The 118032-nt window shown below is 36.2% G+C and overlaps 3 protein-coding genes and 1 non-coding gene across 4 annotated transcripts; 1 reads left to right on the top strand and 3 right to left on the bottom strand.

Moving 5' to 3' along the window:
- Positions 1-9943: 9943 nt before the first annotated feature.
- LOC138705194 (uncharacterized) lies at positions 9944-16297 on the bottom strand. The gene is made up of 3 exons (XM_069833938.1): positions 15959-16297; positions 12426-13196; positions 9944-11685 (listed from the first exon to the last, which is right to left on the bottom strand). The coding sequence occupies exons 1-3, from the start codon at positions 16026-16028 to the stop codon at positions 10841-10843; spliced, it is 1686 nt and encodes a 561-aa protein (XP_069690039.1). The 5' UTR covers positions 16029-16297; the 3' UTR covers positions 9944-10840.
- Positions 16298-32836: 16539 nt separating this feature from the next.
- TRNAS-GCU (transfer RNA serine (anticodon GCU)) lies at positions 32837-32909 on the bottom strand. The gene has a single exon. It is a non-coding gene; the product is annotated as a tRNA-Ser (tRNA).
- A 4427-nt stretch (positions 32910-37336) lies between these two features.
- LOC138695150 (uncharacterized) lies at positions 37337-50175 on the bottom strand. The gene is made up of 2 exons (XM_069819634.1): positions 50082-50175; positions 37337-40745 (listed from the first exon to the last, which is right to left on the bottom strand). The coding sequence occupies exons 1-2, from the start codon at positions 50173-50175 to the stop codon at positions 40354-40356; spliced, it is 486 nt and encodes a 161-aa protein (XP_069675735.1). The 3' UTR covers positions 37337-40353.
- Positions 50176-64522: 14347 nt separating this feature from the next.
- On the top strand, positions 64523-75683 carry LOC138709465 (uncharacterized). The gene is made up of 3 exons (XM_069840252.1): positions 64523-64598; positions 71262-71337; positions 73431-75683. Exons 1-3 carry the CDS (start codon positions 64523-64525, stop codon positions 73816-73818), a joined length of 540 nt encoding a protein of 179 aa, XP_069696353.1. The 3' UTR covers positions 73819-75683.
- The last annotated feature ends 42349 nt before the right edge of the window (positions 75684-118032 follow it).

The following is a 118032-nucleotide window of genomic DNA, read 5'->3' as shown; positions in this document are numbered from 1 at the left end:
TTAAGCAGCTGATTTTAAACTTTTCTCTACACAACAAAAATTAACGTGTTCGTTCTGCATTTGAGCACTGCATAATGTCCCCTTCTAGTCTAAGAAGAAAGTCCTCGCATCATTCGGTAACTTGCAGCACTTTCCAACGAAATAAGTCGGGTATTCCGTTTTATCATACCATCCTGTTTTATCCAACTCTCCCCTACAGTAGCCATATGATTTGAGGTTAAGACTGACAAACATAACCAAGTTGGTCTGCACTCTACAGCTATTTATATTATTCTCTCTGTTAACAGTTGTTGAATGAAATAAGTTTTGAAGTACTATCTTTAATAGCAACAACAGAGTAAATCGTAATTTGTGTGAAGGTTTGGGAGACAACTTATTTCAGATAAGACTGTAAATCACTGCAACTCGAAGTTATTGTTTCTGTTATTTGATTCAGTTGATTTACGAGTAAAAGAAACAATATGATAAATCTAAAATATTGTGAACAGATATTTGTCATTCCTAATTGTTCAGTCCACACCTGTGGAGTAAAGGTCAGCGCGTCTGGCCGCGAAACCAGGTGGCCCGGGTTCGATTCCCGGTCGGGGCAAGTTACCTGGTTGAGGTTTTTTCCGGGGTTTTCCCTCAACCCAATATGAGCAAATGCTGGGTAACTTTCGGTGCTGGACCCCGGACTCATTTCACCGGCATTATCACCTTCATCTCATTCAGACGCTAAATAACCTAGGCTGTTAATAAAGCGTCGTAAAATAACCTACTTAACTTAATTGTTCACGTCTCTGCTGTTGTAAAGTTTGCAATTCCAAAAACAGTGTATCAGTGACAGAAGCGTGTGTGCGCGCGCGCGTGTGTAAAACTTGCACCTCGTTATCTAAAGAAGTACCATATGAAAATGTTAAACAGTGAAAACTTTTGATGACAATATTGTAGCAGCCTTAAGGACAGTATTTGAAAGGTATGTTGGTCCGACAAGTTAACAAATTTAAAGAAATAAATATCAAAAGTCCTTCAATAACTGTCTATTCAAAATACAAAATATTACATTAGGTTACATGAACGTATCTTTGACTAGCGCTTTCGCTATTATAATAACATCTTCAGGTCAGACTTGCGTGATATTAAGCTTAACATATAAAGACGTAGATGGACAAGTAACATCGAAATGTGTTAAGGTACATGACGTGAGAATATAAAAAAACTACAATGATAAGAAAAACAAGTAAAATTTGACTTATGAACAGTCGAATATACTCGTATATATATGACAGTTGAACCTTCATGAGGTCTCAAAATTAATACATAAAAGAATTTGGAGTTAAAGCCTGCAGAAACATGTGTGCAGCTTATAGATCAAAATTTGTTTAACTGTCTGTGTCTCAATTTTAAGCTGCATATTATATATATGTTTTGCAGACTTCAATTTTTAAACATATATATATATATATATATTCGACTGTTCATAAGTCAAATTTTACTTGTTTTTCTTATCATTGTAGTTTTTTTTTATATTCTCACGTCATGTACCTTAACACATTTCGATGTTACTTGTCCATCTACGTCTTTATATTAAAAGCTTAATATCACGCAAGTCTGACCTGAAGATGCTATTATAATAGCTAAAGCGCTAGTCAAAGATACGTTCATGTAACCTATGTAATATTTTGTATTTTGAATAGACAGTTATTGAAGGACTTTTGATATTTATTTCTTAAGGACAGTGTTAACGACAGGGTTAGTGGACCCTGCAAAGCGTCTTATGTAAGATATTTCAAGTCCGTTATAATTCGGAATACTGCGCAAGTACTTATATAAAAAGGCTTCAGAATTATTGGTGCAAGCGTAAATAAATACACATAAAAATTACTCTTTTACCAAAAATAAATAAGTAATGCAATAAAGACATAAGTACTTACGCGGTGAAGTCGTTCCTAGAAAATATCGTGTTTGAGTTTGAAGGTGTGGATGTTGTAGAAGATTAATGTTATGACGAAATTAATAAAAATACTGAAATTGTCTTGATGGGTTTTTATTGCTGATTATGTTCTAAGTAGTATTTTCAAGAAGTTACCTGACTATACAAAATGCAAATATGTTCTAATTAGAGATTGTGATGTGGAATTGTAGATACAGTACCTATAAATCTCGTAAGTTAATTTTAGTTTATGTCTCAATAGGGGTGGTTTAAAGTAGTCCATATATTTTGTAATAGATCTACTTGTTGATATATGTCTGCAAAAGATTTTGGCTCACCAAGATCTTCACAATGTTAATTAGTGAAGAGTATATAGATTCAGGTTGTCACAAGTATACATTGAAAAAACATTTCAATAGGTACAGAAAATATTAATATTACTGTATTTTGTGATGTAAATGTCCCATAGGCATATATTTCTGAACAATTATTATAATTTAAAAAATGACGAGAAAGGAGGGAAAAAACGTTAAGTTCAATCATTCAAATAACATAAAATAATGTAAAATATACAGTAATTACTTTCTAACAGTCCTATACTGTAATTGAATTTAATTTAGGTTTCACCCTTTCCAATTGTTCCTCTTTTACAATTAGATCAGATAGTTTTCAATTTCAGCCTGGTCCATCTACATTGGCGCCTATGACAGTTTGTAAGTATTTGTAAGTATGGAGAGGGACTTTGTTAGTCATTCATTTTGTCTCTGATGCTTTTTAAAATGGGGAAAAGACGTGAAAATAACTTGAAGAAACAGAGTTTTTTGCGAAAAGTTCTCGAATTGAAAGGTCAACTATTTCATTATATTTGTAACTTTTTTGCATATGGTTGTAGGATATTCGTTGTCTAAAATTTCTTGGACGTCGGACAAACACTCCCTCTTCATCACTATTTGAGTCAGAATTATCCATTTCAAATGTTTTCACGGTTTTATCTTCAAAATCTAACCATACATTGGCATTTACTTTTTACAAATTATTAAACTATTACTTAAAATACATTCATGGAACTAACGTTAATATTATTAATAAATTTAATTATCATTGCTGCTTTATGAAACACTTTAGTAATATTGTTATTTATATTAGTAATAATATGAGCGTTTACAGTAATAAATAATATTATTAACTATTACTTTTATGAAACAGAACAGTAATAATATTACTTAATGTTATTACCTTTTCAGTAATGGTATTAAATTATTACTTTTATGAAATAGGCCCCAGGGGAAAGTTTCAGTACACGGATACCTCACTGACAATAATTATCTTAAAATACTAAAAAGAGAGCTTTGTCTGTGTTTGTCGTATGCGCATCATGCTTACGAAAAGACACTTTTCAGTGCCAATAATTTATTTTGTGTGTACAAGGTTGGAACTTTGTTTTTTCTGGGCATGAATTTGTCCAAAAGGAACGACATTATGTTTATACTCGAACCAAGTTGACTCGTACACTTCATCACTCCCCATTCCAGATCTTTTTGTGGACTTCTGTCTTTCCCTCCGGAATGATGTCAGTAGGGATTCAATTTTCTTTTTGACTTCTGCTCCCTACAATAACAAAAACATGTATCCACTGAAAATAAATAAACAAAAATAATTTTCAAATTTTGCACGTGTTTGACTCGCCTATCTTGCAGCTGAACATCTTTCCAGTAGCTTCCCAAACATCATGTTTTCTTACTTTATTGTGGTAAATAGGATGCTTGGGATTCCATGAAGTTTCCTGCTCCCTACATGCATTAATAAGATCTATAACAGCGTCTTCCGTCCACTCCAGTTTCGACATCCTTTAGGTGGAATTGAACTAAGCGCTGCGTTCTGCTACGAACTACAAGCTAGTGGCAAATCCCGTCCACAACGAATACCAACTTCCTATGATGTACCGACAAGCGACGGATCACTTCCGAAGGCAAACCAAACGATCGGTTTGCCTTTGCTGCGACGTACACACGTTCCGATTTCAATCAACGAATGCAATCGTTTGTCGTTCGTTCGTTCGTTGTTCGATCGCTAAGTGTGTACGCAACTTAATAGGAATATAGCGTACTGTTACTATCTATAGAATTTCCTCAGAATGTTATTCCAAAACTCATTACCGAATGGAAGTGTACAAAGTATATTGTTTTTAAGGTATTGATATTTACTATCTCTTGCATAGATCTAATAGCAAGATATGCTGAATTTAGTTTGAGGGTAATTTCTTTATTATTATTTTTCCAACTTAACACATTATCGATTTGTAAGCCAGGAAATGTGATTGTTGTTGTTTCTGTTAAGGACCTGTTAATTATTGCGCTTGAAATTTGCGGGGTTGAATTTTGGCAGGATTATTTCTTTCTGCAGCTGCAACTGATACATAACTTACACTTCGTCCCCGGTCGAAAACTCTCCAGCTCCCAACAGTACCTACATCCTATTTCCATGTGTTCCGTTATTGATCACTGGAATCCTGCGTTTGGGTACCTGAAACCTCAAAGCGGCCCGCAACAGTTATAGGTACTCATATAGGATATATGGGGTATAGATCGGCAGCACTCGACCGTACTACACAGTTCAGGTCTGCTGTTCAGTGAACATGCGAAAACAAAACAAAGCTAGGCGCTTGGAGATCAGTGCTCTAATAGAAGAATTTGGTAGCCAACACTTCATTAGGAAAGAAGATATATTTTATCAGAAAGAAGGAGAAATGTTTTATTTGAAACACTTATGGCCAGTTTGTCCAAGTAATGTTTAATTTTGCTTAACGAATGTTAAATTAACAGCCTGTTTATTTTTAACGCTTTGTTAATGTATTTTCCATTTGTTCAACATAATTTTGTTTAAGATAACCAACACTTAACTATAACGTCTGTTAGCACTATTTTAACTACTCAACAGCAGTTGGTAATGATTCTACACATGTAAGACAATTTTTGATTGGCTAAAATTAATCTTTAAATTCTATATTATAGAGTGAGTCATGAAACTTGCATAAATTGACAACCTGTTATAGTAGGCCACGCTCCATAAACAAACAGTTGACAAATGAAAGTTGTAGGTGACGTGCTGAATAATAAATTACAAAGTAAGGTTATATTTCCTCATTGCTATTATAGATACGAAGTACGAAAGAAATAAAATAACACTTATGTATTTAAACAGTCCAAAGTATTTTTTAAATGTTATATTACCAGTCATATGCTAAATATTCTCTACGGAGAGACACAAAATGTTAATTTCGCAACTTCTGTTCGAACAGCTTTGGAGACATCGGCCAAATTTAACTAACTGTTAAACGAGTTAACTGCCCGAAATCCTACATTTAAAATTAACAAATTGTTAACAATCTGTTAAACCAAACTGGTGTTGAAAACATACAATTTTATTAATTAACAAACTGTTTAGAGTTTAACAGTCGTTAAATTTTCTAACAATACTTGGAAAAACCGGCCAACAATTTTATTAATTAACAAACCGTTTAGAGTTTAACAGTCGTTAAATTTTCTAACAATATTTGGAAAAACCGGCCAATAAAGTACAGTAGGCCTACCTTAATGCGTTTTACGTATTGTAAAAGTCAGGAGTCGATAAATTCTGGGCACGTGTAACCATGGTGACTAAAAATTAATATGTGCTGCCTGAATTGTTTATTGAGTTCAAAATTGTTGAAGACATCGATTTATTTTATGTCACTACGACTAATACATAATGTTAAAAAATTGTTGTTGAAAGAAATTCGAATGTGCTTCTTAGATTAATATTGTTACCTTTGTTGTTCATCTCAAGATAGGCCTGTTGTCACTATATGGCTTCATTGGAGAGCACAGAGCGTCTCTGAGAGAATGTGTTTGCATAGTACAGATATTTAATATTTTTAATATATTTCAGTAAATGTATCATCTTGGCTCGAATAGTTTTCTTATTGCTTGTGTGGGTAAAGTGTGGTGGGTCCCGTAAGTAAAGGGAATGACTCCAGAAAATTTTTAGTTTTGTCTAACTGTGATAAATAATGATCTTTTATTGCATATAAGCAGCCTTTAAATAAATACTTCGTTATTATTGTTATTAATATTAAAGTGGTATTTTGTACATACGAGTAAGTATTATTCCTCTTTACATCGACTTATAGACACGGGTACATAAATTGATGTAAACACACAGTACTAGAGCGTACGGGGACAGACCGCAGCGTGAATCTAGGATGATCGAGGTACACCTAACTTGTATTCAAAGTAACAAAATGCAGGACTCTGCTGGTCACAGAGGAAAGGCGAATATTCGTACGGTCCAATCAGTGACAGGTTAGGTTAGTATGCCTAGTACGACGCTTCATCAACTGCTATGGTTGTCTAGCGTCTTAATGAGATGAAGGTGATAAAACTATGGTTCGGATAAAGTTGCTGTATCAGGATAGGCATCTTTGCTCCGTGCGTTTTATTTATAAACATTAACTAGTTGTCCATGCCCCCAGCCAGTTCACTGATGTTTTAGCTAGGAAGTGGAGAGCGCTCTTCCCAGCATGTGAACAGTAGATTTAGCTAGTGGAGGGGGTAGTGTTTGCTGAAGCAAGCCAAGGCCTTATTCTATACGGGTATACAGCCTATCATGATACAGCTACTTTATCCGAACCTTAGTGATAACTAGAGCAGTGCAAAGGGAGCAGTTGTTCGACACACCGGCAACAGTGCAAGGGTTGTAAATTCACCTTGTGTACCTGCAGAGGTTTGACTCTGCGGTACACAGGATAGCTGCAAGCAGTAGGTACAGCGTGGTAAAGCAAACGTCAGTACTGAAGAAACATAAGAACAGTTCGGTTCTAGTGTTACGATGCCTAAGAAGGAGCAAATTCGTTCGGCAAAGTTAAGAGACTTAATTCCGAATATGGTGATATTTTTGTTAATTGATTCAAGCATAAAACAATTGGTATACATTGAATCGAATTATGGGTTTATTCCTGATTGTATAACAGCTTTAGAGAAGTCTGGTACAAAACTGGTTGATCAGATTTCTGCAAAATATCTGGAAGAAAGTGACTCAAGTAGACGATAAAATTGGTAAAATAATATCTGCGAAAATAACAAATAAGTTGAAAAAAATGGTGGATATTATAAACTCTGAAAGATTAGTGACAGTATTTCTGGAGATAAGGATTCCTTTGAAGAACTAACAGAAGTTGAAAAAAAATATTTTACAGGATTTTACGTATGCCCCAGTTGTTTCAACAGACGTAGAAAGAAGCTTCTCCACATATAAGGCCATGCTATCAGATAGACGACAATCGTTTTCTGTTAATAACGTACAAATGTCATTTGTTGTGCATTGTAACAATATTTGGAAGAAATCTGATAACGTATCACATGTGCATTAATAAATCGCACTCATTGTAAAGAAAAGGAAAAACAAAAAATCATTTTTCAAGTGCTTTTGCGAATAGAATATCATGAACCCGTTACAAATAAACAGTGATTTTGTTTGCGTTCTGTATGAAATCATACATGTATACAGTATATTATTTGTTTAGGATGAAATGGTTAATTAGTTTTGTAATTTTGAAATCTTACTAAAGTATCTGTAGAAAATTAATTGTAGAAACGTTAGAAACTGTGTCATTTCTATTGTGTCGTCTGTACGTCAACACATCGTGTGCATGACCGTCGCTTGTACACAGGGAACACGCCGAGTAGCGTCGGAACCCTTGCTATGATGCCATTCTGTCTGTCATGTGCTCCGTCTGCACCGCTCTAGTGATAACTCTAGCGAGATGAGTCCAGGGTCCAGCGCCGAAAGTCGCTTTTGATATTAGTTTTTAAAAGTTAAAGGGAAAATTGATCGCAGATCGATTTTATTTTCCGATTAAGATTGGTTTCATCTTCATGGCCAAGTTGCGTTACGGAATAACAGATACTGATCAGAAGACATGCCAAGAATCTATTCCACTGTATGATTAAAAAACTGGGGTGTGGTATGCCGACAATGACCGTATAGTTCTCCTTATATTACCTTTGTTCTCCTTTTCTTCCGTTATTTTGTATTCTCGTTTTTTCATTTCTCTCACCACCAGCGCATATTTCTGCATATAGATAAGTAACATAGTAAAGCTATGCACCCGTCGACAGGTGATTGCACCCACACGTACAGACCGATTATTTAGTCCTGATAGCTCAGCGACGCGAAAGAGGGGAAGTAATAGGAGGAGTGGGGAGAGTTCCGGAGTAGAAATAAGGGCGAGCAGTCGGTGAAGGAATACAGTACAGCTTAATTATTGTACTGGAAACACAACGTTATACCACATGCATGACACCCAATCGCTTCGAAGACAAGCGAGTGAATAACCCATACACCCCTTGGCTTAACTAAATGGACTCGCCTGACCTAGGCGCAAATCGCCGGCGACTGTCAGGACTAAATAATCGTACTATAGTTCTACGTAAATGTATGCGTCATAGTAAAGCTATGCATCTGTCAGTGGCGTAGCGTCAATGTAAGCTAAAAACTTAGCTTCCCCAGTTAATAATAATTTCATAATAAATCTGCAGTTTATGGACAAAATTATTTATTAATTTTAATAGAATTTATATTTACGCGTTAAATATTGTGATGCGGCAGCTCAGGATGATTTGTGATGCAGCAGTAAAGAAGAAGCCTGCACACACCAGCTTCCAAGCAGACTGGTTTCTTCTGTGTAATCCACCCCGCAGATTTTCCATCCCTTTCTAACTAAACTACCCTAGTCGCAAGGCTCGCAAGAAGCTAGCTTTAACATTTAAAATAAGTAGTTTCCGAGTTATCCCTTTTCGTCAGTTGTGTTAGTGTGCATTGTGGCTGATATAATAAATAATGAGCGAAATAACAGTTCCTGACACTAATTTACTTGAATTTTTAAGACAATTGTATTATCAAGACTGACTTACGAAAAAAAGTGTGATTTAAAAAAGAAATGACCGCCTCCCTTGCTGTCAGTGAAGTACACAACCAAAAGACAGACGCATACTTACGTAATGATTCTAATATTGTGATTTTTCTAAGTATGACAGGGAGTGAGCTAATGTTATACGTTTACGTGTCTATTTGTTAGAGATATGTGTAAACCGTGAAATCATATTTTACTACGTACCATTTGAGGTCATGGCTTATTGGTGTTACTTACGATGTTACAACCAATCTTCGTCTGCTGACTTGACATTGACTACTATTTATTTTAAGAATGTATTTTTGTAATACGTTTTCTCATATTGCATGAAAGACAACTTGAGTTAGCTTCCCCTGCTCAAAATTTCATGCTACGCCACTGGCACCTTTTGATTTTTATTTGAAGAACAAAACTTCGCTCTAGGTTATACAATGGGTAGTGTTTGTAGGTGCACATTTTCATTCAGAAATTAATTGAACAATATTATCCACATATTTCAAGATGTTTTTATTGAAACATACAAAGAACATATTGGTGGCACAGTTTAAGTTCGTACATTCGAATTTGTTCGCGTATCAACGAGAAGTAAACAAAATATATTCTATTTCGATCGACTGAACTGGAGAAAACTAATAGGGGATATGGGTTCAGATACTCTTGTTGAGAAAGTGGAAAACCTATGGAGGGCTGTGGGATAAGAATATAGAGATGGAGGAGGGTAAGAAGAATCATAAGTAGGGAGGAGAGGAAACGTTAGGAAGTAGATTAAGGGCCGATTGTATAAACCATTTAATCTTAGATCAGAGGTTAAATTGATCCTCGTTCTAGCTGAACTTGGAATTTTGTGTTGTATAAAGTCTAATCTCAGATTAATTTGTCTTAAACTAAAGTCAACTTTGACTGAAGAAATTTCTACGATTAAGTTAGATGATCTAAGTTCAGTTATTTCTTTTCTGTTTGAAATATACGAGTGGCAGATTGTGCAAAAAGGGTAACCATTATTATTAATATTAATAGATATGGTAGGTACTATATATATATATATATATATATATATATATATATTTTTTTTCAATTTCTTGCCTTAATACATAAACATTCTTATATTTTATAAGGCTTTATCGTGTTCAGCAGTATCAAACAATATAACCTATAATTATATTATGTTTATAACAATCATTAATTATTAATGGATATAACAGGTACATTCATAAATTTTCAATTAACTGTATTACTAAACGAAAATTGCCATGTTATAAAGCTTTATTATGTTTAGCAGTATCAAACACCGTAACATGATAACAATTTGGAGAACGGTTAACCTTCTTCTTATTGTCCGCCATTATTTACAATGCACAAAACAAACCAGTGTCTCCAACAGAGTGTACGGAAATTCGCCAAAAAGAAATTGGAAAGTCGCTACATTTCTCATTATCAACAAAGAAAGATTAAACTTTGTCACTATGGGGTACTAAAAAGGTTGCTGAATCCCTATTTAAGCAATGTAAAAGTTAAAAGAAATTGTCGTTGAAAAAGAGTTAAAGTCGCTATATTGGCAACACTGAACAAACCTGTACAACATGGCCCGCGCATCACATACTTCACCTGTTTATGCAATGTTGCCAAATCCTTTTCATGTGAAATTAGATTGCATTTGAACCAAGATAATTTGATCGCAGAAAAGTTTCATACAATAGAAGAAGTGTCTGAACTCGGTTCACTTTCCGATCTTCGATCAAAGTTGATCTTTAGTCAGGGAGTTTTATACAATTGGGCCTAAGAGTAGATGTAGAAAAAAAAGTAGACAAATAATAATATGGAAGAAGACGGAACGAGGAGAATAAGGGGAAATAAATGGTACGAGTATCAGAAAAATGAAGCAGAAAAGGAAAATAGGAAGGATTTTTCTCCCTCAGAGATTTAGAATTCGTCTCAGATAATAAAATATGATTAGGGTAATCGTTTTCTCATGTCCAGAGTTAGCCGTAGTACTGCCTGACGTTCAAGATGTCTTGCTCCTGTTCGGGGATGTTTTTGACTACCTCTTCCTCTTCTACAGTCTTAGGCAGTAGTGGGGTTTCCTGACTGACTTCCTCCTCCTCCACAGTACCTGGTTGCGCTAGGATCTCCTTATTGACTACGGCTTTCTGCTCGACATTCCCGGGAAGTCCAAGAATTCCTATAGTCGTCTGGCTTACTTCTTCTTCTTTGTCCAGAGGGATTCCTGGGACGTCTTTTCTGTCTACTTCTTCCTGTTCCCCAGTTGCGAGTTTGTAGGGCTTCGTATTGACCACAGGCAATGGAGGCAGGGTAGGTATCGGGCCTTCTATGAAGCAGTTGTCCGGTACCTTGTTCGACCCTCGTGCATTCATGGACGGGTGGTACGGTATCCACACAGGATGCAGAGCTTTGCCATTTCTTCTGTACAGCAGGCATTTCACGTCTTTAACAAAGCCTTGAGGCCACTTCTGCTGATCTGGGAATTGTGGGACTAATGTGGACAATTGGATGAGGTTGTCGTAGTTGATCGGTCGCTTGTATACTGGAGGAACTCCTGCAAGAGGCTGTGAGAAAGATCCTTGCGGGGCTTGATTGCTATTCGCTAGAGAGGGTAATGTCTGCCTCCAGTTAGATGAAGGAAGTGGAAGATATTGATTGTAAGATAGAAAAGGCGGTTTGGGAAAGTCACCAACGCGATATGCCATTCTTTCTTTTGGTACGTCATCCTCTGGTTTCAATGGGGCACCCATGTTACTGTTCTTGTATGCGGAGGGAAGGAATGACCGAAGTAGCTCATAGATGTTCTTAAATTTCTTCACTTGACCTGAGAAAACATGAAATAATAGCATCCATATTAAAAATAAATATATGATTACAGTGTACAGTAGAGGCAAAAAAAAAACGGACCGACCCTTGTAGCTGATTTCAGAGCCTTGTTCACTTCAGAGCACGATAGACTGGTAACTAAGACTTTCGTCGTTCGAATCCTGCCTGGGAAGGAATTTTTTTTTTGTTCCTTATTCAGATTTATTCCCAATACTTTTCGGTTGCTGGTAAAATTCATATTCTGGGAATAATATGTTAATTAAGTAGTAAAATATCGCTGCAAGTTTCACAACCATACAGAACAACCGGTAATATAACTGTTTTATAAATTCTAACTTTCAGATTTTTTTGACAGCAGGCTAGATGACAAAAGCTTCTCAACCGAATAACAACAGGCATTTCCCATGAACAAAATATATAGTGAAATTTAATTGTATCTTATAATTTTAATTAGTAAAATATCATGTTTTTAAGATTGATAGTAATTTAATTATTTGTTCACATTACGACTGAACGTAAATGTTATTGCCAATGACCTTGCACCCAATACCCAACACATATCAATACACAACAGAATAACAAAGGACTGCTTTACCGTACATACCGGACAAAGTAGCCTAAATAATGAGTGTCTATTCTCTTTTCCAAAAACGTTGGACTAATAAAATACATTTTCTTTTGACAGTTTATATCGTTTACACCCAGTATAATAATATTTAAAAAATAAAAAAAACAAACCTTTGACTATATAAAGCTCTTCAGTGTCTGGTATCTTCTGATATCCTGATGGAAATTTCCCCGGTGCTTCTTCCATAGTTGAGTTGTATGGGCTATTAGTTTGGTGAGGAAGCCGATCAACTCCAGGAAATCCAGGCTGGTCTTGTGAAAGGTGGGCTTTTCTAGTGTCGAATGTTTGAGAATCGTTGTCCATAGACTGAGTTGGCGAATTTCTGAAATCCTCAAAACGGACAAGTGGTGTTGCTGAATTACGACTGTCTTTACGATGCAATGACCCACTTCGCTTCTGATTATTATTAAACCAGTTGTTTGACAATTCTTTATCGTCAGGAAATCCTGTTGCTAGATTCTTATACAAGTGATTTCCATGAACGTCTTGTTTAAAATTATTTGGCCAGTTATTTGACAATTCTTCATCATCAGAGAACCCTGTTGCTTGTTTTTTATCCAATTGATTACCATGGACGTCATGTTTAAAATGATTTGAAAAATCTTCAGCACTGAATGATAGCAGTTTCTTGTCTCTTTGGTAACCAGCTTTATTTCCTTTAGGTGCGTTGCTGTTATACAAACTCCATATAGGCAGCTCTGGTGTAGACGGTGACGCCTGATTGGAGTTGTCGAATGTATGCTCGTACTCTTTTCCATAAAGTTTGTCACTTCTAAGCCTATCTAGATTTTTCGTCATTCCCATGTCCATCAAATGGTAACGCCGGACTTCTGGATGTTGAAGATTTCTGTGGTAACTAGCACCACTTCTTTGCAAAGCACCTGCAACAATGAGAATTTTGTGCAAAGTCGGAGTCGTATAAACGGCTGATGGAGGTCGCGAGATGATTTACTTACTTACAAATGGCTTTTAAGGAACCCGCAGGTTCATTGCCGCCCTCACATAATCCTGTCATCGATCCCTATCCTGTGCAAGATTAATCCAATCTCTATCATCATATCCCACCTTCCTCAAATCCATTTTAATATTATCCTCTCATGTACGTCTCGACCTTCCCAAAGGTCTTTTTCCCTCCGGTCTCCCAACTAATACGCTCTATATGCATTTCTGGGTTCGCCCATACGTGCTACATGCCCTGCCCATCTCAAACGACTGGATTTAGGGCCGATTGTATAAACCATTTAATCTTAGATCAGAGGTCAAATTGATCCTCGTTCTAGCTGAACTTTGAATTTTGTGTTGTATAAAGTCTGATCTCAGATTAATTTGTCTTAAACTAAAGTCAACTTTGACTGAAGAAATTTCTCCGATTAAGTTAGATGATCCAAGTTCAGTTATTTCTTTTCTGTTTGAAGCATACGAGTGGCAAACTGTGCAAAAAGAATAACCATTATTATTAATATTAATACATATGGTATATATACATATATATGTTTTCAATTTCTTGCCTTAATACACAAACATTCCTATATTTTATAAGGCATTATCGTGTTCAGCAGTATCAAATAACATAACCTATTTATATTATTATTATTATTATTATTATTATTATTATTATTATTATTATTATTATTATTATATTTATTTATTGAGTACGCCCCAACGAGTATAACTCATATGTAGGGGCTATACAAGAACACATACATATGTTATACAATATAAGTGAAAAGTCATGAAATTAGTCTGTGAAAACAAACAATAACACAAGAATAATTGAGGACCGTTTTTGCAAAACTTGCTAACTCTAAAATTTGCAAAATTGAGATTTTGATGGATTCGTTAACATAAGGCAACCTCTACATGATGTTAAAGGCGTCTTAGTAAAATTGGATTATTTCTCTTCATTGCAGTGTTTCAAAGTGTGATCGTTTTTTTCAAAACTTGCTTTCTCCTAAGTGAGAGTTAGCAGCAAAATTTGCTTACTACAGTCTTTTGTCTCTCCTGTAAAATTTAGTTTTTTCAGTTAGCAAGTTTTGTTTATAACCTTTATTAATGGATATGATAGGTACATTCATAAATTTTCAATTAACTGTATTACTAAACGAAAATTGTCGTTTTATAAAGCTTTGTCATGTTTAGCAGTATCAAGCACCATAACATGATAACAATTTGGAAAGCGATCAATCTTCTTCTCCTTGTTCGCCATTATTTACAATGCACAAAACAAACCAGTGTCTCCAACAGAGTATACGGAAAGTCGCCAAAAAGTAGTTGGAAATTCGCTAGATTTCTCATTATCAACAAAGAAAAATTAAATTTTATCACTATGGGGTGTTAAAAGGTCGCTAAATCTCTATTTAAGCAATATAAAAGTTAAAAGAAATTGTTGAAAAAGAGTTAAAGTTGCTAAATTGGCTACACTGAACAAACCTGTACAACATGGCCCGCGCATCACATATTTCACCTGTTTATGCGATGTTGCCAAATCCTTTTCACGTGAACTTAGATTGCATTTGAACCAAGGTAATTTGATCGCGGAAAAGTTTTATACAATAGAAGAAGTGTCTGAACTCGGTTCACTTTCCGATCTTCGATCAAAGTTGATCTTTAGTCAGAGAGTTTTGTACAATTGGGCCTTAATGTTCCTAATTATGTCAGGTGAAGAATACAACGCGAGATGATTTACAAAATAAAACAAAAACGCGTTATTAACATAGATTTATTTTGCATTTATAAATAAGTTATAAACAACGTTGGACATAAAATGTAAAAAACAAAATCTTTCAGCAAATTTTTATAGAGAGGTTTGTTATTTCAAATGGAAAGTATGGGGGAACAATCGTTTTAAAATCCATTATCACTTGGAAAGCCTTCCTTGTGAGTTTACAGTGCCTAGTGTCTACATTGGTTGTCCGTTTGTGTTGTAAATTTGATAAGCCTATTTATTTGAAACAAATTAAAACCGAGTGATTTTGGTTATGTCCATGAATAAATATAATTATTTTATGATTTAACTGCAATATGTTCTTCTCTCCTACTTTTTTACATTATATTTTCAGTTATCGAGAAATCGAGTGATAACGTAACACCACAGTCTAGTATATATAGTCACGAAGCTCAATATGTAGTAAATAGGCATCAATAGACAGTTGCTAACCACTAGGATCGCTACTATCGCCTCATTACAGACAATGCGAAATAGTACCTGCACAGTCTATTGTTCTTAGTACCCTCATAAACTCAAGCTTCGTGACTATATACTAGACTGTGGTAACACGTCAGCCTATGTCTAGACTAAATATTTGTCGGGAAGAAAGAAACCAGATGATCTTACACACACATTACAAATTATATTCTAAATCTTTATATTACGTGGTGTAAAATGAAGGTACATTGCGTCACTGTAGCTCATGGAAATCGTGTGCGCTCCCAACAAAGCGGTCCGTGATTCGATTCCCGATATGGGTGGAGATTTATCTCCATTCCACGGAACAGTGTGTTTGTCCCTTGTCATTTATTTGTTCTGTAAAGTCTCTGCGATGATCTACATTGTGCTATCCACACTGTCAGAGAGTCCAGCAATGTAAGAGGCTAATATTGGTCTAAAAAGGGTCATATTTACAATTTAACTTAAGTCACTCACCTTCGAATTTCTGCGCCGTCGCCGACACACACAGAACCAATATTAGAGCCAGGCCAAGCATCTTGCACATTTGGGACTTGGCTGAGATGTGGGAACAGTTCCCGGAGTACACCAGTCCAAATACCTTTGTTAACTATTCGATAACAGTAGGGTTACGTAAACAAGATGCAGATTAAGCAAATCTATAAAATTATAGCAACACAATAAACTTCAAAAATAGGTACCTATTAATGCAGAAAGTTCTACGGTATTAATATAATAAATTGAGAATTTTATATGTTTCACCCACTGCAAATAACCTTTTTCTTTCACTGCATGAACTTTCGATGATTCGTTATATAATGTCTTCTTCCAAACACAAACAGTAGTCAAGAGGCTGAGGGGTGATACGACGAAAACAGAGTAGTGACGAAGTTGTAATGGTAAACTGGAAGATTTGAAGGAAACCTGGCCCTTGCTCGTTTTGTTCACCACAATTAAAGAATTTGTCCGTCACTGAATTCTTGTCCACTATAACATGAAGCCATATTACGGAAGGTTAGAGAGAGAACTGGCTAATAGCCAGTCTTTAAGTATGATTTCTTTTTGGTCGTTTTTTAAGTCGCTTCAACTACTGTACTACTGTACTAGGTTATCTAGAGTCGATTCGCCATAGATTATCTGGCATTCCTCTTACAGTTGGGGAAAATCTCGGAGCAATGTTGCCAGACTAGCAACGCTAAAATCCACCCACGTAACAACAAAATTCCACACAATTCCACACATGTCTTTAGAATACATTTTTGTGCAGAATATATAGATATGTTAAATAATGTACTGTACTTACATAGCTTTCTGCATCCAACGCTGATCTAGTGTACCTCCGGTATTCGTACTTTTATCATCACTACAGTGCTTTTAGAAATAGATCTATCTTCCATTGCATAAAAGTTGTTGATGTAGTGTTTAAACGTATGCAGGCTATGTATTATGCACATATATTATTTATCTATTTATTTGTATTCAGTATTATTTGTAAATACGGTGTATACTCCGTATTAAGCAATTTAATCTTAGTTAATAGAAATACATTTGTTACGGGTCGTACTTGGAAAGAGAGGAAAAACTAGACAAGTGATTGAGTTTATTGTTAATTTCTCCCCCACCTTCTCAACATGAATCATAGCGGTAAAAATTTGTTCTCCAAGCCGATACCATCCACCTCAAGCTCATTGTCAGGCAGCTGTTCGAGTCCATGAGCGGTGTCCAGTATTTCCTTGTCACCCAGAACTTTGAAAGTCCGGGAGATAGTCTATAAAGAAAGGGTCAAAACCTTAAAACAAAATGACAAAATCCAAGCTACTTCTGCAGATTAAGTGCGGTTTAAAAAATCCTCCCATGGCTACTCTGTGTAGAGTCAACTGTACCGGTATTTTATATTCATATTTATTTTTTAGTTAACTCAAAAATTTTGTTGGCCTAACTGTGAGAATTCCACAGAAAATTCACACAGCCAATTATTCAACACAACAATAAAAATTCCACACATCTATTTTGATATTATTACGGACATACACGTTTGAACACTTGATACAAACATGTCGTTTTGGGCATACCCCCGTCTCTTTCTTTGCGTGGTACAGTAATTCTTCCATTATTCTTGGACGAAATGTGGCCGTATTTATTATCTACGAATAAATTATCTCAGGAATGTTACATATGGAAAATAATAATGTTATATTATTAAACATTAACTTACTATTTAATTTAACATTTTCTACCATTATAGGCTGCCAACAAAGACAAAGTATAGAATAACAAAGGATATTAATTCATATACATACAAGTATTCTAAAAAACTACAAATACCTAACTCAAAGATTCGACAGTTAAGAAAAGTGCTCAAAACAATAGTAAAAAACAAAATTCTTAAATTTAACAACAATGATTCTGATAAATTTGAAGAAACCTCTTTATATTTTACAGAGCTATTTTGAAACCAATATAAATTTTTTATTTTCTCAAAATCTGCTCTAATTCCTAATTCCATGAATTATTTGCTTACACTGAGATGAATTAGAACTTGGTACGATAAAACCACATCCCTCCAAAATAAATATTTTTAGAAAAAAAATTTTGTACAGAATTCTCCAATAACAAACTCTATCGGACAAAAATTCTAGAGCTTAGACATATCTCAGAAATGGCTTTTTGAATTAATATGACTATCCGTTACGGATATAGAAAATGTTTCTATTTAAGACACCTATATCAATAATAGAATAAGAATACTCTGTAGAATCCCATTAGGGCAAAGGCCTCCTGTAACGATAGTTACCGGGGTAGTTCGTATTAACTCACTTGATGAGCCAGTCCATTTAACCTGATCTAACATAGTTCATAGATACCATTCTATTTACAACCTACAGAATTTTCGTGTATATATGTGTGTGAAGAAACTAATGTCAACTTAGCACTTTCAGTCCATATTTACACTTCGTGTCAAATGTAAATATTCAGAACTCTGTAGATAGAAGGAAAGAATTGGTTTTTGTTTTTTTTTTATGAATATACATTATGAAACAAGAAAATAGGCCTATGTACAATCTAGATGCGTCTTGCTTATTGTGATAATAATCTTCTGTTGGCCATAAGGTGGCTTTAAATAAATATTTTATTTGTTATTAAATACATGTGACAGTATATTTTGTACGTGAGTAGCATTCTCATTGTTCAGTGCCTATACTGCCCTCTACGGATAAGCAGATGCATAGTCGGATCATCGGATCTGTGCCCCCGTAAGATATGCGAACTGAACCCTAATTCCTTCTCAGCCTCGGTAATTCATTTCTCTCCCTGCATTGCTATCTCTCTCTTTTCTATCTCTCTCCCTTTCTATCCCCCACTACTCACAATTTTGGCCTTCTTACGGGACAGTTTACAATATTTGCACTTGCAGTCCAGTGTTGTCAACTCAACATGAATACTGTAGCACGGAGTGGCGAAAGAAATATTATTCAGCAAGTACGTAATAGCATTTTGCGATGAAGAGAAATAAACAGGTCAGTATCTGTTCCTATAAATCAGGCAACGAAAAGAGCAACTGATATCACAGGTGAGGCTTATTTTATTTCAATTGATTATGTATTAAAATTACTTACTTAACTAATACTAGTAATACAACATTTTAAGTGATTTATATAGACAGGTCAGAACTCCTAATAAAGAAAATCAGGAGAGAGGGAGTCTGTGCAGGAGATGAAAAGCTAGAATCACCAGAGAAGAACAGACCAAGGGAACTTTTAATTATTGTAGATGATATGAACCGATGTATTTTAAGAAGAAAGATACAAGAATTTTATACCGTTCAGAAGAAAGTTTCAACATTGAAGAAATTACTGAAGCTTGCGAGAGAAGCAATAATTTCCAAGGTTGGAGAGAAAAACTACGGAAAGTGATTCGAGACATGGGATTTAGGTTTAAAAAATGTAGAAATGCAAGATGTATTTTGATTGAAAGAAATGATATTGCAGCATGGAGGACCAGTTATTTATGACACCGTTTGACGGAAGTTTGGCAACATCCCTATTCGGCAAGGTTCGTGGCCTGCTGTTTAACGTGGTGGGAGGAAAGCGGGTGGAATGGAGTGAGTACAGGCATTAACTTTTCCAAGAATGACGACAGCGCTGAAGGGGCACAGATTCGATGGTCCGACAATAACACACGAAATGGAGCGGGGAGACGAATCAGAGCTCTCCGTTCCAAGAGAAGCTAGTATGATCCTACTTGTACTGAAAGTAACCAAACGCAGGACTCTACTTAAGACCAGGCATGTCGCAGTTGGGGTTTTTCTCGGGGTTCTCCCATTTTTCCCCATATTAGGCATTTGCATAATTCCGTCACCATTTCTCCATTTCGTCATTATTCCATAGCATTCTCCGATCGCCGGCTGGCGACAAACGGAGGGGGCTGGCCTAGGGACGAGGGGGTTGCTTGCTCGACACCTGGGTACGCAGCGAACCTTAGTGTAGTCATATCTACGTAAAGATTATTTTTTGTTCCTACAGAACACATCTAATATAAAAATTGGAAATTTATCTTTTGAAGAGGTGGAGAAGTTCAAATATCTGGGAGCAACAGTAACAAATATAAATGATACTCGGGAAGAAATTAAACACAGAATAAATATGGGAAATGCCTGTTATTATTCGGTTGAGAAACTTTTATCATCCAGTCTGCTGTCGAAAAATCTGAAAGTTAGAATTTATAAAAGTTATATTACCGGTTGTTCTGTATGGTTGTGAAACTTGGACTCTCACTTTGAGAGATGAACAGAGCTTAAGGGTGTTTGAGAATAAGGTGTTTAGGAAAATATTTGGGGCTACGAGGGATGAAGTTACAGGAGAATGGAGAAAGTTATAAAACACAGAAATGCATGCATTGTATTCTTGACCTGACATAATTAGGAACATTAAACCCAGACGTTTGAGATGGGCAGGGCATGTAGCACGTATGGGCGAATCCAGAAATGCATATAGAGTGTTAGTTGGGAGGCCGGATGGAAAAAGACCTTTAGGGAGGCCGAGACGTAGATGGGAAGATAATATTAAAATGGATTTGAGGGAGGTGGGGTATGATGATGGAGACTGGATTGGTCTTGCACAGGATAGGGACTGATGGCGGACTTATGTGAGGGCGGCAATGAACCTCCGGGTTCCTTAAAAGCCAGTAAGTAAGTACAGAACACATCTGTTATCGTAACAATTAATATTAGAGGAGAAAAATTCGCTTCGGCGCCGGGGATCGAACTCGGGTCCTTGGTTCTACGTACTAAGCGCTCTCACCATTGAGCTACGCCGAGGACCCGGGTTCGATCCCCGGCTCCGGAGCGAATTTTTGTCTTCTAATATTAATTATTACCATAACAGGTGTATTCTATAGGAACAAAAAAATAATAATCTTTACGTAGATTCTTCGAGCAACAACAGTGCATATTACTGTACAGATTACTGGAATCCCGGCCATCAAGTCACTCAACTGAGTGCGCTCCTTATATAATGGCAGTTGACTTAATGTAAATTATCAACATACATTCCCAACTTGGAGACAGGCCACAAAGGGGAAAAAACACTGGAGGAGAGGGGTTCGATCCGGTGCTGTGGATTGGACTTCGGCGTAGCTCAATGGTGAAAGTGCTTGGTACGTAGAACCAAGGACCCGAGTTCGATCTCCGGCGCCGGAGCGAATTTTTCTCCTCTAATATTAGTGTAGTCAGGCGGTGTGAGTGTGGGAATGCGCCTAGTTTGATTGTTAGCACAATAGAGAGCAAAGCAAATTATTTGGCAAAGCTTCATTTCTCACACTAGTTTATTAAAACTTGTCGGACCGTAAAGAAAACAACTATCGCAATGTCCATATTTTTATATGTTGTACAATATTATAGTATTGTGAAATTTTAATTTTCCTACCAATTTTTTTTCTATTGTTCTATTAAAATTATAGCATATAGCCTATTAACCTGTTATATCCTATAGGATACATTGTCAATTTAATGGTTAACAGGTCGCAGTGCTGGGCCATAGTGCCCCCCTCCCGTAAATTCAATTCAATTCAATGACCAAGCATGTGTCCATAATAATATCTGTATGCAGCACTGCTACCTCATCTGGTAGTTACGCAGTTGTATACACAAAAAATTAATAAATGTGCGACACTCTTAACATTTCTCTCATTGCTATGGCCAATCCTTAAACCATATATTACTAGGGGTAACATACTGTAATATAAAAGATCTCAGAAATGATTACTAAACATTTTGTATGGAATGACCAAGGTTCTTTACTGTACAAAAGTAAACAAGAAGCACGTGTTTGTATTTGTACAAATAATTACAAATTAAAAAGGAATGGAGTCCGAAACTGGGCTTCCTCTACTTTGTACTCATTTCTAGTTTTATATATTCTTTGTATTTATGAAAAAATGTGACGTAATAGAAAGTTTTAGTGATATTTATGAATCTATAATGTAGCTATGAGTCATAAATCATACAGTCATTTAGTTTTCAATATCACGGTAAATGAAATTATTACGTTATTTTTTTCGAAATCTATTTTATAGGAATAATATTGTCTTTTATCTCTTTTAGAATACCTTACTGCAAAGTTAATGGCCTCAGTTCTTAACGTATATTACTGACTATGAATGAGTTTTATTTTCTGACATAAAAAAAAATAATTTAATATTCGACGAATTTATAATTTATTCAATTAAAATAGTTTCACATACATGAAAGTATATATAATTTATATAATAATATTTATAATGGTAGCTGCACATAATTTAATATTTCAAATCACATTATGCTGTAAATGTTTATTGTATTCAGGACTCTTGTGGTCACTCAAATTCTTTGAACTGATGTCTTTAATGAATAAATAAACTAAATAAATAACGTAAAAAATACGTGTTAAATGGGATATGTATTAATGTATACTTTCTCGTTATACTAAGTACAGGGAAAAAGAATTTATGTTTTCATTCATTCATGGTTTTCTTTCCAAGGGTAGTTCTTTCACTGCAAACTCAGTATTCTCCTATCTTTCCTATTTTCCGGCTTCCTCCTAGACTCCTCATACGATCCATATGCTATATCTTAATTTTTATTATCTTAAACTTATACCTTCTTCTGTACCGAACCTTTCCCATGCAGTGCATCTTTCAGTAGGCATTTTCTTCTTAGCCGATGATCCAGCCAATTTATTTTACTCTTCCTGATCAATTTCAGCATTATTATTTCTTCACCCACTCTTTTCTTTCTAGCACAGCCTATCTTCACTGATATGAACAAATAAATATTATATCTTAGTGATTTCAATAATTACAATGCCATCAAAATGTATTCAGAGCGTGAATTTGAAAATTTCTTATCTTTACTGTTGTTATTTGTGGTGAAGAATGAGTAGAACGGAGAAAAATTCTCTCCGGCACCGGAACCCGGGTTTTCAGCTCTATGTGTTGACGCTTTATCCACTAAGCCACACCGGACTTCAGTTCCGATGCCGGATTGAATCCTTCTCAGTTTAAGTTCTACCTCTCAGTTTTCCCTTTGGTGGCCTGCCCTCATGTACTGTGTCACAGAATATGTGACAGTGGCACAATGTCCAACATTATGTACAGAGGTGCACTCATTACGAGTGACTATGTGGCCGGGATCCGTCGGAACAAGACGCCGCGCCGTCTCGAATCAAGGGTACGAGGGTTGTAGTTCCCAAACTCACCTATCCTATTCCGAGCTTGGTTGCATAATAAGCCAAGATATTGAAAAAGTACACAAACATACAAAAATAGAAAATTATATGACTGGTTATTGAATTCCTAAAATTCCTTTAAACCAGTAAAAATTAACAGAGGAAAGTTCACTGAGATATTTTTTGGTTTCTAAAAAATTTCACATACCCTAGACTTGTAATACTGTAGTTCACTGTAACTTATTGCCGTATTTATAGTACCGCAAAATAATTCCATGGTTTTATTTTCATAGTACTGCAAAACGTTTCAATGGTTTTTGTTTGTATAGTATCTCAAAACATTTCTATGGTTTTTATTTTTATGGTATCGCGAAACATTTCTATGGTTTTTATTTTTATGGTATCGCGAAACATTAAAATATTTCCATTTTTTTATTTTATGCTCGACCATGCCGAAATGTAGTAATTATACACCTGGTAGTAGTCCTTTAATGCACCTCATTAAAGTACACCTATTCATTATAATTCAGTTGTTCAGCCAATGACAAATCGCCTTTGTACCGTTATAAACCCGCCAGTATCGATTATTCTCGGATAGGCCTATGCAATCGAAAGACAATTAGCGAAAAGTCACGGAGGCTGGAAATCCAATACTGTCGGAGAAGGTTATGTTCTGTTACTATAATAATTAGCGTTAATTGTAAATAATATTCAAATAAATTCAATTTGTCATCTAATTTTTCAATTCTAAATCAATTTCCAGGTTATATCAAGACTAATGTTCTCTAGGTTACATCAAGGTCAATGATATTCGTGCCTCGGAAAAAATCAATACTTTCGCGTCTGCGCACATCTCATAATTCAGGTCAGTTCCGTTCGTCACTCACATAATCATAACATGAAAACTTATGAATAATTTCAAGTTAGAAATATGGTCGAGCATAAAAAGTCGTATGAAACTTGCCTATAATGGTAATTAAGACTCCCGTATGAAAATTATGAAACTCGCTTGCGCTCGTTTCATAAAAAAACATACTCGCATCTTAATTACTGCCATTATAGGCTCGTTGCATAATATACTATTATAGTATTGTAAACACTTCCATGGTTTTTACTTTTATAGTACAGTAGAGCGTCTCGTTTAGGCACAGTGAAAACGTAAGCAAAGTGCAGGTAACGTGTGGGGGGAGGACGAGCCGTACTATAAATACGAGGGATGCACAAGGTTTTAGTTACAACATTTATGGCGAAGCATTAATTGAAATTATATTTTCCAAAAAAACACACAGAACAAAAGAACACAAATTGCATAACGTTATCATAGGCCTATACACATTTTAACAAACAATCAATTGTAACGTTGAAATAATTCAATATACTAAATCTAATTTTGCTACTTATGTGATGTTGCTTTCAAGCAGCGTTTTATAGGATCCTGAATTTCATTCTCTGTATGACTATTGTACCTGAATAAATTGAACTATGAGGAGAGATAATTATGTTTAGGAAATAGTGTTGTCACTTCAGACTAATATTATGTACTGTAGTTGTGTTAATTCGGCCACAGAAGACGGCGATATTATGTTAGCCATACACAGAATAAAATTCACGACCGTAAAAAATGTTGCTTGAAAGCAACAACACATAAGTAGCAAAATTTGATTTGTTATAATGAATTATTTCAACATTACAATTGCTTGTTTGTTAAAATGTGTAAGTTACGCAATTTGTGTTCTTTTGTCTTGTGTGTTTTTGGAAAATATAATTTCAATTAATACTCCGCCATAAATGTTGCAACTAAAGCCTTGTGCATTCCTCGTGTTTATCTTACGGCTCGTCCTCCCCACACACGTTACAGTCATCCGCTGAGGAGTTTAGTGCTGAGAGGAATGCGGTTCCGACTAGTCTAGCGCGGTACTGGAGTGGGATGGGACAGTGACAGCGGCAGTCTGGAAGGAGGTACAATCATACTGAAAACATTCGCCCAATTTACGAGAGAAGTATGCCTATTAGTTTTCTAACGCATTTTTGGCGAGATAGAGATACAACCATTCGTACTTACGTGCTCAGAGAAGGAAAGTATTGTAGAAAATTTTACTTATTTATTATTTATTTATTACTTATTTATTATTATTTTTGGTGAAGTTAAGACCATCACACCACCAGAAATACAAATACAATAAAATAAATGAAAAGAAAAATCATAATACAACTACAATAACATAAATATTTAGTGATTAGGCACCTAGTAGAATTTAATTAAATTTGTAAAGTAATCAATTCAGATATACTGTACTGCTGAACTCACTTGAGAAGTATAACTACTTGATTTTGTAATTTAAGATATCACCAACAAATGATTTTCGCATGACATTATAGGAATCTGTTTTTCACGATACCAATCACACATATTCCAATATTCTAATAGAATAAAACCAAAAATTTTCCACAGCATGTTTCCTTAAAAATGACTTGTAACGGTAAAATATTTAATGAGTAATTCATATAATATTAACATAGCTAACATCAGGGAGAAGACTGAAGACTGCATATTTTTGGACGATTAATACTTCCCACTCCGCTCGGCTCTGCTTGGCTGTAGCAACAAAAGAATCTACCTGCAACCTCCCCGCACCGATGGCAAGAATACCTCAGGTCCCAGCACTAAACTCGTCGGAGCAAGACAGTACCTGCACTTTGTTTATGTTTTCGCCGTGCCTAAACGAGACGCTCTGCTGTATTGCTAAACATTCATTTCTCCTGGATGAACTGGATATTATTTCTGTTAGTCATATCGAAACTTTGAACGGCCAAAAATAGATGTTCTTGTGATGAATCTAGTATTGTGGTATATCGTACTTACGTGACGAAAAAGTTTGTGACATACAAATTATAACAAGTCATTACGTTGACGAAAAGTTAGTGACGAAAACCCTTACACCCTAACTGATATGCTGCTGAAGACTCCTTTTCTTTCTCTTCATCTTGTCTCGCTCTCTGGTTCCTCTGCTTCGTTGGACATTCTATATTGCACTTGTGGTCCATTCGGTATGGAATTAAGGCCTCGGAATTGCATCTTATCAGAGAACCATTTCATCGGATCTTGATTCTGGAACCCACCGACGGATGGTAATGGATATGTCAGGTACCAATCGGATGACATGAAATTCTTCTGGCCACCACCATAGTCCTTAAATCTGTTGAACGAAGGATCAGGCTGGAGGGCGTTGTGTCCGTGGAACCCGATCTCTTTCAGGATCTTGTCTGCCAATTTCTGTTGTCGTTGATGCTTGCGTACTGTTCCATCGGCGTAGTATCCATACGGGGCATCGGCATTTTTCCCTTGACGCTTATTTCCGCCAAACGCCACACCATTCCGAATCGCCGTTTTGATGTCGTTTATATCACCACCTTGCTTGCGAGATGATATTCTTTGCTGTTTCCTTGGAAACGAATAAAAATTCTGTCTGAAATCGAAGTTATTAGGCAACTGAAAGTTGTAATTCTGAAGATCTAGTGAATAAGGCGTTTTTGGGCTTTTAAGTAGGGCGTTCTCTAGAGATGATCCCAATTTCTCTCCCTGAAATATTTCAGACGGGAAATTCGCTCCTCTGTACAAACCGAATTCTGATTCTGTTTCTCCGTTTCTGTATATGTTTGAATCGGGGCGTTGGTTTTCCTCATCTCTGTGTAGGTTTGGTTCAGTAGACGAATCACTGTACAAATCTATTTGAGGTACCGCTGATTTTTTTCTTTGAATATTTGACTGAGAATGAACTCCTGTGCCTTTGAAGAATTTTCTTTGTTTTGGCTTTGCTAGTCTTTTTGGACGGTTGAAATACGCAGGAGGTGAAACTTGCTCGATAGACGGACTTGCTTCATTGGTATCACTGGCGAATGACGATGCTGAGGCCGCTTTATTCCGCATTGCTTCCTTTCTATTAGATGTACCTGTGGAAAATGCAAATATCCTTCGGAATAATAGGTTAGGCAGTACAGTACGCGTCACCGTTTTTGGCGTGTGAAATGAGTATTGGGAACGTTAAGTGCAAGTGTTTTACATTTTCCGCAGTCACTCTGACAACTGTGTTTGGCAAATGGCTGATGTGACGTGTATAGGAAGTGGTATCATTCTCAACTCCACTAGCAACATGCTCACAAACTGGGCACTATAGGCTATATCTAGGACACACGCCAAAAACGCTGGCGCCAGCTGTACATGAATTGTAAATAGGATCATTTAAAAGCAACTTCAAATTTTAAAGCGTTATAAATATTATAATAATTAAGCTTCGGAAGAAGTAGCTGTAGTCCACACCTGTGGAGTAACGGTTAACGCGTCTAGCCGCGAAACCAGGTGGTCCGAGTTCGATTTTCGGTCGGGACAAGTTACCTGGTTGAGGTTTTTCCGGGGTTTTCCTTCAACCCAGTATGAGTAAATGCTGGGTAACTTTCGGTGCTGGACTCTGGACTCATTTCGCCGGCATTATCACCTTCATCTCATCCAGACGCTAAATAACCTAAGATGTTGATAAAGCGTCTTAAAATAACCTACTAAAAATAAAATAAAGTAGCTGTATCAGGATAGGCATCCTTGATCCGTGCGTTTTGTTTACAAACATTAACTGCAACAGGATTTCACGGATTACATGTAATTATTGGAACAACCTTCCTAATAACATGCCTATTACGTCACTTAACATTACATTTTTCATCAAATTACCACTTTGAATTTGAAGCAGCAGCTTGCTATTGACATTTCGTAGATGTTGTATGATTATTCTTGTATATTTGTATCTATTGATGAGGAAGATAACATAATTTATCTAATATAATCAGTATATTTGACTTCCAATCAAAAAGTTTGTATAAAACAAGATAAATAATAATTATATTAACAAGCTATTCTATTATCATAATTATATTATTATCAACAATCACATGTCCCCCAGCCGACAGTAGTGACTACGTATATTCAGTCCCTATCGGCTGTACTGTCCATTTAGCTAGGGGGTGGGGAACGCTCTTCTCAGCAGTAGAGTTTTAGCTAGTGGACAGTGGCGTAGCGTCAATGTAAGCTAAAAAGCTCAGCTTCTCCAGTTAATAATAATTTCATAATAAACCTGCAGTTTATGGACAAAATTATTTACTAATTTTAATAGAATTTATATTTACGCGTTAAATATTGAGATGCGGCAGCTCAGGATGATTTGTGATGCAGCAGTAAACAAGAAGCCTGCACACACCAGCTTCCAAGCAGACTGGTTTCTTACACTCATTCTTCTGTGTAACCCACCCCGCAGATTTTCCATCCCTTTCTGACTAAACTGTCCTGGTCGCAAGGCTAGCAAGAAGCTAGCTTTGACATTGAAAATAAGTAGTTTCCGAGTTATCTCTTTTCGTCAGTTATGTTCAGTTGAAGTGTTAGTGTGAATTGTGGCTGATATAATAAATAATGACTGAAATAACAGTTCCTGACACCAGTTTACTTGAATTTTTAGGACAATTCTATTATCAAGACTGACTTACGAACAAAAGTGTCATCTAAAAAACAAATGACCGATCCCTTGCTGTCAATGAAGGACATATTCAAAACACAGACGCATACTTACGTAATGATACTAATATTATGATTTATCTAAGTATGACAGGGAGTGCGCGAATGTTATACGTATACGTGTCTATTTGTTAGAGATATGTGTAAACCGTGAAATCATATTTTACTACGTACCATTTGAGGTCATGCCTTATTGGTGCTACTTACGATGTTACAACCAATCTTCGACTGCTGACTTGACATTGACTACTATTTATTTTAAGACTATATTTTTGTAATACGTTTTCTCATATTGCATGAAAGACAACTTGAGTTAGCTTCCCCTGCTCAAAACTTCATGCTACGCCATTGCTAATGGAAGGGGGTGGTGTTTACTTTTTTTTTTTTTTTTTTTGGAGGAGGGCCTGCAGACAAGCACCGCAGCCTTAGACTTATTGTGCAACCTCCTTATGTTGCAATCATGATTGATGTCCATTAGGATCTTTTCTTCAAGCCCATGTTTCACTGCATGGTGCCATCGTATCGATTCAGCCACAACATCCAGTCCTGACTGGAGACCTGATCCTCCGGCTGTCTGTGATGTTATTCTACGGCCTCCTCAGATCGATGACATCTGTTCGCAAAGCATGTGCCTGAATCTTCTGTATCCTCAATCAGAAGAATATCTCGCCATCGATTCCACGACTCACCAAGGCGCAATCTATCCAAGGGAGCTACATTCCCCGGTCACCCGCAGTCCGCTTATTAAAGCCCCTTCGGCTTCGCTGGATATGTGCAGCTCCCACAGACAGATGCCGCCTATAGACAGATCCTTGAACCACGTCCGCCATGTTCTCCTGGTCGACCTGTAAACTATTGAGATGATCAATGGAAATGATGCTAATGAAGGCGAAATGAGTCCGAGGTCCAACGCCGAAAGTTACCCAGCAATTCTGCTTCGAGTGGTTGAGGAAAAATCTCAGAAATAACTCCAACCAGATAACTTGTCCCGATCAGGATTTGACCCCAGGCCCGCATCGTTTCACGGTCAAGAAGGCTAACCGTTACTCCACAGCGGTGGAGTGTTTACTTAGTCTGAAGCAAGTAAAGGCCCATCTGAAGTCTGATTAGTGAAATAATATCAATGATACATGTAGTTATTGTCAAGCATTTCATTTTATTGAAGTGGTCGTGAATGAGCATTTAATTCATGCTGCCACAACAGTTTGGCGTCCTTTCCTCAGCTGCGTGTAGGCTGTATACCAGAATCGTTTCCAAGACTATATGAAAACATAACATCATGTACGTATGGCTCATAGTGAGTGAACGTATCAGCGGATGTAAAAATGAAAATTATTCCTATATTAGAACAGTTTCGCAATCATGATGATATTATACCAGACATTTATTTGGAATATATATTTTATAATATTTAATGCATATGTTTAAATCGGTTCATCCATTGCTGTGACTATCTACACCTTTTTTTGGTCAAAAGACGTAAGTGATAACTTTTGTCTGCATTTTATTACTCTTGATTGAAGTTATTTTTATCTGTCATAAGAAGAATTAATTGAAAGGGAATCAGAATGCAACAGGGGTTAGGAGTAACTAAACAAAATAAATTATATACGGTACGTAAATATAAATATTCCGAAATTATTAAAATAAATCGAAATTTGTTCAATGTTTTAGTAATTGGATTTATATTAATTAATAATGATTTTAAATTCATTAGCATTGTTGAAATATCATGGTAGATCGAAAATAACGCACAACAATATTATTTTACGGAATACTATTTCGTTTAGGACGTTCAAAGTTGGCAGATAATTAGTTTGAATCTTACGCTACAGACAGCAATGGCTCGATTAGGTGTTACCCTGGTGGAACGAGCTGTAACTACTGAGTAAAAATGGTGCGTTTTCTACCATCGTTCACTTGTGAAGGGCAGCGAGGTGTAGTCCGTTTTTTTTTTTTGCGAAAAACGAAAAATTCGAATGAAATCTACAGGGAAGTATTGGAAGTGTATGGCGTTTGATTGTCTGGACCATAGCAACATCTCCAGGTGGTGCAGGTTCTTCGAAGAAGTCCGCCGACTAAGCACGTTCCGGCAGACCAGTGCCCGCTGCAACACCACCCAATGTCAGAGGCATCACCCACCCTATATATTCTGGACGTTTTCCACTTAATTTTCGGCGTTCTCTTTATATTTCCTTCGTTTTCCATTTAATCCCGTCTATTTTTCCTTGTTTTCACATTGTTTTCTACTTAATTTTCCCCATTTTCTTTATATGTCGTTCATTTTCCACTGACTTCTGTGTCTTTTCTATATATTCTGGACGTTTTCCACTTAATATTCAGCGTTCTCTTTATATATCCTTCTTTTTCCATTTAATCCCGTCTATTTTTCCTTGTTTTCACATTGTTTTCTACTTAATTTTCCCCATTTTCTGTATATTTCGTTTATTTTCCACTTACTTCTCTGTCTTTTCTATATGTTCTGGACGTTTTGCACTTAATATTCGGTGTTCCCTTTACATTTCATTCTATTTCCATTTATATCCCTCTCTTTTCTTCGCTTTCACATTGTTTTCAACTTATTTTTCCCTATGTCCTTTATATTTCCTTCGTTTTCGACTTACGTCTCTGTCCTTTCTATATATTCAGAACCTTTTGTACTTATTACCATTCTAGGCCTTGAACCGTCTGACTTTCACCTTTTCGGACCAGTGAAGGAATTCCTAGGAGGACAACGCTTCGGTTCGGATGATGAAGTGAAATCGTGCGGAGGTGGCTATACGCCCAAAAATGGAATTGTATGAACGAGATGTATTGAATATAATTTCACGATATGAGAAATGTGTCGAGAGACTTTGTTCCAGTGTCGAAGAATAGGTAAAACCTATAGCTTTCTTGTGTATTATTTCATTTTGCTTACCTATGAAATAAGTTGCCACAAAAAATTGTTGTGCGTTACTTTTCGATCCACCCTCGTATAAAACAGCCAAGTTTCAAATACGTTCCACAGTTTTTTTTTTTTTTTTTTTTTTTTTTTGGCTCGAAAGAAATCAAAAACATTAAAATTGCACGAATTATCTATTTTAGACAAATAACTCCACAGTAATATATTTGATAACCGTATATTTTTGGAACCAAATAGTGGTTAAAGTAAGTGTAATTTACCTCTCAACCTGCCGTCAGTTACCCCGGGCTTTAGAAGAATGTACACCAGAGAGTAGAGCCATAGCCATTTCCAGTCCCCCATTCTATGACTTGATATTTCTGTTCAGTTATCTGGAGAGAAAGATTTTATACAAAATTCTCAGCAATTTACTGGCAATTTACTACAAGCGTTTAGATATTCTAATTAGCCTTATTAACTGGGAAATCCTTTGAGCTCTCAAAGATTAAACACATTTTCACGAAACGGATCCACTTATTGTAAACCATAATCATTATTACTTCAAGAAACATTTTGTGTAATTAATACAGTCATAAATGCATTAGTGGGAATACAAACTCTTTCTATCAAACGTCTATTAAATATAATGATGCTCAGGACTGGTTTCACTAATGCAAGTATAACTCCCTGTGAAGCCGATTTAAATAATTTAAAGGGAAAATTGTTCCGGGAACGAGTATCAAACCCGGGATCTTTGGCTGAGCGCGTCAACTCTCTACCGACTGAGCTAACCCGGAACTTTACCAGACACCGACTCAATTTTTTTTCTTCATATCCACATACCTCAAGTGGGATGACAGGTCGTAAAAGACCCAACATTAAGTGTACACAAACTCTGTGTGGTTTCCTGTTAACGAACAGTGACGTATATTATGAAAATCTGGCTTTCAGCCTAGATCATATATGTAAAATGATTGCTCATCCCTATTTAAAATCGGCAGGACTTTGAAGAGAACAACCGCCACCCGTCCGCCGTAAACGAACACGAGATGGCAGTACAGTCGCTAATGCAATTCAAATGGAGTTATGACCTGACTCCTTATGTAATAAGTAGGTGACAGTATAATAAACCTGACAAAAGTTGTTACAGTCAAAGCCTACATATAAGGCCGAGCAATCTGGGTATAACTTTCTGTGAAGCTAAAAAATTGTTCCGGGGCCGGGTATCGAACCCGGGATCTTTGGCTGAGCGCGCCAACGCTCTACCGACTGAGCTACCCAGGAAATGTATCAGACCGGCTCAGTTTTTCCCTTTATATCCACATATTAATGTTTGTCAGAATTTTGCTTGCAAAACGTCAGATTCAGAACACAGGACAACAAAATTTCAATATTTTTCTTCCCAAGAAATGAAAGTAGGTGACTTTCAGTAATATGTGTGCCCTGAATATAATTAATATGAAATCCAAAATATCCCAGGACATTGAACATTTTTTCATAAGTATTATAACTTCTTGTAATTTTATTTTCATAAATGAAATGTCACTATGTGCAACGTTTCAAAGAGTCCATTTTAATTTAAAGAATATACAGAATAAACAACCATACTTACTTATGGCTTTTAAGGAACCCGAAGGTTCATTGCCGCCCTCACATAAGCCCGCCATCGGTTCCTATACTGAAAAACTTGTTTTACGTTATACACATCTAATTAATGTTTTAAAAAATCCCCGTTTGTCGTACTACAAACATTTTTCAGCTAATTAGAAATAGTTCCCTCCCACTTTAATTTTTAAAGTAGTAACCGGTAAACTTACATAGATTACATTACTTACTGTTCACCCTGTATACCTTTAATTCCAGGGGGTAATCCTTTGAGATATACCAAACAAAAATTAATACAATTTTGCCGTTTTGCTTCCATTTCTAGATAAAAATTGTTTTATATAAAACATTTCATAGCGTGTTTTGGGAAAGCCACTGATTTAATTCCCAATATGCTCAGTCAATTTAAGAGAGCAGTGTATTATGATAATAAATAATTAAGAATATTTTATTTTTGTCCTTTAAATGTGCAGAAATTTGATCAGAACAAATGTAACATTTTAAAATTCCTTTTCAGAAAGAAAAGTTACTTGTTCAGATTAAATTTCTACACATTTAAAGGACAAAACTAAAATTCTTTCACTCATCTATTATCATAATACACTGCTCTCTTAAATTGATTGAGTATATTGAGAATTAATTCAGTAGCTTTCCCAAAATATGCTATGAAATTTCATATGATTTTTTTCTCGAAAAGGAAGCAGAGGAGCAAAATTCTCTTCCCTCTGTCTCTCATTATGTCTCTTTATTTCTATGTGTGCCTATTTCTGTCACTGTGTTGCCTCTGTCTATCTCTTTATCTGTCTCCATATTTGTTTGTGTGCCTATGTCTATGACTTTCTTATCTGTATCTATCCCCTTGTCTGTCTCTGTGTTTGTGTCTGTGCCCATTTCTACCAGTCCTCTGTCTCTACCTGTCTTTATTTATGTCTGTGCCCATTTCTACCAGTCCTCTGTCTCTACCTGTCTTTATTTATTTGTGTGCCTATTTCTATCACTCTCTTTTCTGTTCCTTTACTTTTATCAATCTATATGTTTGTATATTTGGCTATTCCTGTCACTTTCTCTTATATTTGATTAATTATTTATGTCTTTATGCGTGCGTTTATTTCTATTTCTACCATTCTTTTGCATCTTACTATCTCTTAATTGTCTCTAGGTTTGTGTCTGCGGTTATTTCTGTTATTCTCTTGTCTCTCTTTACCGTTTGTTATATTTGTGTCTCTGTGTATTTACGTCACCCTTTTTTCTCTGCTTGTTTCTTGATCTCTGTCTATGTGTATGTCTGTGTCTTAAGTCTGTCTTTATTTGTCTGTCATTGTCTTTTTCTCTGTGCCTGTATCTCTATCTATCTCTATGTGTCTCTTTGTCTGTGATTCTTTCTCCATCTGTCTATCCCATCTCTATGTCCGGGAACGAATCCAAAATTGTGTCTTCATATAGAAAAGTGCACTTACAGTTTTTGTTTGATCAGCCAATAGTTCTTGCGCTGTTTTGATTAATGTAGACAGAGTGCTGTCGAAGAAATATTTACGGAGTCGAAATTCTAGTAATAATAACTGCAAGTCTCGATCCACGTTTCCCATCTTCTCAAAACAGATGAAGAGAATAATGAAATTTCTGGAGCTTCTGGTTTTGAATGATAAAACTCGAGAAGGGGTTTTCTTCACCCATTCAATTAAATTGTCAACTTTAGAAAAATTATAACTTACCTCCGTAGAAGAATCCCAAGTGCCACGCCAGCTACAAGTTGTGGATAAAGTAGTAAATGATCTGAACCGTGCGTTTGGTAAACTGGATGAAGCATTATCAGTGAAAATAAAGGTGTTTGGTAATAACAGAAGGTACAAAACATTGTGTTCAATTGGCAAAGCTTTGTCAGGTGAAAATTTTTCTCTCGCTGACTGTGATTTAAATCCATGAGACATTGCTTGCTTTCAGTATGCTTCAGTTATTGTTTCTGTTGAAGCAGAAAGAAGTTTTTCCATGTATAAGACTTTGCTGATAGGCAATGGAGAATAGGCAGTCGTTTTTATTTGAGAATCTCCTCCAAATATTTATTGTTCATTGTAATTTAAATTTTCTGTGGAAAAGCACTGAAATTTGTGTTCTCAATAACAATCATCATCATCGTCATCATCATCAACAACACGGCATGAGCCTATCGGCCTATCTTCGGGAAGCACTCTTCCTCCATCCATGTGAATATATAGGTACTGCAAAGTGGGTAAACTTTTCCATAAAGAAATAAACCATGATATCAGCCCTGTTTGTGACTTAAAATGTTAAACGACACTTACTAGATGGAGAAAAAATAACTATAAAATCATATCCAATGAATCTGATATAATTTTTTTTGTATAAAATATTATCTTGTAATGAAAAAATTAATTACTTCTAAAGATATCTATTTATATTAAATAAATTTTACAAGAGAAAGAGTTCATCCAAAGGGCTGGACTCGGGAAGAGTACCCAAAACGCTCGTTGCATTTCCGCGTTGAATAACAATACTTAAACGTTGACGCAAATAAGTAGTGCAACGACGATCACCGGTAATGGAGATCAAAATTTGGCCGATTTGAGATACCAAAACTTCAGCGTCATGGCTCCAAGGACCGAAGGTCTCCACAGCTAAGGGGACAAAGATATTGTCTAAAAAATGAGCATACTTATTGACTTTTTTTTTTCACTGCTAATTCAGCAGCAGATGCTGCGCGTCTGGAGGTATTCGGCAAGCGAGATGGAGCTAGAGTGTCAACGCAAGTGGAGTCCCAAATTAAAGATTTTTCTCTAGACCATGGAATTAAGGTGAGACCATCGGGTCGTTTACCATCCGCGCGACTAATACCTGGTGGTTCCAAAAGAGACGGGATGCCACAAGAAGTCAGAGATAATTTAATGATATCATTGAGTGATGTATGCCTGGGAATGCGACCCTTGCTCTTTGCACAGCTGAGTGCATGATGGCCGTAAATATAAGCAATTCCTCCGCAAATACATTGGTGTGGCTGGCAGAGTTTACAACCAAGGCGTAAAGCCATTGCGATTTTAAAGGATGTAGGTACTATCTATTAGAGTGCCGATGTGAGGAGAAGGTAAGCTCTAGACTCACTCTCTTGAAGAACTAGGAGACGTGCAATGTCTTGTTCGGATTTGAAAGAAGAAAGGAGTTTATCTAAAATTTTTTTTGGGGAAAGATAACGTCCCACTGCTTTTGAAATTCAGGATGGGCAGGAGGATGAGTGGTTTGTGAGGAAGTATACCAACTAGTCAATTGTTTAAATCCTTTTTCTTATTTTGTTCTATGGTCAAGTTTATCCTAGCGGCAAAATTTACCCCATTTTGCTTTTAATTTCAGAGGAAATGAGGAGCGAATACGCCACGCGATGTACCATATAGGCCCTAAGATTTTGCATAACAAAATCTTGTTCCCCAAGCATAAACTGAAATGACGCCTCTGAAACTACTAATACTATTGCTATATGGAATGAGCATAACTTACCATAGCACTTTTCCACTAACGCAACACTACTACATTATTCTGTTCCTTTAATCTCCCTTCCCCTTCTCACTTTCGTATCGTTTTATCCTTTCTTTTTCTCCTCACCATCGGTATCGCCGTGGTTCTCATCACCATATCATCAATACTATCACCCATTATAACATCAATGGTTAAACATTTGTCTCACGCTAAGAAAGATATGTAATATACGATCAGATTCCAGTCCACACCTGTGGAGTAACGGTCAGCGCGTCTGGTCGCGAAACCAGGTGGCCCGGGTTCGAATCCCGAGGTTTTTTTCGGGGGTTTCCCTCAACCCAATACGAGCAAATGCTGGGTAACTTTCGGTGCTGGACCCCGGACTCATTTCACCGGCATTATCACCTTCATTTCATTCAGACGCTAAATAACCTAGATGTTGATACAGCGTCGTAAAATAACCCAATAAAATAAAAAAAATCGATCAGATTCCTTTATGCAATATAATTTAAACAAGTTAAAGTTGCATCATATTTATATGATCTTTTGCTTATAGAGAATATTTCTTTGTATTTTAATATTGTTACTACAGTTTTTATACATTGAAATAAACAAAGATTACATTGATACACAATATCTAGTCAATTTATTTAACACAGTAACATCAATGCTATATTTTATTCAAACAGTATTATATATTTTCCCAGTAAGTTCACACAAATACCGAACAAGTTTATTTAGCATTCCTGAAAGCACGGATGATATATTTGTGCTAGTTTAATGTGCTTTCCCATTTTACAACTCGTTATATTTTTATTTGAGTAATTCATTTGTTAAAAGTAGTAGACCTAAACTAACCTTACTTTTGATTTATGATTGTGCGAAAACTCATGGGACAAAATATATTTTCGACTCAGTTTATTTCAGAAATTATCTTATAAATTGTTCTTTGTTTAATGCATATTTTTTCAAACAATAAGTAGGCCCTAAATGAAATATAACACACGTAATGTTATGTCAGAGTACCGGTACACTGAAATCGTTCATTCGCTCAGTACGAAAAATTATAATTTTTTAAAGAAGTTCTTTACATGTGATAAAGTAAATTTCTTTGTATTGAGTTAAATATAAACAGTCTTTTAATATTAACAATGAAATAAATTCTATCAATATTTCAAATTCTTTGCTTTATAATAATTAACGTCAAAATATTTGAAGGTTGTATTATAATCTAGAATTTAGTATTGATAAACTCAAATGTTGCATATGAATAAAACTGTGTTTGTATTTTATTCCTGTTTCAAGTAATACTTGAAATTATTAGGGTAGAGCAGTAGCTGTTTATTTCATATAAGTAATGTATCATCATTGAAGATATCTCACTAAATAAGCATAATAAAAAGGTTTAAATATTTTCTAAAGTTGGAAGTAGTTATGTATTTGAAAATTAATAAGTTTAAAATTTAAAATTCTAATTGATAAAAAAAAAAGTAATACATAATACCTAATACTGGCCCCAGTTGATTATTTTTCTCCTTTGGTATATTGCACAAAATTCACATATATACATGAACTAGGCCTATAAATCTTGTCTCAGCATTATAGATTGCAGCCATTCTAAACTTTTCCATGGCCAGACGTTATATTTATGTTACAAACGTGTATAAAAACCCTCCTAGGTGACAATGATAAATAGGATATTCAGAATTTTTGCAGTGTATTTTGCCATCATTTAAATTTTTGTACGAAACGCGTCAACGTCTTCATGTTTTGGCTGGAAATTATTATTTTATAAATTTTTCTATTTTGAAAAAAAAAAAATAAATATAAAATTACATATTAGTTGTCCCTATGACTGCATGGCTGCGAAATGTAAAAACAAATTTTTAGAGATCGAAATCGTACTGAAATATTCGATTATGTTGTCAAGTTTCCACCAATCATGTTGTTGCTCTCAGTAATAGACATAGAAACTTCGAGCTAAAGGCTGCAAGAATTTGTCTATGTTTCATGTTGCCGTAGTATAGGATGTCCTTTGTGTATTCACTGACATTAGGAAGTGTTTTTTTCGGCTATTTATTTCAGACTTAATAGTGCCATGTAAAGGACTGTGATTTATTTTCTGATTTCCATTGAGTGCTTTGATCATAATATCAAAAATAAGCGAAACATTATAAATTTACCTTAGAATAAAGGATAAGTAAATTGAAATACATAGGCTTTTATAATACAAATTTGTATAACATGATCTTATGATCCAGATTATAGCAAGTTTTTTTTTTTAAGAATTAATGCTTTAGATTAGATACAGGAAGACATATGTCCTGTATTGCCCAAACAAAAGTCAAATAAAGCTTCTTGTATACTCGATATATGTGCTCTTTGTCAGTTTATTTTTCTAGTAGTGTCCCCTTGCTAATCAGTGTAGTAAAAGTCATTGAATAACTAGGATGAAATGGGCTCATTTTTTTACTGGTTTCGCTTCGTTGAAGTCCACTATTGTCCATTGCTTTCTCCTGATTTCGTATTTATTATTTTAAATTAAATATAGTACTCGTTCTCTGTCATTTTGTCCACAGGTTAGGGCCTGTATCCATTTTATTTTATATTCATTTACCAAAACTGAGATTGTTTCACATTGTCCCACTATTTTCAAATTTGTTTCACAATTTAACTTAATACTGGTGTCGCTTGCTTCGTTATAATAAGTCCAGAGACCGGAACTTTGGCAGAATGCCTTTCTTAAATCTGTTAAATCTAATTTTGAAAGTAAATCTGTACGAATTAAACCTTTGTGATTGAAACGTTACAGTTTTATGTTGCCCTTTTCTGCCTTCTTTAATATAAATGCCTAATTTACAAAATAAATGCTTTTTTTTTGCATTTATTTGATTATTTATCTATTATTTATTAATTTAATATTAAAAATTGCCTACAAGTATATTTTAATTTATATCCATAACCGCTACAAAGAAAGTGACTTCACCGATGTATATTATTGTCTTTCAATCAGTTCATATTCTTTTTGCAATAGTGAATGCTGCCGTGCAAAAAATGAAAGTGTTTTAATTATCGCTTGTGTTTATTGGACAAGGCAACTATGAGTGCGGGTATAACGTTATTTTTAACGTTTATTTTTCTTTCAGTTTTCATTGCGACGTTGTTGTAGCTAGCTAAATATTCCATATCGCAGCATATCAGTACAACCAAACACAAAAATGCACTTTCCAAGGCTACTGGGAAGAAGATTTCTTTTGCTTCCAACAGTAATTGCAATATCGAGTCAAAAATCTCAATTTGTATTCGACTTATGTAAAGCTTTTCTTGCTGTCGAAATCCCTTTGTGGAAAGTGCAAGGTTGTGGGTCTAGTGCAAGGTTTTTGTAATTGCCTTTTATTGGGTATTTTAGCTATTTATAATGTCTTTTTGCCTGCCTATTTTAGCTATTTATGATGCCTTTTGCCTGCCTATTTTAATTATTCATAATGCTTAAACTTCCGGTCTCTGATAATAACCAACAATCACATTCAATTTTAAACGATGAGCTGCAGATACATCGAACATAGCTTCTACTTCATGACAAAGTTCAGTGTACTCTCAAAGCTTCCTAACGCTGAACAGGGTGATGTCGCGCCTTGGGCTACTCCTTGTATTTTTCCGCGAGGAACTTGGCCTTTTCAGCAATTTTTCCAGCGCGCGGTGCTAGCACATCCACCATCTTGTTGACCAGATCGGGATGTACGTTCAGTGCCAGAAGGGCCACAGCGTCCTCTGCTAGTTGTAGGGCCTCGGCAGCTACAGCACGCTCCTTGCGAGGCCCGAAGAGTCGTAGCACGGCTTGGGTTAGCGCGTGCACGGTCTGAATCAGGCTCGGCGACTCTCGACGTCCCCCTTGTAACTGCAGACTGCCATCCACCATCACCTGGTCACCGTTTGCGGGCAGCGGGCCCAGCTGTGTACCGGCGCTGTCGTGCACGAAGCGCTGCCGCCGGGTACCGATCACAGGCTCTTCTTCCTCCCTCTTCGATTCTCCTGCAAGCGAATGTCACGTTATTTAACCACCAATACTCTGTGCAATGCATGAACGGTAAAATGGTCTAATGATCGCAACAAAATTATACTTTATTCTAAAAAACAAAGATTGCAGCGATATTTTACTACTTAATTAACATATTATTCCCAGAACATGAATTTTACCAGCAACCGAAAAGTATTGAAAAAAAAAAATTCCTTCCCAGGCAGGATTCGAACCACGAAAGTCTTAAGCCTGGTTCAGACTGTGCTAGTTTCTGTGATGGATTCCAAGGTGGCTGCGCTGAGGGGTGCCCTGCGTGCTCACTTGCTGGCTCCCGTGTTGCCTACGGTGATGGTAGTTGTTCACACGGAGCTGGCTCTTTTCACAGTTCAAATTGGAAAATCATCTCCTGTTTCATCTGTTGCCAACACTCATGGTCAAAAAGAAACTAAACCGTGAGTGGAAAACAACTAAAGTCCTACATTAACAGTAGTAAATGTCGTAATAAAGTAATTAAGCCATAAGTGCAAAACAGCTAAAGTCCGATATTTAATTATTTTTTTCTTAGAAACTAAAGAATATAGAAAAAAACAGGTTTAGTTGGAAAACAACGAACATGGCGACATGGTTTCAATGGTGATATTATATGATCATCTTTGATTTCCAGCCTGCAAACCATCACGAAAAATAGCAAGGAACCTACCCTCGAAATCCAGCAAGCTAGCCATGCAAGGAGCCACCAGAGCTCATTACTTCCGGCAAGTGACCACGCAGGCTACCCATCCGCGCAGCCACCTTGGAATCCACCACAGAAACACGCACCGTCTGAACCGGGCTTCAGTTACCAGTCTATCGTGCTCTGGAGTGAACAAGGCTCTGAAATCAGCTACATGGGTCGGTCCGGTTTTTTTTTTGCCACTCCTGTACATTCACTTCGGTATGGCTTGGTAGTTCAGTTAGCAGAGCGCTGGCTTACAACGACTGCGGATCGGAGTTCATATCTCGGGAAGAACGGAGTTGTATTTGTGGTGGAAAAAGCCGAAGTTGTAGGGTTTTTCTTGGTGTTCTCCATTTTTCCCCCTCGTCATTTCACTAAAACTGTCCACAATTCTTCTTTCATTATCTCCGTCTTGAAAAATAAGATCATCTACTCTGTAATTTGTGTGATGTTGAATCGACCGTCATTTATAATGGGTGTTCCTCGCAGTTTGTTTACAGATTAGTAGATGGCAGTGACAATGGATACAATAATAGATGACTCTAAACACACACCATCTCAAACAGCAGAAATAACTAAAATGCTCTCTCAATTAATATCACTCAATAAAAGAATTGTATTCCAATGGATACCATCCCATTGTGGAATCCTGGGAAACGAGAATGCGGATGCTTTAGCAAAGAATGGCAGCACTGCTACTTACAGACCTGTTACTAAATCTACGTATTACTCTGTGAAAAGATAAAAGATTGATTAAATCTACATACTTAGACTTCAACAAACAAAATTTGATAACACAATCTCAAGGGAAAAAATGGAACTCTCTGCATCAAAATCCACAGTTAATTCCCGATTTACCACGAAAATCGTCTGTAGCTGCATTTAGATTGGCAACAGGCCATGATTGTTTGGCCAAACACCTGCATAGAATTGGAATATATCAGTCCCCTAACTGCCCATTGTGCAACTCAAACCAAGAAATGGATTCGGAACACCTCAAAAATCTGTGCTTCAGTGGCTGGCCATGATAATATCTTTGAAAAACATTGGAGTGCAAGAGGTCAAATGACTTAATTGTCAAACGCCTGGCGTTAGAAAACAACAACAACATAGGTGACTCTTAGATCTGTCTATGGCACCGAAGCCCCCAAGACTTTTGATTGCCTGACGGAAACGTGAAGACACTCGTAGATTTGTGAGGTATGGCAGACCACCGCTTGACGACTTGAAGACTGGAGGGAAATGCGCTGTTTGGCAGATGGTGAGGCCAGCGTATAGATATTTATACAGTATGGACACTTCGCGTCGGTACATTTGATGTAGCAGGACTGATTTCAATGACCTTCAAACCAGTTTGAGCATGAGATTCTGCTTTCTCCCAGGAGTTGGCACTGACATCACACCGGCTAGCAGTCGACACAGCGGAAATATAACACATACAGTTAATACATCTAGGTACATTATGTACCTACCGATGAAATAATAAATCCGTCATTAATTGTAATGTCTAGACTCTAGAGTTCCTTTATAATGAGAGTTGTGACATTAACCCCAACAATAATTAAAATATGTAATTATTTGATAGCGCTGAAAATGGAAAAACAAAACTCCTATGTGAAGTAAAACCATATACCTGTATTGTATTGTATACAGATATTAAACGAATTTGTTACATAATTTTATAATGTATTATATTATTTTATAATATAATTTATTATATATTAAATATAAAAAAAATATTATTAGGACTAGTTTGTCACTGGGAAATAAGGAAAATCTGTTAACTTGAATTTATTTGAAGCAAAGCGTTACTGGATTATGCAATAAGGTAGACGATGTTTGCATCCTGTGTCTCAACTCTATACTCAATTATTATCTTAGCGTGTGCTCGATTACACTAACCTCTAGCGCTTGAAAGTGGAACTAAACGCCGGCGCACAGAGAAACAAAACAGGAAAATTCGCTCAGTGTCCATTCTATAAAATTCTCATGCGCTGGTGAGGCCGACAGCATAGTAAACTCGCAATTCATACTATCAGGGGTGCACAAAAAGCTTACATAAGCTGAAATGGTTAAGGATACTCCGTAAACACAGCTATGTCTCAGTACCTCAAACTGTTTATTATTATTATTATTATTATTATTATTATTATTATTATTATTACTATTATTGTACATTTTCTATAATGACACGTGGACGTAAAATCTACTCACATGGAAACGTAACTAAATTATTAATTTGATACGTAGAATTCTCTGCTAAGGGTTATTAAAGGCTTAGCTTTCGAACTTTTTTTAACCATTATCTTAACGAGTTCCTTTGGTAACGATAACGTTGAATTCTGATACGAGGCATAAAATAGGCACCTATATACTCTTTTATGGGAGTCGGAGAATTTAATGAAAACTTCTGATTGTGTTGCGAAATCCACATTGGTATGCAAGCTACTGCGCGATACTAACTTGCAGTAAATGTAAAGGTTAACTGTGTAGTAAATATCAACGCGCTATTTTATTAGGTGGTGTTGGATAAAACTTATCACTCGCTTTATAAAATTTTACTTGATAATGTACTTTACTAGCCATCTACTGATTAATAAATAGGAATAAAAAATTAAGTACAGTATGTAGCCTCTACGCGCGGCAAAAGTGAAAATTCTTAAGCTGTAAATGTGAATTAATCTGTTTAAATGTTCATGCAGTAAGAGACGATAAACTGAAGTTAAATTGAACACTTTTATACTCATTATTTTTCAGAATTTAAAAATCAAACCATAAGGTTCATTACAACATAGCAACGTATACAATTCCATAGCAACAACATGCAAAACCTTCTTGAAACGCCAGAGATTTTGTTTCACAACATATAACTCGTACCTCGCCTAAAGAAGTTCCACTTCAACTAATCTTGTAATAACAAATGCGAAGCAATGATATTTACTTTGTGTCGTCCTGTTAATCCTCCATGCATAAATCTTTCAACCAACGTGATACCGTGGAAACCAAAATGATGAAGTTGTAAAATATCTTGGAGTGCACTTAGATTGCCGTCTATTATGGAAACATAATATCAACAACAAACTTAAATTGGCCTACTCAAGACTCATTAAATTATATCCGTTTCTCAACAAGAAATCATCTCTAAAGCTACAAAATTGCATGCTACTTTACACATCTGTATTACGATCTCTACTGCTTTACGCCTGTCCAATCTGGGGAGGAGCTGCAATAAGTGAAATTAAACACATCCAGTCATTTCAAAATAAAGTCCTACAAGTTTCACTCAATTCTCCTAGAGAGAAATTGGTATCCCCAATACTTTTCGATTGCAGCGATATTTTACTACTTAATTAACTTATTATTTCCAGAACATGAATTGTACCAGTAATCGAAAAGTATTGGGAATAAATTTGAATAAGGAACAAAAAACAAGTTTTCTTCCCAGGCAGGATTCGAACCACGAAAGTCCTAGTTACCACTCTATCGTACTCTGGAGTGAACAAGGCTCTGAAATCAGCTACAAGGGTCGGGCCGGTTTTTTTTGCCACTACTGTACAACTGTGTACATTCGTAAATTGTCAAATATAAACCTGTTTCGATTGTCATTCAAACAAGAAAATGTTCTTTCGATGTCACACGATATTATTGTTGCGAATTTAAAATATATACTTTTTATTACAATCTTGTATTTAGTTCATATTGCACTTCACAGTGTTTCGAATATGCATGATTTTTTCAAGAACACTCTTGAGTTTTAGTTTAACCCTTTTATTGTTACCAACAGCTTACTGACTTACTCCTCGGCACTACAGCCCATGTAGGGCCTTGGCCTCCTGAGCAATTCTAACCCATTCTTCTCTATTCCCTGCTCTATTCCTCCATCTTTTAATTCCCAACTTCTTCAAATCTTCCTCTATATCATCCAACCACCTTTTCTTAGGTCTTCCCCTAAGTCGTCGGACTCCTGGTTGGTCATATAGGGCCGTATTCATAGACATTCTTAACGTGGACTTCCGGTGGATGATCAGCGAACTAATGTTTTTCGTGTTCCTAAACCAGTGTTAGCGATATGATATGATATGAATACTGTACAAGTAACCAGTCGATAGCCGGGGCTAGTTTAGCACGCTCGTAGCACGGGCTAGCGAAATGTCTATGAATAGCACCCATAGAATTTAAAGTTACTTAATAACATTAGGGTAAATATTGTGTATGCATGGTTGTTGGAGTCGGCAATTTTCTAAATGTATACTTTTCAAAGAAGTGTTTAAAATGTGGATTCTCAAGTTTATGGAACGGAATATTTGCACGTACAGCATCAGACACAAGTCATAATAAAAATAGACTGATTCGAAATCAAATCACTAAACCATTTCAGATGGTAGATGTGTCTTTTAGAGTCATAATGTTTTTTGTAAATCACGACGCTTATTAACTTTTATGTCTAACTTACACACTTTACACCATAATATATTTTCGTTCTTTACTGAAAAATAAACTTCTCCGAAGTCTCTTACAAGCACAGCAAAGTTACAGATTTTATTGGTGGCATTTCAATACACCTTCATAGTGTCTTCACTAGATCACAACTGGACTCCTTGCGAAAGGTTTATTTTTTTTAACGAAAATAGGCGTGCTGTGTCGAAACAATCTATTAGGCTATAACGCAGTAAACAATACAAAAACCATTGAACTTCGAATGAACGGAGCCCCCTTCGCGCGACGTCTTTCATCTTTCATTTCGCATACGAACATGAAGATACATCATTAAAGTATGCCTAAACAACTAACGTCATCCTATAACCAGTGTTCCTTAAACCTGTAACCGCCTCTACGCCATGTTTTGGAGTCGAGACTTCGTTCCCTAGTGATTAAATCTCATACCAACCGTATAAAATGTTTTTTTTTATAAAAACTTTGTCGTTTTTAATTCTGATCTCAGTAGTTAACGCTCCGGTTCACGTTTGTTTTAGTACGATTATACAGGGTGTTAAAAAGTATACAATATTTTAGGAGGTGATGATATGCATTAAAACAAGGAAATAATGTCTAATAAATATGGGTCCTTCAACACAAACTTTCTTTAGATCTGAACACCTGTTCATAGGAGGTGCTCAATGTGACGTCCATTTATGGCAATGCATTTCTCTGCCCTACAATACAGCAGGCTACCAGATAATCATACCGTAGTTCACACCCCTGGCATGGAATACTAATACGTCGTAAGGAATACTGAAAACAAAAGTCTGGTTGCGGATATGAGCGGAGTTCAGCAGAGATGGTGTTGTGAATTTTCGTAATCAGCGTGTGTAGGCTGATGAAAATCCCCATGCAGTTGAAGAAACAAGGCATCAGCACCGATTCTCAATCAACTTACGGGCAGGCGTTCTTGGTGATAGATTAACCCATTACTGCATAAAGTTATTAATGACTTGAAAAATGCGTTTCTGAGTTTAAGTTTGTTAGTTGGTGACTTAAGAATGCTTTCTTACCATTTTTAACTTTATTTACTTTCTGGGATAAAAATTAAGGACCGTCCCATAAATAGGACGCTATGAATAATGCTCAGTGATACAATAGTTCAATAGAATAACCCCTTTTTGTAGTTCAAATAGTATTTAAGTATTTATTATGTAGCAAATACATATACATATTAGAATCAGTGGTTCAACTACCCTTCTCACACAAGCCTACACATTGTATAACACTATTTTGTGTGGTAAGGGTAGAAATTTAGAGTGGAGTCCAATTTGACACTTGCTTGCAGATGAACTTTTCTTTCCCTGTACAATTAGCACACCTTCGCTGAGTTTCATTTTCAATTGGCCAGTGCTGTTGACCATCAAATCTTATGTCTCCTGATGGAATGGGAACAATTTTTCCTTAGTGGGAACTCACCCCATGCCTTTTCAGTACTGTAAAAGCCAGGAGACGGCAAAAGTTCAGTAGCGGTTCTGAAGAGTTTTGAGGCTTCATTTTTCTGTACAGAAAACAAGCATTTACTACGGCAATATTAAGAAACTAAGCGAAGATGGACCACCACTCTGTTGTTGCCGCTGTCGTTAACATTGATACTGCCAACGATGGTGCTGCTGTTTCTGTGCTAGCGCTGGTACTGCTGTTGCTGCTAGTGATGGTGCTGCTATTGCTGCTGCTAGCGCTGGTGCTGCTATTGCTGATGCTAGCGCTGGTGCTGATGGTGGTGATTGTAAAAAAATCCGTAGAGCTACAGCCCATGAAGGGCCAAGACCGACCAACCGGCTGCTGGTCTCACGTCCACATGCCGAAACAGAGGTAGACAATCTTCCAACCAGAATGGCGGTATCGTGTGGTTAGCACGATGATTCCCTCCCAGCCGTTCTAGCTGGTTTCTGAAACCAGATTTTCACTACCTATCGTAGCTCCACAAGTGCAAGATGATGCTGGGTGGGCACCGGCCCCATACACTGGCCGAAATTTCATGAGAAAATTTCTTCCTCCATTAGGACTCGAACCAGCGCGCATTCCGTAACACGCGTCCGAGGCAGGATGCCTTAGACCACGATGCCACGGTGCGATATGTTGGTGGTTGTAGTAGTAATAATAATACTTGTATTTGTAGTAGTAAGATGGCCTTCAAGCCTGGAATTACCTTCCCTGTCTTGGAAATTGTCATATATTAGCTTCCTTCTTTTCGGACGCCAATAACTTGTGTAAGAAACCTCAACTTCATTTTTGTCTAATTTACTTTCAAAATCATTTGTTGCACCTTTTATGTTAGAAGACTATGGCATACTTTCATCAACAATGTCATCTTCATTATCATCATTACGGTTTTTTTTTTTTTTTTTTGTAATTCCGCTTTACTAAGTAGCATTTTACTGCAAAGATTATTCAAATTAGCCTCATGCTCATCGTCTGATTTATCACTGTCTTTATCTGTATCATGGAAAACTTCTGGAGGGGTCACATATATTAGACTCTCACTATTATTATTTTGATTTTTCATTAACCCCTGAATTTCACTCACGGTTAGACTGGAAATACAACAATGTAATGGAAACCATATACATATTATAAAGAATACTACAGGAGTGCACACTGCATGGCGTCCTATTTTTAGGACGGCACTTTATTTCACCTTGTACCTAGCAACATATAAGAAAATTTTATTGTTGTTATGTACCACATGAAAACTGAAGTATTCAACTCATTATGTGAAAATAAAAATCAGATTTCTGTATCACCATTCAGAGTAACTAAGAATGAACTTACACGCGGTGCGTCACAAAATACTGTTAACCTGCCATCTTGTAAAAAATTAGCTGGTATGAACAAATGTCCGCGCGGAATTCAAACACCGCAACACCATAATACAATGTAATAATTTACCTTCTAAACAATGCCTCCAACTGTACTAAACAAGAAAAAGTTCCATAGAAATCAGTATTTTACGCAAGTCCTATTTTTAGGACGCTATGCAGTAATGGGTTAATAGGACCATACATGCTACCGTAGAGTTTAACTGTGGATCGTTATCAGGACTTTCTTATTAACGTATTAAAACAAATTTCAAAGAGTGCGTGATTCCTTACGCCGAAGGGCAGAGGAATACATTGCCATAAATGGAAGTCACATAGAGCACCTCCTATGAACAAGTGTTCAGATCTCAGAAAGTATGTGTTGTAGGATCCATATTTATTGGACATTATTTTCTTGTTTTGATGCATACTATCACCTCCTAAAATATTGAATACTTTTTAACAACCTATATATTCTTAAAGAGATATAATATACGTTTATAGCAATATACTGTACGTTTAATTATTTCGTTTTTAATTATGACTCTATGTTTTGAGGTTATGATTTACATGATCAATGTGTCTCAAATATGAAATACTAGTATTATTAGTATTCCATCTTTATATCCTGGTTTTCTGTTTCGTTTCTAGTGTTGGCACCTGTAGGTGGGAAAACCTCATCTTGCAACAAACAAACAGTGGAATGAAAAGTCAATGCAAGAAGCCACAAAACAAGTTCGAGAAAAGACGTGAGAGACGATTCATCTGGATTCAGTATTACGGTTAGGAAAACACCTTGTAATAAAGATGCTGAATGCTTGCTCTGTGTTTTTCTTAGTAGAGGACATTTTGACTTTGCAATTTTGTTAATCTTGTAACTTGTTAATAGTATTCCATATTTGTACCTCTATTTTTATGAAGAAAATATGTTCGATTTCGAGAAAATTATTGTTTCAAAAATTTTATAACATCTTACGAACTTCGAAGTCCGGTATACCATTCACAGGGGCATTCAGCAATAAACAGGACGATACTTTATGTTCAGTATTTAAAACATATAGGTTGCAAAGCGAAAAAAAAAAAAAAAAAAAAAAAAAAAAAAAACAAACAAACAAAATGGTATTCCATATTTGTAACACTTCCTCTATATGAAGTATTTATTATGTGACGGAAGACATGACTCTATATTAAGATATATTTTCTAATTTAATCAGACTCTCACTTCTTTATGTAGAGAATTTCTTTCTTCATTATTTCAATTATATACAAAGCGTGACATCACGTTAATGCATTTATGTTTGCAGAATAATAACAAGAAAAATTCTTCTGATTCTGCAACAAACACTCAGACATACCTTTGTTATTATCTGGAGGTGCAAAACGTGCAGGCGTGGCCGCCAGGAGTACCAATGCTGCTAGCAATACGATCGCCTGCATCTTGCACTGCATCTGGAGCGCCTGCCCTGTGGCTGTTTATATGGGAGCCGCTGATGTTATCTCCTGCCAGCATCTCCGCCAGTTACTCTCTCAAGGTGTATATTCTTGCTACTATATTACTAAGGATCGGTTTCATCAACGAACGTTAAAAATGCACTAACGATTTTTATTATTATTATTATTATTATTATTATTATTATTATTATTATTATTATTGTTACAGTCAGAACGCGAAATCCGTCAAAACCCGAAGTTTCTAGGAAATTCTAGTTCTGACAAAGTTCTTTAGGAAATTCTAGTTTTCACTTACGTGATTCAGTTACATCTAGAAATAACTATGGCTCTTCACGAAATTCTAGTTTTCACTTACGTGGTTCAGTTACATCTAGAAATAACTATGGCTCTTCAGGAAATTCTAGTTTTCACTTACGTGGTTCAGTTACATCTAGAAATAACTATGGCTCTTCAGGAAATTCTAGTTTTTTACGTACATGATTCAGTTACATCTAGAAATAATTATGGCTCTTCAGGAAATTCTAGTTTTCACTTACATGATTCAGTTACATCTAGAAATAACTATGGCTCTTCAGGAAATTCTAGTTTTCACTTACGTGGTTCAGTTACATCTAGAAATAACTATGGCTCTTCAGGAAATTCTAGTTTTCACTTACATGATTCAGTTACATCTAGAAATAACTATGGCTCTTCAGGAAATTCTAGTTTTCACTTACGTCATTCAGTTACATCTAGAAATAACTATGGCTCTTCACGAAATTCTAGTTTTCACTTACGTGGTTCAATTACATCTAGAAATAACTATGGCTCTTCAGGAAATTCTAGTTTTCACTTACATGATTCAGTTACATCTAGAAATAACTGTGGCTCTTCAGAAAATTCTAGTTTTCACTTACGTGATTCAGTTACATCTAGAAATAACTATGGCTCTTCACGAAATTCTAGTTTTCACTTACGTGGTTCAGTTACATCTAGAAATAACTATGGCTCTTCAGGAAATTCTAGTTTTCACTTACGTGGTTCAGTTACATCTAGAAATAACTATGGCTCTTCAGGAAATTCTAGTTTTCACTTACGTGATTCAGTTACATCTAGAAATAACTATGGCTCTTCAGGAAATTCTAGTTTTCACTTACATGATTCAGTTACATGGAAGAATTGATTAACTCTTTTTGCTTAATATACATTTATTTATGAATACTTGATCCAATTTTGTTGATTATAAGATTAAATTACCTTAGGGATAACAGCGTAATCTTTTTTGAGAGTTCTTAGAAACAAAAATCGGACTTAAATAAAAAAGTAAAGGTTAAATACGATAAAAAAAGTAAAACCCGAATTTCTCCATACATTTTAACCAACTCACAACATTTATCCTCTAGAAATAACTATGGCTCTTTAGGAAATTCTAGTTTTCACTTACGTGATTCAGATACATCTAGAAATAACTATGGCTCTTCAGGAAATTCTAGTTTTCACTTACGTGATTCAGTTACATCTAGAAATAATTATGGCTCTTCAGGAAATTCTAGTTTTCACTTACGTGATTCAGTTACATCTAGAAATAACTATGGCTCTTCAGGAAATTCTAGTTTTCACTTACGTGATTCAGTTACATCTAGAAATAACTATGGCTCTTCAGGAAATTCTAGTTTTCACTTACGTGATTCAGTTACATCTAGAAATAACTATGGCTCTTCAGGAAATTCTAGTTTTCACTTACGTGATTCAGTTACATCTAGAAATAACTATGGCTCTTCAGGAAATTCTAGTTTTCACTTACGTGATTCAGTTACATCTAGAAATAACTATGGCTCTTCAGGAAATTCTAGTTTTCACTTACGTGATTCAGTTACATCTAGAAATAACTATGGCTCTTCAGGAAATTCTAGTTTTCACTTACATGATTCAGTTACATCTAGAAATAACTATGGCTCTTCAGGAAATTCTAGTTTTCACTTACGTCATTCAGTTACATCTAGAAATAACTATGGTTCTTTAGGAAATTCTAGTTTTCACTTAGGTGATTCAGTTACATCTAGAAATAACTATGGCTCTTCAGGAAATTCTAGTTTTCACTTACGTGATTCAGTTACATCTAGAAATAACTATGGCTCTTTAGGAAATTCTAGTTTTGACTTACGTGATTCAGTTACATCTAGAAATAACTATGGCTCTTCAGGAAATTCTAGTTTTCACTTAATACACGTGTTTATTATTGTATAAGAAAGAAATTTGAGTGAGGAACAGTCTGTTATTGTCGGGCGACAGAAGGTATAAGATCGGTTACCTAGAATGCCTAAATTTAGTAAAACATTGAAAAGTAAACTTCATGCTTACGTTAGTAAATTTGATGCCCATGTGCTTTCAACCGATGGAACAGTTTTGTTATGTAGGCCTAAGGTTTGTGAAAAGAAAAGTTAATCACGAAAAAAATTAGTATTTTATAAGTCAGCATGTGTCAACTACGAAGTAAAAATGTGAGTTGTGTTGATATAATTTAAATTTATTGCTAAAATATATTATCCCTTTTTAAAATCAGTAATGCCTTTTTCAAAGTTTATTGTGTCTTTTTTTTACGTTTCATTGCCTTTATTGCCTGCCTATTTTAGCTGTTCTAAATGCCTAAACATCCGGGCGCTAGTAATAATACTAGCCTGTAGCCGATTTATTTTGTAAATAGTGTATAATAGTGTAGCCTAAATATATTTGATCATTATAAGCCTACATTCTTTGTGATAGTGTACGTAATAAAAATAGCGTATTCCAGTGTACAGTAGTGGCAAAAAAAAAATCGGACCGACCCTTGTAGCTGAGTTCAGAGCCTTGTTCACTCCAGAGCACGATAGACTGATAACTAAGACTTTCGTGGTTCGAATCCTGCCTGGGAACGTTTTTTTGTTCCTTATTCAAATTTATCCCCAATACATTTCGATTGCTGGTAAAATTCATGTTCTGGGAATAATAAGTTTATTAAGTAGTAAAATATCGCTGCAATCGAAAAGTATTGGGAATAAATTTGAATAAAAATAAAATTCCTTCCCAGGCACGATTCGAACCACGAAAGTCTTAGTTACCAGTCTATCGTGCTCTGGAGTGAACAAGGCTCTGAAATCAGCTACAAGGGTCGGTCCGGTTTTTTTTGTCACTACTGTACATAGTATAAAGCGGTTATCTGACATTGACTACTTTCAACAATACACAAAACAAGGCAGGGACATGTGACAATAATGTACCTGTCTGTAATAGTAATATGCATTACAAGAGCGGTATGTTGAAAGTTTTCATGTTCGAGGAAAAGTTTGAAAAAGCGAAACGTAGTTGAGCTTTTTTAATTTCCGAGAATTGAAAGAAAACACACCCCTCGTGCATCGTACATTATTTTGTGCGAAGATCGTTTATTACATACCTGAAAGAGGAATTTCTAATTAGTTGCAATGAAATCTCCATCTTGGTTTCTGTTCAATGACGGCAAATTTGAAAACAAAAATATCTATCTTCAACATTGTTGCTTTAAAATGTTTTCTGTGTTTACTATACTCCAGCAGGCCGGGACATACATCTGTCTTTCTTTTCCCCCAGTCTATAAATGCGCAATTAAAACAAACGGTAATGTTATGTAATGATTTATTTTTCATTTTAATATTTTAACAATATGGAAAATATCTTTGACATCTAATTCTGCACAATGAAATTAATTGTTACATTGCAATTTAGGTGAAATTGCAGTGGTAAGTTTCCAATTTATAATTATTACTATACTAGCCGTACCCGTGTGCTCCGCTGCACCTGTTAGAAATAAATATAAAGTAATTACATAATTAAAATAGGACATTTGATCCAGGGAACATTCGTGTTTGATAGAAGGATAACTAAATCGTTTAATATGTTACTTAATTTAAATTGTGTTTAAATAAATAAAATGCGATCATTTTGGTCCAGAGACCACTCATTTGGTGCAATGACAATTCCTTTAACATGTTTCTTATTTGTTATTACATGCAACCATAGTTTAATGAAGATTGACATATAATTTGGTTTTAATGTGTATATTTTATATTACTTGCTATATGTTTCATTGAATTATGGTAATAACTTAATTTTAACCCTTGTTTTCTATGTCTTCAGTAAATGGCGCTTGGCCCATCACGGTTCTGAACCCTTCAAATAACTTAAATAGTGATACAGTATATATAGTGATATGTAATTATATTTCTTTCTTTCGAAAATGTAAGAATTCACGATCTCCTATCTACCATTGCCATGGAATGAATAAATGTGTTTTTCCTTCCTACTCAAAAATTTTATATTTTGCACATAGTAGTACTGCAGGAACAACAACTCTATAATCTGAGGCGGCGGTGAAAATGTACTGTATTGTTATTTTAAAAGTCTTGTATATCCTTCAATATCAGTCCTATCAAAATTTTGCATAGAATAAAACTTATCGGAAATCGTTTTTAAAGAAACTTTTGTTATGTAATTTTTTTCACAAAAATCAATAATAAGCGAGGTATTTCTATTTATTTCATTCAGGCCCCCTTATAACCTCCCTTTTAAATGCAGTATTTTGAATGCAATATAGCCTAAAATCTAAGTTGCAACGAACTTAATTTATATTCCAATTTTCATCGAAATCCGTTCAGCCATTATTGCGTGAAAAGGTAACAAACATACAGACAGACAGACAGACAGACAGATAGACAGACAGAGAGATAGACAGACAGACATACAAACAAAAATAAAGAAAATTGATTTTTGGTCTCAGGATGGTTAATTATACATGTTAGCACCAATTATTTTTGGAAAATAAAAAATTACCAGAAAAATTTTGGCTATAGATTTATTATTAGTACTAGCCGTACCCGTGCGCTCCGCTGCACCTGTTAGAAGTAAATATAAAGCAATTATATAATTAAAATAGGACGTTTGATCCAGGGAACATTTGTGTTTGATAGAAGGATAAATCGTTTAATATGTTACTTAATTTAAATTGTATTTAAATAATTAAAATACGGTCATTTTGGTCCAGAAAGCAATCATTTGGTGCAATGACAATTCCTTTAACATGTTTTCTAATTGTTATTACATGCAACCATAGTTTAATGAACATTGACATATCATTTAGTTTTAATGTGTATATTTCATATTACTTGCTATATGTTTCAGAAGTTACTGTAATAACATTGTACAATTATGTCCATATAGAGAAACTACACTTTCCAATGGTGAAATAATAATTAAGCAATCAATTAGCTTCCGTTATTACTTCATACAAACACAGAAACATTCTCTGTAGGCTATGTTTAATTGCTTTCGATTGTTGTTGTCCAAGGCCCCTTACAGACGAAGTCATTTGTTTTTATTTCAGTACAGCGCCTTAGATGGCGTTGTTATTGTAATTTTAAAACTCATTTATCTCATTAAATATCAGTCCTATCAAAATTTTGTATAGAATAAAACTTATCGGAAATTATTTTTAAAGAAACTTTTGTTATGTAATATTTTTCATGAAAATCAATAATAAGCGAAATAGTTCGATTTATTTAATTCAGGCCCCCATTTTAAATAAAGTATTTTGAATGCCATATAGCCTAAAATCTAAGTTACAACGAACTTAATTTCTATTCCAATTTTAATATAAATCGGTTCAGCCATTATCGCGTGAAAAGGTAGCAAACATCCAGACAGACAGACAGATAGACATACAAACAAAAATTTCAAAAAAGCTATTTTCGGTTTCAGGATGGTTAATTATACATGTTAACACCAATTATTTTTTGAAAATCGAAAATTACCAGAAAAATTTCGGCTACAGATTTATTATTAGTATAGATTGAACGTCTCTAAAAATAATATGTTAAAAGCCTAAAGCAATAAAAACAATATGTCACTTAAGCGGTAAGAAGAGGGAAATTGTCATGTATGTTAGGTTGGGAATACTGAATGTGGAATTTTAGACTTTCCGCGGATTGGTTTTGTGCGGAAACCAAGCAAATACGCACGACCTCGCACAAAGGTAAAGGTCTTCCTTTTACATGTCTGAAGGAGCACGAGGGCATGAAGGTGGAGCTTCATGCTTTCGTGATCTTGGCATTAGAATGACTCGGTATGGCCGGAACTACTCTCTGAGTACTTTTTAAATTGGCTATTTTACGACGCTTGATCAACTACTATGGTTATCTAACGTTCGAATGAGATGCAGGTGATAATGCCAACAAAATGAATCCAGGGTCCAGAGCCGAAAGTTACCCAGCATTCTGAACACCTTTTACCCCTGTGACAGTTGAGGTAGGCCTACTCAATTTCACAGGAGACTGCGAGAGTCTGAAAGTTTGGTAACAAAACGCCCGTCTTCCATTACTAGGGATTGAACCCAGTAATATTCTGTATCTCCATCATATGTCTAGCTCTCTACTTCTCGTAGTGAGAAATAGTAAGGCCTACATAGAATTTCTGTCTTCTAATGAACTTCCCTCAATTCTCTCTCAAGTGAATTTCACATCTGAAGATTAAAGTTGTACATCGGATAAATCAATTACCGGTAACTTCTTCGTATGTGCGAACAAATCGGCTATAAAAAGGTAGTCTAACATTCTAATGCAATTCTTAAACTTACGCAGTTTATGCACAACAAAATAGAGAAGAATTTAATGGTTTTAATTCATAAGTTAAACTCTGATAACGGTACATTAAACTTCGTGTTCAGAAGACTGTTATCGTTCTTTTGAATATAAGAAATGTTTTTCAACATGCGTTGAGTGCAATAAAATAGTAGGCTATTATTTAATACACAATACAGTGATAATATTGTGACGTTGAGTGTAAACTTCCGTAGATAAACATTCCACTGAGAAAAACCTCATATCTACTTTCATTCTGTGGTACAATCATAGACTATAGTATAGGATAAATGCATTGGAATGAATTATATTCCAAAATAATTGTTAGCTTAGGTCTTAGCTTTTAGTATTTTGTGTAAACATTTGCATGTATATACGATAGAGGCTAACCAGATTTTTTATGGTCCAGCAGGGGAGGACATCGGCAATTTCAGGAAAAACCACAAACTCTCAAATGAAATGTTGCAGAAAATACATGTAACAATAGATACAATGCCAATAACTTTGCACGCTAATTTTGTAGAGTACCGGTATATTAACTTTTTGAATTAAATGCATAAACACACGTAACTCCTACATACATAATTATAGCCACTAAGAATTCAATTTCATACTGACGCATGCATGGGAATTTTTCACGTAATATTCTACACACTGAATTCTAACACACACATTTTACAAGTTCCATGTCTGAAGAATGTATTTTTTAAGGATCTGTTCATTCCCATACAGCTTCACACTAAGTTCTTCACATGGAAAATGAAAGTTTGTTTTCACTTGTAACAAAGCTTTAAGTCTTTCAACTTTCATTCTTAACTTTTCATCAGTCCAGATTGAGTTCATTGTGGAGAAAAGTCAATCAACTGATGAATTACTACTGGAAGACATATATGATTAATGACACTATTTTGAGAAGATTTTCAAATGGAATGGATTTTTTTTATGTTGAAAAACATCATACCACTTTTCACCTGTTGGTTTGTTACAAAATTTCTCATTTTTTGAACTACTTAAAAATGGACGCTGCGGCAATTCTAACGCTTTCATGCAACGCGAATGCTAAATGACCAAAGACAAAGATGCTATGTTCGTCTCAAAGAGTGCAGAATATCTCATACTGTGCTCGCTGGTTCTTCTGTCTCATACTGAGAATCGTAGAAGTTCCAGTAAAATGTTATTGAAACAAAATCAAAACTTCTGGGAAGAGAATTAATTTCCGGGGACAAAAACGGGGACAATTGCTTCCCGGAGACAGCAACTCAAAACCGGGGACTGTGCCCGGAAATCAGGGACGTCTGGTCAGCCTAATAACGAGTATTAATACTTGTTTTTTTCATTCGTATTCAAGTTCTATTAATAAGAAATTACTAATTTAGAAAGGTTAGGTACCTACGACTCACAATTAGTCAATAGTTTCCTTCTTATTTTATTTGTTTTTATTAATTTGTGAACGTAATTTTCAAATTAACTGTTCGCTACTGCGGCACTTTATTATCTCCATTGCAGTAGTAAAGTGCGAAATACTTATCTCCCCAGCTCGTTGCTGACCCATTATGTGTAACTGTTTTCCAGAGATTCTCGCAGTCCAACACGTGACTCAGTCTGAACTTAGTATGTGAGCTAACGGCTGCTCAAAGAAGTTTGGGCTCAATCAGGAAAGATCCTATGATGTAATAACTGCCTGTAAGATCAGGTTTCCTCCTGATACTACTGTGTCCTTCAACATTTCAATTACAGTACAGTACACCATTGCATCAATATTATTTTCTTATGACTCGTTGAATCTATTTCCAGCAATGTAATCTAACAATAGTGGTACAGTATGCGCCAAAAAAAACAGTACAGCGGGTTTAGGTATAGGTATCCTACAAGCAAAACTCAGCTCGGACTCCTCGCGGCGCGCATGCTATACCCCTCTTACTCCCCTGCAGTAGGCTTGAGAGCATGCTGGAAACGGGAGCATACGTCATCTGCGCGAGACAGTCACGCCCGCTGGTTTCTGCGCACCGAGTTTTCCTTGTTGGATGCCTATAACAATACTTCGTTTCATAATGTCTGGTAGGAGATGTAAACATTGCCAGCAGAGGAGGACAGAAGTGCAGAGTGATTTATAGAGAACTAACACATTTCTTTATTTCAAAACGAATTATGCTACCCACAATTTGTTATACCTGAAATGTAGAGTATCTTTGGGAGATTACTAATCTCTATAGCAAATGTTGAAAATTCTTTAATTTATTCGGCTAGAAATTCACTTAATGACCAGTTTTTAACGTCAAATTAAGCAGGAGTTTTGATTCCCTGTCACGAGATGCGCAGATGACGGAATCTTGTCTCCTTTCCCACATTGTAACCCATAAATGAACAATTGACGCATCTAGTTTGTCTGTTTTTAATACAGGATCAAGAGTAATAAGTTTTAGACATAGGAGTCTAGGTTTCACATTCATTATGTAGAATGAAAAATTATTGTTTATTTAACGACGCTAGCAAATTCCGAGGTTATATCAGCGTCGCCGGTGTGCCGGAATATTCTACAGCAGGAGTTCTTTACATGCCAGTAAATCTACTGACATAAGCCTGTCGCATTTAAGCACATTTAAATGTCATCGACCTGGGCCGGGATCGAACCCGCAACCTCGAGCACAGAAGGCCAGCGCTATACCCAGGGTGCGAATTAAGATTTCTAATGAGGGGAGGATAGAATCCTAGATAGAGAATGCCATACATAAAATTATTATTATTATTATTATTATTATTATTATTATTATTATTATTATTATTATTATTATTATGGATCAACGCTTGGTCACACTGAGTTGCTTGTCTTGCATCTTGATCATAATAATAATTATATCCATGAGCAAACTTCAGATAAAATGTGTAATTCCAAAGTTATTGATTGTTGCCAGCTTGCTGGTGCTAATACATTAACGTTCTTACTAATAAAAACTCTTATACAGACGTTTAACTGTCTTATACTTACATAAAGAATAGCATGTTTATAATTCTTGTGTAAATTCCTAACTAATAATGACTACATACGTCGTGTATAACAGTACAACTGTTACACGGCTACGTCATAGTTTCGTCATTACTTCGTTTCGAAAGCTAATAGAATATCCGAGGTTCTCTATTGCATACGATTGTACTCGCTAGTGTGCAACGCTAAGTATCGATAGTACAACTGGACCTACTCGATTACCACGCTAGATTTTAGTCGAAGGGTACAGCTACAGCAGTATAATTCTAATAAATTATTCTCTGCTCTTTGGTTTATTCTTTTGTGATTACAAGGCAACCATCACCATAAAATGACAATCGATACGAACAGCTGTTAGAGGGGCGGCCATTTTTTCTCTGTTATACAACGTTTAAACAAGGGATTTCGTGTATATAACTACTGCAAAGCAATTCCCATTGTATAGTTACAGGCTGTTTATACATCCATTGCTTATGCATGGTTTATTAGTAACGTTTTCTGTCCTAACTCAGCATAAGTCTCGTATAAAAACTATACACTGTTTATTAGTAAGACTGTAATATTATTTTCTTTGCTTACTTTATACTTTATAAAGAATATATTCGTATTAAAAGTATTAAAACATTTATATTTTGTGAGGAGGACAGAAGTTATCCTTCGCAGGGATGTTAATATGAATTTATGATATGGGAATAACTTTCCAACAGGGGGAAAATCCCCCATCCCCCCCCCCCCGTAAATTCACACCCTGGCTATATCGACTGCGCTACCCAGGCCGACTTATGTAGAATATACACTGTGGGATTGTATCGCCTTTCACCAGATTTGTTGTCATGAATGGATAATATATCAATCATTGATGCGTTTTCAATATAGATGTTGTTAAAGGATGTTGTTTGAAAATATTTTCGAAAATACCCTTAAGCTCAGCAGTAATTCACGGTCTCACAACGTTCTGACTTTCTAACAGCATCCCAATAACAAAAAAACATTCCAACCGGAAGTTCTTCTAAATAAACATGGCTAAGCGAGGTCGCATAATAGTCAGGTCTCGACCATGCTTTCTCCGCTTTAATATAGTGAGGATCACGTAGGCATAGTTCCTAAAAGACTAATTTGGCCGTCTATTCGGTGTTGCCAACTATCAGGTATCACCAAAGAGGAAAAAATCACTATGCTACGTATTGAAAAAACTACTACTACTACTACTACTACTACTACTACTACTACTGCTGCTGCTGCTGCTGCTGCTACTGCTACTACTAATAATAATAAACAATAGCAATGGCTTCCTTATTTACTACGTCCCATCTTTATGTTGCGATGTGTTTTCTAAGTGGTTAAATAATTTATGAAATAACATATGTTTCTCCTGGATTTCTCGCATATTATATTGGTAATTAGGATTAGTATGGTTTAATATTAAAATTTATTTCATCTGGCAACATGAAAGTCATTGCTTTGACTAAACAGTTCACGATTCATGAGACCTAACCTAAAAATATAGTTTGATGACGTGAAGTGATTAGTACGAATTTCGAAAACAGAACACCACTTTGAAATGTATAGCTTACTTAAAATACTTACAAGCGCTATCTTTCTTGGAGAAGTCGCTACCATGTTATTTCCTCTCTTGGACATTTTAATAAAACTTTAAACACGAAAGAAATTCATTAAAATGTTAAATATTGTCGTTATTCCTGCAATAATTCCTATGCGGCATATGTATCGATTTTCAGATTTTTGCTCTATTAAATAACTTAAATAGTGATACAGCAAATAATAAAATGTCCTATATGTAATTTATATTTCTTTGTTTCGAAAATGTAAGAATTCACAGTCTCCTATGTACGGCTGCCGTAGGATAAATAAATGTGTTTTCTCTTCTTACTGAAAATTTTTATATTTTGCACATAGGAGTTATTGCAGGAACAACGACAATATATTTACGTGTATGTTTCATACCAAGAAGGTCTATAAGATACATCTTATTTCATTACACTTACTTGAATATAGAGTTGAATTGGAATTACAACCCAACAGAACTGAATTGTGTATTGCTATTAATATTAATACCATTATTACTAATTAATTATTAATCCACAAGCCTTACTTGCATTTTCATCAGTTTATTTACTGCAAACCGAAATTATTGCTGCCTACATAACAGTTAGAAAATAACTGCCAGTTGTAGTATTTGTCAGTATCCGAAATTCGAAACGAAGTTGGTAAAAGAAAATTCAAACTGAGAGCTAGAAAATCACTGTAATTCACAAGCATGTGTAATAATAGAAGAAAAATGGCTAGATTTCACCCTTAGGGTATTAAGTAAGCTGATCCGGACTATATTCTTCTTCTTAGAAGACGTCTTTATTAAACAGGAATGTGTACAAGCTTCAGTAATTTTTTGTTTTGAAGTTCTGGCTCGGGACCTCGCAGTTGAAGATGATTGCGTAGTATTGGTGGAATGATGTGATAATGGTGATAGGACACCAGAGAACCCAAGAAAATCACTTTGCGCCCGCTTTGTCCACCACAAATTCAAAACTCATGCCACGTTATAGAGTGTGATGGGCGTGGATGGTTATCTGAACTTAAATCATTCTTAACGTTGAATAACATTTATCTATGAACCTGCGCTAGACATAAAATGGAAGTTACATTGTTCTGTAACATCGTTAAATGACAATAACTCAATACCTGTAAAATATAGGCAACATATATATTTTTAATTTTCTCTATTGTTACAGAATTATTAAAAACAAGCAACGATTTTTGCTCACCGCCCAAGTCTCCTCCTTCAATCGCTTACCATTTCCAAAGTACAAGATTTGAATCTATAGCTCACATATTTCGAGTGAAATAAGTACTACAATTTGGGATTTCTCGCTAGAGATTTTTCCCTTTTCCGTTCTGTCCTAGAGTAGTGATCGACAGAATTTTTGTCATCACACTTCTCTAGCTGAAGAGGCGAATTGAAGCCGAAACAGAGAAAACGCAAAACAATAAATAGAGTTTACACTCTTAAAATACAAGTTTGTGTTTTCGTAAATCTTAGCCAAAGGCTTGATCCTTTGATTGCATTTGGTATTATCCTTTGCAATCTTTGGATCTTCCAAAGGCTTTGGCCCGCGATACACAAAATGGGACGATATTCTTTTATCCAGTTTGCGAATCTCCGGTTTCGAACTATTCGCTTTTTATCAGCACGACGAAGAAGTAGTGGAATGGCAATCTTGTCAGAAATATTGCACAAGCAAAGTCAAAATGCGTAAGCCAAAAGACAAAGCAAAAGCAATTGACAATTTTACCTTGCAATGCTTTGAAATAAGTGCATAAACACGAACTTTTCAAATCAGTATTCAAGTTTTAAGTAGTTTTATGGTTTGAGAACTTTGGTACAATTTGTTAATAGGGATTATTACAATGAAGAAGGCTGTTACGTAGTCCGCTGTGACGTCATCTACAGGCAAGAAACCATGATAGCATATCAGTCCAGGAATAAGTACGAACTTACACGACCTGGTTTCTTTGAGCCTTGTCATATCCTCGGAAACTAAAAAGCAATTTCCAAGATATTTCATGCTCTCTAATTTTGAAAGGTATTGACTAAAGACAAGCCATGTTTCTTTAGTGCGAATAACTGTGCAAATATCTGGTCCTCCACTCCAACCTTTTCGCAATTTCTTATCTCAGCTGTATAAAGAATTTCTGTCAGAGCATGTAAACCTAGAGCCTATATGCAAAGGTTTTGTACTAACTGGCAAACGATCATCTCTGTAAATGTGAGAAACCAATACAGACTGGTCCACACCTGTGGAGTAACTGTCAGCGCGTCTGGCTGCGAAACCTGGTGGCCCGGGTTCGAATCCCGGTCGGGACAAGTTACTTTGTTGAGGTTTTTCCGGGGTTTTCCCTCAACCCAATACGAGCAAATGCTGGGTAACTTTCGGTGCTGGACCCCGGACTCATTTCACCGGCATTATCACCTTCATTTCATTCAGACGCTAAATAACCTAGATATTGATACAGCGTCGTAAAATAACCCAATAAAAAATACAGACTGTTCATTTTATTCTGTCTGATGATTCTATTTTGTTATCACTGAACTCGTTCCTACTCGACTGCAACAGCGAATATTGCTCATATTTCGTACCGGAAACTGTAGTATCAGATCATTTATTAGATTTATCTATTGTACGTTTTTAAAGAATCTAAAATGCAATGTATTTCTATTATGAATGTTTATAGTTATTTTGTTACTGTGAAGTCCACACCTGTGGAGTAACGGTTAGTGCGTCTAGCCGCGAAACCAGGTGGCCCGGGTTCGATTCCCGGTTGGGGCAAATTACCTGGTTGAGGTTTTTCCGGGGTTTTTCCCTCAACCCAATATGAGTAAATGCTGGGTAACTTTCGGTGCTGGACCCCGGAATCATTTAACCGGCATTATCACCTTCATCTCATTCAGACGCTAAATAACCTTAGATGTTGATAAAGCGTCGTAAAATAACCAACTAAAAAAAATTGTTACTGTGAAGTAATTTCAATGTTAGTTTTTCTTGCAGATGAGGGTCAGTGACGAAAGGAAAAGATAAGTAGAGAAGTTGGAAACTTAGTAAACTCAGGGTGCTGCTGGGCAAAATGTTGCAAAACAGAAGTTGATAACATCGAAGAGAATTTCCTTTCACCAGACGGCGCATAAAAGGAGCGAGGGTGCGTTGACGGACAAGTGGGCATCATGAGGCGACACTGGCATGCTGCCGCAGTGCTAGTTTTTGCTGCGTCACTCGTGCTTGCGGCCAGCCTGGACACAGGTAAAGAACTGTTACATTTGGTTGCTTACTAGTGAGTAATGATTAGAGACCGGCACAGCATGAAGAAAATGTTGTCATAATATAACATTTATTTTTGCAAAATACGAAAATATAACAAAGAAAATATTTATTTCAATGACTATTGCTATTTTACTGCGTCGTAGTATGACTGCTTTTGACCAATAAAACTATACGGAACGACGTGTTTCAACCAATCGTGGCTGCTCATCCTACTATTTTTATTACTTCACTAGCATTTGTTTCATTGTTTGCCAACGTTGTACCTTCAATATTTGTACCTTTTAGAATGATTCATGTTTATTTCATCATCCTTAACTAGAAATTTTCTAGCGTTTATCTTGCTTATATTATTTAGGTTATGTTTCAGCTTCTGCTGTATGAAGTTATGGATAGTCACGTATCAGAAATTATTATTATGCAGGGTGTTCGCAACTTAATGCCCGACAATGCAGGAGCGTATTCCTTGATTCATTCTACAGCGATATAACCTAGCATACCCCTATACTAAATTGAAGCATTAAGAAGTTAATGGCTTGCGAATATCCGGCTCTTCTTGCGGCGCCAAGCACTATGAACATCAGACTATGTGAGGCAGCAATCGCAAAACGTCCACTAGTGCACATTAAACAGCTCCCAGTGCAGTTTGTCGTGCGGGGCTATCAGTGCCCGGTGATCGTGAAAATGCCGTTCGTGTATTCTCATCAAGAATACGCTGATATTGTGTTCATTTATGGATTGTGCGATGGTAATGTTGCGGAATATCGGATACGGTTTCCAGATCATAGACAGCCAGATCCAGGAGTATTTACACGTAGCCTACATATCGCCATTTAGCTGAATGTGGAAATGTCCACCTCTTCGAAGGATAAATCTCCAATTTTTATAGTTCCATTTCGTACAATATTCCGGTCACGAGACATAATCATATACTTAGTCTTTTCGGGATTTACTTCCAACCCTATCGCTCTACTTGCTTCAACAAGAATTTCCGCGTTTTCCCTAATTGTTTGTGGATTTTCTCCTAACATATTCACGTCATCCACATAGACAAGAAGCTGATGTAATCCGTTCAATTCCAAACCCTCTGTGTTATCCTGAACTTATGGTTGTGAAACTTGGACTCTCACTTTGAGAAAGGAACAGAGATTAAGGGTGTTTGAGAATAAGGTTCTTAGGAAAACATTTGGGGCTAAGAGGGATGAAGTTACAGGAGAATGGAGAAAGTTACACAACGCAGAGCTGCACGCATTGTATACTTCACCTGACATAATAAGGAACATAAAATCCAGACGTTTGAGATGGGCAGGACATGTAGCACGTATGGGCGAATCCAGAAATGCATATAGAGTGTTAGTTGAGAGGCCGGAGGGAAAAAGACCTTTGGGGAGGCCGAGAAGTAGATGGGAAGATAATATTAAAATGGATTTGAGGGAGGTAGGATATGATGGTAGAGACTGGATTAATCTTGCTCAGGATAGGGACCAATGGCGGGCTTATGTGAGGGCGGCAATGAACCTACGGGTTCCTTAAAAGCCAGTAAGTAGTAGTAGTAGTAGTGGAAATGTCCCAAGTCTACATGTGCAACACGAAGTGCGGCCAGACCGAATTGAAGACCTAAGGCCTGCAGTTATTGACATCATAAATGAAACTCCACGGATAAGAATTGCTGCACGCCACAGTTTGGCACGTACTACGAGATATCATGATAATTTTGTGCAGGACCTAGAACCCGGAGATCCTCCTCGTCGTTTGAATTTCTGTAACTGGCCGATAACCCATCCACTACTAATCAGCATCAATGGTGCTGCAGACCAATCAGACATCATCCCGCCACTATTGCGAACGCCATGCATTCACTATTACGTAGAACTGTCTGGTGCAGGGATGCTCAAGGAACGCATTTCGAGCCCCACCTGCAATAAAAGTGCACATATTCACCTGTATAATGCAATTTTGTATTTATTTACTTTTTTTTTTTTTCTCTCTTGTAATGTAACAAATTGATGGAACCTTATGAAGACCTGACTGTGTTGGTTAAGTTTGTAATGATGTTTTCACGTCCAAGTAAGCAGATCTGTGTAGGGTTTGTACGTGTATTAAAAGAACAGATTACTTCTCAATGTCTTCTGCTTTTATTTTCCTAATGACCAGGGAACGGATTTATATGGACTAAAAATATATGAAATATGTAAATATATATGTAGTTATTTTTACCAAAATATGGAATTAAATATGGATTTTTACCAAAATATGGAATTAAATATGGACTTAAAATTATAAAAAAATGACTATGTACGTTAAATATTGGTACATTTTAATCAAACTAAACAAAAAATATAATGGACGTACCTTATCTTCCAATGTAGTTTCAACAAAACACAATTTTTATTGTCTGTTACCATAACAATAGGTTACAAACATTTCTTTCAAGTGCTGAAAAGTGAATCTTCTTCTATTGTCTCTGAGGATAGATTTATACTGACTAAAAGAGCGTTCGACGTCACAAGAAGTAACTGGTACATAATTCAATTTCACAATGTCTGCTGGGGATAAGTCCAAGTTAATCTTCACTGTTGATTCACCACTCATCACAGCAACAACCTTTTGTAGTTCTTCATATCCAGGGTTTTTTGAAAGTACAGTGTCCACCTTAGCTCTTACTGCATCTGCAACTTTACCTCTACCACGATTCAGTTGTTCCACAGTACTATTTATAATTTCAAAACTTTCAGATAGTGAAAGGTGCCTATTTTGGAGACTTTTGAGCGTTTTTATGATGCATGAAAATGTATGCTGAATGTGAGCTAAGTCATTCTTCACACTTATGTCACAGGTAACTGTTTTCGCAGTATCAATTGAGACTGCATCTTCAGAGTCCAATGCAAGGAGAACATTGTTAATAGAGTCTATATGTTCGGCATAATATTCAACTGCTTCTAGCCATGTACCCCATCTAGTTAAAATTGGCTTTGGTGGCAATGGAATTTCAGGGTACATTTCTTTCAACACGTTAACTCTACTGGGAGCTTTGAGAAATACTTTTTTCACTGATGAAATCAACAAATCTACTTTAGGGAAATTGTCTCTGACCACTTCTGCCACACGATGAAATGCATGCGCCACACAAGTAAAATGAGTCAATTTAGGATATACAACAGATAATGCTTGTCCAGCTTTGACCATATAAGGGGCAGCATCGCTAATAAAGAATAACACATTATCGTACATAATACCCTTTGGCCACAGGATACCCATAGCTTCGTTGAACAGTTTAACTATAGTTTTGTTATTGCACTTTTCTAGAACATCACAATGTAAAAGAATTCGTTCAGAATATTGTTCACTTAACAAACCGATAACTACATTACCAACAAGTCTACCTTCTTTGTCGGGAGTCTCATCAATGGAAACCCAAATTGAACTATCTTTAATTTCATCTCTTATCTTCTGTATTGTCTCATCGTAGATGGATGGAGCATACGTCTTCCTAAGTGTTGACTCATCCGGGATTGTATGTTGAGTATATTTTTCAAGGAATTCCCTGAAGACCTTATTCTTTAGTTTGTAGAGAGGAATATCAGCAGAGATGAGAGAACGGCACAGGTCGATGTTAAACTCAGATCTTACATTCGATGTTGTTGGTTGTGTTAAAAACAATTGTCTCTGCTTGGAATTTAGTTGTTTGTTGGCCTGATGTTTACTAGTTGTAATGTGTTGTTGCACCAGGAACTTTTGTGTAGATGATACTGCACACTGACACAAATTACAAAATAATATTTTATTGTCAGTTGATAAACCATCTTCTTTAAATTCTGAAATGTAACTTGTTAGTTTTGATTTTAAATTGACTGAATGACGTACTTTTGGCATATTTACCGTCTTTATAGTATGATTTACAAAACTGAACCTATGTGTACTCTGACTGGCATTTAACTGTTGAGCTGCACAACTGAAGTCTGTTAAAAATTTTAAATTAAATTAATACAGTTTTGTAACTTACTTTCCCATTGTTGATAGGACTGCTAATTTTCAAATAACTCTGATGTTAAAGGGATTACTGAACATGTGTTTAAATCTCTATTGTTGAAATGTATTTTTAAAAGTTAATGGAATTTTGTTTTGTTTTATTGTTAAACCTAATATAATATGGACTGTTTTATATGAAATATGGAAAATATATGGAAATTAACGAAAATATGTACTAAACTCTAAAATATGGAAAAATATGGAAAATAAAAGTAGGATTTTTCAACCCTACACATTGTGAAACATAAAGATAATGCAAAATATAAATTATATTAGCTTTATAAGTAAATATGTATTTACATATAAATCCTTTCCCTGCTAATGACACATTTACTACTTACAAAAATGTTGTCCAAAGTTCCGACTTATAAGCTCTTGTAACTCGGAAATTATTAGACTTTTGATTAGGACATGTTAGGTAATAGCGCTGTAGAATGAATCAAGGAATACGCTCCTGCATTGTCGGGCATTAAGTTGCGAACACCCTGTATATAGGCCTTTTTAGTAATTGAAGTGGAATGCAACTGTTTTAATAAAAATGAAATTGAATCAATAAAGTCTTTTTGACTAGTAATCGTCCATAGAGTTCAATGAAGATTGTATAGTTGGTACAACTGGTAACAAGAGAACAGCTGATCATAACATACTACTGCCATCTAGCGAAATATTTGTAATGATGAGATGATATAATAATACATTTCCAAGACAGTGTAGTACATATTTTAGTCAGTCAATTAATATTTTATTGTATTAGATACTTTATTTCTTCTACTATACTTTCTTCTAATCGTGTTAAGTCAACTAAATCCCACTCGAGTTTTGATTTTCCCTAGATAAATCAAAACCTCTAGTGAGATTACTGTAGTTAAAAATCTTCGTTCCTGAAACCATTTGGAGCAAGTTTACATCATTATTTACAAAATAATCCTTTATAGATTAATAGATTTGTCTGTAGGCTTAATTATTTAATATACTATCAAATAAAATGAAATAAAATAAAATAAAATAAATCTGTATAATTAAACAGTTTTTCAGCGTCATCAAATCCTTACACTGAAGAGAGAAAGTAATACTTCTCATATTGGCTGGACTCAACAGTGGTTACAACAGAAGTCACTTCTCTATGTTTTCAGGAAAAATATTTCATCTTCTGTCAGTTAATATTGTTTAACACGAGGAAAAGATCGTTCCTCTTCACAAGATGTAATGGGAGCATACCTGTATCGCGCTACATTTGCAGTGGCGAAGCTATAGTCCATTGCTCTTATTTCCGGCAGCCTATCACGTTGCAGGTCGGCTACATTTAAACGTGTGCGTCTTGTCATTCGCTATTGATGATGTAATAAATTTCCTATGGCTCGATAAATACTTAATATAATCGCCCGCCATTTTGGCTCTTTTGTTGGCGTTCGCAGAAATCACATGAGGACGTTATTTGCCGCTCAATTATTTCCTCAATTACAGTGCGTTTGATTTATTATCATAGGAGCTACAACATGATAATGTTTAACGGTGAAGCAAATAGATTCCTCATCTGGTAGCTCGGCAACGAAAGAACAAAAACGGCGAACGATACTACCTACCTAGACTTTATAGAGCCTTCACTACCTAAGAGGTAAGCAAAGGGGAGGAGTCACACCGGAAATAACAGCGACACGACTATAAGATGTAAATACTAGGTAGGCTGTAAAAATCTACCTACCTTGTATCTTTTTATAAAGCAAATGTTTATCGGCTTTTCTATCGAATTTTTTTGTGATACAGACCGCACAAGATGATGATGATGATGATTATGACCACTCATTTTCACACCCAAACAAAATACAGGTAAAACAATATACCTTAATTGTCTCAAAGCACCCTGTTTGCCAAGGATATTTCTTATACTATGAAAAATGAAAATTTCTATTTTGTCTTCCTCCATCCATTATTTTAAAATGTAAATGTGTGTCGATCTTCTATCTTTGTAAGCACATTTTGTTTCATATGTCCAATTTCAAAACGGTTTCTCTTTTAATTCTACAAATAATGACCTCAATGTTCTCCCAGTGTGAGCCATTTTACACAACATTAATATGTGACGGACACACGCATGCACTTTTGATTAAACTAAACTCAACAACGCAGCGCTCTCAGTGAACACCAATATAGCGCGACGTAATATCGTGACGGAAGGCTAGCCTCGTCCCATACGGAATCGATACCTCCTCTCAGGCTCGAATATTCTACGCAAGATCTCGCGTTCGAAACATCACAGAGATTTTCCATAATTCTTTGTTAATGTCCATGTCTCTGAGCTGTAGGTGACTACATGATGGACCAATGCTCTATAAATTTTAACCTTTGTCAACCGTGAAATTATTTTATTCTTAAGCAGTTGTAAATTAGCATAACAGGTCCGTTTTCCCGCCTGTATTATATCATTAACACAGTCACTCATGTCACAGTTGTTGCTTATAAGGACTCCTAGATAGGATAATCATGATATAGGCTAGTGACAAAAATGATAATAATTATGATAATATTCCCCTTTATCTCAGAATTTTTTTTATAAAGATATGGAACTGTCACTCTATTTCTTGTGTTGCTGAAGTATCGCATTTCCATGTTTCTTAGGTGATCGAGAAAAATCAAGATTCAGGCGCCATGATTTATCCAAGTTACTGAAAATGAAGAAGCAAATAATTCAGAGGTCAGTGACTAAAACATATGCAAGTTTTATGTTTATTTTATTTTGTGAAATCTGTATGAATTTCTGTTGTACATTTGCTTTTCGCATGTGTTAAAAGTACAGTTTATTATTGTGCTTGAAAGAAGTAGCCTATATAATATATTCAGTCAGATATAATTTCATCTGTTGACAACTCTCACGAAAAAAAAAAAAAAACGAACTTGCGATCTATGTCAACTCCTTTTAGATTTGTGGCAGGTAATGCAGTTGTTTCTCAAGTTTTCCTTTCTGTTCTAGTTTTAGCATTGTTCTATCACATCATTAATTCGTTGAACCTAATTCTAACTGTAACTTAGTCAAATGAAGGCTTATAACTAGAGATGGGAACGATATATCGGTTTTTACGAAATACCGATATTTTCGTTTCCATATAGCGATATATCGATATCGAAATTTTGATTCAATATATCGTATAATATATCGGTTTTCTCATAAATTTATCGATTTTTTTGAGGAATTATTATCATTATCAACAACAACAAAATCCACACTAAACAATTCCGATAATTCCCGAGAGATGGCGCTACTGAAGGTGGACAGTTACATAATTGTGCAACCTCACTCAATACCTTGTTATAATTGGCTGGATTAGAATTTGAATTCAAACTGTTTAATATGCAGCACCAAATTCAAAATGCAGCGTGTGCGTATGTGAGACAGACAGGAGGTTTATCTACTACTGTTTTAATATTGTTATTAATGTTCTCCAAGGCAGGAGGTACTGCCACCCTGGAAGGGAACCGTTTGACCTCAAAACGGGTATCAAAACTTTTATTTCTATATTCTGAAATGGAAAGAGAAACAAGGATTTAATACTGATGTGACATTTGTTTAAGTCATTGATTTCTATGCACAACCTAGTGCTGACACTCTGCTTTCTTATATCTTTTAGTGCATAAAAATGATATCCCTATAATCATCACCATTGTAGTTTGGAATGTTGGAGTGTAACAATAACTTGCAATGGAAACTTACTATACAAAGATTGTATCAAATCAACTATGAAGTTGTTAAAACTTGTAACATTCTAATTACGGTTTACTTACATTTAAAAATAATTACAAGTTCTGTTTACTAACATTTAAAAATGATTACGTTGTTAGGTAGAAAAGAGCATTATATCTGTGTCCTGGATTGAATCCTATATAAAATTAGAATCAAATACTGAACCATGTAGAGTTCACTTAACTCTTTCCCATTATATCATTTAAGCTCCCTTGCCTCCACCATAATTTTGATTTAGGTTAGGACCTACATCTTACGCTATTGAAAATGTATTGTTTATTGTTACAATTTTACATTTATGCTTCTGACTGTTATGATGTTAATTTTAATGGTAAAAAGAAATACTAAAATTTAAGTAATTTTATTGTAATACAATAAATGTACGCCTAAAAATGCAATTTGCTTACGAAATAGCGATATATCGATAATCGTTTGATATATCGATATATTTTCTGCGGTATATATCGTTTACCGAAATTAGGTTTGCAATATATTGCAATATCAATATATCGGTATTTAATTTATTTCCTCCATCACTACTTATAATCAAAGGGAGCAAAGATTCGAGCACATTCTGAGAGATCTATGGTATACAAAGCGTTTGTGGATTGCTTTTATCTAATTGTCATTCTAATTACAGAAATTATTCATTATTGCACCACTAGTATTTAATTATTGTCCATAAATAGCTTCTATAGTTTAAAAAAGCCATTTCAATAAAAAAAATGCAATTACAACTCACCGATACTGTGCAAATAGCCCCAGTACTTAAAAAATCGTAAACATTTTACAGATTACTATACGTATTCTTTGCACGAATGATTGTCGATTTCGAGAAAGGCATTGGCGCTGCGTTATCTATCTATTACGCAGTGTTTATGCTTTAGTTCGCCTACTGGCCGCCGGCAATCATGCGTGCAATGAGTAATAAGAATTTTACTACTGTTTGATTAATACTGTAATGCGATCTCTAATTTAGATCGCTGTTTGAGCAGTACTGTATATGTATAAAGCCTTTAATTTTAATGAAGACTTATTTCTACGTTCAGGTTACTAGGCTCTGCAGAAAGCTTGCTGTCGATTGGTGCTGGTGCTCTTGGCAAGAGCTTGCCAATTTCAGCCGGATGTTGTTCACCTCCTGCAGAACATTCGCCAGTTTATACACCCCCACCCGCTAAGGCCCCATCACCTCCTGCAGCTTATGGACCTCCTGCAGTACCCTCGCCAGTTTATACACCCCCACTTGCTAAGGTTCCATCACCTCCTGCAGCTTATGAACCTCCTGCAGTACACTCGCCAGTTTATACACCCCCACTCGCTAAGATTCCATCACCTCCTGCAGCTTATGAAGCTCCTGCAGTACCCTCGCCAGTTTATACACCCCCACTCCCTAATGTCCCATCACCTCCTGCATCTTATGGACCGCCTGCATTTTAGGAAGTGTAAGATTTAAGATTTTTGTGACACACACTGCAGTTCGTACCTTACTTGTCTTGAACTCTTTGCAAACGAATTATTTTCGTATTTTGGGGTAGTTGCGGCTGAAGTTCTGAACTCGTCCTAAAACTCCTGTAGCTGTAACTTCAATTCAAAACTTCCCAGTTATAACAAGTTATAAGAGTCCTGCAGATCAATTTCCAAGTCATAAATTGATTTTTGTGGAGTTCTCATAGCCACGCTTGTAATAAAGAATCTTTTAAGTTATCATAGCTTTACAATGTACTTTAAAGTATAGTAGTCTAGTTATAATAATAATAATAATAATAATAATAATAATAATAATAATAATAATAATAATAATAATAATAATAATAATAATAATCGGTCGCGCTACAGCCCTTGAAGAGCCCAGACAGACCAGCCGACTGCTAGCCTCACGTCCACATGCCGAAGCAGAGGTGGACGATCTTCCAACTAGAATGGAAGTATCGTGTGGTTAGCACGATGATCTCCCCCAGCCGTTATAGCTGGCTTTCGCAACCGGATTTAGCTACCTATCGTAGCTCCCCAAGTGCATCACGATGCTCGGTTGGCACCGGTCCCATACACTGGCCGAAATTTTATGAGAAACTTTCTTTCCCTATGAAGATTCGAACCAGCGCGTATTCCGTAACGTGAGTCCTAGGCAGGTTGCCTTAGATCACGACGCCACGGTGCGGGACTGGTAATCTAGTTATGGGATTGCTAAATTTGTATCTAGAATTTCAACTTTCATTCTCTTTTTAATGTAGATAAATTGTAGATTTTCGCCTAGGAGATCTTTCAGAAGATCCTAATTGTAGGATTCCTAAAGCTTAACATACAGATTTTTAAGCTTCCTTATTCTGTTTTTCCTATAACTAACCTGAGCCTTAAAGCTTCTTGGTTTTTGACTGTCTACTGTTTCGTTCTGGGACCCATTTAATTTCACCTAAATATCAGGGATTTCGTGGTGTAACATATTAGATTGAAGTTTCCGAAAATAAATTTCTGGAAGTTTCAGGAGAATGCACTCCCCTTTTACTAGAATTATAAAAGGAAGTCACCAATTGGTCGATAAGCCTGATTTGAAGTCCATTAACAGGCTTATGTGATGTACGAGTACTATCAAGGGTGTGTGTTGCTTAAAAATCTCAAAGCTAAACTATAAAGATTATGAAGTTCTTACGCTTTTAGTTACAAGCGAAATAGCAAGAGGTTAAGTAGAAAGCAAGTGCTGGTAACGTAATATCACAGTCTAGTATATACAGTCACGAAGCTCAATACGTAGTAAATATGCATCCATAGATAGTTGCTAACCACTAAGATCGCTAATATCGCCTCATTACAAACAATGCGAAATAGTACCGGCATAGTCTATTGTTTCTAGCAACCTCACAACTCAGCTTCGTGACTGTATATACTAGACCAGGCATGCCAAAACCCTGCACATTGTGCACTTGTTTCTGTGCGATGTGCAGTTCCTATTCCCCTACCTGGAGGGAGTGAATCGGCTTGGAGAGGAACGCGACAGGGTTGTACATCACCTGCAGTAGCAGAACAGCTTTGGTTTTCTTTAACATTTGTGCACCAATGGTCCCAGTAATGCTTGATGAACAATGAAAGAGTATTACTTTGAAAATATCAGTACCTACTACGTAAAATGAAATACTGTGTTCGTTTTTTGTTGTTTCGAAATTACTGCAATATTTATATTTTCTTCAAATACTGTATACAAATCATGTAAATAAATGATTATTTACAAAGACTGCTTTGTGAATTATAACTGAGTAAGTCTCTTCTTTCTTGTGTTACAATTTTCAAATACAGACACTGACAATAATTGTTTTTTTTTTATTCTGCTAAGTGTGTTTATAATGTCCAAATGTCAATTTAATTGAACACTAGAAGCGCAGAATAGATTCTTGTACATCCCTCCAACTAAGAACCGGTAAGAGCAACACGTGAATGACGCAATCTGCACAGACCGGCGTTCCGCGCACATACACTGCACATTCAGTGTCTGATTTCTGGCATGCCTGTTCCAGATTGTGGTAATACGAGTATCTTGATGGTTGGATTTATTTCGATTTCTTTGGTCGCTTCCTCATTTCGGACTATATTAATAAACATTTCATCCTGGACGTTTTGTTTTTTAGTAATTTTATATTATATCTGCTGGTAAAGAGATTTTGAAAATATTTAAAACATAAAATCACTGTTAAAAATGTATGATGAAATGAACTTATATTTTACATATAAGAAAGTTTATACAAAAAATATATAAAGAATTTTCTGCAATGATGGTTGAAGTTATTCAATTTTTTTATATTAATATTGATTTTTTGTCATCAGAAAGTTTATAAGACTCATTAACTACTGTACGATGTTCATGGCTTTTAAATTGATGACATTCTCGTAAAAATGATGTAACATCAAATTAATGAAATATGTAACTTAGGTGGGAAAAGTAATTTTGAAGCATTCATTTATAACAATAAATTATTGATTCCAATAGCTGAATAAACTTGTATCCCAGATTAGTCAAATGGTTCTGCTAGTAAATATAGACCTAACGAAATATTCCCCTGAAATTACTTTCTTTTCTCCCGTAACGTGTATTAAGATTTGTTGGTTACAACGTTATTCTGGAGAGGTCTTCAATTAATAGCAGTAAAAGAATTTGTTAATCACCAACAATCCACAATAACAATATCATCACCAACAAAAATGCTTTCAGCTCCACAGAACTTTGTGTAATAGTAAGCACTCAACGATTTAATCTGGAAAACAAGCTCTCTGTAAAATTTTGTAATGAGAAACAACGTATTTATTTATACTGTTATGTAATAAATAGTGTATACATTTAATTTCATTTACTCACATAAAGATCTGAAATTAGATTACATTACAATAACTTATTTTATTTTCAATTTACCTCCCCCTATTTCCAGTCTGGTTACTAAGAAGGAAATATGTAACATTTTAGGTATGCTGAAATTACTTTAGACTTTGTTCAAATCAAATGAAGAGTAAGTGGAGAGAACGTTTCATGCCCATTTTCGATGCTGCCATCTAGTAGCTTAGCATAAACACTATCACGTGCGTAAAGCACAAAACTATACCTGTTTTTTTCGAAAGATGGAACATGACAGTTAAGCGGCCTTGTTTGGAACTATACTACGCTACATTGCCAATAGGTGACCATGCTATCAGCTGATCTGATGGCTTTTAGAGAGGTTTATTGCCGGTCTCACACAAGCCCGCCATCGCACCGGTCCTTATCCTGAGCAAGATTAATCCAGACCATAGTATCATATACCACCTCCCTCAAGTCCATTTTAATATTATCCTCTCATTTACGTCTCGGCCTCCCCAAAGGTCTTTTTCCTTCAGGTTTCCCAACTGAAACTCTGTTCGCATTTCTGTTACATGCCCTGCCCATCTCAAACGTCTGGATTTAATGTTCCTAGCTACCAGCTGACATTTAAACATTCATTGGCAACATATTATGACCACAAATCAGACTATCCAAAACCGATGGCAAACTCAAAATATATTCATAAGTGACATAATGTTAAAAGTTGTATAATCAAGATGTATCAAAATATATTTTGTGCGAGATCGTGCGTATTTGCTTGCTTTCCGCACACAACCAATACGCGGTAAGTGTGAAATACCACATTCAGTATTCCCAACGTAACACACATAACAATTTCCCTATTCTTACCGCTTAAGCGTCATATTCATTTTACTGCTTTAGGCTTTTAACATATTATTTTTAAAGACGTTCAATATAGTAATAATTATAAATTGGAAACTTACCACTGCAATTTCACCTAAATTGCACTGTTAGTTATTGTTTTTAAATATTTGCAAAAATTAAGTAAACTCTACAACACCACAAAAATTACTGCATTTGTAATGCAAGTAACGTTAAGGAAGCCGTGAAACAATCAACAAGATTCCAGACTCAACATAGACTGGGGGAAAAAAAGACAGACGTATATCACGGCCTGTTGCATTATAGTAAACACAGAAAACATTTTGTAGGAATAGTGTTGAAGATAAATATATTTGTTTTCCAAAGTTGCCGTCATTGAACAGAAACCAAGATGGAGATTTCATTGCAACTAATTAGAAATTCCTCTTTCAGGTATGTAATAAACGATCTTCGCACAAAATAATGTACGATACATGAGCGGTATGTTTGTTTTCATGTTCTCGGAAATTAAAAAAGCTCAACTACGTTTCGCTTTTTCAGTCTTTTCCTCGAACATGAAAACGTCAACATACCGCTCTTGTAACGCATATTACTATTACTTGATGAAATCGAAAAATGCCACTATTTTGTGCCAGCTGCAACTCATTTACTTTCTCTTATTACTGCGCCTGTAGCAATTTGTGTGACATTCGCGCTTCTATTGAACATTGTGTATTTATTTTTGCATAATAAAGTGTTCTAAGGAAGTATAGTGAAATTAATAACAGAAATTAAAGTAAATTAATTCGTACAAAGCTGACTTAACATATTCGACCAGCAAGAGAAGAATAAGAGGAAGGACACAGTAGCCTAAAGTACGTTGATATGAATGAGGCAGGCTTTTGTTTGTCTTCAACTCTATGCAATCAAGACTTAATTGCAAATGCCATAGCTTTCTTTTTAAGATGAAAAATTTAATTATCCATTACCATTACCTCGTCTATTGCGCCTCTTTCTTGCTTCATTCTCAGGGTCAGCTACAACGCAAGTCACTGCGTAGGGGTTACGACAAGCCACATCGTATAAATCTGTTATGAATACCTGTGAAGTAGCATAATGACATATTTAAATATTTTTATGAACGCTTTAGATAAATTAGGAAGGTTTCCTATATTGTACAACTTTTCAGTTTTTATTTTTTAACGTTTACATCCAAGCCCCCTAGATTATTTTAACTGAATTATTTAATATGTAATGTTTACTTACTTACTTAGTGGCTTTTAAGGAACCCGGAGGTTCATTGCCGCCCTCACATAAGCCCGCCATTGGTCCCTATCCTGAGCAAGATTAATCCAGTCTCTACCATCATATCCCACCTCCCTCAAATCCATTTTAATATTATCCTCCCATCTACGTCTCGGCCTCCCCAAAGGTCTTTTCCCCTCTGGCCTCCCAACTAACACTCTATATGCATTTCTGGATTCGCCCATACGTGCTACATGTCCTGCCTATCTCAAACGTCTTTAATTTAATGTTCCTAATTATGTCAGGTGAAGGATGCTATGCGTGCAGCTCTGCGTTGTGTAACTTTCTCCATTCTCCTGTAACTTCATCCCTCGTAGCCCCAAATATTTTCCTAAGAACCTTATTCTCAAACACCCTTAATCTCTGTTCCTCTCTCAAAGTGAGAGTCCAAGTTTCATAGTCATACAGAGCAACCGGTAATAAACTGTTTTATAAATTCTGACTTTCAGATTTTTTGACAGAAGACTAGATGACAAAAGCTTCTCAACCGAATAATAACAGGCATTTCCCATATTTATTCTGCGTTTAATTTCCTCCCGAGTGTCATTTATATTTGTTACTGTTGCTCCAAGATATTTGAATTTTTTCACCTCTTCGAAGGATAAATCTCCAACTTTTATAGTTCCATTTCGTACAATATTCTGATCACGCGACATAATCATATACTTAGTCTTTTCGGGATTTACTTCCAACCCTATCTCTTTACTTGCTTCAAGTAGAATTTTCGCGTTTTTCCTAATCGTTTGTGGATTTTCTCCTAACATATTCACGTCATCCGCATAGACAAGAAGCTGATGTATCCCGTTCAATTCCAAACCCTCTGTGTTATCCTGAACTTTCCTAATGGCATATTCTAGAGCGAAGTTAAAAAGTAAAAGTGATAGTGCATCTCCCTCCTTTAGCCCGCAGAGAACTGGAAAAGCATCAGATAGAAACTGACCTATACGGACTCTGCTGTAAGTTTCACTAAGACACATTTTAATTAATCGAACTAGTTTCTTGGGAATACCAAATTCAATAAGAATATTATATAAAACTTCTCTCGTAACCGAGTCATACGCCTTTCTGAAATCTATGAATAACTGATTTACTGTACTCTTAAACTCACATTTTTTCTCCAATATCTGTCGAATACAAAAGATCTGATCCATAGTCGATCTATTATGTAATGTTTGGCAACTAGTATATTTTTTTCGTGTAGTAATGATGGATTATAAGTGCATTTTAACCCTTTTTCACAACCTGAAAGTGGTACCATTCTGGAAACCAGTTTCCCTAATTGAGGATGTAGCTGCAATAGGGGCCCATAGCCCCATAGGCTCTTTTTCCGGAGAATCCATAGTTTCTTTGTTATACCCACAAAGTTTCGTTGAGAAATTTTTAACAACAATGCTAGTAAACCTGTTTATTTTAATATATGTTATAGGCCCTTCATCTATAGAGCATATTCATACATGAAAAAACAGTTAATATAGCGCTGGCCTTCTGTACTTGAGGTTGCGGGTTCGATTCCGGCCCAGGTCGATGGCATTTAAGTGAGCTTAAATGCGACAGGCTCATGTCAGTAGATTTACTGGCATGTAAAAGAACTGCGGGATAAAATTCCGGTACACCGGCGATGCTGATATAACCTTGACAGTTGCGAGCGTCGTTAAATAAAACATAACATTTAACATTTCTATAGAACATGTTCATACATGAAAAACTGCCCTCCAAGACTGGATCTTCAATCAGCGTCTCGAGTTCCACTGAAGAAAAGTAAAGTTCAGGATGTCAGAGACTTATTTCCATATGTATAAGAGGAAAGCCGCTCATTTTATGAGACTCTTTTCCAAGCTTCTGAGACTATGGAAGATGAAGAGGAGAGTGAAAGTGATGACAGAGATGAGGAGGGAAATCGTGTGGAAAATATGGATGTGGAATGATCAAAAATAATGTCCTACCTTGTTTGAAAAACATTTTTTACTATTCAACAAGTTCGTGATATGTACCTTGTTTGATAAACTTCTGTTCCTTATTTCAAAATGTTCGTGATTTGTTATTTTGTGTGGAAAAAATGTCATAAAGTCTAAATATTCATAATTCGTTATTTTGTTTTGAAAACATTTCTAACTTTTCGATATGTTCGTTACTTGCTATGTTATGTGGAAAATATCTCAAGTTCTAAAAATGTTACTGAATATTATTAATAATATTGCTGTATTTTATGTAAGAATATAAAAAATAATAAATTTTTATAAAGACTACACACAGCTTATATTTATTTTTGAATTGAAATTATGTTCTCCAGAAAAGAGGCCCATAACATGCTTTACATTTATACATTATTATTTAAATATATAACATTGGATTAAAATGCTTTTAGCATTTCTGTTATATTATGTATAAAGCACAATAATTATTATCCAGCAGTTTCATATTCATTGGTTAGTGCATTTAGTGCACTCCTTTAAAAATTTCAACTCTAGCCTATATATCTCAGAACAGCATTTTGGAGTATGGGTCCTTATTGCAGCTACGTCCTCAATTGTACCTTGTGGTATCCCAAATCGTAAATCAAGGTTAAAACGGGTTGTATACAAAATTAATGTTATTTAATGTGACATTAATTACTAAAGACGTGAATATGTTAGGAGAAAATCCACAAACGATTAGGGGAAACGCGGAAATTCTAGTTGAAGCAAGTAAAGCGATTGGGTTGGAAGTAAATCCCTAAAAGACTAAGTATATGATTATGTCTCGTGACCAGAATATAGTACGAAATGGAACTATAAAAGTTGGAGATTTATCCTTCGAAGAGGTGGAAAAATTCAAATATCTTGGATCAACAGTAACAAACATAAATGACACTCGGGAGGAAATTAAACGCAGAATAAATATGGGAAATGCCTGTTATTATTCGGTTGAGAAGCTTTTGTCATCTAGTCTTCTGTCAAAAATCTGAAAGTTAGAATTTATAAAACAGTTATATTACCGGTTGTTCTGTATGGTTGTGAAACTTGGACTCTCACTTTGAGACAGGAACAGAGATTAAGGGTGTTTGAGAATAAGGTTCTTAGGAAAATATTTGGGGCTAAGAGGGATGAAGTTGCAGGAGAATGGAGAAAGTTACACAACGCAGAGCTGCACGCATTATATACTTCACCTGACATAATTAGGAACATTAAATCCAGACGTTTGAGATGGGCAGGACATGTAGCATGTATGGGCGAATCCAGAAATGCATATAGAGTGTTAGTTGGGAGGCCGGAGGGCAAAAGACCTTTGGCGAGGCCGGAGGGCAAAAGACCTTTGGGGAGGCCGAGACGTAGATGGGAAGATAATATTAAAATGGATTTAAGGGCGGTAGGATATGATGGTAGAGACTGGATTAATCTTGCTCAGGATAGGGACCAATGGCGGGCTTGTGTGAGGGCGGCGGTGAGCCTCCGGGTTCCTTAGAAGCCAGTAAGTAAGTAAGTTAATTACTAAAAAATGTTACTTCACTTGAATTTAAGAGTTACATGCACTTATGATGCCTAAATGTACCTAAATGGTAAAGAAAAGATTAATACAAAATTCACACTTTATTCTAAAAAACAAATAATAGTGTAGCTATAAGATAATATTACTGATCCATATTCATTATTAAACATCATTGTAATTACAAACACATTTACACTAAACTGAACATTTGTAAATATAGAGAGATCCAAAAATAGTAGTTTGTGACGTATTTTAATATTATACCTATGGTTGACAGACATCACACACAGAACTCGTGGTTACCCTCACGTTTCATGTGCCCATTATTACATTCACTGCACCAAATCTTGTCTTCAATGAATATTTCTTCGCACAAAAAGCAATACCAATCTTCCTCATTGGCTTCTAGTACTATGTCCTTCGTTGACGAACCTTTGACTTTAGCGCCTTTATTAGATTCTCTCTCTTTCGTCATTTCTCAGATGCTTCTTATAAGGGATGTACCTCAAGAATCTGAAACGCCAAGCGTCTACCATTCATGATAGTGAGGAAAAGAGTTGCTCTAATTTAATGACATGGGAAACCAACTCCACCTTTATTTTACTAGGCAAGGCCGTAACTCTCCCAGTCGCACTTCCAGAACACTGCGGTTAACGCCCATTTTAACCATCAGGTACCTTTTGAATGTAAGCTTCGGATTTTAATCCGATTATAACCTCAACCTTTGAAGTTACAAACAGCAGTCATTATTATTAAGAAAATACATATATTTGGACATTATTTAAACAGTATTCTCTCCTCTATTTTCTTTCAATTTTCTGCTCTGTTTTTCCTCTATTTCCCCTTCTGTTTTCGCCTTTCTTTTCTTTCTATTTTTTCCTTTATCTTGCTTCTATTTTTTCTTTATTTTATCCTCTGTAATCTATCCATTTTCTCCTCTTTTCTCCTCTATTTTTCACTGAATTATTTCCTCTATTTTCTCCTCAATTATCTCTCTACTTTCTCTACTATTTCCCCTAAATTTTCTCTAATATCCATATTCTCCTGTATTTTCCCTTCCATTTTGTCCTCTATTATCCCTCTATTTCGTCTTCCACATTCTCCTCTATTGTCGTTGTTTTGTCTCCTCTATATTCTTTATATTTTCTCTCTTGTATTTTCCATTTATTTTCTCCTCTTTTCCGCATATTTCTCCTCCATTATCCCTCTATTTTACATCTACTTGTGTAAGCTTCCTCTATTTTCTCCTCTATTATCTCTCTATTTACCTTCTACTTTCTTTTCTATATTTCCTCTAGTATCCCTATATTTCCTACTCTTTTCACTCAATTTTATGTTTTTCTCTTGTATTATCCCTCTACTTTGACTCTTCTTTCTCCTCAATTTTACTTCTACTTCCTCCTATCTTGCCGTGTCGTCGTGGTCTAAGGCATCCTGCTTAGGACTTGCGTTACGGAATGCGCGCTGGTTAGAGTCCTCATGGGGGATGACATTTTCTCATGAAATTTCTGCAAGTGTATCGGACCGGTGCCCACCCAGCATCGTGATGCACTTTGGGAGCTACGATAGGTAGCGAAATCCGATTTCGAAAGCCAGCTATAACGGCTGGGGGATCATCGTGCTAGAGACACGATACCTCCATTCTAGTTGGATGATCGTCTACCTCCGCTTCGGCATGAGAACGTGAGGCCAGGTGCCGGCTGGTCGGTCTGAGCCCTTCAAGGGTTGTGGCGCCACGGATTATTAGCTTCCTGTCTTACGTGCCACTTGGAAAAGGGACGATACCTCACAGATATCTAAAGATATTGACCCTGACCATGAAATTGATTTCTTTATGTTCTAATTCAAATTTCCGATTACTTGTTCAAACTTCCAATTTCATTGGTTATTGTAACGCACTCAAATCATTGAAATATGTTGTAGTTGTTGTTGTTGTTGTCTAATGCCTGGAGTTTGACAATAAAATCATTTGACCTCTTGCACTCCAATATTTTTCAAAGATATTATCATGGCCAGCCACTGAAGCACAGATTTTGAGATGTTCCGAATCCATTTCTTGGTTTGAGTTACACAATGGGCAGTTAGGGGACTGATATATTCCAATTCTATGCAGGTGTTTAGCCAAACAATCATGGCCTGTTGCCAATCTAAATGCAGCTACAGACGATTTTCGTGGTAAATCGGAAATTAACTGTGGATTTTGATGCAGAGAGTTCCATTTTTTCCCTTGAGATTGTGTTATCAAATATCTTGGAGTTATTTTCGATAGTAAGTTAACATGGAGCAACCATTTGAAATACATTTCTGAAAAAGCTCGTAAAGGATTCTCCCTTCTAAAAAGACTAGCAGGAAAGAAATGGGGATGCTCTACGAATACTTTGAACACTACATACAAAATGTTTATACAGCCAGTGCTGACATACTGCGGAGAAATTTTACTTACTTCACCTTTCATAAACGAAATAGAATATGTTCAAAACCAAGCTCTCAGACTCATTACTGGTGGAATCAAAACAACTCCAATAGATTCTATGAGATTCCTCACTAATATTAACAGCATCAAAATGACAATAGAAGAAAAAGCAATGATTCAATATGAAAAACTTATCAGATTACCAGGAAACAATTGGCATTCATACAGTCCTCTCTGTAGATTGAAAACTCAAAAAAGTTTCATATCCATTGTTCAAGAATTAAAACAGAAAATCAATATCCCGAATTTAAAAGACAACTTACAAATTAAACCAAACCCTTTAACTCTATAATCTAAATTTAACAGAAGAAATACTGAAATCAGAAGTAAACACTGAAATACTGAAACAATTGTCTTTAGAGACAATTAATATTAGGTACCCTCCACAAAACTGGCTTCATTTATACACCGACGAATTCTTGATCTCCAGAGAACAAGGTGCCGGTGCAGGTGTTACGTGCTGTCTCTTCTCACTTTATAGATCTCTTGGATATGGAACAACAAGTTTTGATGGTGAAATAATTGCAATAAGTGAAAGTCTCAGGAATCTTCTATGCCACATCAATAAATTTAAGAATGCAGTTATATTGTCAGACTCCAAAGCAGCTATTCTATCAATAGTCTGCTGTAAACACACACCTTCATCTCAAACAGCAGAAATAACTAAAATGCTCTCTCAATTAATATCACTCAATAAAAGAATTGTATTCCAATGGATATCATCCCATTGTGGAATCCTGGGAAACGAGAATGCGGATGCACTAGCAAAGAAGGGCAGCACTGCTACTTACAGACCTGTTACTAAATCTACATATTATCCCGTGAAAAGATTTATTAAATCTACATACTTAGACTTCAACAATCATTGAAATATAAATATAATCTTAATGAAGTTCAATGAGCGATATATTATCTATGAAAATATTCCTTAAAGTCGACTAACTGAATTTTCGAAATTTGTAAAACATATTGATTCACTGAATATGAAAATTACGTCGCACCTGAACGCCCTCTGACATGGTATCGTCCATTCCAGGAGGAGAACTATTGAGTATATAATGTAGAAGAAGACCATTAAGCTCACTGAGATAGATTTTCCGTAATTTAAAATTATACTTTATCTTTGCTGGCAGCCGGATAGCTCAGTTGGTAGAACAGCTGGCTACGGACTGGAAGGTCCGGGGTTCGATCCCAGATGGTGACAGGATTTTTTTCTCGTTGCCAAACTTTCAGAACGGCCCCGAGGTTCACTCAGCCTCCTATAAAAATTGAGTACCAGGTCTTTTCGGGGGGTAAAAGGCGGTCAGAGCGTGGTGCCGACCACACCACCTCATTCTAATGCCGAGGTCATGGAAAGCATGGGGCTCCTACATCTATGCCCCCCAAGTGCCTCCATGGCATATTACGGGGATACCTTTACTGTTACCTTCTTTTACTCTATCTTTGTTTCTATTACATTTAATATGTATTTTTGTGGTTTTCTTATTGTAATAATAAATACTGAATTAATCTATTCTAATAATAAATCTGTAGCCGAAATTTTTCTGGTAATTTTTGATTTTCCAAAAATAATTGGTCATAACATATATAATTAACCACCCTGAAACCGAAAATCGCTTTTTTGAAATTTTTGTTTGTATGTCTGTCTGTCTGTCTGTCTGTCTGTATGTTTGTTACCTTTTCACGCGATAATGGCTGAACCGATTTCGATGAAAATTGGAATATAAATTAAGTTCGTTGTAACTTAGATTTTAGGCTATATGGCATTCAAAATACATTATTTAAAGGGGGGTTATAAGGGGGTCTGAATTAAATAAATCGAAATATCTCGCTTATTATTGATTTTTGTGAAAAATGTTACATAACAAAACTTTCTTTAAAAATCATTTCCGATAAGTTTTATTCTTTGAAAAAGTTTTATAGGACTGATATGTAATGAGATAAATGATTTTCAAAATTAAAATAACTGCCATCTAAGGCGGTGTAATGAAATAAACAAATGAATTCGTCTATAAGGGGCCTTGGTCAACAACAATCGAAAGCTATGAATCATAACCTACAGAGAATGTTTCTGTGTTTGTATGAAGTAATATCGGAAGCTAAATTAACCGATTTGTGTAATTAATTATTATTTCACCATTGGAAAGTGTAGTTTCTCTATATGGACATAATGCTATAATGTTATTACAGTAACTTCGGAGTGAATTGAGGACAGGTAAGATTAAAATAGCTTCTTATGCACAAACAACTTGATAGGCTATCCTGTGTATTCGTTTCCTGTATTTCTTAAAATAATGTTTATCTCAGAGAATTAACGAACCACAAGAGTGTATTGATTTAGTATGCAGTAATAATATGTTAGCTTAGCATTCCATTATTTTATAATCCAAATTTTAACTATGATCAATTGAATCGTGTTAAAATACATAAAATACACACGCATTAAATGCAATGCAAAAAAATTGGGTAATGAGCCAAGCAGATTATGTTGCGCTGTTGTAAAATAAAATTTGTTCCTCCTGAGATTCAAGAGCCCCATAACAAATAAAAAACTTACTTATCGGTGTACATCCGTTATCAACACATTTTTATATAATATAATATAATATAATATAATATAATATAATATAATATAATATAATATAATATAATATAATATAATATAATATAGGGCGGCCGGGTAGCTCAGTTGGTAGAGCAGCTGGCTACTGAAAGGTCCGGGGTTCGATCCCAGGTGGTGACAGGATTTTTTCTCGTTGCCAAACTTTCAGAACGGCCCCAAGGTTCACTCAGCCTTCTATAAAATTGAGTACCGGGTCTTTCCCGGGGGTAAAAGGCGGTCAGAGCGTGGTGCCGACCACACCACCTCATTCTAATGCCGAGGTAATGGAAAGCATGGGGCTCTACCTCCATGCCCCCCAAGTGCCTTCATGCATGTTACGGGGATACCTTTACTTTTTAAAATATAATTTAAGTTATTTGAATGGTTCAGAACCATAGTGGGCCAAGCGCCATTTACTGAATACGTAGAAAGCAAGGGTTAAAATTAAGTTTTCATAATTGAATGGAAACCTATAGCAAGTAAAATAAAGTATACACATTAAATCTAAATGATATGTCAGTCTTCATTAAAGTATGGATGCATGTAATAAAAATTAAGAAACATGTTAAAGAAATTGTCATTGCACCAAATGAGTGGTCTCTGGACCAAAATGATCGCATTTTAATGACTTAAATACAATTTAAATTAAGTAACATATTAAACGATTTATCCTTCTATCAAACACGAATCTTTCCTGGATCAAATGTCCCATTTTAATTATGTAATTACTTTATATTTATTTCTCACGGTTGCAGCGGAGCGCACGGGTACGGCTAGTGAATTAATAAAATGCAAGTGTATCTCAAATGGTGATTTGAAGTGAAGAAAAATGATATAAAAGTTTAAATTACAAATCTTATAAGTAAAGTTCTTTCATGAATGTGTGGTGATTGTCTTATACGTAATGTGCTACTCAAATTTATGTCTATGTTCCAGGTGTATTCAAAATGTTCGAATACTCAAGATGTTTGGCTGCATTGTTTCGTGAGGCGCAAAGCGAAGGACAAGCCATCACTGCGGACATATTACGGCTGTGCCAGAGTATGCGAGGCCGCCAAGAGAGAAGCATCGTCGACGAAACAGACGATATCAGGTAAGAAAACGAAAACCTCATCTTCAGTTAATTTCAACATCTTTAGTAGTTCAAATTTGAATGCAAATTTATTTATGCTGTTCTGATAATCTATACCAGTCATGTCAAAGCAATCGAATTTTTCTGACCTTGACGTCGTGCGCGGGCATCAAGCGATAGGTATGGAAAGAGGAAGGGTTGTGTATATTAATAAGCAGCCTGTTTGTTTAAGAAAACTGTGGTGCACAAAATTCAAACGGAACATGACAATTTATGTATTTATTTTTATATGGCTTCTTTCTGTTTCGGTCCACACGTGTGGAGTAACGGTCAGAGCGTCTGGCTGCGAAACCAGGTGGCCCGGGTTCGAATCCCGGTCGGGGGAAGTTACCTGATTGAGGTTTTTTCCGGGGTTTTCCCTCAACCCAATGCGAGCAAATGCTGGGTAACTTTCGGTGCTGGACCCCGGACTCATTTCACCGGCATTATCACCTTCATATCATTCAGACGCTAAATAACCTAGATGTTGATACAGCGTCGTAAAATAACCCAATAAAATAAAATCTTTCTGTTTCAAATTATCTAAATTGTCTGTAAAACAAAACTACATCACCAAATTCTAGAAAATCAGCTTGTGTTCGCGATTCCCATTTTGATGCTATCGTGTAAGTAGTAAGTCAAGAGGGAATACAGGGCCGCATCCCGTTCCTCGGTATGGCCATTATTTCCGGAATTAGAGACTGGAATATTTTAGGTAGGCCTACCCGAAAAATAAAGCTAGAAAAAAGTCCGACGGACTTTCTGGATTTTTGTGGAGATTATTAGTGAAGATGCGGGGATGCTACAGTTAAAAGGGCGCGCCTCTGTGCCGCTTCGTTCTCCTTGTGTAGAGAAATTTCTATTTTGAAAGGTCAAAATAACCATTTTTTTTTTTAATTTCCCGGGCTCTTCCGTCCAAACGGATGAGGATAGAGAATTGTCCTTTACACTGAAGATAGAGTTCGAGGAGCTGTATTCAACGCACTCATCGCCTTTGTTGTCACTACACGTACTGCGGTGTTATGGCGGCGAGAATATCGGCGGAGTAGTGGTTTACATTCCCCTTTTTTTCTCGAAAATCAGAAAGTTTTCGCGATTCCCATTTTGATGCCATCCTGTAAGAGGTAAGTCAAGGGGAAATACAGGGCCCCATACCGTTCCTCGGTATGGCCATTATTTCCGGAATTAGAGACTGCAATATTTTAGGTACCCGAAAAATAACGCTACAAAAAAGTGCGACGGATTTCCTGGATTTTTGCGGTGATTATTAGTGAAGATGCGGGGATGCTACAGTTAAAAGGGCGCGCCTCTGTGCCACTTCGTTCTCCTTGTGTAGAGAAATTTCTATTTTGGAAGGTCAAAAACAGCGTTTTTTTTTATATTTGCCGGGCTCTCCCGTCCAAACGGGCAGGGATAGAGAAATTGGCTTTTAAACTGAAGATAGAGTTCGAGAAGCTGTATTGAACGCATTCATCGCCTTTGTTCTCACTACACGTACTGCGGAGTTGTGGCGGCGAGAATGTCGGCGGAGTAGTCTAGTCTTTTTTTCTCGAAAATCAGAAAGTGTTCGCGATTGCCATTTTGAAGCTATCGTGTAAGAAGTAAGTCATGGGGGAATACAGGGCCGCATCACGTTCCTCGTTATGGCAGTTATTTGCGGAATTAGAGGCTCAAATATTTTAGGTACCCAAAAATTGGGGCTAGAAAAAAGTGCGACGGATTTGCTGGACTTTTGCGGTGATTACTAAGGCAGTTAAAACGGCGGACCTCTGAGCCGCTTCGTTTTCCTTGTGTAGAAAAAAAGTCTGTTTTGGAAGGTCAAAATGACCATTTTTTGAAATTTTGCCGGCCTCTGCCGTCCAAATGCGCGGGGATAGAGAGTTATCCTTTATACTCAAGATAGACTTCGACGAGCTGTATTCAACGCACTAATAGGCTTTCTTCTAACTATACGTACTGCGGAGTAATGGCGCCTAGAATATCGGCGGAATAGTGTTTCCACTTTTTTTCTCGAAAATCAGAAAGTATTCGTGATTGCCATTTTTGATGCTATCGTGTAAGAAGTAAGTCAAGGGGAAATACAGGGCCGCATCCCGTTCCTCGGTATGGCCGTTATTTCCGGAATTAGAGACTCAAATATTTTAGGTACCCAAAAATTGGGGCTAGAAAAAAGTGCGACGGATTTGCTGGATTTTTGCGGTGATTACTAAGGAAGAAGCGGGGGTGATACAGTTAAAAGGGCGGACCTCTGAGCCGCTTCGTTTTCCTTGTGTAGAAAAAAGTCTGTTTTGGAAGGTCAAAATGACCATTTTTCAAATTTTGCCGGCCTCTCCCGTCCAAATGCGCGTGGATAGAGAGTTATCTTTTATACTCAAGATAGAGTTCGACGAGCTGTATTCAACACACTCATCGGTTTTGTTCTAGCTATACGTACTGCGGAGTTATGGCGGCTAGAATGTCGGCGGAATAGTGGTTTTAAGCCCTTACCCTTTTTTTCTCGAAAATCAGAAAGTATTTGTGATTCCAATTTTGATGCTATCGTGTAAGAAGTAAGTCAAGGGGGAATACAGGGCCGCATCCCGTTCCTCGGTGTGGCTGTTATTTCCGGAATTATAAACTCAAATACTTTAGGTACCCAAATATTGGGGCTAGAAAAAAGTGTGGCGGATTTGCTTGATTTTTCGGTGATTGCAAAGGAAGAAGCCGCGGTGCTACAGCTAAAAGGGCGGACATCTGAGCCGCTTCGTTTTAATTGTGAAGAAACGAGTCTGTTTTGGAAGGTCAAAATGACCATTTTATGAAATTTTGCCGGCATCTCCCGTCCAAACGGGCGGGGTTAGAGAGTTGTCCTTTATACTCAAGATTGAGTTCGACGGGCTTTATTCAACGCACTCATCGGCTTTGTTCTAACTATAGGTACTGCGGAGTTATGGCGGCTAGAATGTCGGCGGAATAGTGGTTTAAAGCCTTCCCCCATTTTTCTCGAAAATCACAAAGTGTTGGCGATTGCCATTTTGATGCTATCGTGTAAGAAGTAAGTCAAAGGGGAAAACAGGGCCGCATCCCGTTCCTCTGTATGGCAGTTACTAGTCACTCCAAATTCACTCTATAGTGACTCCAAATTCACTCCCGATTCACTCCGATTCTCTACCTAGTCACAAATTTCTCTCATGAACCACAGCTGGTTCACTCCCTAGTCACTATTTTCTCCATTAAGTCACTCTATAGTCACTACATATTTATTCCCGATTCACTCCATATCCGTCCCTGCCTCACTCCCGATACACTCCCCAGTCACTCCTAATTCTCTTTTAATGACTGCAGATTGACTCCTCTTTCACTCTCAAGTCACTCCAGTCTGGGTCTACAGTCTCTACCTGTTCTCCTAATTCACTCCATGTCTAGTCGCTAGTCACTTATAAGTTCTCTCCTCAGTTACACCCTAGTCACACCAAATTCACTCCTGAGTCACTCCAGAATGGTTATAGTCACTCCCCTTTCTCTCTTATGTCACTCCAGATTCACTCCATATTTACTCCTCTGTCACTCCCGTATAACACCAGATTCACTCCTGGCCACGCTCTATTCATTCCTTAGTCGCTCCCGAGTCACTCCATATCCCCTCTTATCCAACTCCCGATTTATTCCTGAGTCACTCCCGACTCACTTTTGAATCACTCCAGACTCACTCCCGAGTTAGTCCGGAGTCACTCCCGAGTCACTCCAGTTAAAAAATTGATTTTTAATAGTGATTTAAAAATCGAAAGTGGAGTATAAAAAAGAAAAATGGAGAAAACCAATTGGAATAAAAGATTTAAAAATCACTAAAAGAGAAAAAAAAATTAAAATTTTCCAAAAAAAAAAACAAAAAATTAATTCCATTTTCATTCATTTTCAAATTCTGGTAGTTAAATTAAAATAAAAAAAATAAAAATAGAAAATGAAAAGGTAAAAAGAAAATTAAAACAAAATTTCGTAAACCTTTAATTCAAAAACATTAAAAAATGTCAACGAAATTAAAAAAAAAAGTAAAAAAAAAATTAAAAACATTAAAATTTAAAAAATAATAAAATTAAAATTTAAAAAGTATAAAAAATTTCCAAGACAAAATTTTCGAAAGAATTTAATTAAAAAAATTTTAAAAAAATTCCAAAAAAAATTTTAAAAATAATTTGGAAATAGATTTAAAAAAAATTATTTTTTTAATTTATTTTTTTTTTATATTTTCTACTTTTTAAATTTTTTTAATCGTTGTCCTACTCGAACTAACTGTATGTATGTGTGTAGAAAAAAAGTGTGTTTTGGAAGGCCAAAATGACCATTTTTTGAAATTTTGCCGGCCTTTCCCGTCCAAACGCGCGAGGATAGAGAGTTACCCTTTATACTCAAGTTAGAGTTCGACGAGCTGTATTCAACGCACTCATTGGCTTTGTTCTAACTATACGTACTGCGGAGTTATGGCGGCTAGAATGCCGTCGGAATAGTGGTTTAAATCCTTCCCCATTTTTTCTCGAAAAACACAAAGTGTTGGCGATTGCCATTTGATGCTATCGTGTAAGAAGTAAGTCAAAGGGGAATACAGGGCCGCATCCCGTTCCTCTGTATGGCAGTTACTAGTCACTCCAAATTCACTCTATAGTGACTCCAAATTCACTCCTGATTCACTCTTGATTCACTCCCTAGTCACAAATTCTCTCATGAGCCACACCTGATTCACTCCCTAGTCACTATTTTCTCCATTAAGTCACTCTATAGTCACTCCATATTTATTCCCGATTCACTCCGTATCCGTCCCTACCTCACTCCCGATACACTCCCCAGTCATTCCTAATTCACTTTTAATCACTGCAGATTGACTCCTCTTTCACTCTCAAGTCACTCCAGACTGTGTCTCCTAATTCACTCCATGTCTAGTCAGTAGTCACTCATAAGTTCAATCCTCAGTCACTCCCTAGTCACACCAAATTCACTCCTGAGTCACTCCAGAATGGTTATAGTCACTCCCCTTTCTCTCTTATGTCACTCCAGATTCACTCCATATTTACTCCTTTGTCACTCCGTAACACACCAGATTCACTCCTGGCCACGCTCTATTCACTCCTTAGTCGCTCCCGAGTCACTCCATATCCCCTCTTATCCAAGTCCCGATTTATTTCTGAGTCACTCCCGACTCACTTTTGAATCTCTCCAGACTCACTCCCGAGTTACTCCAGAGTCACTCCCGAGTCACTCCAGTTAAAAAATTGATTTTTAATAGTGAATTAAAAAACAAAAGTGGAGTAATAAAAAGAAAAATAGAAAAAAACCAATTGGAATAAAAGATTTAAAAATCACTGAAAGAGAAAAAAAAATTAAAATTTTCCAAAAAAAAAAAACAAAAAATTAATTTCTTTTTCATTCATTTTCATATTCTGGTAATTAAATTAAATAAAAAAAATAAAAATAGAAAATAAAAAAGGTAAAAAGAAACTTAAAACAAAATTTCGTAAAACTTTAATTTAAAACAATTTAAAACATTCCAATGAAATTTAAAAAAAGTAAAAAAAAATTAAAAACATTAAAATTAAAAAAAAAAAAAATTAAAATTTAAAAAGTATAAAATATTTCCAAGAAAAAATTTTCGAAAAAATTTAATTAAAAAAAATAAAAAAAGTTCCAAAAAAAATTTTAAAAATCTTTTGGAAATAGATTAAAAAAATGATTTTTTTAATTTATTTTTTTTATATTTTCTACATTTTAAATTTTTTTAATCGTTGTCCTACTCGAACTTACTGTATGTATGTGTGTAGAAATAAAAAGTGTGTTTTGGAAGGTCAAAATGACCATTTTTTTTAATTTTGCCGGCCTGTCCCGTCCAAACGCGCGGGTTAGAGAGTTGCCCTTTATACTCAAGATAGAGTTCGACGAGCTGTATTCAACGCACTCATCGGATTTGTTCTAACTATACGTACTGCGGAGTTATGGCGGCTAGAATGTCGGCGGAATAGTGGTTTAAGACCCTACCCTTTTTTTCTCGAAAATCAGAAAGTGTTCGCGATTGCCATTTGATGCTATAGTGTAAGAAGGTATTGATTTGGGAATACAGGGCCGCATCCCGTTCCTCTGTATGGCAGTTACTAGTCACTCTAAATTCACTCCATAGTTACTCCAAATTCACTCCTGATTCACTCCGATTCACTCCCTAATCACAAATTCTCTCATGAGCCACACCTGGTTCACTCCCTAGTCACTATTTTCTCCATTAAGTCACTCTATAGTCCATATTTATTCCCGATTCACTCCATATCCGTCCCTGCCTCACTCCGATACACTCCCCAGTCACTCCTAATTCACTTTTAATCACTGCAGATTGACTCCTCTTTCACTCTCAAGTCACTCCAGTCTGGGTCTACAGTCTCTACCTGTTCTCCTAATTCACTCCATGTCTAGTCAATAGTCACTCATAAGTTCAATCCTCAGTCACTCCCTAGTCACACTAAATTCACTCCTGAGTCACTCCAGAATGGTTTTGGTCACTCCCCTTTCTCTCTTATGTCACTCCAGATTCACTCCATATTTACTCCTGTGTCACTCCCGTATAACACCAGATTCACTTCTGGCCACGCTCTATGCACTCCTTAGTCGCTTCCGAGTCACTCCATATCCCCTCTTATCCAAGTCCCGATTTATTCCTGAGTCACTCCCGACTCACTCCTGAGTTAGTCCGGAGTCACTCCCGAGTCACTCCAGTTAAAAAATTGATTTTTAATAGTGATTTAAAAATCAAAAGTGGAGTAATAAAAAGAAAAATAGAAAAAACCAATTGGAATAAAAGATTTAAAAATCAGTAAAAGAGACAACAAAATTAAAATTTTCCAAAAAAAAAACAAAAAATTAATTTCTTTTTCATTCATTTTCAAATGCTGGTAATTAGATTAAAATAAAAAAAATAAAAATAGAAAATAAAAAAAGGTAAAAAGAAAATTAAAACAAAATTTCGTAAAACTTTAAGTAAAAAAGATTAAAAAAATTCCAATGAAATTAAAATAAAAAAGTAAAAAAATTATAAACATTAAAATTAAAATTAAAATAAAAAAATAAAAATTTAAAAGTATAAAAAATTTCCAAGAAAAAATTTTCGAAATAATTGAATTAAAAAAAATAAAAAAAATTCCAAAAAAAATTTTAAAAATATTTTGGAAATAGAATTTAAAAAAATGATTTTTTAAATTAATTTTTTTATATTTTCTAATTTTTAAATTTTTTTAATCGTTGTCCTACTCGAACTTACTGTATGTATGTGTGTAGGAAAAAAGTGTGTTTTGGAAGGTGAAAATGACCATTTTTTGAAATTTTGCTGCCTCTGCCGTCCAAACGCGCGGGAATAGATAGTTGCTCTTTATACTCAAAATAGACTTCGACGAGCTGTATTCTACGCACTCATCGGCTTTGTTCTAGCTATACGTACTGCGGAGTTATGGCGGCTAGAATGTCGTCGGAATAGTGATTTAAGCCCTTACCCTTCTTTTCTCGAAAATCAGAAAGTGTTTGCTACTGCAATTTTGATGCTATCGTGTAAGAAGTAAGTCAAGGGGGAATACAGGGCCGCATCCCGTTCCACGGTGTGGCCGGTATTTCCGGAATTAGAGACTCAAATATTTTAGGTACCCAAAAATTGGGCTAGAAAAAAGTGCGGCGAATTTGCTGGATTTTTGCGGTGATTACTAAGGAAGAAGCGGGTGCTACAGTTAAAAGGGCGGACCTCTGAGCCGCTTCGTTTTCCTTGTGTAGAAAAAAGTCTCTTTTGGAAGGTCAAATGACCATTTTTTGAAATTTTGCCGGCTTCTCCCGTCCAAACGCGCGAGGATAGTGAGTTGCCCTTTATATCCAACATAGAGTTCAGCGAGCTGTATTGAACGCACTCTTCGGCTTTGTTCTAACTATACGTACTGCGGAGTTATGGAGGTTGGAATGTCGAAAATCAGAAAGTGTTCGCGATTGCCATTTTGATGCTATAGTGTTAGAAGTAAGTCAATTGGGAATACAGGGCCGCATCCCGTTCCTCGGAGTGGCCGTTATTTCCGGAATTAGAGACTCAAATATTTGAGGTACCAAAAAATTGGGGCTAGAAAAAAGTGCGGGGGATTTGCTGTATTTTTGCGGTGAGTACAAAGGAAGAAGCGGGGGTGCTAGATTTTAAAAGAGCGGACGTCTGAGTCGCATCGTTTTCCTTGTGTAGAAAAAAGTCTGTCTTGGAAGGTCAAAATGATCATTTTTTGACATTTTGCCGGCCTGTCCCGTCCAAACGCGCGGGGTAGAGAGTTGCACTTTATACTCAAGATAGAGTTCTACGAGCTGTATTCAACGCACTCATCGGATTTGTTCTAACTATACGTAATGCGGAGTTATGGCGGCTAGAATGTCGGCGGAATAGTGGTTTAAGCCCCTACCCCTTTTTTCTCGAAAATCAGAAAGTGTTCGCGATTGCCATTTTGATGCTATAGTGTAAGAAGGTATTCAATTGGGAATACAGGGCCGCATCCCGTTCCTCTGTATGGCAGTTACTAGTCACTCCAAATTCACTCTATAGTTACTCAAAATTCACTCCTGATTCACTCCGATTCACTCCCTAGTCTCAAATTCTCTCTTGAGCCACACCTGGTTCACTCCCTAGTCACTATTTTCTCCATTAAGTCACTCTATAGTCACTCCATATTTATTCCCGATTCACTCCATATCCGTCCCTGCCTCACTCCCGATACACTCCCCAGTCACTCCTAATTCACTTTTAATGACTGCAGATTGACTCCTCTTTCACTCTCAAGTCACTCCAGACTGGGTCTACAGTCTCTACCTGTTCTCCTAATTCACTCCATGTCTAGTCGCTAGTCACTTATAAGTTCTCTCCTCAGTTACACCCTAGTCACACCAAATTCACTCCTGAGTCACTCCAGAATGGTTATAGTCACTCCCCTTTCTCTCTTATGTCACTCCAGATTCACTCCATATTTACTCCTCTGTCACTCCCGTATAACACCAGATTCACTCCTGGCCACGCTCTATTCATTCCTTAGTCGCTCCCGAGTCACTCCATATCCCCTCTTATCCAACTCCCGATTTATTCCTGAGTCACTCCCGACTCACTTTTGAATCACTCCAGACTCACTCCCGAGTTAGTCCGGAGTCACTCCCGAGTCACTCCAGTTAAAAAATTGATTTTTAATAGTGATTTAAAAATCGAAAGTGGAGTATAAAAAAGAAAAATGGAGAAAACCAATTGGAATAAAAGATTTAAAAATCACTAAAAGAGAAAAAAAAATTAAAATTTTCCAAAAAAAAAAACAAAAAATTAATTCCTTTTTCATTCATTTTCAAATTCTGGTAGTTAAATTAAAATAAAAAAAATAAAAATAGAAAATGAAAAGGTAAAAAGAAAATTAAAACAAAATTTCGTAAACCTTTAATTCAAAAACATTAAAAAATGTCAACGAAATTAAAAAAAAAAGTAAAAAAAAAATTAAAAACATTAAAATTTAAAAAATAATAAAATTAAAATTTAAAAAGTATAAAAAATTTCCAAGACAAAATTTTCGAAAGAATTTAATTAAAAAAATTTTAAAAAAATTCCAAAAAAAATTTTAAAAATAATTTGGAAATAGATTTAAAAAAAATTATTTTTTTAATTTATTTTTTTTTTTATATTTTCTACTTTTTAAATTTTTTTAATCGTTGTCCTACTCGAACTAACTGTATGTATGTGTGTAGAAAAAAAGTGTGTTTTGGAAGGCCAAAATGACCATTTTTTGAAATTTTGCCGGCCTTTCCCGTCCAAACGCGCGAGGATAGAGAGTTACCCTTTATACTCAAGTTAGAGTTCGACGAGCTGTATTCAACGCACTCATCAGATTTGTTCTAACTAAACGTACTGCGGAGTTATGGCGGCTAGAATGTCGGCGAAATAGTGGTTTATCCCCTTCCCTTTTTTTTCTCGAAAATCAGAAAGTGTTTGCGATTGCAATTTTGATGCTATCGTGTATGAAGTAAGGGGGAATACAGGGCCGCATCCCGTTCCTCTGTGTGGCCGTTATTTCCGGAATTAGAAACTCAAATATTTTATTTGCCCAAAAATTGGGGCTAGAAAAAAGTGCGACGGATTTGCTGGATTTTTGCAGTGATTATTAAGGAAGAAGCGGGGGTGCTACAGTTAAAAAGGCGGACCTCTGAGCCGCTTCGTTTTCCTTGTATAGAAAAAACTCTGTTTAGGAAGGTCAAAATGACCATTTTTTGAAAATTTGTCGGCCTCTCCCGTCCAAACGCGCGGGGATATGGAGTTGCCTTTTTTACTCAAGATAGAGTTCGACGAGCTGTATTCAACGCACTCATCGGCTTTGTTCTAACTGTACGTACTGCGGAGTTATGGCGGCTAGAATGTCGGCGGAATCAGAAAATTCAGAAAGTGTTTGCAATTGCAATTTTGATGCTATCGTGTAAGAAGTAAGTCAAAGGGGAATACAGGGCCGCATACCGTTCCTCGGTGTGGCCGTTATTTCCGGAATTAGAAACTCAAATGTTTTAGGTGCCCAAAAATTGGGCCTGGAAAAAAGTGCGACGAATTTCCTGGATTTTTGCGGTGATTACTAAGGGAGAAGCGGGGGTGCTACAGTTAAAAGGGCGGACCTCTGTGCCGCTTCGTTTTCCTTGTATAGAAAAAAGTCTGTTTTGGAAGGTCAAAATGACCATTTTTTGAAATTTTGCCGGCCTCTCCCGTCCAAACGGGCGGGGATAGAGAGTTGTCCTTTATACTCAAGATAGAGTTCGACGGGCTGTATTCAACGTACTCATCGGCTTTGTTCTAACTATACGTACTGCGGAGTTAAGGCGGCTAGAATGTCGGCGGCATAGTGGTTTAAACCCTTCCCCTTATTTTCTCGAAAATCACAAAGTGTTGGCGATTGCCATTTTGATGCTATCGTGTAAGAAGTAAGTCAAAGGGCAATAGAGGGCCGCATCCCGTTCCTCTGTATGGCAGTTACTAGTCACTCCAAATTCACTCCATAGTGACTCCAAATTCACTCCTGATTCACTCTTGATTCACTCCCTAGACACAAATTCTTTCATGAACCACACCTGGTTCACTCCATAGTCACTATTTTCTCCATTATTTCACTCTATTTATTCACTCCGTATTTATTCCCGGTTCACTAGATATCAGTCCCTGCCTATTCCCGATACACTCCCCAGTCACTCCTAATTCACTTTTAGTCACTGCAGATTGACTCCTCTATCACTCTGAAGTCACTCCAGACTTGGTCTACAGTCGCTACCTGTTCTCCTAATTCACTCCAAGTCTAGTCGCTAGTCACTCATAAATTCACTCCTCAGTCACTCCCTAGTCACACCAAATTCACTCCTGAGCCACTCCTGAATGGTTATAGTTACTCCCCTTTCTCTCTTTTGTCACCCCAAATTCACTCCATATTTACTCCTGTGTCACTCCCGTGTAACACCAGATTCACTCCTGGCCACACTCTATTCACTCCTTAGTCGCTCCCGAGTCACTCCATATCCCCTCTTATCAAAGTCCCGATTTATTCCTGAGTGACTCCCGACTCACTTTTGAATCACTCCAGACTCTCTCCCGATTTACTCAGGAGTCACTCCCGAGTCACTCCAGTTAAAAAATTGATTTTTAATAGTGATTTAAAAAACAAAAGTGGAGTAATAAAAAGAAAAATAGAAAAAACCAATTGGAATAAAAGATTTAAAAATCAATAAAAGAGAAAAAAAAATTAATTTGTTTTTTCATTCATTTTCAAATTCTGGTGATTAAATTAAAATAAAAAAAATAAAAATAGAAAAAGAAAGGTGAAAAGAAAATTAAAACAAAATTTCGTAAATCTTTAATTTAAAAAAATTTAAAAAATTCCAAAGAAATTAAAAATAAATTAAAACAAAATTAAAAATATTAAAAATTAAAAAATAATAAAAATAAAAATTTAAAAAGTATAAAAAATTTCCAAGAAAAAATTGTCGAAAAAATTTAATGAAAAAAAAATAAAAATTTTTTTTTATATTTTCTACTTTTTAAATTTTTTTAATTGTTGTCCTACTCGAACTTCCGGTATATACGTGTGTAGAAAAAAAGTTCGCTTTGGAAGGTCAAAATGACCATTTTTTGAAATTTTGCCGGCCTCTCCCGTCCAAACGCGCGGGGATAGACAGTTGTGCTTTATACTCAAGATAGAGTTCGACGGGCTGTATTCAACGTACTCATCGGCTTTGTTCTAACTATACGTACTGCGGAGTTATGGCGGCTAGAAAATCACAAATTGTTGGCGAGTGCCATTTTGATGCTATTTTGTAAGAAGTAAGTCAAAGGGGAATACAGGGCCGCATCCCGTTCCTCTGTATGGCAGTTATTAGTCACTCCAAATTCACTCTATAGTGACTCCAAATTTACTCCTGATTAACTCTTGATTCACTCCCTAGTCACAAATTCTCTCATGAGCCACATCTGGTTCACTCCCTAGTCACTATTTTCTCCAAATTTATTCCCAGTTCACTAGATATCAGTCCCTGCCTACTCCCGATACGCTCCCCGGTCACTCCTAATTCACTTTTAATCACTGCAGATTGACTCCTCTATCACTCTTAAGTCACTCCAGACTTGGTCTACAGTCACTACCTTTTCTCCTAATTCACTCCATGTCTAGTCAATAGTCACTCATAAGTTCAATCCTCAGTCTCTCCCTAGTCACACCAAATTCACTCCTGAGTCACTCCAGAATGATTATAGTTACTCGCCTTTCTCTCTTATGTCACTCCAGATTCACTCCATATTTACTCCTGAGTCACTCCCGTGTAACACCAGATTCACTCCTGGCCACACTATTCACTCCTTAGTCGCTCCCGAGTCACTCCATATCCCTCTTATTAAAGTCCCGATTTATTCCTGAGTCACTCCCGACTCACTTTTGAATCACTCCAGACTCACTCCCGAGTTACTCCGGAGTCACTCCCGAGTTACTCCGGAGTCACTCCCGAGTCACTCCAGTTAAAAATTGATTTTTAATAGTGATTTAAAAACAAAAGTGGAGTAATAAAAAGAAAAATGGAAAAAACCAATTGGAATAAAAGATTTAAAAATCACTAAAAGAGAAAAAAAATTAAAATTTTCCAAAAAAAAAATTAATTTCTTTTTCATTCATTTTCAAATTCTGGTGATTAAATAAAAATAAAAAAAATAAAAATAGAAAAAAAAAGGTAAAAAGAAAATTGAAACAAAATTTCGTAAAACATTAATTAAAAAAATTTAAAAAATTCCAAAGATATTTAAAAAAAAGTAAAACAAAATTAAAAATATTAAAATTAAAAAAAATAAAGAAATAAAACTTTAAAAAGTATAAAAAATTTCCAACAAAAAATTTTCGAAAAAATGTAATTAAAAAAAATATAAAAAATTTCCAAAAAAAATTTTAAAAATCTTTTGGAAATAGAATAAAAAAAAATGATTTTTTTAATTTATTTTTTTTATATTTTCTACTTTTTAAATATTTTTAATCGTTGTCCTACTCGAACTTACTGTTTGTATGTGTGTAGAAAAAAAGGGTGTTTTGGAAGATCGATATGACCATCTTTTGAAATTTTCCCGGCCTCTCCCGCCAGACGCGCGGGGATAGAGAGTTGCCCTTTATACTCGAGATAGAGTTCGACAAGCTGTATTCAACGCACTCATCGGCTTTGTTCTAACTGTACGTACTACGGAGTTATGGGGGCTAGAATGTCGGCGGAATAGGGTTTAAACCCTTTCCCTTTTTTTCTCGACAATCAGAAAGTGTTTGCTATTGCAATTTTGATGCTATCGTGTAAGAAGTAACTCAAGGGGAATACAGGGCCGCATCCCGTTCATCGGTTTGGCCGTTATTTCCGGAATTAGAAACTCAAATGTTTTAGGTGCCCAAAAATTGGGGCTAGAAAAAAGTGCGAGGGATTTGCTGCATTTTTGCGGTGATTACTAAGGAAGAAGCGGGGGTGCTACAGTTAAAAGGGCGGACCTCTGAGCCGCTTCGTTTTCCTTGTATAGAAAAACATCTGTTTTGGAAGGTCAAAATGACCATTGTTTGAAATGTTGCCGGCCTCTGCCGTCCAAACGGTCGGGGATAGAGAGTTGTCCTTTATACCCAAGATAGAGTTCGACGGGCTGTATTCAACGCACTCATCGGCTTTGTTCTAAGTATACGTACTGCGGAGTTATGGCGGCTAGAATGTCGGCGGAATAGTGGTTTAAACCCTTCCCCTTTTTTTCTCGAAAATCAGAAAGTGTTCGCTATTGCCATTTTGATGCTATAGTGTAAGAAGTAAGTCAAAGGGGAATACAGGGCCGCATCCTGTTCCTCTGTATAGCAGTTACTAGTCACTCCAAATTCACTCTATAGTGACTCCAAATTCACTCCTGATTCACTCCGATTCACTCCCTAATCACAAATTCTCTCATGAGCCACACCTGGTTCACTCCCTAGTCACTATTTTCTCCATTAAGTCACTCTATAGTCACTCCATATTTATTCCCGATTCACTCCATATCCGTCCCTGCCTCACTTCCGATACACTCCCCAGTCACTCCTAATTCACCTTTAGTCACTGCAGATTGACTCCTCTTTCACTCTCAAGTCACTCCAGACTGGGTCTACAGTCTCTACCTGTTCTCCTAATTCACTCCATGTCTAGTCGCTAGTCACTTATAAGTTCACTCCTCAGTTACGCCCTAGTCACACCAAATTCACTCCTGAGTCACTCCAGAATGGTTATAGTCACTCGCCTTTCTCTCTTATGTCACTCCAGATTCACTCCATATTTACTCCCGTATAACACCAGATTCACTCCTGGCCACGCTCTATGCACTCCTTAGTCGCTCCCGAGTCACTCCATATCCCCTCATATCCAAGTCCCGATTTTTTCCTGAGTCACTCCCGACTCACTTTTGAATCACTCCAGACTCACTCCCGAGTGGTCCGGAGTCACTCCCGAGTCACTCCAGTTAAAAAATTGATTTTTAATAGTGATTTAAATACAAAATTGGAGTAATAAAAAGAAAAATAGAAAAAACCAATTGGAATAAAAGGTTTAAAAATCACTAAAGGAGAAAAAAAAAATTAAAATTTTCCAAAAAAAAAAAACAAAAAATTAATTCCTTTTTCATTCATTTTCAAATTCTGGTAGTTAAATTAAAATAAAAAAAATAAAAATAGAAAATAAAAAGGTAAAAAGAAAATTAAAACAAAATTTCGTAAACCTTTAATTAAAAAAGATTAAAGAAATTTCAATGAAATTAAAAAAAAAAGTAAAAAAAAATTAAAAACATTAAAATTAGAAAAATAAAAAAATAAAAATTTAAAAAGTATAAAAAATTTCCAAGAAAAAATTTTCGAAAAAATTTAATTAAAAAAAAATTTTAAAAATTCCAAAAAAAAATTTTAAAAATAATTTGGAAATAGATTTAAAAAAATAATAATTTTTTAAATTTATTTGTTTTTATATTTTCTACTTTTTAATTTTTTTTAATCGTTGTCCTATGAATTCTCTGTCATATTCTGTATTTATTTCTTCATTCATCAATTCTCGAATTTCCCTCTGGTGTTGATTATCGGTCAGTGGGTCGTCATCTGGAGTGAAGTGATGAATCATGAGGTTTATTGTACTTGCAGTATCAGCAGTGAATGTTCCATCTGGCTTCAGGAATGTAGTTAGGCTAGTTGGGCTTCTCAGTTTCCCTGCTGCTATTTTGTATATGGCGTTCCATGGATTGGACTCTTCAGTTAGAGTGCAGTACTTCTTCCAGGAGGAGAGTTTTTCGTAGTGTAGTTTCATCTCGTATATTCTCTTTCCGTCTAAGTATTTGCCTTTTCTTTCCATCCTCAGATCTTCATTATTCATAGTTCTTTGGAATCTCCTTCTCAGTGCGTTAACCTTCTTTCTGAGTATCGTTAGCTCCTGAGTCCACCAAGGGACTGTTCTGCCTCTTCTAAAGTTTCCTCGACTGCATTTCTTAAAAGCTTCGTTACATGCTGCTACTATTGGAAGATTAACTTTAAATGGATAAAAGCACATGTTGGCATCCATGGAAATGAAATAGCTGATAAATTAGCTAAGCAAGCAACAGAAGAAGATCACATATCAGTAATCTACAATAAAATACCTAAGAGTACAATAATAGACGCAGAGAAAAAGAAAAGCACTGAAAAATGGCAAAGGATGTGGTCAAACACAACAAAAGGAGCACTAACGAAGAGATTTTTTCCTTCAGTGACGGATAGGATGAAAATCAACATACCAGCTACACCAAACCTTACATCAATACTAACTGGTCACGGGAAACTCAGATCTTATTACTATAGATTCAGAATTTCGGAAAACCCAGGATGTCCTTGCGGAGCAGCTGACCAAACAGTCGATCATCTTCTGTGGGATTGCCAAATCTTGAACCAACAGCGCAGTGTCTTCAAGGAAGCAACAAGGAGTGGAAGAAATTGGCCAATAAATTATAGGGACATCATAAAACAGCATTTGAGGTCATTTGTGCACAATATTAAAGCTATAAACTTTGAACAATTGTAAATATATGTCTCAGTTTCGTAACATGTGTAAACACACTCAATTAGCAATATATTATGAACACTATAGTTATAATTACTTAAAGTGAATATATGTAAATAGTGTAAATAGAATTAGTTTCAATAAGTGAAAGAGAATGATAGTGAAGATATTAGTTTCATTAAGTGAAAGAGAGTGATAGTGAAGATCCAATTACCAAAAGTGTATATATATATATATATATATATATATATATACATATATATAAACAGCGTAAATAGAACAAGTATAATTAACTCAAAAATAGTGATAGTGATAGAAAACATTCAACAGTGAATAACATAAAATAATACAACACAATAATGAATATCAACAAAACCATGAAACAGTGAAGCAAAAGACAAAGGGAAACCTATGAACACAAAATTGATAAACAAGTTTCAATAAACCATGTAATATGACTACGCGTCATGGGGCATGGTGATAATTAAACCGGAAAGAAAAAAAAAAATCGTTGTCCTACTCGAACTTACTGTATGTATGTGTGTAGAAAAAAAGTGTGTTTTGGAAGGCCAAAATGACCATTTTTTTAATTTTGCCGGCCTCTCCCGTCCAAACGCGCGAGGATAGAGAGTTGCCCTTTATACTCAAGTTAGAGTTCGACGGGCTGTATTCAACGTACTCATCGGCTTTCTTCTAACTATACGTACTGCGGAGTTATGGCGGCTAGAATGTCGGAGAATTGGTGGTTTAAACCCTTCCCTTTTTTTTCTCGAAAATCACAAAGTGTTGGCGATTGCCATTTTGATGCTATCGTGTAAGAAGTAAGTCAAAGGGCAATACAGGGCCGCATCCCGTTCCTCTGTATGGCAGTTACTAGTCACTCCAAATTCACTCTATAGTGACTCCAAATTCACTCCTGATTCACTCCCTAGACACAAATTCTTTCATGAACCACACCTGGTTCACTCCCTAGTCACTATTTTCTCCACTAAGTCACTCTATAGTCACTCCATATTTATTCCCGGTTCACTACATATAAGTCCCTGCCTACTCCCGATACACTCCCCAGTCACTCCTAATTCACTTTTAATCACTGCAGATTGACTCCTCTATCACTCTGAAGTCACTCCAGACTTGGTCTACAGTCGCTACCTGTTCTCCTAATTCACTCCATGTCTAGTCGCTAGTCACTCATAAATTCACTCCTCAGTCACTCCCTAGTCACACAAAATTCACTCCTGAGCCACTTCTGAATGGTTATAGTTACTCCCCTTTCTCTCTTATGTCACTCCAGATTCACTCCATATTTACTCCTGTGTCATCCCGTATAACACGGCATTCACTCCTGGCCACACTCTATTCACTCCTTAGTCGCTCCCGAGTCACTCCATATCCCGTCTTATCAAAGTCCCGATTTATTCATGAGTCACCCCCGACTCGCTTTTGAATCACTCCAGACTCACTCCCGAGTTAGTCCGGAGTCACTCCCGAGTCACTCCAGTTAAAAAATTGATTTTTAATAGTGATTTAAAAATCAAAAGTGGAGTAATAAAAAGAAAAATAGAAAAAACCAATTGGAATAAAGATTTAAAATTCAATAAAAGAGAAAAAAAAATTAAAATTTTCCAAAAAAAAAAACAAAAAAATTAATTTCTTTTTCATTCATTTTCAAATTCTCGTGATTAAATGAAAATGAAAATAGAAAATAAAAAAGTAAAAAGAAAATTAAAACAAAACTTCGTAAATCTTTAATTTTAAAAAATTAAAAAAATTCCAAAGAAATTTAAAAAAAAGTAAAACAAAATTAAAAATATTAAAAATAAAAAAAAATAAAAAAATAAAAATTTAAAAAGTAAAAAAAATTTCCAAGAAAAAATTTCCGAAAAAATTTAATGAAAAAAAAAATAAAAAAAATTTCCAAAAAAAATTTTAAAAATCTTTTGCAAATAGAATTTAAAAAAATGATTTTTTTAATTTATTTTTTTTATATTTTCTACTTTTTAAATTTTTTTAATCGTTGCCCTACTCGAACTTTTTGTATGTATGTGTGTAGAAAAAAAGTGCGTTTTGGAAGGTCAAAATGACCATTTTTTGAAATTTTGACGGCCTCTCCCGTCCAAACGCGCGGGGATAGAGAGTTGTCCTTTATACTCAAGATAGATTTCGACGGGCTGTATTCAACGTACTCATCGGCTTTGTTCTAACTATACGTACTGCGGAGTTATGGCTGCTAGAAAATCACAAATTGTTGGCGATTGCCATTTTGATGCTATCGTGTAAGAAGTAAGTCAAAGGGGAATACAGGGCCGCATCCCGTTCCTCTGTATGGCAGTTACTAGTCACTCCAAATTCACTCTATAGTGACTCCAAATTTACTCCTGATTCACTCTTGATTCACTCCCTAGTCACAAATTCTCTCATGAGCCACACCTGGTTCACTCCCTAGTCACTATTTTCTCCAAATTTATTCCCAGTTCACTAGATATCAGTCCCTGCCTACTCCCGATACGCTCCCCAGTCACTCCTAATTCACTTTTAATCATTGCAGATTGACTCCTCTATCACTCTTAAGTCACTCCAGACTTGGTCTACAGTCACTACCTGTTCTCCTAATTCTCTCCATGTCTAGTCGCTAGTCACTCATAAATTCAGTCCTCAGTCACTCCCTAGTCACACCAAATTCACTCCAGAGTCACTCCAGAATGGTTATAGTTACTCCCCTTTCTCTCTTATGTCACTCCAGATTCACTCCATATTTACTCCTTTGTCACTCCCGTATAACACCAGATTCACTCCTGGCCACGCTCTATTCACTCCTTAGTCGCTCCCGAGTCACTCCATATCCCCTCTTATCAAAGTCCCGATTTATTCCTGGGTCACTCCCGACTCACTTTTGAATCACTCCAGACTCACTCCCGAGTTAGTCCGGAGTCACTCCAGAGTCACTCCAGTTAAAATTTTTTTTTATAGTGATTTAAAAATCAAAAGTGGAGTAATAAAAAGATAAATAGAAAAAACCATTTGGAATAAAAGATTTAAAAATCACTAAAAGAGAAAAAAAAATTAAAATTTTCCAAAAAAAAAAACAAAAATTAATTTCTTTTTCATTCATTTTCAAATTCTGGTGATTAAATTAAAATAAAAAAAATAAAAATAGAAAATAAAAAGGTAAAAAGAAAATTTAAAACAAAATTTCGTAAATCTTTAATTAAAAAAGATTTAAAAAATTTCAATGAAATTAAAAAAAATTAAAAAAAAAAACATTAAAATTAAAAAAATAAAAAAATAAAAATTTAAAAAGTATAAAAAATTTCGAAGAAAAAATTTTCGAAAAAATGTAATTAAAAAAAAATTAAAAAAAATTCCAAAAAATATTTTAAAAATAATTTGGATATAGATTAAAAAAATGATATTTTTAATTTATTTTTTTTTTATATTTTATAATTTTAAATTTTTTTAATCGTTGTCCTACTCGAACTTACTGTATGTATGTGTGTAGAAAAAAAGTGTGTTTTGGAAGGTCAAAATGACCATTTTTTGAAATTTTGCCGGCCTGTCCCGTCTAAACGCGCGGGGTAGAGAGTTGCCCTTTATACTCAAGATAGAGTTCGACGAGCTGTATTCAACGCACTCATCGGTTTTGTTCTAACTATACGTACTGCGGAGTTATGGCGGCTGGAATGTCGGCGGAATAGTGGTTTAAACCCTTCCCCTTGTTTTCTCGAAAATCAGAAAGTGTTCGCGGTTGCCATTTTGATGCTATAGTGTAAGAAGTAAGTCAAAGGCAATACAGGTCCGCATCCCGTTCCTCTGTATGGCAGTTACTAGTCACTCCAAATTCACTCTATAGTGACTCCAAATTCACTCCTGATTCACTCTTGATTCACTCCCTAGTCACAAATTCTCTCATGAGCCACACCTGGTTCACTCCCTAGTCACTATTTTCTCCATTAATTCACTCTATAGTCACTCCATATTTATTCCCGATTCACTCCATATCCGTCCCTGCCTCACTTCCGATACACTCCCCAGTCACTCCTAATTCACTTTTAGTCACTGCAGATTGACTCTTTCACTCTCAAGTCACTCCAGACTGGGTCCCCTAATTCACTCCATGTCTAGTCATTAGTCACTCATAAGTTCAATCCTCAGTCACTCCCTAGTCACACCAAATTCACTCCTGAGTCACTCCAGAATGGTTATAGTCACTCCCCTTTCTCTCTTATGTCACTCCAGATTCACTCCATAATTACTCCTATGTCACTCCGTAACACACGAGATTCACTCCTGGCCACACTCGATTCACTCCTTAGTCGCTCCCGAGTCACTCCATATCCCCTCTTATCCAAGTCCCGATTTATTCCTGAGTCACTCCCGACTCACTTTGAATCACTCCAGACTCACTCCCGAGTTACTCCGGAGACACTCCCGAGTCACTCCGGTTAAAAAATTGATTTTTAATAGTGATTTGAAAAACAAAAGTGGAGTAATAAAAAGAAAAATAGAAAAAACCAATTGGAATAAAAGATTTAAAAATCACTAAAAGAGAAAAAAGAAATTAAAATTTTCCAAAAAAAAAAAAAACTAAAAATTAATTTCTTTTTTATTCATTTTCATATTCTGGTAATTAAATTAAAATAAAAAAAATAAAAATAGAAAATAAAAAAATGTAAAAGGACACTTAAAACAAAATTTCGTAAAACTGTAATTTAAGAATTTAAAACATTCCAATGAAATTTAAAAAAAAAGTAAAAAAAAAATTAGAAACATTAAAATTAAAAAAAAAAAATTAATTTAAAAAGTATAAAAGATTTCGAAGAAAAAATTTTCGAAAAAATTTAATTAAAAAAATAAAAATATTCCAAAAAAAGTGTTAAAAATCTTTTGGAAATAGAATTAAAAAAAAATGATTTTTTTAAGCGTTGTCCCACTCGAACTTTCTGTATGTATGTGTGTAGAAAAAAAGTGTGTTTTGGAAGGTCAAAATGACCATTTTATGAAATTTTGCCGGCATCTCCCGTCCAAACGGGCGGGGTTAGAGAGTTGTCCTTTATACTCAAGATAGAGTTCGACGGGCATTATTCAACGCACTCATCAGCTTTGTTCTAACTATACGTACTGCGTAGTTATGGCGGCTAGAATGTCGGCGGAATAGTGGTTTAAAGCCTTCCCCCATTTTTCTCGAAAATCACAAAGTGTTGGCGATTGCCATTTTGATACTATCGTGTAAGAAGTAAGTCAAAGGGGAAAACAGGGCCACATCCCGTTCCTCTGTATGGCAGTTACTAGTCACTCCAAATTCACTCTATAGTGACTCCAAATTCTCTCCCGATTCACTCCGATTCACTCCCTAGTCACAAATTTCTCTCATGCACCACACCTGGTTCACTCCCTAGTCACTATTTTCTCCATTAAGTCACTCTATAGTCACTCCATATTTATTCCCGATTCACTCCATATCCTTCCCTCCCTCACTCCCGATACACTCCCCAGTCACTCCTAATTCACTTTTAATCACTGCAGATTGACTCCTCTTTCACTCTCAAGTCACTCCAGTCTGGGTCTACAGTCTCTACCTGTTCTCCTAATTCACTCCATGTCTAGTCAATAGTCACTCATAATTTCAATCCTCAGTCACTACCTAGTCACAATAAATTCACTCCTGAGTCACTCCAGAATGGTTATAATTACTCCCCTTTCTCTCTTATGTCACTCCAGATTCACTCCATATTTACTCCTATGTCACTCCCGTAACACACCAGATTCACTCCTGGCCACACTCTATTCACTCCTTAGTCGCTCCCGAGTCACTCCATATGCCCTCTTATCCAAGTCCCGATTTATTCCTGAGTCACTCCCGACTCACTTTTGAATCACTCCAGACTCACTCCCGAGTCACACCAGTTAAGAAATTGATTTTTAATAGTGATTTAAAAAACAAAAGTTGAGTAAGAAAAAGAAAAATAGAAAAAAACCAATTGGAATAAAAGATTTAAAAATCACTAAAAGAGAAAAAAAATTAATATTTTCCAAAAAAAAAAAAAAAAAAAAAACAAAAAATTAATTTCTTTTCCATTCATTTTCAAATTGTGTTTGTGATGCTCGAACCCAGGTATACCTGCAATTACCCAGGTACACCTGTAATTAAGCTTACCTGTATTAGTATTGATCACCTGGCCTTAAGCGTGGGCCTCTGGCCTTGCAGTTCGTTTAAGGATTATCCTTGATGTTAACCCACCTTGAACCTGACACTTAAAATTTGTAACATTAGAAAGTAAGAGAAGATTGCAGTATTGTATAGTTAACTTGTATTCTTTTTATTTGCAATTTATTTAGTTTATTGGCATTACGTGACTTTTGTACTTTGATATTACAAAGGAAGAAGCGCACCTATATCCTGTTTGTCATAAGAAATTACTGTATTTTTGCTCTTTTATGTAAAGTCACTATACCACAACTCATCCTGTTTACAGGATATCTTGTCATGACCTTATAAGGGATCGATGATATTTCAATGGTGAACAACCAATTGTAAAGCTATCTTCTTTCTGAAGTTCCAACCCCAAGCTAGAATCTTAACCAATCAGACGTTGTTATTTCGGGCGTATCCCTTTTTATAATTACTATAAAACCCCATGAATCTGGCTCATCACTCTCAATCGGCGGTACTTGGAAGAGACTACATTACGCTACTCCAGAGCCAGGAGGAGGGTGCAGACTATAGCTCAGAAGGTTCTCCAACGCCACGAATATTCTAAGTCCGAATATTCCCTTCACCACTTAGACGAATTCAGAGCTTGGCTACAAGAACGGGAGATGGCAATTCTACAACTTATATGTAAGTGGAAATTGTCCGTACTTGCTTAGCCAGATTCAGACTTTCTTTAAGGAAGGAACTTACGAAAGAAGTTAGCAACTTTTTCACTATACTAATGTAGAATTCTTTCAAATTATGTTTTATTATATTATATTCAGCATTATGTTTATTTTATTGTGTTTACTTATTATTGCAAGCGTGAAGCTGCAATTTGTGTGTTGAATAACCAACTCCTTTAAAATCTGTTCTTTTCCCGCTCCTTGGGATCCTCAGCAGTGATTATAGGATTGATAATTCGTTCACCTGGACTACCTTATCATCCCCTACTTATCCGATTCCCGGGGGCACGACATTTGGTGGCAGCGGTGTCAGATTTTAACAGGGGGTGGTTTATGTGTTTATTTTATTTATGTTTTATTTGTGTTTTTGAATTTTTATTAGTTGTTGTTTTGAATTTATTATCTAATGTGGTTGCATTGATTTGATTTTGTATGGCTTGTTTTCAATGTTGTTCGGGTGTATCCGAAGGTGATACAGAATTTACCGTCCTTTTTGTACATGTAATTGGGGTATCGCATCCTTTAGCTTTGGAAGGATCAAGCAATTACGCCCAAAGTTTAGTTGAGACATTTTTTAGAAAACATACTAATATTAATACGAATTTAATTCAAGAGCATCGTATGAAATTTGTTGCTTTGAAGGCAGGATCTCGCCTTGATATTGCCTTTGCAGGTAGACCGTTTAAAACTTTTAAGACACCAGCGTTAAAAACATACCGTTACGAACATTCGCAAGGGTTAGAGGTAATTTTCGAAGTAGACATACGACTAGTTATACGCTACGTACCACCAGAATTCGACTACCCTATTTTGGAAATCGAACGTACGGACTATCTTCCCCAGTATTGCCAGAGTGGTGAGTTTAGCGACGAATTGATAGCAGGATCGAGGGTGTCAATGCGCACATAAGCTGGTTGGGAGGAATTGAGTCAGCATAATAGCTCAAACCCCACCAACAAGCGTAGGTACACAGACCACGTAACTGTTGAACAGATGACCAGTAGACAGCAGCGTTGAATCCATACTTGACGAGTGGGAAGGTATCCATTAAATAACTAGTGTAATCAAATACCAACAAGATGCCGCAAGGAAACGATCCACCTGCATTAATTTCCAAAGACTTAAGCGTAACCAAATTAGTAGAGCCATGGAAAGGGGACTCGTATAGTATACCAGTTACCAGTTTCTTTGACCAAATTGAAAGAATTACCACCATGGGACGACTTACAGATAAAGATGCAGTTCAGATTGCCATATTGAAATTGCGAGGCACAGCGAGAACATATTATGACACCACACCTGAATTACAAGCAGTAGATATTTCTTTTAAAGACTTCAAGGAAAATTTTATTGCTAGATTTAAAGATAAGAGATCGATGCAATATCACTACTTAAAATTACAAAATGCCATGCAAGAAAAGCACGAATCACCAGAAGAATTTTGCGACAGAGTGCGAAGACTAAGCTTAAAGACAATAGTGCATGATCAGGATGCCAATACTAGAGAGATTTTGAAGCAGGAAGCAGATAGGCGATTAGTTGCCGCATTCATACATGGTTTACGTGGAACTGTTGGCCGAGAAGTTAGATTTCAGGCACCCACTACAATTGATAATGCGCTACGAATAGCGAATCAAGTGTATCAAACGGAAAAGGATGAAGGTGCATCCGTTTTGAAGGAGCAAAAAGATAAGAAATTGTTTATGGTTCAAGCCCAAGCAGGGAACAGACAACAAAATTCGGGTAATTATCAAGCATGGAGCAACAACCGCAGATATGAGCCGAATTTCAACAGGGGATTCGCTCGCGGTCGAGATGTACGACCCGGGGGAAATTATACTAGGGGACAGTATAACGGGTCAAGGGGGCGAGGGTTAGCTCCGGGACGTGGAAATTCAAATAGTAACCGATCGAGCATCCAATGTTACAACTGTGGGATTATGGGTCACTATCAACGGGACTGTAGGAAGGGATCAGAGGGGCATCCGCGACAGTACCCAAACGGGATAGGTCCTACGAAGAAAACCCCGTCGTAGGAGCCGAATTACAGTCACACTCAGTTCTGGTAGCGCCGTCTGCTTTAAACGAGGTAGTTAGCGAGCCTCGGGTAGACTTAGAAATAGAGGGGAAAATTTGGGAATTCGTTGTGGATACCGGCGCCACAGTATCATTAATTAAACCCACAGTAAGCTCAGCGCTAATTACAGAATCTGATGTAGTGATCAGGGGTGCAAACGGGCAAAAGGTAAAAACATTTGGAACCCAGACGGTCAAATTCCTTATGGGAAGTGAGCAATTTGAATTTAAATTTGTGATAAGCGACATACGAATCAGCGCCGCAGGCATCATAGGGATGGATTTTTTGCGCTATGTTGGTGCGCGTATAGACGTCCAGTCGAACTCCTTGGTAATAGGCAGGCAAACTGTGACATTGATCAACACTGATCTACAATCGTGCAATGTCGCATCAGTGTCTGGAAAATCGGGTTCTGTGTCTGCAATGGCCTCGCAGTCATCGACTCACGATCAGCTTGACTGGAGCGGACCTATCTTGCTAGCCGAGTCCGTTGTCTTACCACCACATACAGTAAAAATAGTCCGAGGTAAGGTTATGGGACGCCATAATCTTAGTTGTAACCCAAAGACCTCTCAAGTGCTATTGGTAGAACCAACCAGTGATCAGGATGGGCTACCTGGAATTCATGTAGCACGCAGCATTAGTCAACTTGGTAATTTTAGGACAATTGTCAATGATGCTCGGGGACATAGTTCCCTTGTGGATGATCACGGATCGGGATACGTTCGAAAAGTCTCCATGAATGGCCAGAAAAATTGTGATCGTAATAAAAGTAATAATTGTGTTCCTCATTGTAATGCAAGTGGCCAAGAAAATTTCCCTACCAACATAAAAGGTCTTTCCCAAAGCAAAAACCCCTCACCGGATAAATTAGTCGGTTCGGACGAACAATCCCTTATGATACTGTCTGTGAATGGTGCGGCAGAGTCGGCGTTTGCAACTGGAAAGTTGGACGACCGACCGGTGCTGAATAAGGAGACTATAATTCCCGTGAATAGTCAAGGTCAAGTTAGGCAGATAAATAATTGTGAACACCAGTTGTGTGAAAGTTCAACATTTGATGATAATGGTGAGGTTTTATTTTGCTCACGATCGTCAGAACAGGGGGTGAATGTAGGGTTGAATAGAGAACTAAAATTAGAGGAAAAATTAGTTATGGAAAACGCACCACATGAAGCTGTTAATGTATTAAAGTGTGAGAAAATTTTAGGTTACGTACCTATTCAAATTGTTAATTTTTCGCCCGAACCTGTGAGTTTAGTCAAACACCGTGTTATAGGAGAAGCTAGTGTAGCAAACCTAGGTGTTGATCAAGAATCAGAAATCGCTAATGAGATGAATAACAGTAATAGGACCGTGAATATGATTGACCGGGAAACAAAGCGAACATGGAACACAAATCGACGTAGGGCTAAAGACAATTATGTACCAGAATTATGGGAATTTGAGAAATTTTTAGATGAAAAATTAGGGCACTTACAGGGCAAAGATAGGAGACTTATGATAGCCGTCTTACGAAAGTATAAGCATTTGTTTTACGTCGAAGGAAGCCCAGAAATAGGCTGTGCTAGTGAAGTGAAGCATTCCATAAATACCGGAGATGCTTTACCAGTGAAGAAGAATCCTTATAGAATTCCCCACGCGTTAAAATCGGTGGTGGAAGAACAAATTAATGACATGTTAGATAAGAAAATTATTGAACCCAGTACTTCACCATGGGCAAGTCCTATTGTACTTGTACCCAAGAAATCTCAAGATGGAACTGTAAAGCACAGATTGTGTATTGATTATCGGGGATTAAATGCCGTTACAAAGTCAGATGCTTATCCCCTCCCTAACATTGTAGAGACGTTAGATTCTCTAGGGAAATGTAAAGTATTTTCTGTATTGGATCTGGCTTCTGGTTACTTGCAAATACCAATTGATGAAAAAGACAAAGAGAAAACTGCTTTTACGTGTCACATGGGACACTATCAGTATAATAGAATGCCTTTCGGCTTGCAGAATGCTCCCAGTACGTTTATGAGATGTATTGATTTCCTATTAATGGGCCTGAAAGGGACCATTTGTTTGGCTTATCTTGATGATATCTTGATAATGAGTGAAGATATCGCCACTCATGTGAAGAATTTAGAAAAGGTGTTTGTAAAATTGCAAGAAATTAATTTCAAAATTCAGCCATCTAAGTGTACTTTTGCAACGGATCAGGTTGAGTACCTAGGTCATATTGTATCGCGAGAAGGTGTGAAGCCCGATCCACAGAAAATCAAAGCCATTCGGGACTATCCGCAACCAAGATCAGTTAGAGATATTCGTTCTTTTGTAGGCTTAGCATCCTATTATCGACGACACATCCCTAATTTTGCCGCTATTGCTAAACCTTTAACAATGTTAACTAGGAAAGATGTTGAATTTAAATGGGGGACTAGTCAGGAAGAAGCCTTCCGAGAACTAAAGGCAAAATTAAGTACAGAACCATTGTTGAGTTATCCTGATTTTTCATTACCGTTCATTGTAACTACAGACGCATCACAGGAAGCCGTAGGCGCTGTCCTATCACAGAAAATAAATGGAGAAGAGAAACCAGTTGCTTATTGCAGCAGACAGTTGAATGCCGCTGAAAGAAATTATAGCTGCACTGAAAGGGAACTTCTTGCAGTCATTTTTGCTACGAAGCAATTCAGATGTTATCTGTACGGGAGAAAATTTACTCTCCACACAGATCACGCAGCCCTCAGATGGTTACTTAACTTAAAAGATCCGAGTTCGAGGCTCACTAGATGGAGTCTACGACTAGCGGAGTTTGATTATGAAGTGATTCACAAACCAGGCAAAAAGTTACCTCATGCAGACGCCTTAAGCCGACATGTTGGTATTGTGACCTCAGACTCAGAATTTAATTTAACCGAAGAATTGATTTTGTCAGAACAGTTAGCCGATGATCAGCTGATTAGGTTAATTGAATTTGATGACTTCCATAAAGATAATAATGGGTTATTGTGTAGGCATTCCCCTGCACACGGGATACAAGTTGTCATTCCGCGTTCGCTAATAGCAACAGTGATAAAGCATTATCACGATAATACTTTTATGGCTCATCAAGGTACCAAGAGGACTATTGCAGCCATAAAACTTAAGTATTGGTGGCCGACCATGAGTAGTGACATTCAAGAGTATATAGGCTCATGTGATAAGTGTGCTAAACGGAAAATTGGAAAATCTCAAAGAGCACCATTAGGAGATGCGGTAGCAGCCGACGATTTCATGGATACTGTATCGCTGGACATTGTCGGACCTTTACCTACTACAGAATCTGGGAATAAATACTTATTAACTTTTGTTGATCATTTCACCAGATTTTGTGAGGCTATCCCTATTCCGGACCAAAGTGCAGAGACAGTCGCAAAAGAATTTGTGACCAAAATTATAGCACAATGGGGGACACCCAATCGCTTGTTGACTGATCAGGGAACCCAATTCACTTCAAAATTATTTTCTGAAACGTGTAGATTATTGATGATTAAGAAAATTCAGACTACCTCGTACCATCCACAAAGTAATGGAGTATGCGAGAGGATGCATAAATTATTAGTTGATATGTTATCACATTATGTTCATAAAGATGGGAAGAATTGGGATAAATTTGTACCCTATGCTATTATGGCGTATAGAGCCACACCACATACAGTAACTACGTTTAGCCCATATTATTTAGTTTTTGGCCGACATATGAAGTTACCCATTGAAGATCGCTTCATTCAAGTAAAACGAAATTTGGGAAGAAGACAAAATTCTTATGATTCCTATGAGGCACATGTGAAACTATTAGCAGATAGAATTCGAGTTGCATCTCAAGTAGTGCGACAACAATCCAAAAGGGGTCATGAACAGTCCAAAGCTCACTATGACAAGCGAGCAAGGGAGCGCGAATTTAATGCAGGAGACATAGTATATCTCTATGACCCCGTAGCTTCCAGAAGTAAAGCTAAGAAATTCGCATATCATTGGA

This window comes from Periplaneta americana, chromosome 1 (assembly GCF_040183065.1).
Source record: "Periplaneta americana isolate PAMFEO1 chromosome 1, P.americana_PAMFEO1_priV1, whole genome shotgun sequence".
NCBI lineage: Eukaryota > Metazoa > Arthropoda > Insecta > Blattodea > Blattidae > Periplaneta > Periplaneta americana.
The sequence above is the reverse complement of the archived record's forward strand: the minus strand, read 5'-3'. Positions and strand labels throughout refer to the sequence as shown.

Excerpts from the sequence above, each read along its gene's own strand:
- LOC138705194 (XM_069833938.1), bottom strand. The coding sequence starts at position 16,028 with ATGTGCAAGATGCTTGGCCTGGCTCTAATATTGGTTCTGTGTGTGTCG. Across the intron at positions 13,197-15,958 it reads GACGGCGCAGAAATTCGAAG|GTGCTTTGCAAAGAAGTGGT; the intron begins GTGAGTGACTTA and ends TCATTGTTGCAG. Across the intron at positions 11,686-12,425 it reads AGAGCTTTATATAGTCAAAG|GTCAAGTGAAGAAATTTAAG; the intron begins GTTTGTTTTTTT and ends ATGTTTTCTCAG.
- LOC138695150 (XM_069819634.1), bottom strand. The coding sequence starts at position 50,175 with ATGCAGTGCAAGATGCAGGCGATCGTATTGCTAGCAGCATTGGTACTC. Across the intron at positions 40,746-50,081 it reads ACCTCCAGATAATAACAAAG|GAGAATCGAAGAGGGAGGAA; the intron begins GTATGTCTGAGT and ends ATTCGCTTGCAG.
- LOC138709465 (XM_069840252.1), top strand. The coding sequence starts at position 64,523 with ATGAGGCGACACTGGCATGCTGCCGCAGTGCTAGTTTTTGCTGCGTCA. Across the intron at positions 64,599-71,261 it reads TGCGGCCAGCCTGGACACAG|GTGATCGAGAAAAATCAAGA; the intron begins GTAAAGAACTGT and ends CATGTTTCTTAG. Across the intron at positions 71,338-73,430 it reads AAGAAGCAAATAATTCAGAG|GTTACTAGGCTCTGCAGAAA; the intron begins GTCAGTGACTAA and ends TTCTACGTTCAG.